Here is a 104,258-nt window from a genome sequence, read left to right as displayed (position 1 = left end):
TCTGAATTTATAGTCTGTTCCTGTTGTGAAATCCTGTACCTTTTCTTTCAGATGGATTTCTTTGACTGTGATTCTGTGATTTTTGTCATTATATTGTCTTCAGTGTGAGAGGATTAAACTGGTGAGATGCATTTTAAATGCAGTATAAAATAGTGAAATAATATGCTTTTAAAATAAGATTGAGAATGAATGATATTTTTAAAAAAAACAATTGGTATCAAATGTATTTTATACATTCTTTAAAAAAAAATACATGACTGGCCCACGGTATGAGGTCATGTTACCCTACGATGTCTCCTTTACATTATTTTCAGTTTTTCGCTATGCTATACAGCTATATCTGTCACAACCATGGGGAGAACTCAGACACAAAGTTTTACATCCAGCTTATATATTGAAAAAAGAGGAAACATAAAAGAAGTATATGTCTTAAAAAAGAGGCTTTTGGACAATTCTAAGAACTAACAGTTATCAACTAGGCTATTTATGCTTTGCACAGACACAAGATACACTTCTGCATGAACACAATACTATTTTGCTTAACTAGAAAGAAGGCCTAAATATGCTTTTATAATTGTTTTTACTTTCTATTAAAGGTTAATTTTGAGGGGAAACTGAGGATGTGACATCATTATTGTGCTAATCTGATTTGTGTGAATTGTGTTTGTGACCCAAATGGAAGCATTTCATTTGACAAACACATTTTTTTTGTCCAAGGCTTGGCTGATAGGGAGGGTCAGTTGGAATGTTTTAGTATGCTGGGTTTAGAGATTATAGGCAGAGAGGAAAAGCCTTTAAAGGAGATGTGTTCTTGCAGTGTTTCCATAAACCATGACCACACCTCTTCTCAAACATAAACTCCGCTGAACATCAAAAACTAACTCATACTGTGTCACAAACATAATCTGTTTACTATCAGTCATTGCAAATTTGTTTAACTCCTTTAATGGAAATCTTACACACACACACACACACACACACAAAAGGGAACTTTCTTGAATGAAATAAAACAGGTTTACCGCAGCAGAATCAGTATATGTTAATAAAAAGATAGGCTGGAAAGCAACTGTCGATGAATAATTCCTCTTTTATACTGGCAAAGGAAATAGCAGATAGTTTTTTAGATAACGCTGTTTGCTTTGCAGTGTCACTATCATGGTGTTTTTCTCTCACTACTGAGACAGTCCAAAGTCCCACGGTGCATTTGCTTTATAGCACCCTGTGCAAACATAATTTAGTAAAGTACATACAACACACATCCCACACACACATAGTTCTCTACAGTTCATCATTTATTTTGTGTCAAATCTGACTCACGCTGCAATTGAATGATTAAAAATTTACTGTTTACGAGTGTTATGGCAACTAGAGCGACAGATCCCTACAAAAATCTAATTAAATGCATATAGAAACACAAATATGTATATATGGTCTATAAGCTTTAGTTTTTAATTTTTGATGATGGTTTTGTTTATTAAAACAGCCTGTGTGAATTCCAGAGATTTCTGGGTTAAAAGGTTTATATGTACAAACAGTTAAAAAGGTTAACACTGTACATCACAAACACCTAAGAAACAAGAGTAAATAAAACAATATAATTTTATATTGTATGGTTTAGATATAGATTGTCTGGTCAGGGTGTGGTTAGAGGAACTGGATTCTATGGGGTGGTCTTATCTTAACTCAGTAATAAATGACTAGCAGTGCTTATAAAAACCTCTGCACTCTGGCAGACAGACAACTTCAGGTTGTGTGTGAGACTCAGAGACGATAACCAAACTTGTTGTCAAGTTCTTTTTATCTTGAAGCTTTTTATATTAAATAGTGTAGAGATTACAGCTGTTCTCTGACTTCAGGATTAATACCCATCTTGCAGCATGTGTACGGGAAAATGTGCACTTTGTGTTGGGACAAGTCTGTACCCATTGGCAGTCATCTCCATAATATGTAATATTATGCTGTTTTTTCCTGGCTGGGATGTAAAGTATGCACAGAATGGACAAATTACTGAGGAGGTCAAATACATGGGAGGATTGATTGGAGGGGGGGTTCTGGTAAGTCTGATTTTGTTTAATTGCAATGTTGAAATATATAAAAATTCTAATTTTATTTATGCATCATAGCAAATAGCTTATATGATAATATATACTGTAGAAATATGATTCTAGGTTTAGTTTGGGCTTGTCAGTCACATGTTGACTACAAATAAGCTGCCTTTGTAAGAATATGCCAAGTCTTAATTTGATTTGGGAAAGGAATGAACAAACAAACAAAAAAACAAAACAAAAAAATAATTTTTCATTGCAATATATATTTTTTTTTTGCCTTTTTTTTTATAAGAATCCATGAGATGAAAAAAAATTCTTATGTTTCACGGGTAACGCCTATCTTTTTGAGTCAAAGAGTGATTATCCAAGTAAGGTATTATAATAGTGTCACACCAAATGGGAATCAATGTGAATCCAATGTGAACAGAGTGACCATTGAAACATAAATGTACAAAACACATTTATTGTGTGTTAGAGTCAATCCAAACTCAAAATGACAGTGATGAAAATCTAAAAGAATTCTCCTCTTTCTCCTCCAGGTGCTGATTCCAGCGTTTCACATTCACCTGACTGGAAAGCAGGGTTGTTGTGCTAATCGCTGTGGGGTAAGTTTGCTCCAACCCTGACACCAACAGACACTTTATTTTTGGTCTGAGGTTTATAAATATCCTTAAGAAATTCAGTTATGAAGAGAATTGTCCGCTGGACCTTTACAGCCCAGGAAAAGTGATGCATTTGTCACCTTTAAAGTGCTTGAAACATACAAGTAAATCTGTTTAGGGATAAAAATAAAATAAGCTTCCATATTCAAAGAGTTTAGAAATGGAAGCGTAAGTGCAGAGATTTTACTTTAAGCAAACTGAAAAATAAATAAAATGAAATAAAAATGTATGTGCATGCTCAAAAGTTGACAAATGACAACACAAACAAAAGAAGATTATTAAAAAACGACTGATTGGCAAACGAAAAATATGTGTTAAGACTTAGGACAAAAAAAAGGACAGGAAATAGCAATGAACCCAAAAATAACTTCAAAAGTAAAGTAACATTAAAAAGAACAAGAAAATCACAACTGAACACACACAAGCCTTATATAACTTGCTTGGGCAGTGTCGGTGCTATGAGCGGGCTCAGAGTGGCCTGGCCCAGCCATTTCAGTCCCACGTTACCGATATGTGTTTCTAGATCTGTTGTGAGATCAATATTGTGTTGACAAACATTTTGTAAAGATGCTGCATAAGGAAGAACTTTTGTTAAAGTTGTGGAATGTATCTTCTCTTAACACACTAAGACAAATAAATGTATTTAGAATGTAACCGAGTACGTGCGATGTGAAGAACATACGTCATGTGCCTGTTAGTGTGAAGCACAGTCTGAAAATACACAGGCGTTCCTCCATTTTGAAAAAAATGTATAAAGATGTGACTCATGAGTCTGACATGTGGCTTGAAAAATGTGCCCTTATTGCAAATATTTGCAGTTTGTGACTTGTAAGAAGCTCAATAGTTTTAGGATTCACTGGCTGACAAATTTACTGAACAGTGACAGAATTGTAGGAGTTCATTTTTCGGCCATGTTGTTGAGTGATTGGGAAATTTTTCTTAAGATGTCTTCTGTATGAACATGTGGAAAATCTAGATACATTAATTCATAATAATTGCATGACTGAATTAATTTCTTGTATATATATATATATATATATATATATATATATATATATATATATATATATATATATATATTATATATATATATATATATATTTTTTTTTTTTTACACAATAATACAATATTTGTAGTAAGTTTTTTAATTAATTCTGATGACGGATTTTCTATTTCAGATGTTCCTGTCCATTTTATTTGCAGCAGTGGGTGTAGTCGGCGCCCTTTATAGTTTCATAGTGGCGTTGATGGGTCTAATAAATGGGCCATTCTGTAAAAATCTTGTTTGGGGGACTCCCTTCAAAAACCAGTAAGAGACACACCTTAGCACTTTAGAGCATGTAATGGCAATTCTTAATGTTTAAATATGTTTAAATGTGTTTTGTCTATATCTCTCAGAAACGAGAGTTACCTTAAGGACCGTGGCACGTGGGGAACTTGCACAGAGCCAGAGAATGTGGTGGAGTTTAATGTGGGTCTGTTCTCAACACTGCTGGTGACCAGCGCCCTGCAGCTCATCCTCTGTGCCACGCAGATGATCAACGGCCTCTTCGGTTGCCTCTGTGGAACTTGCAAAGAGAAAGGGGTGAGACACTAGTTGAGAAATAAGGAGAGTGGAGAATGAGGAATACAAGAAGAGTTCTAATACATTGACAAACAGTCCAAACCATGTTAAAAACAATCATACTTAGCCATAATACGAACACTGCAGCAGTTTTACAGTAACATTAATAGTGAGGCCTTCTGAGGCCACACTAAATTAGACTCAAACAGGAGAAAGTGGCATTAGTGTTGTTTCAACACAACAACAGAAGATGCTAGTTAAGCACTCGATGAGCAAACTAACATAAAGCCTTGCCTTCAGACGACAGTGAATACTGAGGAAATATCAGGCTGCTGAATATTGAGATTGACCAATCAAAATTAAACAGTCCGTAACTTTTGGCGCACTAGCGGTTAGTAAACAGAACTGTGTGCGTCTAGCGGAAGAACATTGTAGCCGGAGCTACTTCTCTCTGTTTACCTCTATCTTTGTGTCTATTACGAATCACGCAGGTACCGGGCTACTCCGCAGCGAAAAGAGTCTAAAATAGTCCGAATATAAACACTTAATATAGGTGTACCGTAGTGATTCAGGATAAGCCAAAAACACGGTTTGGAAAATGGATTCATGGTGTACTAGCTTATTATATAAATTTTGTAAATTTTGAACACAGAAAAGTTAAGGACTGCAGTTTCAAGTATTCCAGAGAGTCGCCTTTTTTCCTTTTTTTTTGCAGCAATTTTAATACTTTGTTATTCATTTTAATTTCCGTTCATGTCAAAACATCTCATCTCAATTAATTGAATTCAGTATTAGGAGTATATAGTTGAATTTTCACACTTAAATAGTACTATTATTATAGGACAATTGCATGTCTCCTACAGTCTCCATAACATAGCCTATATATATTTTGTTTTTGTCATTTTTAAATTAAATGTAGGCCTACTGGAAGTAGGTTCTTACACCTCGACAATGAGAAAAAAAGAGGAAAGAGTAAGAGCCTCCTTCCAGGCTAAATGATCAATAGTAGATATTCTAGTAGATCTCTTTAAAAACTGATGAAAGGATTGTTATTTTGTAGCCGCTGTAAGCCCTGACTGCTCCAGGTGCCAGGAAGGTCATACCCTCACATCTACCGTCCAGCATCCTTAACCAGCGCCCTCTTGTGGAAGATGCTATCTGAACATTTTAATGAAGGTTTATTTGTACTTTCTTTGTGTATACTTAATCTTCTTGACTCTTATTGATGTTTATTAGTTATTTTTTGGCTTAATACAGTTTTTTTTAGTAATGGCTTATGTATAATGACTTAAAGTGTGAATAATATTTTAAAGGAAAATGGCTTTAATTAATAGCATAACACTTTTATGTTATAGGATTTGTATCTGTGTTTTTATAGCTTAGAAATTAAATAAAATACTAAAATATAAATAAAATCCAAACTGTTACACAGTGTGGTTTATATGCGTTTTGTCAGACTTTAATTCACATTTAATATTACACAATTCAATTCTCTACAGAAATCTATGATTTAGTATCGTTAATTCAAATCCCTAAAATAAATCAAATATGCATAGTTTAAAAAAAAAATACAATCTTGGTTTTACAAAGTTATTCAGTTTTGTAGAGAGTTGGTGTTCTTCAACTATATAAATGGGACTCTTTCAGAAGTGAATCAAATAGCAGAACATTTACAGTCAGTATATTTCAAATGCTATGTTGATATGGAACAAAATATAATACTGCCATACTGTACTGCTGACCTCAGTACATAATTTTTAAATGATTTGAAATATGCATGTAGAGTCTGTAAATGTTTTTTGGCAGAATGACTGAAAATAACAAGAATATAATCACATACAAAAACTTACACATACAATGGGTTCACATTAACCATCTAAATTTGACAAGGTTTGGGTTCTTTTCAAACATTTAAAACATAAAAATAAAAAAAAAGTCAAATAAATAAGAAATTTTTATGATGCTCCGCTACCTTTAAATCACTAATCCAGTAAGCAAATTTGACGTTAATCACATGAACACAGATTTCCTTGTTTGAACTGAACCATGACATGCCATCTGGAGCATTTTCACAAGGTTGTCTCAGGCTTTTGAACCTGAATTTATTATTTATGAATAAGGCATTTTCCCCTCACTTGAAATAATAACATCAAATACAAACATAACAGAAAACAAACCTTGCAGTTATACTGATCGAACAAATTTGGTGTATATTTAAAACTAGGTTTAGATAGACAGTTAGCAGTTAAGTCATTCAGGTTTAATCGCAGATGTTCGTTTTGTCTATAAGTGTTCAAGAAAACAGCATTCAAAACTTAATTGCATAGTTATTTTTCATTCAGCATTGTTCCTTGAACGTATATAGACTACATGGTTTCAAATGTGAATTGTAGGCATGAGGGAGTGATGGGACTAGTGTTACTAGCACAACGGAGACAAATACAATTACATTTCTAGACCCTCAGACCAAGGTTTATCTACATAAAAACACCCTAACAATAATAAAAAAAAATAATGGTAACACTTTACAGTAAAATTTAATTTGTTAACATTATGCTGTAAATGTTTACATATGCTACTAATTTATTTTAACATTTTATGTTGTATGCATTGACATTAATGTATTATGAACACATGAATAAACAGTAGTATATTTGTACATTAACCTAGTGATTAACCTAGTATATTTGTACATTAACTTAGATTAATAAATGCTTTAAAAACCCTTGTTCACTGATAGTTCATAATACCTAATGCATTAACTAAACAAGTATAACCTTACTGTAAAGTGTTAAAGAGTATAAATAGAACAAAGCATTATAAAAATGTGCATTAGTGTGCAATCCATGGCATGTTGAATGAAATACTATAGACTGGCCATGGTGAATTATAAGTAGTTCATTTAAAAATGAGAAAATAACACGTGCTGTTTTGGGGTTAGCTGTCAAACTGTGCCATCATGATATTGCGGCTGGCTTCATAACCTAAGAACAGAGCACCGTTGGCTGGAAATGTGCGTATCATTGTGGGAGTCAGACCAGATTATAGATCCCTTAAAATGAGAGAAAAATAGAGCCAAACGGGGGATTCATGTAACATATTTAAAATGTTCAAATTTAAATAGCTGTGATTTTATACATAATACTGTTTAGCAGAGTAAAACAGATCTTTCACATATACCTTCTGTTCTGAAGATATGCATGAAAGTCTTGAAGAAGCCTGACTGCTTGCCTGTCATTGACATGACCTGTATCCTGGATTTAACTCAGTCCACGGGGTAAACCACAAACCAGAGACAAGCTCCCCCCAAACCTCCACTGAACACAATAGGGGCTACACCTACAAAAGACAGACAACACAGACTCATCAGAGCTGACACTAATGAAACTGGACATCACATATGTGAGAATATACAGCAAGCACTTTACAAACATAAGCAAAAAAATGCAAACAGGAGACCGGAGTGCTACTAGAAAAAAACTAAAACAAAAACAGAATCTACACGACCATTCAAAAGTTTGAAGTTTTGAAAACATTCTAAAAAAAATTATCTTATGCTGAGCAAGGCTGCATTTATAAGAGTAAAAATTAAGTAAGCGGTAATATTATGAAGTCTTATTAAAGCTGTTAACAAATATTCTAAGTTTTCTATTTTAATATATTTAAAAATATAATTTTTTCCTGGAAAAGCTGATAAAAACTTTGATGAATAGAAAGTTCAAAAGTAGAGCATTTATTGGAAATACATTTTTTGTAACAATATAAAGGCCCTTACTGTCACATCTGAGCAATTTAATGCATCGTTATGGAATAAAAGTGCTTAATTAGTACAAAATAAAAATTTCTGACCCCAAACTTTTGATGGGTAAACTCTTGACTTTTACCTGAAAGAAGGGACTTCTACAGCCTGCAAGAGGTATGTGTCTTTCTCCTTATACTATCTCTGTCGCTATCGACTGAGTAAACGGAATGACTGGCTATATTTAAAACAAAGAGTTAATTGATTACTGACTGATTTTAATGTTTGACCTTGTCCTCCTAATGACTGACTCAGGTACGCCATTTCAATAAAAACACACCAGAAAATACCAGAACAATCAATAAATGAGAAACAAAGTAGGCTGTTATCGTTTAGTCATTTTAAAGATAACGAGTAGAAACTGTAACTGTTTGCATACCTATGTCATCCTTGCCACAGTGCATGTACTCAGCAAAGAGAGAGCGACAGAGCTCATATGCTCCAAAGAAACAGAAATATCCAGGCAACTGTAGTGCTTCAACCCTGGAAGAACCCTGCAGGACCATCATAATGCATAATGGACTTTATCACCGACCACACTGTGCTGAAAAACACAGACATACATAAGGAGAAATGAGGCAAATAATATCAAGAGTAATACTGCTCTTAAAAGTAAATCAAAATATGTACACAGTATCCACAGAAAGGATGGCTCAATCTTTATTTCTGAATGTGGGCGATCTTGCCAGAAGTGGCCATCTCATGCATAGCCTGCAGCTGGCACTTTACCAGCTCAGTGGGACACAAGACCAAAGAGAAGAAAACCGAGGCCACGGAGCCTGCGCACGCTTTCTGCATGTCACTGAACAGAAATCAACAATCACACACATGGAAAATAAGCATTAATATAAGCAAAAATTAATGAAATGCATATACATTACTGTGCCAAAAGTTTATGGTAAGACTTTTTTTTAAAGAAATGCATACAAGGATACAAATTAAACAGATCAAATCAGCAAAGACACATTAAAGTTATCAAAAGTGATAAAAACAGAGATTTATAATGTTATAAAAGATTTTAAAAATAAATGCTGTTCTTTTGAACTTTCAATTCATCAAAGAATCCTGAAAAATGTATCGCAGGCAGTTTCCACAAAAATATTAAGCTGCAACTTTTTTCAACATTGAAAATAATAGAAATGTTTCTTGAGCACCAAATATGCACATTAGAATGATTTCTAAAAGATTATGTGATACTGAAGACTGGAGTAATGGTTTCTGACAATTCAGCTTTACTATCACAGGAATAAATTTCACTTTAAAATATATTAAAATAGAAAAGTTATTTTAAACTGAAATATTTCACATTATTTCTGGTTTTACTGTATAGTAATCAAATAAATGCATTCTCTGTGATCTGATCAGACTCAAAACTCTTAAAAAAAGTGTTTTACTTTTTTACAGTGTTGTGTATTGCAATATACACATTTTATTCAGAAGTGTCTAAAAAGGTTTCTTTAACATTTAAAATAAAATCCGAAGTAATTTTGAAAAAAATAAAAATAAAAAAATAGTGTGAACATGTACATCCTAATGGAACAACTTTATCTGCAGAGAATTAATTATTAAAAAAAAATAATAATAATTTTGTACTTTACCTCCTCTGCATCACATTTAAATTCAAGAAAAAAAACTAAATAAATAAGGCTACTTATTAAAAATAATTTTATACCTTTAATGCAATGTAAGTCGCTTTGGATAAAACCACCTGCCAAAATGAATGATAATGTTCCCGATTGTCCCCCAGAATGGCCCTGATGCTGGGTGAAGTTACCTATAGCCTCAGCAGAGAGGTCTATCATTTCCTGAACCACAGGATGTGGTGCCATGGTCACATATGCCAAGCCCTCCAACAAAATGCTAAATCAAAAATCTGTGCAAAAGATGAAACAGAGAAAAGAAAATCGGTATGCTTAAAACTTTTAGTTTATCACTGTAAGTATATTTCATTTTTTAGAAAGTCACAAGCCACAATAATTAATTACAGACCATTTGTTCTTAGAAAAACTCACACAAAGCCATGCTCTTCAACCACAGCGATTATTTTCGGTAGAAACGCCTTTCTCATGCAAGGTTTCCTTTTTTTCCATTTTAGCCTTTTTTTCCATTTTATTTGCCATTATGTTGTCTTCTATTACAACAAGCGAAACAAAAAATCAACAAAAACTACATCTAACATACATAACCTTAACTTAAAACACATGAACAGAAAAAAGTAGCTGTGTCCCAAAGTTGAGTGTGCACACTTCGAAGGCCACGGACTTCGAAGACCAGACCTCCGAAGTGCACGAAGGGTTCTCCGAAGTGCGTGAGATGCTCCGCCTTCACAGGATTTCCTTATTCCGTCACCAGGTGTTTCCGATTAGCGCTCTGTCGCATAGCAACGTCGAGAAGAGCGCTGACGAGAGGACAGTCCTGCCAGGATAGGACGGGTGGAGCCAGAATTGCTTGGTTTTGTTTTTATGATTTACTCATAATGGAGGAGACGGTGATGAACCTCAGGCTTAGCCAAGACCGAGGCCAGGTAAACTACACTGGTTTGCTGCGATCTTCGTCGGATTACATCTTTAAATGCAGGTACTGGCTTGGGGAATTGAATAATGTAATGATACATATGAAAAAACTACAAAATACACACATAGCAGCTGAAATACTGACTGATATCTTACAAAGGTGCAATTTTTATGTAGTTTATTGTCTTGACCATATATAGACAGGTTTGCAACCCGTTTTTTTAGGCAGTTAATAAAACTATTGAAAAAAAATAGAGCAGTACAGCTTAATGTCCAGCAACTTTAAATTTAATAACCTTGAACATATTTAGAAGTAAACTGAAACATACACAGAAGTGCAGCAGTATCATTAATGTAAAAACCCATCCTGATTTATTCTTTTTTTCAAGACAATACTGCACATACCTTTACTTTTACTCTCAATACCTTAAGTATATTAGAGTATCCAAGATAATACTTTTACTTAAAGGATAGTTCAACCAAATATGAAAATTCTGTAATCATTTACTCACCCTTTAGTTGCTCCAGGTTTGTAATTTATATTTTTGGGTTTAAAAGGTTTTAAATATGAGTAGTAGTTTTCCCCCAATATGGTATTGGTAGTTACTAAAAGTAGTTTACTAAAGTATGTCAATATTTCTTGTACTAATTACGTTGTCATAGCTCTAAACAATTTCTCTTTTCCTTCTTTCCCTAAATCAGAGCAGACCCCTGTGCAGGATAAACCTGAATGTGGCAGCGCTGGACAGGTGTATAATGGTTTGTTCTGAGCAGGGAGACCCTGACTGTGCTGCTGGATCTACTGGGAAGTGAACGGCAACAGTGAAGATGAAGATCCAGACTCTGATGTTTCTCTTCTGTCTGCCAGCGGTACATCATACAGATGGTCTCCAGAGTGTTTGACATGGCCTCGTTCCACTGTCACCACACTGTCCTCTGAGTCTCTGAGGAGGTGCTGACCATTCACCAAGAGATTGACCTCCTGAAGACCCCAGAACACATGGAGGCAGGCCCGGGCTCAAACTGATGCTGTTTTCTGATGTTAAACCTAAGCTATGTTGTAAATGGTTATAAAAAGTACTTTCTATTATGTATAGAACAATTTGTTTTAATGTGTAAAAAAGTATTTACAGGACAAACAAAATAAACATTTAAAAGAATGTTTTGTGAAAAAAAATATAAGCTGCATTAAAAAAAATTAACAATGTACATAAGCACTTTTTATTTACACATGTGAATATGCAAAACAAAAATACAAAATGTACAGAAAGTACTCAGGCTTATTTACGAATAAATTATACACAAAAAATGAAATACAATTTATGCATTTCATTTTTAACTTGCATCACAAAAATAAACTACAGAAATTAGGTTGTTTCAAGTTTCATTGACAATATAACATTTAAAAAAACTATATTGCAAAAACTGTAATGTACTCATTTTTTCCCCACTGTTTTCTCTTGGCTAATGAAGAATGTATTTGTTTGAGTTTGATGTCCACTCACACATGCACACTTTCTCCAGAATAGTATTAAAACAAAAGAAAATGGAAACACTTATGAAAAATACAGGTTTGCAATCTTAACATTAGAAAATATGACACAGCAGGACATGCATACAAAATACTGAAGTGCTAAAGTTTGGTTAAAACATTTGTAGACATTTCCTGCATGACAGCCCTTTAAAAACACAACAAAAGGAAAGACCATTGCCTTATATAGTGGCTGTCTTATTGTTTGTGGGCTTTATGTTAAAAAGAACCTGGCTTTAAACGCTTTTGCTAGACATTTGAGTAAATGAAAACACAATACTTACATTTCGAATGTGAAGTCCTCCACAGAACTCTCACCTGCCTCTGAATATAAACACATTCGTCATATGCACGCAAGTGATTCTGGGATATGGAAGGGTGCGAAGTGTCCATAAGATGTACACTTCATTTTCCTGGGAAATGAAGGGCGCATTTTAAATCGCTTTCGAAATTCGTAAGCCTTCGTCGCGCCGCGGGACGCATTCGCACTTCAAATGCGGTCTTCGAAGTGCGCATTCTGACTTTGGGGACAGCTTACGTCGTGACGCTGTGACGCAATCGCACTTCACATCCGCACTTCGGAGTCCACACACTTCAGTTTGGGACAACCTTCGTCGCGCCACTGTGACGCATTCGCACTTCAAATGCGCACTCCGGAGTCCGTGCACTTAAGTTTGGGACACAGCTTATGAACAGCGAGACTGAACATCTAAAAAGTAACTGTGACGATGTAGATTTCTCAATAAGCGTTCACCAAGCATGTCTACCTTTTAACACGAAAGCGCTTACAACGAAAATATGCACGTTAGCAAGATTGTTTGGTTCATGCTGGATCCTTACTGAACTCTGCTACATTTGCGAACAGATGAATCATGATCTCTCGAAAAGGATTCGTATGTAGGGATGTGGCGATGTCTGGTTCGTCAACGAATCGTTCAAATGAGTCGGATCTTTTCAATTAATCGCTTGAACCATACACATATAAAATACCTAGACGCCTCATTGGCCGTTACTCTCATAGGAGGACTCAAGAAAAAGACCCCTGATTCCCTGACTGTTTTGAGGTTTTACAAATCGTCATAAAATCCAAATTATTTCTCAGGAAATTACATTTTGTATGTAAGTCTGAATAGCTGTTTTTGGTTTTATTTTGTCATTATAACATTATGTTGACGTTAGTTAACTTAGACACCAAAGTCAGACTATTAATAGCTAACGATAAAAGCTATGTAAATTGAGACTTCATAAGAAATAATATAAAGTTTACACCACAATTAAGAATTCAAAAAAAATCCTATAATTTACTCTAATCTAAATCTTAAGTGAGTGTTGTGATGGACTGTTTTCTCCATTTCCAAGAGACTGCACCTCTTCTGCATATTATATGATATTATATGATATTATATGATATTATATGATATTATATTATATTATATTATATTATATTATATTATATTATATTATTGTACGACTTATACTAGGTCTATGATTTTACTATTCACCTTCGCACTATTTCATTTAGTCTTTTTATTTTATTGACTATATTATTTTACAATTTATGTATGTGTTAGCGTGTGTGTATGTGTGGGTGTGTACAATTTGCTATTCAGTTAGTATGTGTTAGCGTGTGTGTATGTGTGGGTGTGTACAATTTGCTATTTTATTCAGTTATTATATTACTACTATTTTATACTCATACTCACTTTTATTTTTAGGCTATTCATAATAATAATAATAATAATAATAATAATAATAATAATAATAATAATAATAATAATAATAATCTACAGAATAAAACTCCCACATACTGTATATTGAACTGTAACATCTAACCTTTAACCGTATAGTTATATATATATATAAATAAATTGTAAACTGAAAAGGTAAAGATAAATGCTTCAGCAACTTATCTTCACATTCATCTGAAATTGTCCTGTGACATCCTATGATTTACGTGATTAAAAAAAGCTCAAATTAAGGTGTTGAAGAAAGAAAAAGCCATTTCACAAAACGGATGCAATTACTGAATGTTTAAACACTCGTAAAAAGTGACAAATGAGACGTAAGTTCTCTTTAGTCGATGCGGAAAGGCGCCCGGAACTTTTATACGTGTCAGGCGCCAGCCGGACAGTTGATTGTGCTGCGCAGGGAAACGTGCATGGACGACATTGAGGTCCTCTGAGAGGGGCAATCATGTACAGAAGATTGTTAATAAATATTAATCAGGTTCGAAATAGATTAATTCATACGCACAATACGCGATTAACTTTACCTTCCACAAAATGTAAAGAGAGGGAGAGTTTTGCCCCAGTTGCGTGGTAAGTTACAGATCTGATACTGACAGGGTGACAGCTCAGATGAGATTGAATTGTGTTTATGTGTCAGTTAAAAGTCTTAATCTGGAATTTAAATATCTCAAATGGCAGAATAAATTACAACTTGGTTAACCTGCAGAATTTTCCATTTGCGTGTTTGCAGTGTATATTAAATATCTAAATATACCTTCCAGCCCCTATATTAATTATTGCTCTATAATTTGATTTTTAAATGTTTAACAGATAAATTATCCAAACACTCATTTTATCTAATTTCTTTATTTTAGGGCCCCATGTGCAGCAAGGCCATTAGGAACCAGTAGCATCTCTTTTAGTGAAAATAAAGAGAGCTCCACATCTCTGTCAGAAGACAAAGGAAAGACGGCAGAAGAAAATGAGGTGAATGCAGAGGTTAACACTGATGGGCAGAGGAACACAGAAATGAATGAGGGCACTGAAATTTCAAATGCAACATTGACATCACAGTTAGAGACTGAACCGGTGGTTAAACCTGAGGACAGAAAACAGGTTGAAAAGACAAAAAGTGGGAAGGAGAGTCTTTTGGAGCTACTTGGGGCAATGAAGGTGGAGGTCACAACCGTACGTAAAATAAGACCCTCAAAGACTCCAAGAATGAGTGAGAGGCCCGACCAAGAGCCCATGGAAAGCACACACAGCATGTTCCAGCGTGCCACAGCTGAGGGTTCACAACAGCAGTGAGTTATACTTCCATACAAGAATAATTACTTCACAAATTGGTAATGCTGACACTGAAATGCCTACGACAACAGCAGTTCTATATATGTTTACACTAAGAGCTAAATCACAAGATTCAGATTAATGAATTAAGAATATTATGATATTATATATATATATCATTTTGATTTCTGACTAGCAAACATTGCATCCACTCTGAAGTGAAAGTAGTAACATATTTCTGTATTTCCTGTACTTTAGTGGAACCTTGAATCCAGAGCTGGTTGCTGCAGTCTCTGCCGCTGCATCCACCCTGCCGAACAGACATCAGGCAGAGTCAGAGCTCCTTAAGCAGCTGAGGAAACATGAAGCCATACCCGACACCCAGAGGAGAGCAGACATAGGGTAGGGCTCATTTCAGATGTTGTGTGTATTAAAGTTGGCATGAAACTGAAATCTATTTCCTAAATGCTTCTTATTAAACATTGCAAACGATACATGTAAGTTACATTTTAAAAATAAACGTGAGCTTGATATTTTTAATCAGAATGTCAAATTTGATCTTCCATTGAAACACCAGACGCCGGACTTCTCCATTCATTTAGTCTGCTTAAACCCCACCCCTTTTATAACAATCGACTATGTCTCGCATTCATATCTGCCACTGTTCAGTCAACAACCGATGGATAAAACCAAGTCCGTGACCTGCTTTTCTTTCTTTTTCGATTGTCTGTTGCACTCTGATGTACAGTAGATCACAATAAGGAAGAAATAAACTGTTGCTACTAACATTAAATTGTGCATAAAAATGCATGTTGTGAAAGTGATGTTTTATTAGTGAATAAAAATACGGACCTTCCTGTGTAAATGTGGAAATAAAGTGTAACATTAGTACATGTGTTGGAACAATTATGTGGTGTCATCTCAAAACTTTCAGACACATAATTTCCGATATGAAAGTTGGAAAGAGGCCGAATGGCAGATCAAACGTCAGACCTACCAGTCAGATTCGTTTTGACGATGACGGAAAGGGATATACTCAAGACAGAGGCATTACCAGTGAACTTGATGGAGTCCGTAGAAGGTAAAAAAAAAAAAAAAACGTCCCTGAAAGTTTTTTTTTTGTTTGTTTTTTTTTATAAATATGATACATTTTTCCACTAACCTTGTGCAATTTTTTTTTTAAGAAGAGTCCTTTCACTAGTAAGAGGTTGAACCTGTTTGCTGCAGCTGCTGAGCAAGACGCATTGTCAGATTTGGGTAAGGAGAAGTTCTGTTTTATGGTATTAACACTTTGCAGCTGACACATTTGAGTATATCCGTGTGAAACAGAGTGTATTTACTTAGCCTGTCCTGTTCCCTGCTCTGAATTTCAGGCCCTACTCTTTGGGACATTGATCTAGTTAATCAAATTGTCCAGGCAACAAATCAGATGCCTCGGAATGGCTTTGAGGAGATGATCCAGTGGACCAAAGAGGGCAGACTTTGGCTATATCCAATCAACAATGAGGCTGGTGAGTTCCACTGTAAGAATAGGTTGCATACATCTTTCTGTTTTTAATTCTGTACCTTATCTTAATCTTGTCTTCTGGCACATCATGCAACTTTGTCAGGCCTGGAGGAGGAGGCGAGTGTGCCCTTCCATGAGCATGTGTTCCTGGAAAAGCACCTTGATGAATCATTCCCCCAGCAGGGTCCAGTCAGGCACTTCATGGAGCTTGTAATTACAGGCCTCGCAAAGAATCACCACCTCACGGTTCAACAGAAAAGGAACATATTGACTGGTTCAGAGACTACTTCCGACAGAAAGAAGATGTCTTGAAAGAGGCTGAGGCATACCTTAACTAAGGATCGGACAAAGATAGAAGATGACTTTGGATTTAACTGTACTGAATACCCTAGAACCAGCCAGTTAAGATCCTAACTGCAGTGATAGTTAGCTAAGCTTGATAAAGCAACTGGAAATAATAATTGCATCCATAACCAGATTAAAAGACTGGATCATTGTCGTTACTTCTTAAACATAAAAACATATATACAAAATAATTAAAAATTAAACACCTACCAAAACATATCTACAAAAACATAACCAGAAAAAAAAGCTTCAGCAGTAAACTGCAAAAAAAAAAAAGCCAAATCACTCAGATCAAAAAAAAAATGGTTTTGTGATTGAGCGTTCAAAAGCTTAAAAAAAAAAAAGTTAAAAAAAAAAAATAAAAAAAAAAAAGTCTACTCTCTCAGAATCCATGTATCTAAAATTTAAGTACATTCAAGGAGTGAGGGAATCCTGCATGCAAACATGTGAGTCAAATGTGCAAACATCACAAACAAGTATTTGATTTCACACAACAGAAGACCTCTGACAATTACAGTTTTATTCAAAGTGTCTGATTACAAAGAATGTACATGTCTTTTATGAGCAACACAAACAAAACTTTTCAGGGAAGTCATTTATCAACACATGGAGCTCAACTAATCAGACACTCAAACTCAGTTGGTTTCATCAAATGAAAGCTACTCATCATACAGCGTTCGACAGTGATCACTTCACATGATACGAGTCTTAACAGTCACTTTCAAAAAGCATCTATTCAGACACTGATGTATAAACATGAATACATGTTGAAAAAAAAAAAAAAGTTCTAACCAAAGCTAAAAATCATTTTCACAAGATTCTGGCAAACAGAGGTTTTGTACAGGTTAAAGGTATATACAAAAATGTAATGCTAATCTCTGTTTTTGAAACTCCAAAGACAAATGCACAGAATTCAAGATCTCTAAAGCACATCAAAGAAGAAGAAAAAATACTATAGAAGAAAAATACTTTGTGGATCTATGCATTTATTTTTTATATAGAGATTAGTTGTACAGCAGAAGATGAGAGAAAGTGAGGGGGTAAGGGAGCTCCACAGAGGCTCTACAGTGGACGACTTGCCTCAGCATATGCGATCTACAAAAAAAAAAGATAATATAACAATTAAATGACTGAATATTCAACAGTAATGAACAAATTCAGACAAGAGAGAGAAAAAAAAAAAAAGAAATCTGTATCATTGAGGTGTGTGAAATTGGACTCACAATTTTGGGTCACCACCGGCGATAGCTGGTGGCTTGACGCTGATGGGGCACTTTATGCCGCAACGTCTGCAAGTTCTTGTACTTTGACATGATACTTTGACTCTTTTTGAAGACAGGCTTCTGATTGAAGGGTGGTCTTGGAATTAAAGTGCCCTAAGAGGACAGAAAATATTATGGATTTACTTGCAATGTGCATGGAAACACTACATTAGCCAAATCAAGCCTATTACAAAGACTAGACAGTTAAATAATAATCATGTATTATTGTTATTATTATTCAGTGTTATGACTGAATAATACTTTTCACTTCTAACTTACCATCAATGGTTTCCTAATAACTCCATCAGGGGCCGATCCCCTCTTCACTCCAGCAGCTGCCCGGAAATTAGGCCTCTATATAAAGAAGAACATGTTTCACTACAAATCACTACAACCAAAAAAATAATAATAATAATTCACTAACACATGTAAAAACGTTATAAAATGAGAAAAACAAGACAAGCTTTTACTTTTAAATTACCCTCGATGAGTAAAAGACATTGACATTTTAAGACTTTACCTGAAATGACTCCGGCTTCCTTTGGGTTTTCTCTGGACTTCCAGAAGACCTACAAAATTGTAAAGTATTGCATTCAGCTAAATTGTTAAGATTTAGCAACTAGAACAGACCAAGCATACAGTTTCTCACTTACCGTCTTTCTTTCTGTTCCTGTGAAGAGCTAGTAGGACTTTGAAGCTTGGTGAAGCGTTCATTCAATGTTAAATTCCCATGAGCTTCTGATTCCTCTGTAAGATTGAGAAAATTAAGGAAAACATGAAAACAAGCATATTGCTAGAGTGAATTATTTGCAAATCAGTCAGACTTCTACCAGATTTGTTCTTGGGTGCCTTATTTCTCCAGGGTGCATTGTTCTTAGGGCTAGTACTGGGTTTGTGCCCTGCCTCCCAATGGGAAACCACAACAAGATCACGTGAAAGTCGTCTGTCTATTGGTGACGAGCTGAAAAGAAAGTCAACAAGGCATTTGAACAAGTGATCCACATCATCTGGGCTCTTAAGGAATAAATTCTAAAAATTCAGAAAAAGCAGAAGGCATGCACAAATGTTTTCAAAGTGAAATGAACTTGTGCCTTGTGAACTGAGCAGAGAAATGTTGCACTTCAAACTAAATTACTCAAACATTCACAGTCCTCAAGAACCCAACTGTACTGTTGCAAATGCAGAAGGACCAATGATGGATTACTACATGGGTACTTACAGCATAGCAAGCCCATCATCTCCATGCTTCAGTTTGAATTGGCAGATACATTTTCCCTGATTCACCTTGGCCTTTAGCAGCCTTCCTTTTGCTAATGTGAATAACCAATATTGGCAGATTGAATGAGCGGACTGAAGAACACCTTGCAGGAATCATGTTACGCTCCAAAAAAAAATGTACAGACTGGCATGTGAGCACTTCCTTTTTATCCATAGTTGATATGCCGGACACATTCTTCTCAACCTATCCTCTCACACTGGATTAGATGTTTGGAGACTGCAAATGCTTCTTGCTGGAACACTCATTTCATGGTATAAACGCTGGTTTGCAGCGGCACTGAGGTAAAGTTTCCTTCCAAATACAGGATTGATATCTCAAATTGTTTGACAAATTGTTGGCCAGTTCTCCTTGATTAAAATCCAGAACCTTCAGACTGCATGGTTTGTGGAAAGACATTCATCAACATCTTTGCATATGTATATCCATCTTCACTTAAGGGTAGGCATTTGGAACTAAAATTGCTCAGGCAGTTCTTCAGTTGCAGAACTTCTACTGAGGGTGACTATAGATTAATGGTTGACATTTTGGCAAACATGTTTCATTAGGCACAAATGGATCAGGTCTTCTCTTCAGCACAGCTCCAACTCCCTGCCATTTCAGTCAATGGGTTGGTTGTAAAATAACACGATCCCTGCTTGCAATGCTGCAATGCCAAAGATAAAAGGCATTTAAGAGCCTAAATCCTTCATAAAAACCACCCATGTGATGACGAAGACTGTAGTTACAAAGGAGGGATGTGGCAAATGAGAATGTCCATTTTTTCCCCCATCTCTTTGATCTGTCATAGAAGAAAGGGAATGCAAGTCTTCTTGCTCATAGTAGTTCTCACAAGATGAGGCCTCTTGTTGCATACAGATTCAAGGCATTCCTGAGGTAACGGAATGGAATTTCATTCTTTTAACCACGGTCATCTGGTAAGATTTGCTCAGCATCTGATATTATTCTATTAAGGTATGGTACATGGCGACTCGTTCAAGACTCTATTCTTGCAAACAAATCTGTTTTCCACTGAAAAAGCAGTACAGCCCCGGAGTTGATGTTTCTTCATCCAGTCAATCATTTAATTTCTTCAAAGGGAAAAATATCAAATTATAGTATCTTAATGTCGTAAATGTTGAAATAGAATCTGGCTGTGAAAAATTCTTTTCCATTCTCTATGAAATCCATTCACATTTCCATTTTCCAAGACATCCTATCCAATGTCCTTAAGACGTAGCTGTGAGAGATTGGATTTTGCTCAATGTTACCACAGTTAGTTGCATAATGAGGCAGTGTGTCCTTCTAGGGGCAGCTGTGGCCTAATGGTTAGAGAATTAGACTTGTAACCAGAATGTCGCAGGTTCGGTGCTGGCAGGAGTTGTAGGTGGGGGAGGGAGTTAATGAACAGCGCTCTCTTCCACCCTCAATACCCATGGCTGAAGTGCCCTTGAGCAAGGCACTGAACCCCAGTTGCTCCCCAGGTGCTGGATATAGCTGTCCACTGCTCCGGGTGTGTGTTCACTTCTCACTGCTGTGTGTGTGCACTTGGATGGGTTAAATGCAGAGCACCAATTCCAAATACAGGTTACCATGCTTGGCAAATGTCACAACCTTCACTTTTTTTTTTTTCCCCACTTTCTGCAAACACTTAATATTAAGGCTTAAAAACCATTTCACCCCCCGGAAGACATTTTAAACATCTCTTCTGGGTCAAAGTCGATCTGGATGCATCATTGTGGGTCAAATGGCATTTGACTTTTGGAACAAAATGGACTGTGATTGTGAAACTTTTGAAAGACCACTCGCTCAGACTTATCTCTTATCACATTCTCTTGACAAGGACAGAGGTATTCTGGACAACGACAGGATTAACATCATACTGTTGTTAATAATTAGGAGGAAAACAGGCATGATTTTCTTTTTTCTCTCCTCATCCATCTCATTTGACAAGGTGACACCCCTTTGATGAAAGTTGTGCCATTGAAAAACAGGAAGCTTGACCTTCTAAACATCACGCGCCCATTGCCACAGTGTGAGGGGTGATACCATACCTGTGTGCGCTCACAGAGCGACGGGATTCCACCTTTGTTTCGGAGTCCCTCTCAGGTTCTGCAGTCTTGGAGTCTGTGTCTGGGGATGACTCTCTGGATGATGACTTCTTTTTGAGTGATAACTTGCGTGGTGGGATTCCTGGGGAATCTTTGCCATTCTTCGGTGCGGTCTGTGGCTTGGGCCTCTGGACTCTGTCTGAGATTCTCGGCCTTGGTGGAGGCACTTTGAACCGGGCCACTGACTCTGCTCTAAACTTCCGTGCCTTTAGCAGTCGACTCTTATCTTGAAGGGACAAACCACGACCTCGGAAGCCCCTGAGATGAACAGGTCTCACTGAAAACTCCCTGTGGAAGCGCTTTGGTGGCCCATGCTCCAAACCACTTGATGACGGTAGCCGTCTGAATTCTTGACTGTTCCTTGGCCGTCCAAAGGGCCTTTCCTGAGGTCGCAAAGGCGGATATGGTCTGAATGACGAGCCAAATGGGGGTGGGCCTGGCCTTCGTCCCGGTGATCTGTAAGGGGGCCGAGTATGTGGATTTCCCCTTCCTCCCTGTGCCCAATCCATGCCGGGGCGCCGGGACTCTCTTCCAACCTCTCCGTGCGGTGCACGCTGATCTCTCTCTGCAGACCACCTACATATCCATTACAAACAATACAAACATGTTGGTTATAATGCCAGTTTGTGCTGCTTGAGAAAGCTCTTGTGGAAGCTCTTAACTTCTATGAATTTAGATCCAGCCCCAGGCTGCTGAATGCCTTATCACTTCTGTGCCAGTATAACTTTAAGGGGAAAAAGCCTCAAATGGTTTTACATTTTCTCCAGACAGACTTTCACTTTATAGGCTTTATCATTAGATCCTGCGGTACTTTACACTGACAGAAAGCTGAAGGAAGCTGGGATTTACCCTCACCACCCTGCAGTGTACTGGACTTTTGCATTCTAATACATAACTGTATATTTACTTTACCCAGCCTGCACAGCTTCATTCCTGTACCTCTCTGGATATGAATTCCTTCCATGAAACTCTCTGGGTTTTCTATGGGGTGGGCCGGAGAGCCTCAAATCCCCACCGGGGGGGTGAGGGTAACCTCCTGGGACATTCCAGTGGTGCCCGCCAAGTGTTGGTCGGCCAAAGGGCCTCTCCCGAGGTGTGGGGCACCAGCTCCTGTCATGCTCCTGAGGGCTTGGGCGTCGCTGCGGACCCCTGAAGGAACTGTGTGGGGAAGGGACCCGCCTATCTGACGGAGGGCTGTGGAAATGGCGAGAGGGTGATGAGTGGCTAGGGTGGTTATTGTGGAAAAGTGGTGCTCTGTGACTAGGCAGTCCATGTATAGGACCATGGGACTGCCTGTGCTGGACTGGGGGAGGGCGGCTTGTGTGGGGTGGAGAAGGCCTCCTGCGGCCCCGCTGTGAATCCTGTGAGCTGGAATATGGATGGAAGTTATCCTGGTTCCGCATCCACTGTCCATGTGGTCGCTCTCTGCGTTCACCCATGAGCGAGGGCCTCTTGGGGTATGGCTGGGGTCCACTGCTGTTGTTATCTCTCCAACTTGGTGGGGCTTTTCCAGGAGGTCCTCTGAAACCTCTCTGGCTTCTTGAAGGGGGGCCAAATCGCCCTTCGTGATTCATGCTGCTGTAGCTGTCCGAGAAAGGCCTGTATTAAAAACAAATGTAAATTTTGAACCACCGTTATATTGATCATTATGTAGATATATTAGAATTAAATACTATATCTACAGCATTGTAGTACCTGTGTTTTGAACGAGGAGATCCTGAGTGTGGTCTCACCATTTTTCAGCTTTTAAACCGATCTTCACTGAAAAGGGAAAAAAAAAAAAAAAGTGTATATATATATTACTCTTCCATGTAATTTACACTAATGACAACAGGACTGACATAAAACAGCAAAACAAAAGGGAAAATGCTTCTAAAATCTGAAAGCGAAAGTAAGACTAGCAGTGCAATGCCATTAGGTTCCAGTATTATTCTTTGCATAACAAATCTAGGAAATAAGAAAAGCCAAGTTATCCTTTTCAGCATGTGTAATACATGCCAATCTTAAATAATGATCTAAAAATAAATCTTACACTCTAACGGACATTTTGAACGCGTTTAGTTAAAATTGCCTTTTTAAATTCAAAATATATTTAAAAAACCCTTTTAACAAATACACGTAAAGTATCAATGCGTTTATATCGAGATCATCACACAACAAGAAATCGTTATAAAACCACTGAATGCGTCGTGTTCCAGGAACAATTAAATCAAATAAACACACAAAATGTAATGTTTTAATAGTTTCACATAGCATGCTGAAATAAAGCATCGTCCTTGAGTTAATTATGTAGAAATTAAGCGAATTAAAACGAGGTCGACGACACCACATTCCTGGCCTAACGTTACATGAACGCGTGTCTCGGGCCCGACAAGGCCTGAGTTTCACATTCAGGGGAATTCAAAACAAACATAACACGTTTCGTTGGTAATACTACATGTGTAATATACAACAAAAATATATATAAAAAAAAAAAAAAAAAAAAAAAAAAAAAACCATGCCATTTTAAGTTGAATAAAAACACATCAGCGTCTTCCGCTTTCAACGTCAATGCGAAACTACGACGAAGCGAAAACATTTTCAGCTAACGCTACAGTTTAAAATAACATCATGCAAAAGTATTGGTTAGCTTTTTTTCACATTTTAAAAAGTTGACCGGTTGAGTTGTTTTGACATACCCAAGGTTGTCCCGATACGAAACCAGATACCTAAATCTAGCTCATCAGCAAACGCTTAGCCGCGATAGCTAACAAACGTCTTCCTTTTTACGCAGCTGCACATCCGATCGAAGATTAACCCTGTAAGCTTTCAAATTAACAAAAAGCCGTCGCTTTCGTAGCTGTAATCGAAGTCGTTCCATCCAAAAATAAAAACGAGTCGACTGAAATTACATTCAGACGAGCGGAACAGCTGCGCCGTGACGTCAGCAAAGGGGGCGCGTTCACGACGGGACAGGAACTGACGGGATTAATCTCGACTGCGCCCATGTTGTTGCTTTGCTTTGTTAGTTTTTTGTATCATTTTGTAAACCTAATATTTATTATATTTATTCATTCAAAAATAGTGGTTTCGCTTGAGAAAGGATAAAAAATAACTTATTGGAGTTGAAACAGTAAAGACATGTAGATCATAAGGCATGAGACAGTTGTCATCTCAAGGCTGAAACCTAGTGTCTGTCAATGACATATAAGAGAGCCATTTGCCAAGTGAAACCCATTTTTATATAGGAAAAAGTCTTTTCTCTTTGTCTCCCAAAACCAGCACATAAAATACTGGCTTAAAATAAGATTACATGCACATTTCATTACATTCCACTTGTCATAGGCCTATGTTGTTGACCTTGACTTTTATATGTGTTATTATGAGGATATACTAGATTGATGTGAATTGAATTTAGTATGTGAAAATGAAATTATATTTCTCTTTTCCATGTATATTGCATGCAATTTAAGGAGCTAGTTCACCAAGAAATGAAAAATCTGTTATCATTTACTCATCCACATGTCATTCCAAACCTGTAAGACTTTCATTCATCTGCGAAACACAAAAACTGATAATGAAACTGAGAGTTTTCTGTCTCTGTCTCTTGGTTGTAGTTCACACATCTACACTTTTGAAAATCCAAAAAGGTCATTAAGTCAACTAGTCCATATAAATCGAAGAGTTTAATTCAAGTTTTGTGAAGAGATCAATTAGACCATGTATAAAAAAAATAATTATGCAAGGTACTAAACACTAGTGGTGAAATATTATGTTGTCATCATATCCAGTGATCTTCAGTAACTGTTCATTCTGGAAGTCAGGACAAACATATGCCATTGTTGTTTTCATGTTTATTAATGTTTGTTCATATAGTGCAGGGATTCCCAAATGATTTTGTCAGCCAAAGCCCTTTAAATAAAATATTTACTTAAGTTAATATTTCAAATAATTTAACAACAAATTTATATGTTTACAGTTCTCTGACTTCGGTTATTGATCAGATTGACTTGCAGGTAAACCAATAAAGTTTTAATTGTATTTTTAGTGTTAAAGAGTTTAAATTATTTGTATTTTATATTTTTATGATTTAATTAATAATAGCTTTTACTTAACTCACAAACCCACTACAGTTTATACATCAAAGCCAGTTTGTGAAACCCTGGTGTAATGTAATGTGTAATGCATTTTATGAAGTTGATAAAAAAAAAAAAAAATAAAAAAAAAACTTTTTGCTTTTTTAAAATCAATAAGGTACATTTAATGGTAAATACAATTTTTTTTTTTTTTTAAAGTCAACCTAAAAGTCTCTTAAAGGGGTCATATGATGTTGCTAAAAAGAACATTGTTTAAGGTTTAAGGTTCAAAAAACACATTATTTTCCACATACTGTACATTATTGTTTCTCCTCTATGCCCCGCCCTCAGAAAGGGTGCTTTGTGATTGGCCGAATGCCTCAAGCATTTGACAGAAATGTTATGCCCCTTACCATACTGCGATGCGTGTCCTGGTCAGAACACTGACGAGACAAGACAAAAACAATAAAACCCATTACAAACGAGCCATTTGTTGCATCCAGTGGGGACATAATTACTGATTATAATGACTTATACTGTGTTTTTACGTGTAGCATTGCATTGCAGCGCGTAAACATAAAACCATGTCTGCATTTGTGATCGGAAAAACAACAAACTACAAGCACTACTCTACACTGCTCAAAACCCGCATTTGAATCATTTCAGTGGCAAATCCTTTACATATGTAAACGTATTTACAGGCAATCTTATGACCAGTCTTGAAGAAAAGAAATTAGATGACTAACTTTTTAAGACTAGTCTAAGAGGTTTATGCAACCCGCCCCAGATCCTGTTCATCAAACATGGCTTACTTACTGTAGGTAACTGAATTACTTTCGGGATCATTTTTTGGCCATATTTTTTTTTCTGTGGATCTAGAACCTGGGTGCAGATAATTGCAGATTATCAGAGAGAAATTGATCCTAAAATAGTGATCTCTGGTGGTTCTTTCATCACGCAATCTCTTACACACCTTCTTTCTTACAGTAAATGCCATTAAAACAGGATTATTTTTGCTATAGGCAGTTAAAAATTGTTTTGGTTGTGTTGGTAAAAATACATCTGTCAAAACTCTCACTACAAAACCCATGCAACAGACAATAATGAATAACGATGGAAACTACCCCATTATAAATGAGAAATCAGACTTTTATCCTCACTTGGCATTGCCATATGTTATGCTGATAGATCTCAGATATTAATCCTAAGCCTGTGTTTTCTAGTACATAACAGCTCACATGACATTTATGGATGAAATGAACTATAAAAATACTAAAGTTCTTGATTAAAATAAAAATAAGCTTCAGTTCATTAATTAAATTTTCAGACACTGGTCTTTTGACTTTGTCTTCCGACTTTTCACTCCTCTTGCCCTTTATCTCTCAATCTTTCCATAATTGACACAAGAACAGCATCTGTTAAAGGATGTGTTGCTTGTGTAGTCAAAAAGAGAAGTGTTTGCATACAGTGTGTTTGCAACAGATGTGAAATGCTGATGATCAGACTTTCCCTGCGGCAAATCATATGGTTAACAAGCTTTTGTCTTCTAACCAAGAGCTCCATACAGTCAATGCCTCAATAACTTTGCCTGGCCTTTGTAAGTTATGAGAGGGAAATGGCAGGAAGTCATGAAGCAAGTCAGTCAACTGTATATGCTGTAGAGGCGATTGTTCAGGCAACTGTTACATTTAAGAACTGTCTGGAACTGTACTGACATCAACAAAGACTATCGCATTAAGGTAGGAAATTGACAGATAATACAATTTTATGTTGTGGCGCTTTAAAACATAACTTAAAAGTATAACTATATATATAGAGAGAGAGTATTATACTTATATATATTATTATATACTTATTAATATATTATAAAAAATATTCAATATTTGTTTTATTACTCTTACAAAAAAAGAGAGATTACACTGTTTCTTTTAATACTTTAATTCTTTTTGATACTTGTCTTCAGTACCTATATGATAATGTTAAACTTATTTTACAATTATCAAATTATTTATTCAAATTCCTTAAATTCTTATTTGAATCGCAATTCTGTGTTCTGTTTGCTTTAAATTTAGGAACTGAACTTGAATTTTAAAAAATGGCACTAGTGAAGTTAAAAAAAGTAATTTTGGCTGCAATTTCATAGAATTCTGTTTTATTATTTATACTATGTTTGAAAGTTATAAGGAAGTGAAAAAAGGACTTGTCAGCAGACATCAAAGTGAGTGTGCAACCGCTTTACAATCTGCTCCAACATCACACAAGCTCAAATTTACACTTATAAACATTCAAGAAGAAACATAAATTGTCATCTCATTCTCAGGATGGTTGATGTGGAGATGGTGATTGTGTAAACATTCAGATATTTTAACATCGATCATGTGAGACCACACGTCACTTTCATGTGGTTTATTTCTGTTTCTGATGTCACATCTGACCGCTTAATGCAATTAAGTAATCACTGTAAACGCAGTGACTAGGGGAGAACTTGCTCTGTTGTATCTGTCTTTGTGTCTTTGGTGAGCGTGGCTGGGTGTATGTAAGCCGTGTGTCTTGTATGGCTGCACAACAGTTGGCCTTATGAATTATTTGTGTGGCACAATTGCATCTCATTTTACCGCTCTATTATATGTGATCTCTCTGCTCTCACCTCCCAGCAGCCTTCCCATTGTGCATCTCTAATGGAGCATGCAATCCTGTGCTCTGCTTCCATATCTGACCTCTGACCTTCAGAGTCCCCACCTCAACAGTCTAGATCAGACTAACTCCATCAAACCTGCTCGATCACACTGTCTGCTGCTCTTTCTCTCCCATCACTTTCCATATTTCCACTTTCTGTTTCCTTCATTCCCATTTTCTCCTTCCCTAAACTATTCGTCTTGCTTTACGTGTCTCACATTTCTTTCACCCTGTATTTAAATATGCCATAATTCTCAGTTTGAATTGCATTGCTTCTACAATATCCATAATACTTCACTGGACTACTTGATATTTCCTTTTTTTCTGCTTGCTTTCCCTGTTTTTCTCTTTCCTTGTACATACGCACTCTTCTTTCTCTCTCTCTCATCCACTCTACCTTTCTCCTCGCTTCATTCCCCCTTTTCTTATCTCACCTCCTCCTCTTTTCACTTGTTGACTTTCTCATAACGCAGCCCCCAACCTCTACGTGCACACACACACACACACACACACACTCCTCACTCTTTCTCTCCCCCTTAGCAGGATGCTTAATCTGCGGGCAGCACAGAGCCAGTTTACCCATGAAGTGCGAGAGCCAGGGCTGTGGGTCTGGAGAGTGGAGAAGATGAAGGCTGTGCTCCTTGACCCATCACAGAGGGGAATCTTCTACAATGGAGATGCATATATTGTACTCAGCAACCGTGGAAAAAATGGAAGTGACCTGCACATGTGGATGGGTGTGTAGTGTGTTTTTGTATGTATGTATATGTAATTAAGTATGGGAAAAATCTATAAAATCAGTTCCTGTAGATTTTGCATTATTGGCTTTCCTTGCCTAATAGGTGAGAAGTCATCCCGGGATGAGCAGTGTGCTTGTGCCATGCTTGCCACTCAACTGGACAGCTTCTTGGGGGGAGAGCCAGTACAACATAGACAGGTGCAAGGATACGAGTCACCAGAGTTCATGGGACTCTTCCCTAAAGGAGTCAGCTACAAGGTGAGAGTAAGGGCACAGCAAAAGAACATAAACAACAAATCAGTAAAAAAAAAAAAAAAAATTCAAGGAATTTAATATTGTTCTTTTGAACTTACTACTCAGCAAAGAACCCTGAAAAAATGCTTCCACTAAAATATTAAGCAGCACAAATGTTTTCAAAATTGATGATATTACGAAATGTTTCTTGAGCACTAAATCAGCATACTAGAATGCTTTCTGAAGGATCATGTGACCTGTAGTAATGATGCTGAAAATGCAGCTTTGCAAACATAGGAATAAATTACATTTTAAATTACATTCAAATATTGTAAGAATATTTCACAATAATACTGTTTTTATTACATTTACTACATCAATTGCATGCAGACTTGGTCAGCATAACTTTTAAACATTAAAAAAAAATTGTACTGACCCCAAACTTTATACTGTTTGTGTATGTCCAAAAAAACGCACCTCTACAAAAGTACTTGTTTCTTCATCTGTCTCAGGAAGGCGGGGTGGAGTCTGGGTTCAAGAGTACCAGGTCCAGGACCGGCCCAGTTACACATCTGTACCAAGTCAAAGGAAAGAAAAACATCCGTGCAAGAGAGGTGGAGCTCAGCTGGGGGAGTTTCAACAAGGGTGACTGTTTTATACTGGACCTTGGAGAGGTGTGTGTTTTTTCAAAAGTTATTTTTATTTTTTTTATTTTTTTTGTCTGTCATTTTGCTGCTACGGTATTTTAGTTGGATAAGCATGGCCAGTCATTTAGTTGGTGTTATCATGCAAATGCATGTGTGTTTATGTTCAGACTATAGTCGCATGGAGTGGAACCAAAGCCAATATGTTTGAGAGACAGAAGGTGCGTGAGATAGCAATGCTGATCAGAGACACTGAAAGGAACGGGAAAGCTCACATCATCGATGTGACAGAAGGAGAGGAACCACTGGAGATGGTTCAGGTGACAAACACTTTTGAATCTTTGAATCATGCTGGATAACATGATCATCAGATTCAAGTTCATGCAGCTGACGTGCAAAACAAAATACCAAATGAAAAGAAATTCTAAAACTCACTTTAACAAAACAAAGACCAAATAAAACGAAATCCAAAAATTCACTTGAATGTATTGTCACTGGTGAATGTAAACATACTGTTATGCATAAATCATTTAGAAATGTTAACACCATCTCTACTTTTACTTAAGGCACTTGGTCCAATCCCAGCTCTGAAGGAGAGTTCAGCAGAGGAAGACGCTGAAGCAGACATCACTAATTCTGCTTCCCTTTACAAGGTCAGCTCTCTTTACGGTGTAATGTGCTTTATCTAACCGTTTTTTGTTTTTCAAACTGTTTGTCTATCCATAAATTGGTTAATCAAACAAAACCTTTTGCTGTTTGAAGGCTAAGAATGTTAGGGAAAAAACATTCACATTAGGGATAAATCTCTGAATAATTGTCTGTCTCAGGTGTCTAATGCAACAGGCCAAATGACCTTGACAAAACTCTGTGACAAAGGCCTTTTCAGTCAAGAGATGCTGGAGAAAGATGACTGCTTCATCCTGGACAATGGATCTAATGGGAAGATCTATGTTTGGAAAGGTGATTGTGTATATTTGTTCATGTTTGTGTGAATAGTAAATCATACTTTATTCTTTCATTAACTTTCTTCTTTGATACATAGGTAATGGAGCCAATGCAGAGGAGAAGAGAGTCGCCCTGAAGGTGGCAGATGATTTTATTACAAAAATGAATTATCCCAGGATGAGAACACAGGTACAATAATTGGCAGCTCACTGTTTCATTTTCATTTCTGTGCAGAACTGTGACCTCTTTTACCACATTTCTTTGTGTCCATAGGTGGAAATTCTCCCTCAGGGCCGTGAGTCTGTCCTCTTTAAACAGTTCTTCAAGAGTTGGAGTTAAATACACACCAACATTTAGGATCTATGTAGAAACCGATGCTCATTTTGTATAATCACACAGCATACTAGCTTAGCTTACCTGTTGCAACTCTTTGCTGTTCGCCAAAATATTGCTTGTTTGATCCCAGGTATCGTAATACAGAGTCTGGGATGACTGTCATTTTTATTCAGGAACTGTCTATTTTTTTTATATATATATATATATATATATATATATATATATATATATATATATATATATATATATATATATATATATATATATATATAAATCCATGTGAATTGTTGATTAATTTTCTGTCATGCATAATCTTTAGCATTAATCTAAAATACCTGTATACAACCCATTGGTCTTTTGTTTTGTTGTGTTCAAATACTTATGCAATGACATGATGTCCGTTAACCTTTGTTATATTGTATGCCTCAAATTCTCCCGATATCAAATATATGCACACACAGACACCACATAAAGTCTCAATGCTTATGCAACCACCACCACACATGACACATACACATCCTTCAATGTGATCGTCTTTTATCTTGGTGATACGCACCAAGATAAAGGATGAGCCTGTACGTTAATCTAAAACTTAAACCTCCACAACCAACCAAAATCAATGTAAAGGACAGATGGCTGAGCTCTTACCTGTGAATATGGAGCAAATACACTCTGAATACATAAACAATAAGGACTTAATAATAACAGTTGCACAACTGCAAGCAGAATTAAGGCCTGTTCACATGCTTAATGAGTCATTCTTCCATCATTAATCTTAAATTAAGTTTAAAAACAGGTCTACTGAAAGGAGCATTATGGACTCCTTAAAGAATCAATGAGCAAATTAAACTATCTTAACTATTCCTTAACTGTTCTTGAACTTTTATTTTACAGACATGTTTTACTGTAAATGATTTTGGCAAAAGATCTACTTTGGGACTAGCTGATCACAGTAGCATTTTACTGCCTAAATCTATTAAATTTAAAATGAAAAGATATACCATTTGAGTCATTTAATAACTTACTATACAATGAGGGTGGTTTCATTTCTTGCAAACGATATATGCAGTTATCTTGAAATGACAATCATCTGGGTGTGGTGAGAAAGGTGAACAATATATATTTCATTATGTCTGATGCTGTCCCAGTTGTTTAATTTTGTTTTAGTGTTGTTTAATGTAGAAATGCATATTCAGCATGTATTTTTTTTTATCAGTTTACTTCACTATATTAAGTGAAATTGCACTTGCTTACAGGAAGTGAACACTTTCACATGATTCATTTCTGGTCTCGGCTTAGACTGAACTTCACAGTTCATTTAAATATATTGACAGAGATATTGAATTTATTTTGATTAATTTCATTTTTAGTAGATCAAAAACTCAATAAAGAAGCTGAATAAAATCTTGTGCCTTTATTTCTTTTAAGTCAGATTGATATTTAATCCAAACACACAGTCATGCTTGTATGTTGCCTCTTTATTCTATTGTATATTATAAGTAACTTTGACTTTGAAATTAAAGATTAGACCTTGCCATAGTATAACAATACATAAAGATTTTTCGCCCACATAAACTGATTACATAACCTCATAATGGCATAGTCCTCATCTCTGCTATTCCTCTAGTTAACAGAAGTTCACATGATTTGATAGGTGAGATATCATGTGTCAGTGACTGTTTGAGGGGACAAAGTTCATTGTGTAGTCCTTACAGATGACATAATACTACAGGAGAGTATCTAGGTCTTTATGCTCTGGTTCTGCCGGCGTGCAACTCAAATCTCTGAGCTGGTCTGCTCCTGCTGTACAGAAGGTGAGGGCTGGAAACTTCACTATATTCTATTTGATTTAAACATACCCCCCCTCCCCCTATTGAATTAGCCTTTAAATCAGTAAGTAAAAGCTTATATGTACTTTACCTTCATTTGGGATATATTTGTGTTGACTTTTAAATCCTTAATCTTCCCAGTTTTTGTAGTAACTACAATTTTAGATATTAAATCGGTTTAATTTAATTAATATATGTAAGCTATATTTTTATATTTATTTCAACAAGTGTATTTATAGTACAATAATAATATAATATTACATTTTATAATAAATTACATATATTAAATATATAATTATTAAGTACTTGGAGTTTTTCAAACTTTTGATGAGCTAATAGTTTGTGTTCTGTATAAGGTTGAAGTACTCAAAACAAAAAGGGATAAACCAGCCAACATGAAGAGTATCTTAAAGGGCAAAAGTAAGTTTATAGACTATGATTTTAGCAATAATGCACATTTTATAGTGTGTTTGAATGTTAAAGAAGCAGAAATGAAAGATGTTTTTGTGTGTGTCTCAGAATATGAGGCTCCTGAAGCTGGTCTGAGTGTAACTTCGGAGCTGTACGCTGGAATCTTCCTGATGAAAGTCTTCAGGCTCACAGCTCAGTTCCCAGCAAGAGCAGTCAGAGTCCCAGACAAAAGGTAAACCGACAGATAGTTTAATCGAATAATTAAATAATCGATGACAGGCATTAAAAAAAAATAATAAAAGAAAACTGTAAAAAAGATTAATTTAAAAGGGTAAAATGATTCTATGACTTATATACAGGAATATAAATATTTACATGTTTAATTGCCCATATTTTAATGGAAGATATGTCATAAATGCAATCCAAATTTAATGATTCCAAATAGTTAGGCTGTAATGAAAGCAAAGATGTCTGAAATGTACATCTAATCCATGGAAATGTTAAATACTAACCCTATTAATCAGTATTAAATAAAAAAAAAAATAAGTAACAACATGCCACTTGGGTCCTTTTGTGCCAATTCTGAGGGGGCCATCTTACCCTAAGGGTCTAATTTGATCTTTTTACTTCAAAATAAAAGACATAACTTTTACTTACAAAAAAACATTGATGTGTCCACAAATCCCTCGTTAACAAATAGACACAAAAAAGTTTCAACTATTTTTTCAACCATTCAACGTAATATTATGACATAGATCACTCTTTTCCAGAGACACAGAATTAGATCAATTAACCTTGAAACTGTTGATATGCAGATTAAAAAAGCATAGCCAATCATCAAAGGTGCTGAGGTGAGATTTTGTGCCATTTGCTTAAGAGATAAAAAAAATCAATCTTGCCCCATCTCTACTTCCTACAGAGTTTGTTTTCTTTTCTGTTTTTCCAAATTACAAATAAATTACACCTCACCTTTCTGTTGTTATACAGGACTTGAAGGATCTCCGCAGCCTGCAGGAATGTGTTAAGTTTATCACGCAGTGGAAACAGCAGGTGGAACATGTCTGCAGGGTAATATGTAATGCTTTTTATAGCCTAAAATGTATAGATTTTTCACTCAAAAAGAGTCATTTGTTGTCACCATCTGAGCAACAATGAAACCCATGGAACCCGAGTCACAGAAAAATCCCCACCAAAAATGAGTCAAGGTTCTCTCAAAGTTATGGACGAACGTTCTTCCAATAATGCCAAAAATGGTCTTTAAACATTTTCTTAAAACATTAGCACAAAAACATGATTTATACATAGTTCATGGAACATTTTATTTCCAAAACGTTTTGGTTGGAGAATATTCTAAAGTTCTGACAAAAATAAAATTATAAAATGTTACCTTTACGATCGTAGAAAAAAAGAATGTTTTTAAAATGAATGTTACATTCAAAAGTAACGCTTTCATTACTTAATGAGAACACTAGCAAAACATAAGAGCATTTTTTGGCAGTTGGGAATGCTTTTCATTTTTGGGTGAACTGTCATTTTAATGTTATAAAGGTTGCATGCCAATATCTTATATACAGTAATGGTTAATCACTTTTATAGAAGCCTCATATTCATGTGTCATAAAGCTACTGATAAGACAGAATTAACCCCATGTCACCCTGTCATTATGGCTGCATTGTCCCGTTGCTGAAATTCACCACGTAAGGGTGAGGTAGGGTTTCAGTGTCATTAAATTAAATGCACACACTTTAACACCCTTTGGGGGTCTGAAGAGTGGGAATAAGGACTGTGGGATGCTGATGCAGACAGTAATGGGTGTGTGTTTGTCTACACTTAATGTCTAAAATATCAAAATAAATATTAATTGTGTGTGTGTGTTTGTTTTAGCCTGGCTCTAGTGCAGATGAAAGCCCAAATATCAATGTGCATGCAGAGCCGTATAGTCTGGAGCAATGCCGCAAACTCATCCTTGATTGGGCAAAGGAGCTCAAAAAGGTTGACGATGTGAGTTTGTGGATAAAAGATGGATATGTATAAACATCATACATTATTTTCGCTAAGATTATATCTGTTTAAATTCTCCTTCTTACAGTTGTTCAGTGAGGGCACATGGCGACAAGAAAGAGATGTATCCTTGGAGCAGAAAGAGAACAAGGTGGATTCTGCCAAGCATATGGAGCAGAAGATCATGGAATGGGCTAAAGAGCTACATACTGTGTCGGAGGTTTGACCCCATGAGACATATGTAATAATGTGCAAAATCTACGTGCAGTATATTATGTATGTGCACATGTAATTTTTTTTTTTTTACCCGAGTACAGCGGGTAGGTGTGATGAGACAAGAATTAGCCCATTTTCTCAAGCAGCTGGAACTGAAGAAGAGGAAAATCTTGACTCTGTTGCCTTTTTTGGAGTTCATAACTTGGTCTCTACTGAAAGAGGACAGCCAGGTACAAGATTTAGATAAGAGATCAATAAACATTAAAAAAAAGTCCATAGTTTACACCCATAAACTCGACAAACTTTCATTATCAAGAGATACGGCTTATGTAAACAGTATGAAACCGTTTACAGACAGGTACGATCATCCCCAAGTGGATAACGTACTTTGAAGATCTAGACAGATTCAGTTTCAGCATAATTACAAATGCAGATGTTTATATATTTTATATGTTTATTATTTATTTAGATATTATTTATAGTTTATATATTTATTTATTTTTATTTATTATTTTATTAATACATTCAGCTAAATCATTTCTTATTGACAGTTACAAATTAGGGATACAATATTATCTCCTATATATTATACTATATATAATAATGTCATTCAATAATATAAGCAGTATATTTTTAGGGTGTTGTTCCACAGCTATGGCTCCTCAACAAACAACGTACCTGGAAAACAGGTGAACCTTCAACTTAAATCCTTCAGTAGACTAAATGCTGATTTGGCTAATTATATTAAAGGAAAAAGTGATCATTTAAATGATTAATGTTTTGGACGTGCTCATATTTTATCATACTGTACAATTCAACGTGTACAATTTGTTTTGACAGAGACGCCAAAGTACATTCCAAACTCAGGTACTGATTTTTGTATTTATCTTGTTCGGTGCAAAGTTAAATGTGACAAACTTTAATCATATCTCTGTTGTTATAATGTTCATTACTTTTTTTCCATAGTGTGGAAATGGATCCGCAGTGCTTCAGGTATCACTGATTCAGCCGTTTATGATTCATGTGCAAATGAAGTTCATTTTGGCTTAAGCAAGCTTTATAATTTTACCTCTGCACCTGTTTTGCACCTGTTTAGTGGACATCACACTGGACCCCATGACTAACCACCCATGGCTGCAGCTCTCAGATGACAAAAGGAAAGTACAGGAAGCTCTGAATGAAACTGAAGTGTCGTTCAGTACCCAGCGCTTTGACAGCTGGCCGTGTGTCCTGGGCTGGGAAGGGCTCACTTCCGGTCGCTACTATTGGGAAGTTGATATTGCCAATGATGGCTACTGGCGTATCGGAGTGACCACTGCATCCTCCAAAAGGCAAGGCCGGTGTCCCATGAACCCCTCTGAGGGCTTCTGGACAATATGGAGAAGCACACGGCAGTTTTTTGCATGTACCAAGCCGGAGACTGAGCTACCTCTGTCTCTTGTGCCCAAAAAGCTGGGAGTCTACCTGGACTATGAAGAAGGACAAGTGTCTTTCTATAAAGTAGAGACACGCTCACATATCTTTACATTCATTGCAAATTTCCGTGAAAAGTTGTACCCGCTTTTCGCACCACTGGATGGACGCACGTTGATCACACTGTCCTCCACAGAAGTCAAACCAGAGGCGTCCTCTCGTGAAAATCTACAGTTCTTTTAACTTGACAAATGTTTTAATAGGGGAATAATGATTGATCACAATTGTCAGATCTAAAGGATGAGATACATTGAAAACAGGTGTTTTGAGATGTTTTGGTTGTAAATTTCAACTTCAACAGTCAAGTCAAGTCACCTTTATTTATATAGCGCTTTTAACAATACAGATTGTGTCAAAGCAACTGTACAGCATTAATTAGGAAAACAGTGTGTCAATAATGCAAAAATAAATACATTAATAAATAAAAACCATTATTGGTAACAATTGCCTGTATTCAGCACAGATGCAAAATGATCCGATTTGACACATCCTCAGATCACTCTGGCGTTGGTGTGTTCAAAGTTTTGTGAATTTTAAATGCTGTACTCACAATGTACAGGTCAATTCGACCTTGTGGAGCATTACTTACAATTTGATGCCTAGAAGTACAGTGAATGATTTTTAGAAAATATCTGTATATAAGCTAAAGAGGCAGTTGTGGCCAAAGCTTGCCGGTTCGAGTCTCAGTACTTGCAGGAATTGTAGGTGGGGGGAGTGAATGAACAGAGCTCTCTTCCACTTTCAACAGCCACGACTGAGGTGCTCGAATAAGGCACCAAACCCCCAATTGCTCCCCAGGCACTGCAACAAATGACTGCCCACTGCTCTGGGTATGTTAAATGTAGTTTAATGTTAAAAACAGGTTAAATGCAGAGCACAATTTCCGAGTATGGGGTACCATACTTGGCCACACGTCACATAACTAGCACTAAAAAACATTTGACTCAAGCCCACATGATTGTTATTAACAATAATGTAAATTTTCTTAATTGCCATCTAGTGTGAAAAGAAAGTGTTTACATTTAGTGGGTGGGATTTGGAACCATCCTAATAAATTTGGGGGTTTTGTGGTTTCAGAAGCTTTGCTGCTCGGAGTGCCAACAATGAATTTTTTGAGAGGTTCATAAAAATACTGTAGAAGGCACACTGTGATTGTCTACAAGCTCAAAACTGATAGTTCCAACACATAACACAATGTTGTTGTTATTTTTATGTTAATGTTCACACAATGCAATTACTTTATTATGAATCTTACATGCATGCAATTTCTTACCCTCATTATTTAAAATTGTAAAAATGTTACTGTGCTTTAATGCTGGAACCAAAAAAGAAATCAAGACACAAATTATTTTTTTTAAAATAAATGTATTTAAAAAAACTTCCTCACTTACAAATGCTTAATGCATAAAAGATAATGGTGTATACAGCAACAAAACAGGAAAAGAAAAAAAAAACAGCATAAAATATAGTTCATGTTAGAACAGTAGAATAGTTTTCTCAAGATTAACAGGAAGGACTCAAACATGCCCTGAGTTCGTCGATTTCATTTGCTTATGAATATCAACGGAAATTAACCTAATAAAAAGGAATTCCAAATAAAAAATAGAGTGTTATTTTGTTTTTAGATTTTTATTATAGTTATTTGGCTTGTAACCATTTCTGCTGGTTTCATCTAATCAGTAATAGTCTTAAAAAAAAACTGGTTACAAAACAGGTTACAAAATACTGGCATTAGTACATTTTCAACAGAGTGGGCATCCAGTAAGTCAGTGACAAATTCACAACCTTACCAGAGAGCAGAAACTCCCACACACTGTTAAACCTCACTGCTGGACATTCATTTATTGGGTTTGGAAAATAATGGGTATTGCTCCTCCAGTGCGAAAAAAGTACTACACACCTACTACACCCAGCCATTACTAGCCTCATTCATATAGACCTCTTCTGGATCAGCTGACTTACAAAGGTCCCAGTGGAGTGAACAAGATGAAAAATGACATACAGGACTGAGGGATCATGGGTGCGCAGTTTACCAAATGCTCCCTATGACAACCTGCTTTGGTCAAACAAAGGCAAAAGAAAGGCAGTCAAAAAAGGCGAAACTATTCATTTCTTTTTTGTTCAGCAACCCACCATCCTAATCCGAGTCACTTTTCTCATCTTTAACGATTAGTTTTTTGCCTCTTTTAGGCTCAGGCGTTTGGCCATCCTTCTCCTTCTTGCCCTTGGTGACTCTAAAAAGAAAAAATGTAATAAATGATATAAAAACAAATAATAATAAATGAAATGTAGTGTGTGTATATATATATAGGTGTCAAATGGGCTCTGTTGGTAGATGCCGTTAACAGTTTTGATTTTGAGAAAAAAAGACATTTGTACAGGATGTAGTTGTGGCATGATATCACTTACAATTTCTGCAGGTATCTGTCCATATCAGATGGGGGTACCACGTCGCTCAATTCTAAACTGTCGTTAATCTTCTTCAACATTTCATACCTATCCTTACCCCTCACCTGCATGAAGAGAAAGCTCATCTTAAGAGTCATGCAAACACAGACTACACTCTTTTTTTTTAAAGGTCTTAGCCAACCATATTTGTAGTACACAATACCATTTAAAAAGCACAAGCTAGGTTAGTATAATAACTAGGCATGGCAAGGCATGTTTATTTACAAAGCACCTGTCATACAGTGGAAATTTAAAATGTTTTATATGATTTTTTTTTTTTTTTAAATAAGGGGTAATCATAAAAAGTTTCATAATAAATGTAACAAAATCAACAGTGTATTAATTTGTTATTTTTGTGAGCAATATTACTGTGCAATATTACTGGTCCTGTGCAAAATTTATGTTCGGTGCAATATCATTTATGTACAGTTAAGATGCAGTGCAATACAACTTGGGATTTTTTTTCCCCTCTTTCTCTTGCACTTTTTTTTTTTTTTTGAGAATGTTTACTGCACCTTACCCTTCTACAAAAGCTGACTCTGAGAAACGCACAATAATTGTAATGTACTTGTACTGTAATGTACGTGTGCAAATTGCAATAAATTTCAAATTCAAGAGGTTACATTTTTTTTTTAATTAAATCATTTAAAAAGAAATAAAGTTATACATTAAAAAGAACATGAGAGACATAAAAGGACAAGAGGCTGCAGGAGATATTTTTATATTTTATATATATATATATATATATATATATATATATATATATATATAGGAATCATAGTGCCTTTTAAACAAAGCTTAATTTATAACCTACTATCATTATGTGGCACAACCATTTAGCAGGTAATTTAGTTTTTTTTTTAAATTAGTTAATTTGACCCTCAATAAAACCCATTACGATTTCCATGAAAATCACAGGAGAATGATAAAAAAGAAAAGAGACAGAAGGTGCATGATCACCTGCAGGGTATAGATCTCCTCATCACTGCTCGTGCTCAGTTTGGCCTTCTTACTGCCCTCAGGTCGAGGTGTGGATGAAGATGATTCTTTAGTCATGCCTGTCAGATCAGATTCACATTACTATAACATTCTGAAGAAATTAATGCAGTGAATGTGCAGTCTAATTGAATTTATTTCACACATGCAAAACTTACTGCGTTTGGTGGTAGAAGGGGTCTTGCCCAAGGTTTTGGTCTCCTGGTCTTTCCTGAAGTTGCTCTCCTCAGTTTTCCTGTCTCTGCCTGGGCACGCACACACACGCACCTCAAAAGACCTGCGGCCCAGCAACTGACCACTGCAAGACCAGAGTAAAAGCAGATTTGATGATCCTTGGTATCCACATAGGAATACATTTCACTAACAGAGGAATCAAAGATGGACTAATTACTCATGAGTCTCCAGAGTGATTATTGTGAGGATGGGTCGGCGGTTCATGCCACCCATGCAACTGCTGTTGCACATGAAATTGTATAAAACAGTTGTCCATTCTGCTCCCAGCTGAAAAAAAAAAAAAAAAAAAAAAAAAAAAAAAAAAAAGCACAGGAAAAGTGACATTACAACTATGAAACGTATAGCTGTGTTGCAGACAAAACATTTTTTTGTCATTTACTCTTGCTGTCTAATGTTATTACAGATCAAAATACTGAGACTGACTTGAGGAGCCTCATAGGGAACCACCACACTGTGCCTGTAGGTCATGTCGTCCTCTCTGTAAACAGCACGCGAGTTTCCTTCCACTCGGATCAGGTGAGCAGGAGGTGCCAATCCTGAACAGGGAGTAAACAGCCCTGTTAATTACTTTTAGTGGAACTTGTATCTAGGGATGCACCGAATATTCGGCCACCGAAAATTTTCGGCCGAAAATGTTGTGATGACACAAACAGAAACCGCGACCTGCGCGTGCACCTGCATATCGCAGACCACGAGCTCCCCTCGACATTCACTTCTAATTAGTGGGTCTTAATAGAGAACATTCTCTCTCTTCTTGCTCCCTTTGAGCAGCTAACTAAAGAGATCAGCTCCTCTGGTGCATCTGTAGCGGACGTTATTCCTTTAATCGCAGCACAAAAGCGTCTCATAAGCAAAGAGGTTGAGACGGACCACGGAGTGAAAACAAAGAAAAGTACACTCTTAGAGTCTGTCAGCACACGTTTCACTGAGATCTATTCGGATCCTCTGCACTTCATCACGACTGTACTTTATCCGCGTTATAAAGACCATTACTTGGATGCGGAAATAAAGCAGCGCGCACGAGAAATGATACAGGCCGCGATGGATGCGGAGAACCCGTGTGGAGACGGAGACGGAGCAGCGCAAGGAGGAGATCAGAGCGCAGAAAAAAAAAAGACTCGTCTCTGCACTCTCGTTGTCTGATATGTTAAGTGAAATCCTGCAAGAAAGTGCCTCAAATAATAATAATAATAATAATACGTAGGCTATTCTGTTCTTAAGCTACTATATATGTGACTATCAGATTGCAGCCATATTTCTGCTAGATATTTTTTTAATTTTATATAAATGTTTATTTATGCCCTGGCCCTATTTAAATACACTCTCTCAAATCTTTCTCAAATGTCAGGCAGATGACAAGCTCAACAGCTAGATGGTTATCTGTCTGAAGCCCCCATCCCCAGAAGTGATAACCCTCTTGCCTACTGGAGAAGTAATGCACTTTAGTCCTACAGAGAAAAATTTCAAATGCACTTGACCTAAATGCACTTTGTTTTTATGAGAGAACATTTTAATTTTAAAACCTTTCTGCAGGCCAGTAGGCCTGTACATTATTTTTCAATGTACACATGAGTGGGGTCAAGTTAAACATTTTAGTTTTAATTTTATTTTATACTGTGCATTGTTGCAATGTGCTAAATAAATATTTGCAAAATTTGTAATTGATTTATTATTTGAAACTTTCATATTAATTTATGCAATTGCAATGCCTTGATTTTAGTTAGTAAAAAGTTAGTACACAGTCATAGCCATAAATGCAATGGTACTAATAATCGGCATAATTTCTTTTGGTGTTTCGGTTTTCGGCCTTGGTTTCGGCCAAGAATTTTCATTTCGGTGCATCCCTGAGTATAGCTAGTGTATTCCTGTACAACGGTGCAAGATTGGAGAGAAAGAGCAGGTCTATACCATCGCCATCTAGGGTTCTCTCATGATGGGGACATCGACGGACCACATCAGCCACATGTTCAGACTTCTTATAAATGGCTGTGGCTCTGATCACCGAGCCCTGGGGAGGGGCAACATCCACCAGCATCTGAACGGGACACGTTTTCGCCAATTGGCAAAAGAGCTTATTCAGGTCAGACGAGTACTGAAATCAAAGAAAAGGAAAAGATCAAATTCATATAAACAAAAGTCGCACGCTGAAAAAAAAACAAAAAAAATATGTCATAGTTATTAGTATTTGTAGTAATCACACAAGTTAATAGAAAATTCAAAATATTTAAGTTACAAATCCTGAGAATGCTGATTAAAAAAAAAAAAGAGATAGCCAACAATCAACTACTAGTTGACCAGTGAGGTCAGCTACGTCAGCTGGATTTTTTTCCTTAGCAGTGGTGCTTTAAAGGTGGATGTCTTGAAGAGAGGTTTTAACGTGCTGACAGTGTGCTAATAATAATAAGTTCATCCCATTTGAAGCACCACCACTACAGGTGTAGCAAATACACAGCCTCTGACAATAAGCTTGCTGATTTAGAAAATATGTACATTTTTTTACTTAACACATTTAATATGTATATGTTATTCCAGATAATAAATACAAACATATCTGTTTAATCTAACCAAAACCTAGTACATTAAAAAGGACGGAAAAAATTGCAAGCAGGAACAAAAGTTTCAAACTTCACAACAAACACTCACAGATTTAAAAAAAAAAAAAAAAAAAAAAAAAAAAAAAAAAAAAAAAAAAAAAAAAAAAACACTCAGACACAAATTATTACACTGATCTATTTTAAAATAAAAACTATGTAATTTATCACATTCACATTTAAGCTTTTAAAATTGTATTTTCCTCTTACCATCCAGATCATGTGCAGTCCTGTTGTTTATGACAGGATCTGAAAGACACCAGTTTGACTTGCACTATAACAACCTTAAACTCTACTCACTTTTCTAAAACTCTGTTTCACAGGATGCAATTCTGCATATGGTTAAGCTGAAAAAAAAAAAATTTGGTTGCTAAATGTCCCTGCTCTGAGTCTTAAGCCTGCAGTTTCTGTTGAGGACACCCCCCTCCCCCCACTGCTCTAGGAGGACAAGTTCAGACATGTTCAAACTCCACAGATACAGGCTTACTAATAAAAACATCCTGCTCAAAAAATAATAAAAGGCAAAAAGACAAAAAAAACGAAGAAAATAAATTAACAAGGAGATTTCACTGATTATAGGAATAAATAAAATATAAGTTCTGTCAGATTTAATAATATTAGAGGGCTAAACACAACAGAGACTGACTAAGCTAGAGATATGACTCATTACTAACATGAATGTTATTGTACACGGAGGAGTACGTGAAAGCTTCTTTGACTGACAAGAATGCAGCCATCTTAGAGCAACACCCCTTTCTACATACTGGACAGTCAAGAGAGTGTGTATTAAACTGTATTTGCCAAAATACACAGACAAATTACATAAGCTATAGCTTTTTCCTAATTTAGCTTTATAATAAACCTGGAATTGTACACAATGAATGTTACTGGCTGTGTGATGAGTTCTTTTCCTCTACTGTAAGTAGCTTTGGACAAAAGCATCTACTAAATGCATAAGTGTAAACGTACGCCAATCACACAGCCATTTCTTTTTGCAACCTCTTGAAACAAATACATGATGAATTTCTAATAACTTTATGCCATTTGAATCTAAATACTTGTTTCTATCCGTTCTCCAAACCAGTTATGTATGGTTGTGACATAATAGCTTATAGTCTTGCTAAAAAGTTAGGATATGAAAGGTCTGAACCAAAAAAAGTACAACAGATGAAAGAGAGAAGATTTGGAGGGGGGTGGGTTGGTTGGGTGGTGGTGGGGCGGCACTTTTTTTTAAAACCCCAACCCTACTGGAGAACTGTCTGGCGCTCCACATGACAACATGCCTATTCATGTCTGCAGAAAATTCAATAAGAAACTGCCAAATTCAATTTCTTATTTGCCTTACTCCAGATGTTAGATTGACAGGCTGAATGACCACAACAGCTCTCTAAACTTGAGTGGCGAATACACAGAAGATGGGAATTTGGAAGCATTATTCAGGACAGGAACGAAAGAGGCGATGGAGAATGAATGAAGTCTCATGGTATCCTGGCAACATTTCAATGCAGCGCTCACCAGAAAGGACTATTTAAGTCTCTACATGACCTCAGGTACACGTGCAACCATGTACACACTTAAACTAATACATACTAACGTTAGTTCACTACTAACGGTCACTAACTTTTAACTAAATGTTATCACGAACACTTATGCAATCACTAGAAGCCATTTTATTTCCATTTTATTTTCATTTATTTAGGATGCTAGTGTATAGTGCACGTATAATGTGAGATTAGAGGAGTTATATGAGTGATCGTGTACACACAAATGCCACTTTTTATGTAATTTGAGTACTGTATGCATGGATGTATGTGTGCGTATGTATTTTTAACTTACCGTGCAGGTGACAGACTTGGCGGTGCCAGATTGAGGGAAGCCCAGTTTGAAGCCATGTTCCCCCGGATAATCAGTGGCAACGGGAACAGAGGAGGTCGGAGGGGAGGTGGAGGGCTGTGGCTGTTCAGGCAGCATATTTCCAAATATATTCAGGTCGAAAGAGCCTGGAAGATACTGCTGAAACACATAAGAGTCCAGCATTGAAAAAACAAGTATGAATATGAGTATGGTTGTGTGTGCATATACATGCTTTAAAAAAATACCTCATCATTGACTAAGTCCCAGCAAGGGCCACCATCCTGAGTGGAACTGAGACACAAATTGGAAGAAAGAGAGAATTGGTTTAGCATTAAACTAATAAAACACACACCATACACACTACAGAGTATTGATGCACAAGTTCAATGGATCTTGACCAACCAAAAATAAAATAAATACCCAGAAATGATTCCAGAAACCTGAAATAATATTGCCTGCAACCACACAAATCTGAGGAGATGACCAGCTCCGGGTCTCAGCAGAGAGTTGCAAACTTACATGAGGTTTCGCTCCCACAGGTCAGCAAATTCTTGACTTTCTGCCATGGCCTGTGTTAGATTCGCAGATATACTACAGATATAACACAAAACTTTAAGTCAGCTCAGCGCTTGAGGGAAATATGATTTGAAAAAACAACAACACCTCACAATCGCTCGATATTTTGAAAACGGTTCGGCCGTCGTTGTTGTCTTTTTGAGAAGTGGGTTACATTTTTAAATTAAACAACCAAATCACGTTTGTAAATATTTTAAGTGCAATTTTAGGCTCAGTGGAAACACTCAGAAACGAACCCCTGAGAGGCACCTTGCGAAAACACCGCTAACGTTAGCTAACTACGTGAACGTTAGCTAATTTGCTTCTAAAACTAAATGCACATTTGTAAATATTGTTTAAGGGGAAACAATACTTAGATATTAAATACAAATTTCTAAAAGACACATCAATTTGTTACAGTAAAAGCGCATTTTAATATTTTCGACTGCTAGCTACCTAGCTAAGTTAGCTAACGTTAACTCGCTAGTTTAAATATCGTTTAAAGCGCTGTCGGGCCTCTGAGTTTCCATTCGTGTTAATTCATTAGTTTTATTCAATTTTTTAAAACAAATTTTAATCGCATCGACGTCAGCTCGTTAAAATAACAATATCCGCACGCATTAAGTAACCTTGTACTCGAAATCCCGATTTTAATGCACGAAATAGTTTTGAATCAAACACTTAATGAAAAACGAACTTATGTTCTAACAAATTAGGAATCGGCACAATTGTCTCTCTTTTACCTTGCGATAATTCACTTCACCGACCTCCTCTCCCCAAACGGTTGTTTTCGTTACTCTTGTAAGAGTCTCGCCGTGATGAGTTCCGAGTGTCTCGCACAAAAACCAAAACAACACAAAAACCGGACTGCAAACTAAGCAAAAAATCCACTCGTGGAGTTTGAGGGGATTCCCCTGTAGGAGGAGTCTGCTGACGTCAGCGTCACCTGACTGACAACCGGGCTCACATGGAGAAGGAATTAAATGGAAAAAATAAAAATCTGCAGAAAATTAACGTTTCTAATAGACACCTAGACAAAAGGCGCGGATTCTGCATCACGAGGAAGCTGTTTGAAATATCCAGTCCTTCTTTATTACACTGCGTTCCAAGTACGAAAGATTTGATTTTAATTCTATTTGATAATATATTTATATATATATATATATATATATATATATATATATATATATATATATATATATATATATATATATATATATATATGACATGAAGTATTTTGCAACGCCTGTCTATCGATGCATAGGCAAAGTAAGAAGTTAGAGACTGATAACACAGAGACAGATGAGCCATTGATTCTAATAAAGTTAAAAATCTCCAGGATATGGCATGGTAAGCATCAAATCAAAACTATAAAAGTCTTTAACAGAGGGATAAACCGAAAGTCACTCATTTTTGTAGACATATATTATGTTATATGTATGTGGCTGCAGGAATGTCACCAAATAATGAACTCCAGAGGCCTACCAAAAGAACTGTTCAACCACATCACAGCCACAGAATTTCTGTGTTTGCTACCCGTGAGTTATAAAATCATACTTGAAACTTCTGACCAGTCAGTTGAGTCCCCACATCACTTACATAATAGAAAATTAGGTCTTTCATAATCGAGTCACCACTCAGACCGAAAGTGGTATGATGAATACAATTTCAAAAGTTTTATTTACATATAGGCTATGTCACCCACATTTAAAATATTTAACTTTTCAATTCACATTCTACAGAATGCATGCATTTATGAGGGCATGTTATGAGACAAAAAAAAAAACGTTTGTACATATATTACAGTTTTTGGTCTGCAACAGAAACTGTGATGCAGCAACCGGTGATATAAAGAATATGAGTCAATATTACCACCATTCTCCGTTTTGCATTTTGTGATTTAATGACACACAGAAGAAATAAAAACATCAGAAAAGGTTAGCTTAGAACTATAATTTAAAATGTAAACTCCCATATGAAACTACTAATTACACTTCTGCATCTCCATTGTTCTCATAGATAACAAAAAAAAAAGAAAAATCACTCACAATGCAAATCACTTACGTATTTTCTCAAAATAATCTAATATTTTCAAGCAAAAACAATTAATTTGATATTGCGATTCATTTATAAAGACTGTGATTCATTTTGAAATGTGTTATTGGTATTATAATAAAAAGAAACGAGTAAAACAAAAAAAGACAAAAGTAGAATCCCACACATATATTTTGTATTGCATGGTTAAAGTTACAAAGTGCGGTGGTATAATTCACATATTTCAGGGAAAGGAAAAAAAAACATACTTTGCAGAATATGTAATACACCCATTACAGTATAAAAGACATAATGAAAATTTGTTACTAATTATTGTTTTTCCTTTGCTATTTGCACACTTAATTGCTGATGATTTATTATATAACATTATGAGAAAATAATTATGATGTCAAAGACTATCTTTGCCTTTACATCACCTAGAACATCCTTCCAAATGACATATCTAAGGTTTTACACAACTTCATGTTTTGTAATTAATTTTTTTCAACAGAAAGGAAAAATTATGATGATCGATGGTATATATCTAGTTGTGGACAAATGAAAAAGGAAAAAAACAAAACAGTAAACATTAAATTAGTGCCTTTTTTTCTGATGATGCTTCCGAGAAAGGCAAGCTTTCTGGTGTGTGCACGTGTGTTTGTGTGTGAGGGAACATTAGAGAAAAGCTCTAAAACATACAGCTAAAAATCGCCTGGTTTTGGAATTTCTTTCTGTTAAAAGAAAAATCAGATAATTATACCAAATATACTTTGTTTCGTTTATAGTGTGTGCCCTTTATTCAAGCAAATAGAAATCACCTGTAAACTCTTACATTTATGTAACCTCAATAGGCACTTTTCCCAAACTTTGAAAAAACACTCAGAAATATAATTTTACAAGAAATGATTTTTTTTATTGTATATATGTTGTGTAATTTTATTTCTAGCATATATTTTCATTAATAGCAATGATGTATGTTTGTTTGTATGTTTGTTCAAAGTATATTTAGAAAAAATGAATTCTAGCTTATTAGTATTATTACTGTAATATAATCGATTTGTCAAAATATTCAGTATTAAACATACAAGTCCAAAACTGGAATTCTTAATTTTCAGTGATGATTACAATAACTGATAAACCCCATGTCACCTCATGTAACATTTCCGCATTTTCTCTCCAAAAGTGTAATTCTGACAAGCAGTTAACATAATAGCAAAAAATGTACCTAAGAAAAGCTTGAATGACTGCATAATAAAAGAAAAAAATAATTAATCTCATAATGTGTTTAAATCGAAAGGAAATGAGGAAATGTATAAAAAAACACTGCATATCTTCTGCATACTCTCAAAATGGCTGACACATTTTTAACTGCACAACTTTAATTTTCTATAATGCATATAAAATCATAAATGTATAACAAGACGAAATAAATAATCACTAAAAATCATAATTCGGAGATAATACTAAGATTCAACATCGTTTTTCCTTGTGTCTCATCACAGTTCTTATCAAGCACATGTAACTTAGCATTTAGCAATCAGGAACCTCTGCCCAAACCAAGGATACGAATATTAAAACCAGGATGAAATATCTCCACAATTGAATAAATAAATGTAAAAGCGAACAATATTACATCAGATTTGCTGATAAATAAAGACATTTATGCAGAGCTCGTATACAGGTCAGCAACCTTAACACCCACCTGTTATTGTTTGGAGCTTCAGTCCTAGAACTTGTAATAAAGTTCTCAAATCCCGAATACGAAGTCGAAGGATACGTAGGATCCATTTCGTAAATTTATTGCGTTTAACGGAGCGCGAATATTGTTAATATTCATCTGTTTGAGACAGAAAGGTGGCTACGTGAGTTTTTTGCAGTGAAATTGACAAATAAGAGCAAAAAACGTCATCAAGGGGGGTCAAGGGACAACCAATAGTTTTTCGTACGCCTTTTTAAATATATGGATGGACCGCATACCTTCGAGAATACCCGGGAATGTATTTTGTCCCTATAACATAAATGAATACAGCTTGTAACATCTCAACAACTAAAACCAAAACCCTGGTAAAATACGACATTGAGTAAAATGTAAAGAAAAAAATAATTGTACTCGGATACTGTCACTTACTTGATTTATAGGGAGACAGAACTCGAAAAAAAAACAAACAAACCATAATCATCGGTACCCAATGATGCAGTATTTCCCTGCCAAGAGACACTGCACTTTCACTATTAACAGCTACACACTTAAATCCCACTAAGACCATCTCATTGAAAAAAAAAAAAACCCTGTTATAATAAGTAATACACCAAGAATTCTGTTTCTTTTGCTGTCGGTAAATGTATTCTTGTTTTTCTAAAGGAGCCCATCTTCCTTGAGTCATTAGATGTTTCTCTCTCTCACTTTCTCTCTCTCCCTCCCTCCCTTCTCTCTCTCTCATTCCGGCTCAAACTGCATTATCAACTTCCGCCCTGCTGGCTGGCCTGCATACAAAACCTCCCAACCATTTCAATGTCCTATAAATTCTGCATTTTCATTCCCATTCAAAAATTATGCTAACGACCAAATGTTCTCTTCTTGTACTGACTTGTTTGTACTCGGTTCTGACATTTTGCAGCTCTCTCTTTCGCTTCCGATGAACTGAATCTTCCCGCCTGTTTAGTCACATGTTGCCTCTCACGTCACTGTCCTGATTTGACTAACTGACCAAGCATCACGCTGTACACACTAAATGAAACACACACAGAACAAACACAACACTGAGAGATGTGATGAACAAATGGCTTTCGTTTGAGTCTGATACAACAGCTGAAGAAGTTTCTATTTTGAAAGTGGTGACTCTAGTGTTTAGAGTTGACTAATGTGCTGCTCTACATGAACTCTGAGGTTTGGTCTTTCGGGTCAGATTGAAAAGGAAACTGTGACTCTACAGCTGTTTCAGAGACATGATCATCTCAGATTATCGCATACATATGAGTTTACTTAAGTCACCGATCAGTGGGATCACTGTTATTCACTGAGCACACACTCAAAAGTTAAACCAAAGGAGTGAATGAGCACTTTAGGTGTTTTGTAGCCTTTTATTTCTTCAAGAAGCTTGGTTTATGTCATCTTCAAGATGAATCGGTCACAGTCACATAATTCTCATTCTCACTTTGGCTTAATCTATGATGGATTGAGACAGAGAGCAGCTGAGGCCAACAGTAAGTGGGCGGGCTGGGGGTGAATCAGCAGCTAAATTTGTATTTGCTCTCTTTCACACACACGCACAATTCCCGCTCTTTTTCTGCATGTATATACTGACACATTTTTATGCTCACTTAATTAATTCACACTTACACATAATCACAAACATTCAAGACTTGACCACATTTAAAACGTGTATTGTTTATGCAAATTGTTACGTAAAATAAACTTTTTTTTTCTTTAACTTAATCTCATCTTTGAGATGCAACCACAAAAAGGTGTCTCTCAGACCCTTCAGTAAATGCAATTACTGTAAAAGCAGTGGTATGCAAAGGGAGGCAGACCAGTTCCAACCGACACGACTTCCTCCATAATTTCCTGCCAATGTTTTAGTGGTTTTTGAGAGGACTATTTGGAAGACTCTGATGGCTAACCACACACTTCCATGGCATTTTATTCACAGTACTCTTGTCAGATGACCTCATAACTTCATAAAACTACAGTTTACCCAAAAATAAACAATCTGTCCCTCATTTCATTCCAAACATTTTTCTTCTTCTATGAAACACAAAAGAAAGTCATAAAGGTTTTTGAGAATAAGAGGGTAAGTGAATCATGAGACTTTTCATTTATCCCTTTAACAATACAAAACAAGTGATTTACTTCTAATGGCTTCAGAATATGAGATGTTTATGGGTTAGTTGGAAAGCTGTAAATTTGTGTGCCTTATGATAAAGATTTATCTAAAAAAATAAAATAAAAAAAAATAGTAGTCCTTCAGCTTACCATAGTCTATTCCTGATGTCAGACTCAAGGGAAATGTAGGGTAGGACAGAGTTACAAGTTTGTCTTGCTTTCAAGATGACGTGAAGTGCTATGTGGTCAACAGTGCTGGGGATTTCCACAGTATTTAAGAGAAACAACCTAACACCCTAAAAAAAAAAAAAAAAAAAAACAGATCGAAATTGATCTTAGACTTCCTAAATTGTTGAGAGAGTTCTGAATGAATTTCATCATCAAGGTTTTTACATAAGCCAATGTCGAAACACACTTCCACCCAACCACATAATTCAGTAACCCTAAAAAGAATAATACAGACCAAAGAAAAAAATTAAAAGATGACAAGTCAAAAATATTTTTTCTACACAGCTATTTATTTAGGATTTTAACAAGCTCTTTTAAACAGATTATTAATAATATTCATATTTTTAAGTGCAGTTTTGTGAAATTCAGTTGGTTGGCTAAAAACATCACATTTGCAATTTAAAATCATATGAAAATATTATTTTCCTGTTCTTTGAATTAGGCAAAAGGTGTATTCATCAATGTTAATGCAAGTTATAGACAGCACTGAGTGGGAGGTCTGTTACAGAACATGGAAATACAATCTTCTAGTCTGTTCCTATATTGTTTAGTTAGTTTTAAAACCAGATTTAAATTTAGTTGTGTCATTGAGTGGTAGTATTATAATGTTACTAATGTTGGCACAGCTGTTGTCGATGTCTTCAAATGCATAAAAGAAACTGTCAGACACATCCCACTGTAATAATGAAATAAATGGCACACCCTGTGGCAAAGGGAGGTCTAACAGCTGAAGAATAACAGAGGAAATGACTTAATACAGTCATGTGTTCTACGTCATAACACTATGATGCCAAGCATTGTGTGCTTTGTAGCTTTAATCCAAAAGGCTCCAAAGTGTTAGTGGTGAATCTTATCTTCACACCCTAACATTCTGCATTAGACTGAAATGAATCGCTATTTGCCATGGTGGTAAAACCTCTGCCCTGACTGGCTGTGAGAAAGGTAGGTGTGGCGAGGGGTTGGTTGAGATGAGCTTTGAAACGTAGCCTGTACAACAAAAGGAGAAAAAAACAATGTCAATTTCCTTATACAGATCTTAATCAGATACTACATCAGGGTGTCTACAGATATGAACAAGTCAAATTTAAGACTTTTAAAGACCTTTTTAATACCGCCTGATGTGAAATTTAAGACCAAACCTCTGATGGAAATCACACATTTGTTGACGTACGTATAATGTAATATTTAATTTGTTAAATATATATATATATATATATATATATATATATATATATATATATATATATATATATATATATATATATATATATATAAATAAATAATGCTGTCAGAAATTATATATATCCCATACAAAATAACCCCACAAAAGCACCGCATCACCAAGATTTCTGGTGGTTTAAAATTTATTCTGAAGCAATATTTAATCTGTGTTCTATTAGCTTTTACATTTATCTGCATATTTTGATATTAACCTCAGGATGTTTTTTACCTTCATAAAGGCCATTTTTAAACCTTATTAAATTTATGCATCATATTTCATGTCAAATCCTTACAGTTAATCAATAGATTCAATTTACACCAAGGCTCTATACCAAACAAATGAAATAATTTACAGTGCACAATTACAACTGCAATAAAGTGATGTTATGAGATTAAGGTTTTAAATACAATTTTGAATATACAAATAACAAATGTTGGGGGGAAAAATACATACTTTTAAACATACAAAACGCATCAGAAGGTGGCGGTAAGTCACTTAATGAGTGAGTCATTCAACTAACTGATTTGTTCAAAACACTGAATCATTCAGAAACAAAACTTCTGTGCTTTGAGATTGCGCAATACTTCTGCTGTGATCTTTGTTTGGAAGTTGGAATTAATTTAGTTGGCGAAACGGAACAAAACATTCAACATTGTGTCTAAAATGTAAGTATCTTAATTACTCGACTACTTCACTACTTGTTTATTTAACTAAAATCAAATGTAACATTTGCAATCGTGAGAAAACGGTCACTGGGTCTGTCAGACTGGAGAAATTTTTTGCAGTAATGTGACCAAAAATATTTAAGAGCCATCGAATCTGAATAAGGCATTTTAAGGACCCATGGCCACCCTGTAAATTATTGTTCCACAATTATTTTTTTTTACATAAAATGTTACACTTTTTTAAAAAAAAATTCTGGCCAGAGATCTGATGTGTATCAAATACTATATATACACAAACAAACACACACACACACATTACCATTCAAAAGTTTGGGGTTGGTAATATTTAAAAAAAAATAATAATAATTTGAAAGAAGTCTCTCATGCTCACCAAAGCTGCATTTATTTGATCAAAAATACAGTAATGCTGTGAAATATTATAACATGAAAAATTACTTTTTTCTACTTTAATATATTTGAAAATGTAATTTATTCTTGTGATGGCAAAGCTGAATTTTTAGCAGCCATTACAGCCAAACAGTTGTGCTGCTTAGTATTTTTGTAGAAACTGTGATATTATATAACATACATACGTTATGCATTATGTAATATAATCACAAATGTTTCCGGGATTCTTTAATGAATATAAAATTCAAAAAATAACAGCATTTATTTAATAAGGAAATGTACATACATGCTATAAATAAAACGGTATACTTGGTTTGGACAGAACTCACCGCATGTGCTTGTTGTGAGGGCGTTCCATGCGTGAATGCGCCCGGGGAAGTTGGCCTTGGTGGATGAACATATGACAAGCCAGACTGTCCAAAGAAAAAAAGCAAGACATCAATGCCCAAAACATAACAATTAATCCTACTACTTAGGAAGACTAAGTTAATGTAGATTTCATTAATTGGCTTGGCTCTGACCTTGCCAGAAGAGATCTGGACAGCAATAGAAGCAGTAGGCAGCAAACCTGCAGCGCTGACATGCAGAGCCTGTGGATGCATGGGCCTCAATGGACTCTGAAAACACAAATATGAGTATATCAGACATAGGGATCCAGTGACACTCTGCACTCAGCTGTCCTTCCTTTGCTCCCAGTTTATCAGTTTACATCCTGACCAGCCCTACTTACTGAGTCTGTGAAGCCCGACTGCTGGTTAGCATGTTCCAACTGTTTCTGCAGGGGAATCCCAGCGCTGGGGATATAACCTGGAATGAAAGTAGTAATACAGAAGGACTGTGAAGGTGTCTGCCAAAAAGACAATGGAGAAAACATTTATGGTGGACAGGCCTTGTTAAAAACCTTACTGAGCTGCCTTGCTGTCTACTGTCTACATACACTACAGTTCAAATTATTGGGTTCAGTAAGATTTTTATTTTTATTTATTTTTTATGGAAATTTATACTTCTATTCAGCAAGGATGCATTTTATTAATTAAAATTGACAGCAAAAACATGCATAATGTTACAAAAGTTTTCTATTGCAAATAAATGTTCTTTTGAACATTTTAAACGTTTTTCGCAATAAACAGGTTTTGTTATTTTAATAACACAAATCATTGTCTTTAAATTATGTCAATTTGATCATGAAATACAAACAATACAAGTGTTTTTCTGCTCTTTAATGTGGTGTGAGATCACTAAATTCAGTTCAAGAGGCACGTGAATCAATCTTCTATTTTTCTATTGGTTCCAACACGAGATAAACGTGAATGAAAATCCGAAGACATGTTGAAAAAAAAAAAAAAAAAAAAAAGTAACTTAAACGTCTCATGAAGGCTGGAAGTGCGATCCGTTGCAGTCTATATGAAGCACAGACTTTTTTTAGAACCACAGAAAGATAGACGTTTCACTGAAAATCGAAACAGCCTAGGATAAAGTCATTATGTACATTAACCAAAATTTGGGACAAATATAATGCAATTTAAAGAGCAGGTCAGATGGGTTTTTGAAAAATCTCTCTTTTGCAGTTTATAACGCAGCTATCCTTAAATGAAAACAATCTGCAAAGTTGTTAATCAAAAAAGTGCATGATAAATAAAGATATTGTCTCTCAAAAGAGAGAGTCGGTTCTGAATCGCCGTAACGAGTCGTTATATGTTTCGACTCTTTTGCCTGTTACGGTCACGTCACTGGTAACACATTTGCATAATCCCCGCCTGCCCGCGGAATACGAACAGAGTCTGATCTGCCCACAAACACTTTTGCTATTAGTGCGTTTACATCATGTTGAGAAGACGCGGTGTTCAAGAATACCACAGAAATACAATTCGAGCCTTTTGTTGTGTGCTTGTCATTTTATCAAGAACTGCTTCTCTAATCTGGGCTTTTATCTTCGTTGGCTTCTAATCTTCTTAATTTGGACTAACAAGCTCTCTGAACCACGACCTGTAAGTAGTACGATTGATACGTATAGGTGTACATTTTCAATTGAGTGCTCAAAATATAATTTTTTTTTGCCAATATGTGATGTATACCTAGTGCAGCTTTAGGTTTACAGGTAAAGCACGATATTACTGTCTTACTGAAGTAGTTCTAAAAATTCGCAGTGAACCTACGAATATGTCGATTATTGTAGACTGACGTTGTTCTAATTACTTTGTTTAATAATAAAGAATGTAGTGTAGCACACAGACTTTATAATAATTGTGAAACTGCTGTTTATTGTGCTGCACTGGCAGTTACAGGGTTAATGAAGGAGAGATGAGTGATTTCGGCTGGTGCTCCTGTGATACAACTGTTCTGCGTTCTGATTAAAAGTTAAGACCAAGCGTCTTTTGTCTGTCGTTCTTCAAACATTACAGTAGACATATTTTGGTTTACAAATTGTATTGTTTCATCAGTTAGTCACGTTAGGACTCGGCTAACGTATCCACCTAGTGTTCACAGTTTAGCAGCTAAACTTTAGCTGTGGGCACGATTCGCTTGCATAAGTGTTTTTGTATTTTATGTCATTATAAGAACGGATTGATTATATTATTGTTTTATGTAAAGGTGCTTTATCAATGGTAGCGCTGGCTAACTGGCTCAAGGACTCATCTCTGTGCCAATCACAACAGGTTTGGCCAGCTGACCAATCAGAGCAGAGTAGGCTTGAGGAAGGGAGGGGCTTGCTCCGAACTTGCTTGAAACTAATCATTTCCTAATCATTGGCAAATGACTCTAATATTAAATGTATATTCTGAGAAAATTACAATGTTTTCTGACCTTAGATGGATTTAAACCTGATGTAGGGGACTCCAATACAATATTGGGACACTTTAAAATACCATCTGACCTGCTCTTTAATGGAAAAGCAGCAGGATTTTGAACAGCACCCAGAGTCGCAGTTGAGATCTGTGGACAGTCGGCGGTGGCGTACACTCATTCAAAACAATGTGTTCGAATTTTAAAAACGTGGTGTGGTGTGGCGCTTCTCGTCCAGTGTGTGACCTGATTAAGGCTGTATTAGCCTCTTGTTTCAAAGGTGCAATTGTCAAAGATGACTTTTAGAAGAAGACATCGTAAACTATGCTGGTAGTTTGTTTTTTCCCTGACGAGGGTAGGGGAGAGGGCCTAGGTTCAAGAGTCACGGTTCACTACTGACACAGACATGTTACACACACCTGGCTGAGAGGTGAAGTGACTGTGGACCGCATAACCCTGCTGTTGATGGGGCAAGTACTGCATGGTCTGGAATGCTGATGCACCTGGAAATGGAAAAAAATAACATCACAATGTACATCACCAATGTACACCCTGTTTAAGAACACAACAAGAAAATGAACACAAGATCCTTTTGAGTCTTACAAGCAAATAATAACATATATCCACATCTAATCATAAGAACTGAGGGAAAATACAAACAGGGTACCTCTAAGTTGTGAACCACTGGCATAATTGGCTGGCACCGGCTGACTGGAGGCAAAAGGTGATGTATGCTGTGACTGGGTGACTCCATACGGGCTATGACTCGCCTGGGCTCCAGAGTACTGGCCATGCTCTGTTCCACCTGCACTGAATCCTGGCTGAGACTGGAAATGACGCGTCTGAGAAGGTGGCAAGCAACCAATAATTTTTTTTAATGAACACAAGCACACACAACACACACACAAAAAAAATCCAATCTGTGAGTGGTAGCTGAACTGGGTGTCTCTCATTATAAATTTTTTTTTTTTGGTTTTGTTTGTTTCAGGTACAAACAGATTGATTTACATTAAAATATCACACTCACAGGAATGACTGGAGACTGGAAGAGCTGTTTACTGCGTTCCCCAAGAAGAGCACCTGGACGCCCATGACTAGCCTGACCTGCTTTGTGAAAACAAGTGGTGGAGCAAAATGAAGTCATTATTGAAGGGCAATTCTAGTAGAGTCTAAATGACATTTATAGCTTTAAACTTCCTTGACAGATCATTAAAAATGCCAAAAAGTGATCACCTTGCATGCTGAGAAGGTGCGGTCCACTGTGGATGGCCATGTTTGGCTGGTATGTTGCTGAAGTCAGAGTTGTCATGTCACTGTAAACATATTAAACATAATAAACTGATTAGCAAACATGTCATTTTCAAAATCTGACAGCTTTGGATAATTTTTCCCCCATTTTTGGGTGAATTTGTAGTATTTAATTTTGGAATCTTTTGGAATATTACATATGTCTTTTCTGTGCATCACTGCTGAATAAAATAATTTAAAGTAAAAAAAAACTTGAACAGTGGTGTGTGTGTGTGTATATATACACACACACACACACACACACACACACACATACATACATATACACACACATACATACAGTGGTGTGAAAAAGTGTTGGCCCCCTTCCTTTTTTTTTTTTTTGCATGTTTGTCACACTTTAATGTTTCAGATCATCAAACAAATTTAAATATTAGTCAAAGATAACACAAGTGAACACAACATGCAGTTTTTAAATGAAGGTTTTTATTATTAAGGGAAAACAAAATCCCAAACTATATGGCCCTGTGTGACAAAGTGTTTGCCCCTAAACCTAATAACTGGTTGGGGCCACCCTTAGCAGCAACAACTGGAATCAAGCGTTTGCGATAACTTGCAATGAGTCTGTTACAGCGCTGTGGAGGAATTTTGGTCCACTCATCTATGCAGAATTGTTGTAATTCAGCCACATTGGAGGGTTTGAGAGCATGAACCGCCTTTTTAAGGTCATGCCACAGCATCTCAATAGGATTCAGATCAGGACTTTGACTAGGCCACTCCAGAGTCTTCATTTTGTTTTCTTCAGCCATTCAGAGGTGAAGTTGCTGGTGTGTTTTGGATCATTGTCCTGCTGCAGAACCCAAGTTTTCTTCAGCCTGAGGTCACGAACAGATGGCCGGACATTCTCCTTCAGGATTTTTTGGTAAACAGCAGAATTCATGGTTCCATTTATCACAGCAAGTCTTTCAGGTCCTGAAGCAGCAAAACATCCCCAGACCATCACACTACCACCACCATATTTTACTGGTGGTATGATTTTCTTTTTCTGAAATGCGGTGTTACTTTTATCTTTCGTCTCGTCAGTCCACAGAGTTTTTTCCCCAAAATGATGGAGTCCACAGAACAAAAGTCTGGGGACCATTAAGATGAGGCAAAACTGAGGCCAGCCTTTAGTTCTTTTTGGCATGGTTTTTGTTGGAACTGGGGACCATTTTGTGTCTCTTTCTTATGGGGAGTCATGAACATTGACCTTAACTGAGGCAAGTGAGGCCTGCAGTTCTTTGCTGGTGCTGTGGGGTCTTTTGACCTAATTTTGCTGTGTCGGTCAGCCGGTCACTCCTGGGAAGGTTTTCCACTGTTCCATGTTTTTGCCATTTGTGAATAATGGCTCTCACTGTGGTTCGCTGGAGTCCCAAAGCTTTAGAAATGGCTTTATAACCTTTTCCAGACGGATAGATCTCAATTACTTACTTTCTCATTTGTTTCTGAATTTCTTTGGATCTCGGCATGATGTCTAGCTTTTGGGGATCTTTTGGTGTACTTCACTTTGTCAGGCAGGTCCTATTTAAGAGATTTCTTGATTGTGAACAGGTGTGGCAGTAATCAGACCTGGGTGTGGCTAGAGAAATTTAACTCACACAGGGCCATGTAGTTTTGGATTTTGTTTTCCCTTGATAATAAAAACCTTCATTTAAAAACTGCATGTTGTGTTTACTTGTGTTATCTTTGACTAATATTTAAATTTGTTTGATGATCTGAAATATTAAAGTGTGACAAACATGCAAAAAACTAAGACTTCAAGAAGGGGGCCAACACTTTTTATGTATGTATATATATATATACACCATATATGTATATGTGTCTGTGTGTTGCTTTAAGAGAGCAACCAAACGTGTTCATTCTTTTATAAAGTGAAAGTCATGTGTGAAGGATCTAAGGATTCTTGGTTGCAAAATGTGTCTGTGTGTTGCTTTAAGAGAGCAACCAAACGTGTTCATTCTTTTATATTCATTTATAATCATTTTAAACATTTATATACTAATTATTTTGATTCATTCACTGATCAAATTATTATTACATTTTATATTATTTTTCCATTGTTGTTTATTTTTATGATTGTGGTGTTTTGAAGGGATATTTGTCTTCTCGAGTAAGAGATAAGAGAATGTCCCCATTTTAAAGGTTTTAACACCACAAGATAATGTTGTAAAGCAGTTATTTTCCATTGCTATCCTTTGTGGTATAATAACACTAGTTGGATTAGCGCGGGTCATACAAAGTCTGAACACTGAAACATATGCAACTAAGATTTTTGTTTTGTCCTCATACTGTATTTTTTTGTCATCAGAGTGGCAGCTGTTTACCCCTGTTACTAAGTAACGACTATGTAGAAGACGGCAAAATGAATGGATGCCTGCTCGTTTCATTTTTTTATACTTCGGATTTTGAAAATTCTGATTCCTTTCCAAAGAACCCACACAGAACATGCGTCTATTTGTCAGGATTGTAATGCAAAGGTTCAAAAGAAAGCGGTATCAATTTCTGCTGCAGCACGTCAGTCATGCTTTTCAGGAAAACGAGTGAGTAAATGCATAAATACACAGTTTGACCGATTCATACGTCATTAATAGTGGTTCACTTCCGTGATTTAGTAAGATTGTGTTCACAATCACATCAGAAGCAAACCGTACCCCAGACCACGCTTTTTAGGAAAACAGCATTCACATTGTCCAAACGAACCAAACTCTGATGTCAAATGAACCCGGGTGCACACCAAAAGTGTTAGTGTGAAAGCATCCTTTTTGAGTATCAGACAAAATTTTGGCGGAACAATAAGGCAGACATCTCAAGACTGTGGTTATTGAATATGCAACATATAGTTAATTTTGGCGGAACAATAAGGCAGACATCTCAAGACTGTGGTTATTGAATATGCAACATATAGTTAAAATGGAATGCTCTTTAGCTAGATTTAATAAAGCTAAACTAAGACCAGTACAGGCCACGCAAAGATTATTAAAATCCACCTGAACAACACATCCAATAACCTTATTATTAACTGTGTTATGTTATAATCAAAACTAAGGCTGCATTTACACTGCAGGTCTTGATGCCCAAATCCGATTTTCTGACTATATCCGATTTTTTTGACGACCCGCTTACATCATCTTTAAAAAATGACCCGTATCCAATTTTTGCATTTACACTATACACTGCTGAAACTACCAAACGTAGACGTTCTGACCCGGGAAAAGGAAGTAAAACAGCACGAAATACAATGGATGCAGATGCAAATAAAATTATACAGTGTTTTGCTTTCCACAATATTTTGAAAAGTCAACAAAAAAAATCAGCAAAACATTGGTCTCGTACGGCGGAGAAAAAAAGCGCTTAAAACCGTGCCTCCCCACACGGATTTATTTCTGTAACCCTGCATTTTTGCCTGCACTGTCTCTTCGCCCCGAAGACTTAAAAGACATGAAACCTCCGCACTGCTCCACTGTGTGTATCCTTCGTCCTCTATCACGCCTATAATAAGTCATGTGATCTCAGTTGGTGGTGTCCACCTGAGTTGACGTCACTTTTTTAATGACGTACGACTCGCATTTACTGGGGAATATCCGATTTGTCTGCTTACATGGCACACGCAAATGCACGTATCCGATTCATATCCGATTTATTACCACATATGAATGAGGCCTGAATCCGATCTGAGAAAAATGGAATCCATGCGTTTTTTCCTGCTTACACGTTCACCGGTCATATCCGATCTGTGCCACATGAGAGGAAAAAAATCGGAATTTACTCACACTAACTGTATTTGTAACTGTGTTATGTTATTATTATGTTTCTGCACCTGAATACTACTGTTACTGACTGTATTTGTAACTGTGTTATGTTGTATTCATCGATGCTTGTAATTTATGTAATTTTCTTGTTTTGTTACTGAGTTTTATTAGTTAAGCTAGTAGTTTTTGCTGTGGTATAGAAGTACTTAAAGTACGCTTTTAGTAATAAATGAAATGCAAACTTGTTTTTTTTTTTTTTCCTGATCCGTAAAACGATCCAAACCGTGAGTTTTGTGATCTGTTGCACCACTAGTAAAATCTATTTGTGACCGGTTTATTAGGTAGTAAGATATATCTCCATAGAACTGTGAAGAACTTATATCTAGGGTATTATTATGTCATGTAGATATTCATATTACTTGAAGGCAGCGCTGACAGCATTTGTTTCTTATTTCTGTTTTGTTCTGGTTTATTTTTGTGCTGTTGTTTTAAAAATCTAATAAAAAGAAGAAGAAGAAGAAGAAAAAAAAAAAAAAAAAAAAAAGAGTAGGTTCTGGGTACCAGACAACTGTGCTTACTAGATGCTCGGATCCCAGACAAACTGGATACCATCTGGTGTCTGGGGATGGATATACTTATGGTGTGGAGACTTAATTTTTCCATTCGACATCTGACTTTGCCAGATTTCTTTTCTGTACCTCTGTTCTTTCCGACGTCTTTTCTCCTCCTCATGTAGGACTTTCTTCAGCTGCAGAAAAAGCTGGTGCTTCTCCTCTTGAAGACCCTGCAGCTTCACTCCCATCTTCATAATCTAATGAAAGAGAAAGAGAGAAATAAAGAGCTGGTCAGGAGTCCTGAGGCACAATTCCTACATCACTTGTAAATAATCCAAGTATTAGAATGCAGCAATTATACAGATGCACCTGCTCTTTTGTTTCCTCTAAGGACATTCTCTCCTCCATCTCTTTCTTCCTCTTCCTCTCTTCTTCTTCTTTTAGTTTCTGCTCCATCATTTTGTCGACCTCTTCCTCCTCTGAGACAAACAATTGATCACAAAGTGCACATGATCAACAACCGTATAATTCAAACAAAGCACCGGAGAGCAACATGAACATGGAAATTATTTTAGTTCATTTAGTAAAAATAATATACAGGGGATTCCTGGACTCACCTTGCCTCTTCCGCTCCCTCTCTCTCATAATGTGCTTATGCAAGGCACGTGCCATGGCATTAGACAGTTTGGGCCTCTCCAGAAGAGCCGGCATGATGGTAGGGATTGGTGGTGCCAGCTGTAGTCGAGATGTTAGGAAAATATGTTACAACATAAAGATCAGCATCTGCATGTTTTGTCACTAATGAGTTGAATTCAGATTTTAGTGGCCTTTAACCACAACTAACGTTAGAATAGTCCGAGTGAGAAACAATTTAGGAACTGATAGTCTAGAAATCATTTAACCTTGTTAAATGACAACGTTGAAAAACATAACGGAACCAATAACATTCTTAGTATTGCTGTACAGCACAATTTAGACATTTGAAAGGTTCAGAATGATACATCACAAACACAAACTAAAGCAGCTGTCAAAAAGTTGACAAGCCTTGCTAACGTTGTTTAAACCAACTTACCATATCAATTCTAAAAACCAAAGACTACGAGTTAGAGCAAAATATTATTTAGAAGAAAGAGATGTGGTAATCTGAGAAGCAATACATGGCAGTAAATGAGCAAACTCTGGGTTAACGTTAGCTCTGTGAGGACTTTACAAGCTAGCTGGCTATGCTTGCAGTAACCGGAATGTTTTGACAGTCGATTCAGTTAATCTGTCCAAGAAAAATCATATTTCATACGCATGGTTTAATAAGACAAAGTGATTTCAGTATTTCCTATCCGCAGTAAGTTGCATTAACACCCGACCATTAGGCTAGCAGGCTAACGGCTCAAGTGACAGTTTAGTCAGCTAGCTTGCAAAATCAGCGAACTAAATAGAACTCTTGCAGTGACATTCATGGAATCTTCATGTAACGCACTTTTGTCCGTTTCTGAGATTAAAAGAATGCTGAGCTTGTCTGAAGGCTTTCCTTAAAGAAAAATGAACAAGCGCATCAGTAATTAACCAAAATGAAAACGACAGGAAACCCAGTATGGCGCACTTCCGCTGTGGGCGGACCTTGATGACGGCACGAGTCAGTGAGCATGTTTCGTCAACCCACTGAGCCCAGCTTTCAACTGTTTCAAACGCTTTTCTTCGTTTTTTCCACATATGATGAGTCTTATAACGTATATCGTTTAAATAGTCTCCTATTATCTAAATAAAATGTCTATTAGCTAAATTGAGCATGCGTAAATATAAATATGTGGGAAATAAGCCTGTTTTTAAATTGGAACGCAGAGGTTAAGCGATAAGTAAAACAATATTGACTTATAAATAAAAAAAGCTGTTAAATGTGCTAATATTTGTAAACATTTTCATGTTTTATTTGAACTTTATTTCTATCTTTTGATTTTATTTTTCTGTTTTTACACCCCCGTCCAGTTGTAAATATTGCAAGGCGTATCTTCAGATACTAATTATAATAATTATTATGAAGTTAAACATGCTCATAAAATAAAATACGCTTTAACCCATTGTTGTACCCCAAACCAACTGTCTAAATCATCTGCAAATCATGGGCACTACTGAGGAGGACCACAATGCACAACCCTACTAATTTTCATATGCTTAATTTTTTATGAAATCTATCTATCTATCGATTGATCTATCTGTCTGTCTGTGTGCACAACAGATATTCTTAGATATGTGAGAAAAGCATTAAGTCAAGACCCATTAAAGACTGACAAAAGCAGCTTTTTACATCAGGTTTATAATGATGGCAAGCTTTGATTGGTGATCATGACAATTACACACCAAACAAAACAAAACACACCAATCTATAATACAAACAAGCCAAAAAAAAACAAAAAAAAAGCTCCAACCTAATATTAATGATTATAATACAATTGAAACATAAACAAGCAATCTCCTACAACATCTCAACTGAAAAGAACCAAAAAAAAAAAACAATTTCAACCGATTGAAAAATAATAATTATTGGCAATGGCACACAAACACACTCACACACACATTACATGGTATAGTATTATCAGTGATTTTGGTCTGTGCAAATATGGTTGCTAAAAAACCAAACCAAACCAAACATTAAAGATGGACTGAATAGCAAAGTGACTGCAGGATGCATGTCGGTGCTGAGGGAAAGTGAGAAAAGGTGAAAGGAGAAGTGTAGAACAAGCTTTTACGGATATGATTACCACTAATTTACTTAAACAGACTAGGTCAAAGGTTGTATCTGGTCTGCTTAAAAGCAAAGAGGAACTCTTAAGTAGGAAGGAACAATATGCAGGCAGAAAAGAGAACAAACAATAATTCATAAACAGATTTGGAGGATATGAAAGTGCATTCAACATGTACACTTCATGTGGCCTAACATATTGATCATTTTATTTTAAGGAAGGGTAGTGTTGGGCAAGTAAATTAGTTACATGTCTCTCAAAACGTCCCCATAGACGCTTTCATCACTGTAGGCAATGTAAAGGAAAAAGTCTTCTTCATGGTGCTCCTACGACACAGAAACAGAGACGAAGAGTTTAGAGATCAAAAAGATCAAAAATGACATTTATGAATTCTACTCACATAAACAAACAGGTGCAAAAGGTTCAGTTAGAACAAACATTAAAAAGATGTACCTGGTAAAGAAGCCCCATAGTGGCTGATGTGGGAGGAATGACATTGTTGACAAAGAAGAAGAGGGCATCTTCTGCCCTCAAGTGGATCCTTTTCCGAATGAGGAAGTAGAACTGCCCCACTTCAGAAATAAGCAAAAAAAAAGTCAATACATATCCTTCATGATACTATTAAAGATTACACAATTCTGTATTTTTCAAGTAAATGAACCTGTCAGGTCAGACGGGACAAGATATTTCTTCTTGTCCAGATCTCCTATTCTGGCTTTGGGAGCTTTTTCAACGATCACCTGTGGGAAACAAATCATTGGTGGTAATAATAAACACTTCCATAAATGCGAGAATAACAGCATCGTTCAGTAGTATAATAATGTTATATAATAATGAGTTAGGATGAACGATAGAGAAGTTTAGGGCACATTCCCATTCTAACCAATTTCACAAACTGATATTTGATGGACAACACATAATGCAACTGAAAATGAACCTAGTGTGAGGCCACATGGCAACGTGTTACTGGTAATGGTAATAGCAATTTCATATTCTAGTCATTCTGATCCCAACTGTGTCAAAACAAGGTTCAGTTGAATGATTCGCAGAGACACAAAGCGGTTTACCAGCTCTATATTTATATGATATCTAACACGTATTAAATGTAATTTTATATCATATATCTTTAAAATATCCTTATATCAATAAATATATATTGATTATAATATTACTTGTACTGTAAACGACGCCACAATTCCGAAGAGAGAAGCTAACTTACGCTTACGCTAGTCCTTTCATATTTGAAGGACAGCTTAAAACGACGATGACAATTCATTAATTAACCATATATCTGCATGATTTCACGGTGTTTTTGTTTAAACGAATGACTATTATGACAAGTTTTCCCCTTATATATGAGCGTTGTCACTGTGTAATGCCTCGGTTTATGTTATCTGTAAGAGCGGGGCCCTGAAAAAAACAACTCGTTTGTCTGACTCACAGGCACTCTGTCGGGGTACTTCTTTCTGATTTTCTCCCCCTCGGACCGTCGCTTCTCAAATGGATGTTCTTCTTTGTACATAAACTTCATTTTCGCGGACTGGGAGATCTTAAATATCTCCAAGAATAGCTTCCGTCGACGTTGTTTACAAACTAGCTTAGGTTTTTTTTCTTTGACAACTGCGTCGGAAGGCGGAGGCCGGAGGGATATCCAATAACAAGGCACAAGGGAAGCGGCGCACGTCGCATCACATCAGCTGCGTCATGACGTCTGCAGTAGCCAGGAGGCTTACGTAGCATTACCTGAAAAGCCGGCTAAATTTGACAGTTTAGTCATTAGAAACCACAGACCAGTTTCAAGTTCAATGAGAACACATTTTCACGCAAACTATCTAGTACTTTCACTACTTGCTAACAGGCTGCTCCTCTCCTAAGGGGGCATGGTAGAGGGTTAAGGTAAAACATAGACAAAATGTCAAACGCATGCCATGAGGCAAAGTAAGCCGAGAGAACTTGAATAAAACTTTATCATAGTACCTTACAGAGGTATTCAATATCCAACAGTAATATTTAGTTCAACAAATGCCTAAATAAGGGAAAAGGATCGAAAGTATATACTGACTATAAAGCCACCCAGGCAGTCCCTAGAAAAAGTCATCCTTCAAAATTGTTTGGAAGACAAGCCACAAAGCCACAGTAAAGCCAACAATTTCGTATGAATGATATATGTGGAACGATGATGCATTCGTTTACCATCACTAACTCTGCATAACTGTAATTGTAGGGTGGCACAAATTCAAAATCCAACAATGTCCACACTTTAAACACTGGACCTTACTCATGAAACACAAGCAGAATGAATTCTTTATCATTCATAAAGCCATTCTCACATAATTATATGCTCCACTGAATTAAATCGTATAAGAATGGTTTATATACAGGAAGAATCACCCCTCTTTAAAATAATCATATGTTGTCGCTTTGCAGCCTGAAATGAAGACGGACACAGTTTGTTTTATCCAGCTGTATTTACTCAGTGCAACTTCAGTGCTTCAGAGTTGCTGTAGGCCTCTTGGTCGCCTCTCTGACCAGTTTCCTCCTGCTCTTTCATCCAGTTTGGAGTGACGTCCTGATCCAGGGAGGGTCTGTGTTCTACCAAATACCTTCCACTTCTTAATAATAGACTTCACTCTGCTTCTAGGCAGTGATAAAGCCTTTTAATTTTTTTATTTTTTTTTGTATCCATCTCCTGACTTGTGTCTGTCCACAACTTTATCTCGGAGATCTTTTGACAGTGTCTTGCCACCCATAGTTGATTGTTTGCTTCAGTTGCACTAGCAAGGACTTGAACGCTCCAGGAAAGCTCTTTTCATGCTGAGTTAATCAAACTGACCAGATCGGAGTTGAAAGTCAAATGGATTTGTGTTCCATTGAGAAGGTGATTAGCTACACCTGATTTATTACACAAGTCATTTTTAGGAGGGTGATAATCCTTTTTCCAACACAGTGAGTCTGTTTTTTATTTATTTTTTTTAATTTCTGACACGTTGGTGTTATCTTTCACCTGGATGTTATAGGTTGCACTTAAATGCTGGAACAATCTCTTCATCTAAAAATATGACATTTTCACATTAAATTTGTGATTTAATGGAAGTAGTGACAGATATTTTCTTGTGTATTGTGACGTACATCCAGCTAAAATTCACCCAAATATAAAAATTAAGTCATTAAATACTCACAAATATCAGTAGTTGAGTGGACAGAGACAGATCTAAATGTGAGCTTGCAGTCTATTGTACAAGAGTCTGCCCAACTTTTGAAGATTGAGTTGTATGGTATTTTCATTAAAAATTATGAGGTCAATTATTATTTTTTTTAAATTGAAACATGCATGAACAATTTGTTCACAATAAGATTCATTCAGAAAATAGAGTGAATTTTCATTTCATGTGGACTTTAAAGTCATTTGTAGTTTTAGTGCTTTTTTTTGAAATCTAATTATCACACAGAAAATAGAATTGAGGATCTATAATTCAATAAAAAAAAAAAAAAAATTGGGTAAAAATCTGAATCCTTCACTTTGCAAAGTTGAGTTAATCTAAATTGTAAACCGATAACAGATCACTCTAAATTGTAATATAGACATGCATTTTCTGTAAAGCTGCTTTGAAACAATGTGTATTGTGAAAAGCGCTATACAAATAAATTTGAATTGAATTGAAATACCCCCCAAAAAGTGGAACAGACTGTCATTTCAGTTGTTGACAAAAGGCTCTACTTTATTTTTCTGTTATAGCAGAGTCCTTGTTGCTCAGTGTCACGCTCAGTGGCTGATGTATTCCTATATCAAAGAGCATCTTAAAACATGTCTTCGAAAACCTCTCTGATTTAACCAAAGGTTTCACATATGAGCCATTTAAAAAAGACAGAAATTTAATTCCATAGGCTGTAATAATGGACTGTAGTCTCTCCTGCTGATCGTAGTTATCTCTACCACAGCATACTATTAGTACAACGGTATTAACAGCTCTCAGCTCTTAACATAGAGAAGAGGCCGAGATACCTGAGGTGGCAGACAGAAGAAAAAAAGGAGAGAGGAAAGATAGAATCTTAGCAAAAGAATGAGTGGGTAAGACCATGTGACCATTTGTGCTAAGGTCATACGAAACTAAAAAGACAAACACAGTCATTGAGGAAGTGGGAATAAGTGCTTATGAAGTGACTGGTAATTACAACCTGTTCACTGATTCATTTGCCACCAAAAAATCAAAGGTAAAATTGCAATCAGAAGCTTTCTTCCCCATTCACTCAGAAACAAAATCATGCATATGTTGAATCCAACAACTGTAAGGCAGAGTTTCCATTTTTAAGGAAAAAAAAATACAAGAAGAAAATGCTGGCCTCTCCATTTGTCTTGAGTTTATTTGCAATAGCTTCTTCATCATGGGTCTCTCCCTTTCTGTCCTCCCATGTCTTCTCATAGCATTTCCTCAGAGGAGTCCATTTGACTAATGGGAGCTCACAATAACGAGAGGCCGACAGTTCCAGCACAGGAGGAGAGGCTAACTTACGGGCAGAGCCATGTAAAAACCAGATGGTGACCAGAAGAGAGACTGGCCCTGAAAAATACGATCACCAAAGCCGATGCTGGTGGAGATTTCGACTGAGGACGGAGCGAACATCTGAGGTAAACCTAGAAAGGGAGTGAAAACACAGTAAGGGCAACTTACTGAAACAGCAACATCAGACAAAAGTTCCATAAAATTCCATAACATATAGCAGCCATGTGGCAAAAATCCCAATCACTTTCACTTGTTTTCTGAAGAGAAATAAAGTAACAAACCTGTGGTATTCAAAGGGAATTTTTTTTGCAATCAGGTTTGTCAAGCTGTGTACACTGTCACACAGATTGCTTTTTTGTTTTATGATTGTAATATTTGACTTCTTGGTCTATGTATACACTGAGACAGATATCTTTGTCAGTTGTGACTGTTTTGTGCATTTTTCTTTAGCATTCGGCACCAAGAGCAGCGTGTTTTTAAGATGCTCCGTCAAGTCAAAAAAAGCTGTAAAAATGCCTTGAGAACCCTCCATCTACCTGCATTTGAATGCAAAAACGTGCTTCTTGGTAAGTGTGGTGAGGCGTGCTGCCAACAACTGGGGTTGCGCTGACTGCAGACATGTAAAAACATGAGGGTGGTAAGGAATGATCGGAAATCCCAAGCATGTTTGTTCTAAACTGTTAAGGCTCATCACAGTGGTGAAAACAATCTGGCATCTGTTAAACAAATTTCTGCTAAATAATGCCAGAAAGCAAGTCTTTCAGATGTCTGGTATTATGTTTCATCGCAGTTGGCCCACACAGAACATGCACTCCCCCTACCCCATATTTTGTCTGCTGACCATTTAAGAAAATCTGTGGGATGAATTTAAAGGGATAGTTCACCCTAAAATGAAATGGTGTCATTGTTTCTTACCTTCATGTAATTCCAAATCTGTATGACTTTCTGTTTTTGGTGGAATACAAAAGAATATACTTTGAAGAATGTTGGAAACCAAACAGTTTCAATACCCATAGACTTCCAATGTATGGGGAAAATAACGCTGAGATATCTATTTTAAGTTCCACAGAAGAATGGGTAAATAAATGATGACTTAGGTCACCTATCCCTTTAAATATGGTACCATTATTAAATGAGGGCACTTCAATCTTAAAAGTAGCTAAAAACAGCATGAAAATTATAATAAACATGCAAGGGGTATGTGTAGAAATTAAAAAAGTTAATGGTGTTTAAATTGTGCAGAATTTATATGGCATAAATTCTCTGTAGGCCTAATAATGATTAAGAGATTACTATGACCATGACTTAAAGAAATGTTTATACCTCAATGCATCCAACATTGGGAGCAGGTTAAGAAGTGCTGTGTCGCTTGGGTCACTGAACCACGACTTTATAGGTATTGCATTGTCTGAGGGTGAAAACAAATTCAAATGACATTCATAAAACAATTTATTACAGAAAATAATTTGTGCATCTGCTAGATTTTTCAATAGACGAACAAGACGGATGCTAGCACACGATTTCCACAATTTTAACATCACTTATAGAAAATCAGAGTGGACTCATACTAAATTAAATCCTGATTGTGCTCTCCATAGATGTACAGCTGTAGATCTCTAACCTGGGTGACTTCGATAAGCTCCAGGCGAGTTGTCCAGAATGACTATACTGGAGAGATCACGATGTACTACAGATAGATCTTTTATGTAGCTCCCTAAATCCAAAGTACAGTGCTACAAAAAGCGGGAAAAAAAGACAGATGCACAGGTTCAGAAATTGAACAAACAGACATGTTAAACAATTTCTTAGGCAGGATCAATCAAGAAAAGTCTGTACAGAGAGTACATCAGGAGAAAATGTGGAGGCAGTGGGTTTTACCTGTCTGTAGTATCTTCTTTTGAGGATATCCCTGTTGTTATCCAGCTTATCTGCTACGGCCGATCCATATATTTCCATACTAGCTGTAAATACTACCAGCTCATACCACTGACTGACCTGACATATGCCAACAAGAGGACATACAGATATAAACAGGCATACACACACATATACACAATACTCATTAGAATATTGGTGAAATGTGTCAGAAGAAAAACTAGTGCACAAAGCAAATGCAAGTAAATTGGCAACATTTACTACAAAAAAAACAACAACAACAATTTGTTTGCTAATCTGCGCAAATGAGACAATTCACTCACCACTTCTAAAAAGAAGTCAACGTGTGGCCTTTTATGGACAAAAAACCTGACTGGGTGTTTGTCTATTACCACCTGAATAAGAGAGATAAAGAAAAAAAACCTTTCAAACATAATCAAAATTTTTATTAAATACGGTAATATTATGAAATATTATTACAATTTAAAATACCTGTTTTTATTTTAATACATGTTAAAATGTAATTTATTTCTTTGATGGCATAGCTGAATTTTCAGCAGCTATTACTCAAGTCTTCAGTGTCACATGATCTTTCAGAAATAATTCTACTATGCTATGCTCAAGTAACATTTATTATTATTATCAATGTTGAAAACAGTTGTGCTGCCTAATAATTTTTGTGGAAATCATGATACATTTTTCCAGGAATCTTTGATATGAGTAGAAAGTACAAAAGAATGCATATATACATAAAGTACAAAATAATATATATATATATATATATATATATATATTATATATATATAACATTATAAATCATATATACATATATATATATATATATATATATAGTTTTGTAACATTATAAATCTACATTGTAATCTCTTTACTGTCAATTTAAATCATGCTTGCTGAATAAAAATATAAATTTCTAATCAGGTTTTCAATAGACAGTAAAATGTGTGAAGTGCCTCCAGTACTGAGTGGAATAAACCCTGCATTTCCCAAAAAGCAGCAACTGCCGAAATAAACTATTACATCCATTGTCGGAGAGGTGCATGTGTGTACCTTGAGGATAAAGTCTGGGGGTGTACCAGGCCTCACTGTAGGTCTAAGAACGCCATCATGGTGAGAGTGAATCAAAGTCTCATCCAGATCCAACACCAATATCTTCCTCTTCACCGCATCTAAGCAGCAAACGGTTGAACATTCAGAAATCCTCTAACATATCAGGTCCACCAACCCTATGCCAATATGATCTCGTTCATTAGAATTTCAGCCATGAAAAGATTAAAATCCTTTTCTAACTGGACTTCTTCTACTCAATCTCTCTAGTCCTGATATATTTATATTTATATATATCAATTCATTCTTATCTCAATTTGTACACTCACATTACTTGTAATATACTTGGATGAAAAAAAATATTTCCCAAGATATCTATTAATATTTTACAGAATGCTTTATAGGGATATCAACTCTACCCAAAGTATACTGCACTCACTTCATAAAAAACAAAAATCTCTGCTGACAGTGATTTTGATTCAACAGATTCTGTCACAAATGAGTCCTCAAAAAAATTGCAACACTGCATCCAGCTGTGTGGTTAGAGGCTCCCCTAGCGGACAAAACTGCACATAACAGAAGAGTGAGAGAACTTACGGAGTCTGTTTCTGGAAATAGGGGAGAGAGGTAATGTGTCATAACGCACTGTTTGGTACTGGATTATCTGTAGAAGACAGAACAGCAGACAAAGACAAAGCCAGTGATGCACATGGAACAATCATGTAGACTTGTCCTTGCTCCCAAAATGCACACATTCTGATATTCAGACTGCTCATACATAGGACATATACTGTAGAGTTCTGGCTCTTTTCATGATCAGTTTCTCTTTCTAATATTTCCTCTTCTTTGGCCCTTTTATCACGCTGGTGCAAAGCTCAGATGAGGGCATCGTATAGCAGACATCTATATAGTCACGCACCTAGAATGGCCCCATACTGCCACTACTGGACTATTAATACACCTCCAAAACAGCTGCCAAAAGCTGTCATAGAAGTGTAATTCTAGTAGGAAAATCAGTGTACTTTTCTTATCTACTTATGTAATGTGACTTCTATGTATAAATAAAATACTAAGCGTTTTGTGTGATTAGTTAAAAATACAAACTTGATTTGGCTCAGGTAGTTATATAAAACAACTCAAGGTCATTTGGTTTTTCCAGAGAAGCCTGGGTCTTGGGTGCATCAGTTAGTGCTGTTCGAAAATTATAAACAGATTTCCAAGAATAGTGTGTTTATGAAATTATAGCGGTCATGAAATTATGTGAACACTGTATTGTTCCCAGCAATTACAAGAAATTCAAAACATATTTTTTTAACAAAACATTTACATGAAGAATAAAACATGCATAAAATGTATTTCATAAAATTCTCAGTGGTCGTATTGTACTTTAATAGTTTTGGGTCTGTACCTCTTTTCGTGGCAAGCTAAGCATATAGTAGGGGGTCCATAGTCCAAAATAATTAGGACAAACAGCATCATAAACACACTCCCCCGGGGTTACAAAGGTACAGCTGAAGCAGGCACAATCTGAAACCTACTACTGTGCCAAAGTTTCATTAAACTTTTTTTGATACAATGAGTATGAGTAACTTTAACACAAATCAACAATTAAAGCAGCATATAACAAATCCAAAACATATTTCTGTTCTCATATGCCAAGTTATTTTTTTATTACATATCCTACATTGACCCAGCTGTATAGTATGCTATAGGTTTATTTGCACTGAGTGCCATATAATAATGCATAAGAGACAGCTCAGTAAATATATTATAGATTGCAAAAATCTGCACAGGGATAAAGGGTTAAAATAACAATAGGCCTGGCAACTCTAAGAAATCAGTGAATGAAAACAGTATTACTCGAATGATTTAATAAAATAAATGCTACAAAGTTTCTAACAACATATCGACAATATCAGTAGCTGTTTGTCTTTTGAAGATTAGTTTAGTTCAGTTTGATATTTGAAGAAAGGCGCTCATAAATGAAGGAAATATATTATTTGCAGATGACAAGTCGGAATACATTATACAGGGAACAGATAAACGTGTTCACATGCCATATGTTGACTTTCTCACCGTTCGTAGATGCTTCCTGAGGATGTATAAAATGAAACTCCATAATCTAGACGTCACTCCGAGGAAGGTACGAATGCCGAGTAAACACTGACGAGTTTTCAACATGCTGACAGTCGATGAACGGTGAATCATAGAAAAGATTCACACTCTCCACCAGAGATCAGCGGTTTCAGAAGAGCTGGGACTTACGGCTACAGCTAATCAGGTCGGCTAACCACTTCCCGCCACTTCTTTGCTTTTAAAGTAACGCGAGCGAGGCTAGCCAAACGACAGAATCCAGAGACTCTGCTGCACCTGGACCAGCCAGTGTCACAAAACTGCGAAAATGCCAAACGTCTTCAAGCCCATATCCACAAAAAAAGACCAACCCCCGCGATCAAGGGCTAGCTGGACTTGGATTTCATTGGCAGGGTAGCTAGCTCTGGATCTAGCCAGCTCTACAACAAATGATCCCTCCTCGGATTGGCGACTCTTGTGCTCGACAGGCTCGATGTTAATCTCGAGACCTCAGACAAATTGCAAAGTATGTAAAAAGTCCAATAAGAAGCCATCAAATTCGCTTTAGTACATATCCGGGAGCAAACTGTGAGCCGCCATCAGTACTTTGGTTTCGTCACTTCCGAGAAACAACAAACGTGTCAGAGAAGCGAAGAGTGAGGACAGGGTTTCTGGAGATGGAGCCACACGAGGAATATATAAACATTATATAGTAATAAAATCTATATTTAAAAAATGATTACATGTGGTTTGTCACTGCAGAGATTTTCAGCTGTCCTTCCTGTCTCCCAGTGGCACTGTCTTAGGTGTCTTACATTATAAACACTGCAGTTTGTTACTCTGGCCACATCTGCAGTCCTCATGCCTCCCAGTGTAGAGGGACTATGGCATGTTCACGCAGGTGATCAGGAACACTGGGCGTCTTTCCTCTGTGTTTTTCAGTCAGAGAGCTCTCTTTAATGTCTGAAAGGATTGAATCTTAATTGCCTGCTGCCTGTACACTGCTGTCTGAAGGACTGTCCCAAAGCTGCATGTGCAATAATTGTTTATGGTTCACCGAACATGCATGAAAAACATTGTTTAAACTCTTTCTAATAAAGATCTGTGAAGCATATTTGCGTTTTACAAAATTATCTTTGAAATACAGTATCCTGCATAAGGGAAAACATTTATAAGAAACGCAGAAATAGACCTTAATCATGTTAGATGCCATATTTTTATGTTATTTCATGCATTACCTAAACATTACAATGGTATACACCTTGTAATTCTAAAATAAACGTTAAACGTTTTTTTTGAACATTTTTATTTAAGTAAATGCACATCTTAATTGATTTTTTTTTAACAAACACAGAAAACAACGGCAAACTCGGCAGTGTCCTACATACTATATATATATAGATATATATATATATATATATATATATATATATATATATATATACATATATAATTAAGGTCATAGTAAAATGTCAATCAGTATCCAAAATAACAGTTACTACATTTTTTTCAGTTAGATATTCCCATAGCATACAATTATAGTGCAATATTCTTTATCTACATTTTACTGCATTTAAAAAAAAAAGATGTGAAAAATAAAAATGCAAGAGAAATAAGCAAGAAAGTCCCCCCTTCACTCACATTTTATTGTGTCCAGCCAAAATATTGAATAACTGGATACGTTAAACGTTTTTTCAATTTAATTATTTGTGTTACACCAGTAAGTGGGCATTGTTTGTCAATCAAGGTACTTGCTTTACAAATTGTAAAAAAAAAAAAAAAAAAAAAAACCTGAGAGCAGAATACTACATTTGAGGTCCTCGATGGCACCCCAGGGACACGCCTGAGAAACGCTAGTGTAGTGTGGGCTCTGGCCAGCAGGAGGCAGTATTTTCAACGGGATGTGCAGCGAACCTGCAGCGGGTGTAAACCTCGTCCGCTGACGCTGGGCTGATTTGTGTGAGAGGAGGACCGAAGAAGATCTGTTTCTGGTTAGCTGTGGGATAATAGTATGCGAAAAATGCTAACCATAATATCTAACGTTCTGAGGGGCAGCGCCAGCAGGAACGTAAGTATTTTATCTTTTGATTCATAAAATCTGCCGCTTTGCTTAGTAAAGCAAATGTACGAATGTTTTGATGGCTAATACAGCGCAGTCATGCGATGTTGACCTTGCAGGGTGCGCAAGGCCCGGCTGACACCCTTCTAGAGACACATTGCTGTTTAATTCTCATGTTGGTGCTGGTTATTTCACGTCAACCAACGTAGCATTTCTTTTTATTAGTGATATAAATATAATCAGATTTTTTACTGTTTGTTTAAAGTGATTTAGCTTGGCTAGCTAGCTAAAATGCACCGGGAGGGTGACGTATCAACGATCTGTCACTGAAATAACCTATAATAAAACACTGTAACAAATCAGAAACAATGTACTGTTCACAAAACCTTTGGTTTAAATAGTAGCTGGTTGCCTTAATTCTCTGTCAGAAATAAAAGGTGACCTCAGTGAGAGACGCAGTCTGTCTTTCATCATATTTACTGACCAGTGGCAAATGTCCAGATGGTTTTTATGCAACATTTAGTGGACAGCAACGTTTTAGTCTGTTTCTAATAGTTAAGTATTAATAGTTTAATGCCACTCAGTCCTTGTCAAGCCCTAGTGTCGAAAATATATAAAAATAAGAAATATTGTTGTTGTTATTATTATTAAAAAAAGTAATATTTCTTAAATTAATTTTTAGGGGCATATTTTTCCTAACCATATTATAACACACTTTAAAGACACTTTAAAAATGCACTAATTTAATTTTTATTGATTTTTAATTTTTGATTTTTAATTGCTTTTCTATTATACATTTCTATGCTCTATTGCCATAGTTTGATATGTAAACGTTTTTTTCTTGTTTTTGAGCCAAATACATTGGTCTAAAAATTTAACAAAACAAGAAAGGAATATTTTGATGTCTTACCCTAGATGTCATATTACAAGTCACGATTTTAGAGTTCATATCTCTAATCAGAGAGTCATTTTTCCCCCTCTAACTGTGACCTTAAGTCTAATAATATAAGATTTTTTGGCACAATAAAATTAATTAAATTTTGCAGAACAAGACAAGCATGTTTCTATTCATGAATATGATTCTCTTCTCATCTTCTGTTGCATCCTCTCGCAATCTCTTTCTCTTTACTAATTCTCATATCTCTCTCTCTCTCTCTCTCTCTCTCTCTCTTTCTCTTTCAATATCATTTTTTTACCGTTCCATGGGCTGCCTTTAAGGGAGCCGAACTTGTATCAGAGGTAAGAGATGGTAGTTTTAGAAATGGGCTTATTGACATGACATCTGTGCCATCTGCTGTTTTTTTTTCTTTTCAGTTTTTTATTTTTTCTGTGGATATGAACATTAAGATCATTATTTTTGCTTGAGATTATTTAACTACAAAGACTTTCTTCCTCACTTATGATTTTTAGATCATACTCTCTTCCTCACTGAGTTTCCAATCACTGGTTTTGACATTAAACATGCTTCTGCTACATGCTTTTTACTTATTTCTCAAATATTGTGCTGGTTTTAGTTTGCCGTGTTGTGGGTTTGAGGGAAATAATTCTGCTCTATTTGCCCAGATCAATTACTACTTCTCACATCTTCCTTTAAATCTCTCTCACACACACTCACACACACACACCACACACACACACAGACAGACACACACGCACACACACACAGAGGGACATATGTATGTTAAAAGCACTCTCAGTTTTGTCATGAACAAGCACCATTTTTCCTCTGGTGGTTTTAGAATGTTTTTTATAGGAAAAACCTGTTTGAGATCTATTGAGGCTTTTTGGTATTTGAATTTGAGATATGATTTGGCCAATATTATGTGTCCATGTGATTAACAAAGATGTCCGTATCAGTTCTGACAGTTGACAACAGCTTTATCAATGGATACAATTTTAAGTTAATTCTGAGTAAATATTGCAAAAATGTTTCAGGAATAAATTCTTAATTCTCATTATTAAATTTGATGTATGGATATCAGCATTATGTTGATTATCGGGCACTCTGCTGTCTAGATATCAGTAACAACATCAGCCATTTTGACCATTTGAATGTTATCTGGCCGGTAGCCATCAACAGTTGATTATTGCTTGTGAGTAGCTTAGTGTAGGTTAGCATAGATTAGATTTTTATTGGTCTTGCTCCTTTAAACTTTCCCTTTTTATGGCCTTCTAAATCTGACCCTCTGGAGTGACCTATGCCCTTCTTTTTACAGTCCTCCACTCTCCGGGCCGTTCTGCAGCTCCTGGCGGTCCAGAGCGAATATGCTAATTTGACCGCTCCACATGACCATGATCCCGACCCCCCTAAATGCTTAAAAGATAAACAACCCCACAGCCCTTCAGTTTCCATTCCATTAACACAGATACCTTTAAACGCTCCTGTAGAATATAAAGCTTTAGGACACACCAGCAGTGGCCAGTCTTCAGGAGACTCGGGACCACGCAACAGACCTCTGACAGATGTTGTTTCCTCAGAGGCTATAGCTCAGGGAGAAAGTTATGTGGAACCAGTGATGACCAGTGGTTCATCCACCTCAGAAAAATTAAGCATGTTTACTCTGGTTACAGAAAGAGAAAACCCTACATTTGAAAAGATCATCAGTCCCATTATAGATGTTCCTCCATCACCTGCCCTAATTACAGTTAAGTCTCCTATTATTAACCCATCCCCCAGTCCAGCACAGTTAACCCCTGCAGTAGCTAACAGCAGTTTTACACTAACCAGCACAGACCCCCTTGCCTCCAGTTGTCCCCCACCAGCCGGGAGCCTCCTGGGCCTTGATAATTCCTTCCCAGAGATCACACACAGCCAGGCTGAAGAGACTCCCTTACCAGAGCCACAGCTTGCTGTGAGTACTGGCAGCCCCTATATTAAAATACACTTCCTCTTTCATATATATTAACATCATTTTAACCCTCCTTATGGAGTATTGCATGCCCCTTCCACTTTACCCAGAGCGCTTGATTTCTCACAATGCTTCGGACAATGACTCTTCAATCACTAAACAGATTTTTCTTCTACAAACTTTATTCTTTCTTTGTTACTGTTACACACCTGAAGCAAAAGATATGTTAAAGTGCTCAGCATGTTGGTCCCACATCTGATTGTGGATGGATTCCTTGTGATGTTTCAGTTTTCTACATCCAACCCTATAATCAAAGAGATGTGCAAAGTCAGTGTAGATGATAGCATGCACTGTGTCCGTTTTTCACATCTAGGCCTGAGTGTTGATATATTGGTAGTAGATTGCAGGTTTGTTGATGTAGTTGTTGGGTAAAATTGCATTGGTTATGTACGTCGGATTATTACAGATATATTTCATTCTTGCTTCCTGACAGAGTGCTTTTGACAGGGGTTATTAACATCTCGGTTCCTGTCAGATCTGTGTGTGTGTGTCTGTGTTTCCATGTGACTGCTATTTTTTTTAACCATCTTCATTCGTTTTCTCAGTAGAGGAATTTTTAAATGTATTTTCCATTATTTTTTATGTTTCGTAGGGTGCAAGAGTGGTGGTATCTGCCAGGACCTATGCAGACTTTACCCCTCAGGCCACCTTTGATATTAAGGTGAGTTTATCAGATCAGCAGTTATTTAATTTAATATGTAATATATATTTTAGTGCGTATACACTACCGTTCAAAAGTTTTGAAGTCTGACTTTGTAATTTTTTCTTTTTTTAAGAAATTTCTGGTTTGAAAAAAATTAATATAAAATGTATCAGTTTCCATAAAAATATTAAGCAGCACAACTGCTTTCAACCCTGATACTAAATATTTTTTTGAGTACAAAATGAGCATATTAGAATGATTTCTAAAGTCTCATGTGACACTGAAGACTGGAGTAATGCCTTCTAAAAAAATTCAGCTTTTCTATCACAGGAATTATTACATTTTAAAATATATTAAAATAGAAAACTTTCATTTTGAACTGTTATAATATTTCACAATATTACTGTTTTACTTTATTTCTGATAAAAAAAAAAGCAACCTATGTGAGCAGATTTCAGACTTCAAAAACAGTAAAAATATTACTGACCCCAAGCTTTTGAACGTTTGTACTGTGTATTTTACTGTATCTTAATGCATTTGAAAGCTTTTTATTTATTTTTTGGGAAATGTGACTTGCACAAGCTGGAGGAGGGCCCACCACTGCAGGCCGTGCTTACAAGAGAGGAGGGGCTTCAGTACTACCGCACAATGCAGACCATAAGACGTATGGAGCTCAAAGCCGATCAGCTCTACAAGCAGAAGATCATCAGGGGCTTCTGTCACCTTTATGATGGACAGGTGCCACATGCACTCCGCAAACACAGACATCATTTTTACAAGCAGAAGATTATCAGAGACTCTTAGCACTGACTTTTGCCAGTGTAAAAGTCAAATTTAATATTATTATATGTTTTGATTCACATGGTTGCAAATGTCATCTGTAATTGGTTCAAATGTTGACAACTTGGTGGAGACAGTAACACATTGTGTCCCCTAACAGGAAGCGTGTGCAGTCGGTATTGAGACAGGTATTAATCTATCAGATCATCTTATCACAGCGTATCGTGCTCACGGTTACACTCTCACTAGAGGGGGCACCGTTCGTGAGATCATGGCAGAGCTCACAGGTGAGAACAACTAAACCGATAGTTTAAAGTTGTGATCTCTTACAAATTTATCTCTTGTTATTTTTAATTTATTTGTTTATTCTATCCCTCTTCTATGTGTCTCTATTTCTCCATCAGGCCGTAGAGGAGGTATTGCTAAAGGAAAGGGAGGGTCTATGCATATGTACACTAAACATTTTTATGGAGGAAACGGAATTGTGGGAGCTCAGGTACTTTAAATGAATCGACTGGAGTCCCTTATGAATAGAGAGCTGGTATCAATACTGATTAAGTATTAAAAATAACTATTCTTATTTCACACATGTGTATCCCAGGTGCCTCTTGGGGCAGGTGTAGCGTTGGCCTGCAAATACCTGGGCAACAATGAGATTTGTGTCTGTCTCTATGGTGATGGTGCTGCAAATCAGGCAAGTCACTACGCAAGAGTCGAGTGTTCACCTGCTGCGAATCCTAATGACATCGCAATAACATTTCACACAAATATGTCTTCTGTGCTGTCCATGTACTGCTTTACCTTACCTTCTAACTTGTGCATTATGATGGGTCTATAGCAGTGGATGTACAGGGAGGTTTCACACATGCTTTTGCACTGTTTCTGCAGGGTCAGATCTTTGAGACATATAATATGGCATCTCTGTGGAAGCTGCCTTGCATCTTCATTTGCGAGAATAACAAATATGGCATGGGTACTTCTGTGGAGAGAGCAGCTGCTAGTACTGACTACTACAAGAGAGGCGATTTCATCCCTGGATTGAGGGTATGATGCAGGATGGACACTTCGCCGTCTTTTACTCGTGTCTGAATTTACTCTTTATGTAAGAATATCCTCTCACCCTTTCTCTGGCATTGTAGTTGGATGGCATGGATGTTCTTTGTGTGAGGGAGGCCACCAAATTTGCTGCTGAACACTGCAGATCAGGAAAGGTGAGCTCTGGTTCGAGTGATGTCAAATTGTAGGGATGGAAAAAAATATTATTAGCTCTGTTGGGAAACTATGATATTTGAAGATGTGTTTCATGCACAGTATTTATATGGGCAATTCCACAGTGACAACATATAATTGTTACACTTCTTATAAAATTTAGTTTTCTGTTTGCAGATATGTTCATAGGATGCAAGCAGTTATGTAGCAATAATAAAACACCTGAAATTTATATTCATAGGGTCCCATTCTGATGGAGCTGCAGACCTACCGTTACCATGGACACAGCATGAGTGACCCAGGAGTCAGGTAATATATTTTATATAATCTCAACCATAATTTTTCATAATTTGTGAAAAAGATGGTACAGAAAATTCTAAATTATTTTGAATAGACATCTTTTGATACATTATAAATGTTTTTACTGTAACTTTTGATACATTTGATCTGTCCTTACTGAATAAAAATATAAATTTCTTAAAAACTAAAAAAAAAAACAAAGGTGTAATTCGCATAGCTCTACTTACTATTACTGAACCTCAGTAAAACTGCTCCTGATTGTTTTTCTATATACCTAATGTTATTTTCTATTAGTGCTCCTCCCCATATGTGACAGCGTTTGTTCTTCTTATAAATTGTTCTCATAGTTACCGCACACGTGAGGAGATCCAGGAGGTGCGCAGCAAGAGTGACCCCATCTCGATGCTGAAGGATCGCATGCTGAGCAACAACATGGCCAGCGTGGAGGAGCTTAAGGTGAGACTGCACATACTTACTAGAGACAGACTGGAGTAGGACACAGTCATTGAGACAGTCACAGTTGGACTTGAGTGTGAATTTTCTGAGTCAGTCACACTGGTGTACAAGGATAGGGATTACTCGGTTATACTGAGGAATGTGAGTTCTTCGTGCTGGAAGATGGACATTTCTGCAGTTACACTAAACACTGACACCTTTTACAGGAGATTGATGTCGAGGTAAGGAAGGAGATTGAAGATGCCGCTCAGTTTGCCACCACAGACCCTGAGCCTCCACTGGATGATCTTTGCAACCACATCTTCTACAATGACCCTCCTATGGAAGTGCGTGGCACCAACCCCTGGACCAAGCTCAAGTCTGTCAGCTAAATCGCCTTCCTTACCATCCCAAGTCCCCTCCTCTTCCAGTTGATCCTCTACTGTTGAAGCGCACAGAAAAATATGATCTCCTCCGATGTGGCTATAGATTTCATAGACAGTTATTAGGAAACTCAGCCAAATCTCTCAGCCACATTGTGATAAGTTGCCTCATTTCACATTTTATCATTGGCTTGTTTTCTTGTTGTCTTCATCAACTACAATACCGACCCTCACTATAAATTTTAAAACCTAGATATTTTTTCATCATATACTGGAAATATATATCATATAATTAAATAATGTAATATGTGTGCACACACACACACACACACACACACACACCTCTCACTTTAAACATCAACAGGAGTGTGTTTTGACTGAAGTGTCTGTGAAATGCAACCATTTTGCAGTTCTAATTTGACTAAATATTTAAAGGGAAATGTTTATTAACATTTATAAATTGTGCATCTGTGGCCATATTACAAAAAGTTGGTGTGATATTTATGGAATTTAAAATAGGATATTTAATTACGGTTGTTTCTTAACACTCTGCCAACTCAATCAAGTGTTTGAGTGTTTCAACAAAAAATGCAAATGAAAACCAAGATGAATAAGATTGAAATTAAACAGCTTAAAATGTTGCTTTAGAATGGGAAAAGGTTCATAGATGCTTACCCTTTCACCTTTGAACTTTTATTTAAAACTGGGTTTTTGTTGTCATGTATATGTTATGAGAAAAAATTGCTTTTGTTACAAACAATGTTACTGGGGATAAAACTTCAAATTTGGCAATTCCAGTGTATTAATGGTTGTTTTAATAGAATTTTTGTTTGAAATCTCTGATAATTGGGAAAGTAACAATTGTTGCAATATATGTTAGGATGCTGTTGAGATGTTAAAGGGGGCATCGGGGTCACAGCTTAAAACGTTATGCTGTATTGACCAGGATGAGTCAACAAGATCAGGCAATGTATGTGTCATCCAATGAGGTCTTTATACCATACAACAACAAATAAATGTTTCAAATACAAACTTTTGTTGTATGTAGATGCCTTTATGTTGTTCTAAATTTTCTTAAAGGGCCATACATTCCTTAACCCTATAAAGCCTTTCATATTTGATACATGGTTGAAAACATGTTGAAAAACCTGCTTTACACAATCTACTACATACCTTCTGACGTCTGATTGATAGGTTATACTTTTAAAGTAAGGCCTTTTAGTATAATTCTATAAATGTCCACCTTCATATCCTTTGTTAAACATGTAAAGCTTTTTTATTATTATTAAAATAAACAAGCTAAAAAATAGCTCTTACATAGTTATTAATATTTCAAGATGAGTACTTACTGGTCTGAAGCAGCTTGAGTTTACTTGATTATCTATACATCGTTCTTTTTTTTTTTTTTTATGTTTTTAACACATATGTTAAAATGTATCACATCTTCCAAGCTCCACAACCTTAAGTCCCACAATATCTGCTCCATGTATGTATGTATCAAATATGAAACAAAACATAAAACATATGCAAACTATTTTTAAATGCATATGTCTAAACGTTCATTAAACTCCTCAATGAAAAAAGTTTTCTTTCTTACTATTATTATTGTATGTTAGGCTTTACAAGGTTAAAGACTGCATAGATTGGGGAGCTCAAGCAGCGATTAATACTGAGGGGACCATAACAATTAATTAAATATTTCCCTAAAACGTGACGTGAGCAAGAAAATAACTCTTTATTTGTAGGATTAAAGCACAATCCTCAAATCAGCTTTTTTTTTTTCTAAGCCCTCTGGCAGGCCACTGCTGGATGAGTGTAGCTGTGCTGTTGTGATTTCCCTCCATCTGCAGTTTATTTATTTATTTTTTTATTTATTTTTGCTTGTGCACTTTATTAAAAATGCCACGTGTGTGTGTGTTTCTTATAGAGGACTTAATAGATGAAAACATGCGGATGCTACGCAAGGAGAAGAGATTTAAACAGATTTGCTGATCAAAGGATTTATGTTCTACATAAACCGACCGAGGACCCTCCAGTGATTCAGACTGCCTTGTGCAAAAAGCAGCAGAGATGATAAAGACTGAATAGGCGATGTGAAAAATACATTTAATATCTCATTATATCACTACTTGACCAAATTGAACTACATGAGGAGGACCCATGTACCAGTGGGTGGCCACAGTATCCCTCGCTCTCTATGACGCGTGGTGACGTTTCCTCCAGCCTCGTTCTGACAGACAGGTGAACGAACGAACGGGGCGACGACGCCATGTTGAGCGAAAACGGAAGTGTACTACTCTGCTGTTAAAAACATCTTTTGAAATTTTTTTTTAAAGAGGAACCGGACTCTTTAGAAGTAAAAAGCTACCCAGAAGGCAACTGAATTGAATTCTTCTTTTATTTACGCATCAGTTAGGGACCATCCTCGTTGTGGGACAGTTTTAGTGTAACTTTACAGTGACTGACAGCGTCAAATCACTTCACGGTGGTTGATCGTAAGTTAGAGATCGGGACTCGAAGATGCCGCTGGCGCAGTTTGCAGACCCCTGGCAGAAGTTGCCGGTGGGGCATGTGGAGAATGAGGTAGGTTATGTTACGTTTGATCAAGGAGTGTCGTTACGAGGTGATTGTGTGTGGTAACATCTAATCCGATACTTCGTTTCACGGAAGAATGTCAGCGAACAGTCTTGAAGTGCATACTTGGACTAGCCTACTAACGTTAGTATACAATTTGCAAACGTTGTATTTGCGCTTTTGAGTTTCGCTACTTTTCAAACTCATGACTTGAATACATAAAAGCGCGTGCTTCATAGTTGTAAGTCGACATTAAAATGCAACGAAGTATTAAAAGCGATATGACGTGTTTCTTTTAAATGTTAACTTAGACATCTCATTGGACGAAAGTGTGTAGTTAAGTTACTTGGTAAAGCTGGAGAATGTGTAAACCGTCGAAGCAAGACTTGACCAGACAAGCCCAGTGTGTGTGTGTGTGTGTGTGTGTGTGTGTGTGTGTGTGTGTGTGTGTGTGTGTGTGTCTGTTCGATGAAAGTTTACTCGTTCTTTGTTACTTAAAATGGACACTTGCTTGCTTTTTGTAGCTGGTTGAAGTTTTTCTTAAGTACGGATTGGGTAATAACCACAGTGTGGGGAACTAACTTCTTATAGACTGACTGACAGGCATTTTCTTAAAACCCAGTGAGCTCTCAACATACATAAACAGCATTTTTGGGTGCCATAAAAATGCCATAAATGTGAAAAATATAAGTTTATGATACCCCCAAATACTGTGTATGTAGGGAGACGGCCCATTAGGTTTTGAGTCAAGGCCAGTGTGTTTATGATTATGAAGATTATGAAACAACTGCATTTTTGCATTCTGGACCTGTGCTGGCTGTTATGCGCTCTTCGTAATTTGATCAAATTAGACTTTCATTATTTTCCCTGCAGGCTTGTATGTTTCCGTCTGTGTTCAGATTTAGTCTGTGGATTACATTTTAATATTTTTTCCCCCTTTTTACTGTGAAATTATCTGAATGAGATATTAAATATAGCATTTAATTAAATGACCCTACTAATCCTAAATTAAAATACATAGAATTGTGCATATTATCCAAATCAGCATATTAAAATGCTTTCTGGCCCTGAAGACTAGAGTAATGGCTGCTGAAAATTCGGCTTTGTCATCACAGGAGTAAATTACATTTTAAAATCTATTCAAATGGTAAGCAATCATTGTAATAATAATTTACCATATTACCGCTTTTACTGTAATAATGCAGCCTTAATAGACTTCTTTTAAAAAAACATTTTATAAATCGTACCACCCCAAACTTTTGAACAGTAGTGTGCATACTGTATGAATATTCAGAGTATTGAAAAATGTACAGTGCAGAGTTCTATTCAACTTTAAAAAGAGAGTAGATTAAATTCTAAAACTACTTGTGTAATAAACAGATATGTCATGAAAAAATATACAATTTGTGTATTAAATATATCAGAACCAAATGATCTAATGGTTTTCAAATCACTCTAGTGATGATCCATAAACTATATATTATTATGATTATGTAACTTTCAGTATGGCTCTAAACCTATGCTTACTCCAGTGGATGATTACACGTGCTGTTGCCTTTAGGATGAATATATCATCTGAGTTTCTAAATAGTAACTGGTGTTGTCTCTCTTACACTGTTAGCGCACTATCCTGTCATACTCTTTCCCTAATTAACTTCCCTTTGATCCTGGCTAATCCCGTGGTCCGAAAATATCCATCCTACGTTGCTTTCTTTTAGTTCCCTGTTTATGTGTGGACCTATAAATAAACACTTAGTCTGTGACTGTATGTAAGCAACAATCTTCCACACTGCTGTGAAGAGCACTTTACATTTACACTTTATGTTTTTTGGTTATTATTGACATGTTGTTATCATAGCCCTTGCAAATGCTGTTGTAATACTAACATGACGTAATATGTTGTACTCTGTTTTATGGTAATAACATCATATTTTTCCTGTTTAATAGGATGACTCCATGGTGGATGATGATGTTTCTGTTCAAGTAAGTTTAAGACTGTGTATATATGTATTGTGGGTGTGTGTTTACAGAATATGTCTGTCAAACAGAGCCAAATTATGTTGACAGGTTCAAGTACACCAGTTGAAGTTTATATAGGTTTCTAGCAGTTCATCAAACAAGCTCTTCGTTCACTGCTTAAGGAGAATTTGATCTAATGCAATGCCCCTCTGTCTTTCAATTGAAAGATGTGTTTCCTATGTAAGCAAGTCGGCTTTTAACATCACATTTCCTGTCTCAGAGCACAGCCTGGTTTTATTGGTTTCCTGTTGGATGAGTGACATGGCAAGCCGCCAGTAGGAGAAGAGGAAGTTAAGCATTCACTTCAAGCAGAGCTTTATTTTCCACCAAACCTTTCTGAAAGCTATCAGAGATCATTTATATATATATAGACACACTAACATCACTACACACACACACACACACACACACACACACACACACACACACATATATATATATATATATATATATATATATAGACACACTAACATTTAAAAGTTTTGGGTTGGTAAGATTTTTTTTTTAAAAATAATACTCTTATTTTAACCAAGGCTCCATTTTTTTGATGGATTAGATTAGATGCATATTAGATTTAAAAATGCAGTTAAACAGTAATAATGTTAAATATTATTATAATTTAAAAGAACTCTTTTGTATTTGAATATATTTTAAAATGTAATTTATTTCTGTGATGCAAAACTTAATTTTCTGCAGCCGTTACTCCAGTCTTCGGTGTCACATGATCTTTCAGAAATCATTCTAATATGTTAATTTGGTGATACAGATACACATTTCTTATTATTATCATCAGTGTTAAAAACAGTTATGCATTAAAAACCGTGATACATTTTTCTTTTCAGGATTCTTTGATGATAGAAAGTTCAAAAGAACAGCATTTATTTAAAAAAAAAATTTTGTAACAATGTTAAAGTCTTTACATTGTCTCTACTAAAAAAAACCCCAAACTTTTGAACAGTAGTGTGTTTTTAGGCTTGTCCCACCCCAAACTTTTGAACAGTAGTGTGTTTTTAGGCTTGTCCCATTGTATCTGGGAAGTAGTTATTAAGAGTCAAGATCTTCACATTGCGTGTGTAACACCCACGTTCACTTCCTGTTCCTGTTGTGAGGTGTCCCTCAGTCATCATCCTTGGTCATGCTTCAGTAATAATCTCCCCCGAGGTCTGCCAGCACCCTGTCAGACTCCTCTTTCTCATGACAGGCCCCCCTCAGTCACCTCATCTACTCTGAAACTTCTAGAATTTAAGTCAGAATTCATCAGTTGAGTTTTAGATTCATTTGCAGAGGCTTCTGCACCATTATTTAAGTACATTTTTACACGAACCCTTTGTTGTGGTTGTGAGATAATTATAAGATACATAGGACTTAGTATTTAATTTTGCATGTATTATGTGAGAAAAATGCACAACTTTTGATATTTGAGTTAAATACAAGTGACGTGACATACAGCCAAGTATGGTGACCCATACTCGGAATTCGTGCTCTGCTTGTAACCCATCTAAAGTGCACACACACCGCAGTGAACACACACACACCGTGAACACACACCTGGAGCAGTGGGCAGCCATTTATGCTTTGCTCAAGGGCACCTCAGTCGTGGTACGAAGGTGGATAGAGCGCTGTACATTCACTCCCCCCACCTACAATTCCTGCCGGCCCCCGAGACTCGAACTTACAACCCTTGGATTGCAAGTCCAACACTCTAACCGTTAGGCCACGACTTCCCCAAATACAATGACAAGTTCCATATAAATCTCCATCTAATTAATGCATCTTTACACAGGCAAGTCGAGGCTGCTCTGTTCTTGCTCTAATTCACTGTAAAAATAAAATGCCGCATTGTGCCGCACCTCAGTATCAAATTAAACAGTTATATATGGCTGTGTAAATGCATTCATGCAACCTTTGAGCAGCAAAAACACCTAAATTCCACTTCACAAGCGCTGTGCCCGCTTGTATGGCACAGGAAAATCTGGAAATGGATAATTCTTGTCCTTGATGCTGATTGGTCAATACAGTGTTACAGCCATGCTAACATGCATGATGTATTAACAGCTAACAGAGTTTATCCTTATACTCTCAATAAAACTACCTTGTTTGACTTCCATGTTTATGAAACAAATGGCATTGTCTGTCTTTTCATGAGCATCTAACTATTCTGCCTATTTTCTGTGGTGGATATTGACGTATGTGGTCTTTTTCCACCATCAATAGAATATCAGATATCATCCACCATTCAGTCTTATTCATGTTGACAGACTGGTGTGTGTGATTTATTTATGAAATCTAGTTTGTATGACTAGATTTTAAGTCACTACCACCCTGTTTTCCATTCAACTGTATGTTAAGAGAGAGAGAGCGGTAGGGGAAGGAGGAGGAGATAAATGAGATGAGTTTGAGTTTTGAACTCTTAGCTCTATCTAATACATATTATCATTAATTATTATTTTAGCATTCAGAGTCGGATGATCCTTACAGCACTTTTACTCTCATCTTCTGCTCAGATGTGGGTATTCGGTCTGTTATTTATTCAGTTAGTCAGATGGGTTTGGTTTAAACCCTCTGCTGCTTGTTTGTGGTGTTTATTCTCTCTCTCCTCCTGCAGGTTTTGGCACACTGCTCCTCTGCAGAGACATCAGCTATCCAGGCTTCACTTTAACATCCTCTCTCATTGTGTGTGTGTGTGTGTTTGCTTGACTCTCAGAATTTATTGGGCATGATGTGTTGAAGTGATGGAGTGTTTTGACAATTGTTTTTTGTATTGATTTTTTTTTAAAGTTACACTGCTGTGATGACTGTTTTTAAAAGGACAGAAGAAGAGACGTGTTCTGTGAATGCTGGTTTGGTGTTGTATTGCATGTTTTGTTGATGACACAAGCATCCTCATACATCGTATGTCTCCTTCATAGGATGAAGGCTCGGTCAAGGAAATCAGCATCACTCACCTTGTCAAGGAAGGCTCAGAAAAAGCAGACACACGACAGTTTGAACTCTGCAAGGTGCTGGGCCAGGGCTCTTTTGGCAAGGTGAGCTGCTCAGATATGAGAACATTAGTTTTAGGTTTTATTATTGTGTTTACATGCAGAAGCATCATTCTGTTGGTTTTTAATACATAACGGTTTGTGTTTCTGCAGGTGTTCCTTGTCAGGAAGATAACTGGGCCCGATGCAGGACAGCTCTATGCTATGAAAGTGCTAAAGAAAGCTACACTGAAAGGTGTGTTTTGTATGTTGTTTTATGTGTTGGCATTTTCTTAAAAAAAATTAGCTGCCAGTGCATTATTATTGAACTTTTAAGGGGATTTCTAATGTTTGTTTTGTTTGGGTGTGTGTGATTTCAGTACGAGATCGAGTGCGTACAAAGATGGAGAGAGACATCCTAGTTGAGGTCAATCATCCTTTTATTGTTAAACTGCACTATGGTGAGTTATTGACATCCCATCACCAATCAGATGCTTACACTTCATGGTTGTGCACTTTGCTTGAACTTTAATTGAACTTACAGTACAACTTCTTATTTTACTAATTAAATTTAAGTACCTTTGTTACAGATCTTGAATCTTTCATTTTAATTCCTCAGCGTTTCAGACAGAAGGCAAACTCTACCTGATTCTGGACTTTCTCAGAGGAGGAGATCTCTTCACTCGCCTGTCCAAAGAGGTGAACAACGTGTCTAAGGACAGTCTCTAATGCTCACCAAGGCTGCATTTATTTAAACAAACCTACAGCAAAAGCATTAATACTGTGAAATATTATTACAATTTAAAACAACTGTTTTCTAATTATATATATATATTACAAATGTTATTTATTCTTGTGTAAGAATAGATGAAGTTCAGTTAATTCTTTTACTTCTCTTTCATGTCTTTATGTAGGTGATGTTTACAGAGGAAGATGTAAAGTTCTACCTTGCAGAGCTGGCTTTGGCCTTGGACCATTTACATGGACTGGGAATCATCTACAGAGATCTCAAACCAGAAAAGTATGCTTCTCACCCACGTATTAAGTCAAATGTGAGGTGTCTTGGGTCAAAGTACAACAGCAAAGTGCATAGTAACTACATCTTTGAGAACACATTAGTTACTAGTAAAACATATTTTAACTGATTTTCTACATATTCGATAATAATCACACTTTGACTAACCCAGTGCAGTGCACCTTTTGATAAGCGAACTTAATTTGAATCTCTTTCAGTATTCTTTTGGATAATGATGGACACATCAAACTTACAGGTATGTGTTTTCTCACTAATAATGATAACATGGTATGTAACAATCTTGAATGAACTCAAATTGTAGTTTCAGATTTATTCTCAAAGACATGACTGTCTTTTTGAATATTTTGTGAGAATCTCACAATGATAGGTGTTAGTATGGATTAGATTTGTTGTGTCTTTGTGTTTTTAGACTTTGGGTTGAGTAAAGAGTCCGCTGATCATGAGAACAAGGCATATTCGTTCTGCGGTACGGTGGAATATATGGCTCCAGAGGTTGTAAACCGCAGAGGCCACACTCACAGTGCTGATTGGTGGTCCTACGGTGTGCTAATGGTAAGAGTGTTAACATAATATTTGTATATTGTAATATTTGTGTTACAGTGCAGTGATTATGTATTTCTGCCTCGTCAGTTTGAAATGCTGACTGGAACGCTTCCGTTCCAAGGGAAAGATCGAAAGGAGACCATGACAATGATCTTAAAGTGAGTCAAAATACTCAAAATACTGATCTTTATAACTGAGTCTTTGCACTGACATTGGTTTCTGTGTCTCCAGGGCAAAGCTGGGCATGCCCCAGTTTCTTAGCCCAGAGGCCCAATCTCTGCTCCGCAATCTGTTCAAGAGGAATCCCGGCAACCGCTTAGGTGAGGAAAGCTCATTTTCAACTAGGATTCCGGAACAGGTTGAATTTGGTGAATTTGAGTCTGTTCATTGAATGTTGGGGTTGGAATTTCAGGAGCCGGGCCTGATGGAGTAGAAGAGATCAAAAGACATTCATTCTTCACCAAAATTGACTGGAATGTAAGTTTTTAAGAAAAATGTATGAATCACAGAAATGAGACAAAATAAAGTCATCTAATCATCATGTCGCTCTTAAGATTAGAGGTTTTTTCTTCTATTGATGAAAGTTTTTAAGAAAAGTGTATGAATCGCATATATAATGAGTCCAAAAATAAAAAATCATCTAATCATCCTCATGCTGCCCCTATGGTTAGAGGCTTTTTCATCTATCCGTCTCAGTCGATATTGGTTAGATTTTAGCCAGATTTGGATATCTAATTGTGCATGTGTATTTCCCATAGACTGTATAAAAACATGGACGTAGTGTCCGTGATGTCACCCGTAGACTCCTCAAGAGCGGTTTTGAAGCTCAAAGTGTGCAGAGCGGGCAGTCGCCATCTTGGCAGCGTGACTCTCCCGGATAATCGAAAATGGGCAAAAAGGCGGGAGCTTGTTGCTGAAGCCACGCCCTCCTAGCTCGACGGCAGTGTCAGCAGTCGCAATCCACCTGTCACTCAAGTGGCCACGCCCTTAATTATGCAGAACTTTAAGGCTTAATATAATTTAAACGGATGAGTTATAAAATAATTCACCCCCTCACAGTTGTCATGAAGGGCAAAATTTGCTATATAGACCAAAATCATTTTTTGAACCAGGCTGTAAACATGTTTTTTTTTTTCTGCTGTAAAGTTGGGCATTATAACATGGGGAGTCTATGGGACTGACTCCCTTTTGCAGCCAGCCTCAAGCGGCCTGTCGATGAATTGCAGTTTTAGTCACTTCCTTGTTGGCTTCACGAGAGAGAGCGGGAGGTTGCCGCTCGGTATTTCCTATATTTTTACATTTAGTTTACCTTTACTGTCATCAACTGTTCACAAAGTTAATCTTTAAGGCATTAAAAATTTAATAAAATCAAAATGAATATCCAGTTTTCATACTGTACTTTATAATGTTGTGATGCCTGGATTTAAAACGATTTTAATGTTAGATTTTTGATTTATTTAGACAAAATATAGAATTTCAATATTGGCTATTTAATGGTTATAACATGAAAATAATTATTGGCTTATCAGTATCAGCCATAATTTTAATATCAGTGCACTATTTTCCCCTCTAGAAATTATATAGAAAGGAAGTGGCTCCTCCCTTTAAACCAGTCATTCAGAGGCCAGATGACACATTCTACTTTGACTCAGAGTTCACTGCCAAAACCCCACGAGGTATCTGATGCCAATATTCACTTTCAGGAGATGCATTTGTAATCACAACAATCTGTTGGTACTCAGTTTACTTTTTATTTTGACCCAGATTCTCCTGGTGTGCCTCCAAGTGCCAATGCCCATCAGCTCTTCCGAGGGTTTAGCTTTGTTGCCACTGGAGTAGAAGAGGAGAGCCAGTCGCCCATTCAGAGCAACCTCAACATGAGCGGCATACTGCAGGTATCCTTGCACCATTCACACACTCCTCCTCTCTCACACCTGCAACATCAGTACACATGGGAATAAAGTGTATGATTGTATGTTATGCAGCAACCCCACCGGAGCGCGCTTCAGTTCACAGATGTATATGATGTTAAAGAAGACATTGGTGTGGGTTCCTATTCCATCTGCAAGCGCTGTGTGCACAAGAGCACAGGCATGGACTATGCAGTCAAGGTAAATAGACCTCTACATCTGTGTTGTTATAGTTTTATAGAAAGGTGTGTTGGCAGTTCTAATTGCAATGTCAGTTGTAAAAGAGGTGTTTTAATATATTAATTGGTTTTTCAACATGCATACAGTAACATTCAAATGTTTAGGGGCGGTACAATTGTAAAAGATTCCCTGAGGCTGCATTTAGTCTCAATTGTTCTGATTGGATTGCAGATTATCAGTAAGGATAGGAGAGATCCAGCAGAGGAGGTTGAGATTCTGCTGCGTTATGGACAACATCCCAACATCATCACTCTGAAAGATGTGAGTGATGTTTGTTTGTGTGCCTGTAGATCACTTATATCTGGAATGTCCCAGGTGTTGTCTCCCGTTATTCTGAGGCTTTGTGTGTTTATAGGTATTCGATGATGGGCGATCGGTGTACCTGGTCACTGAGTTGATGAAAGGTGGAGAACTACTGGATAAAATCCTCCGACAAAAGTTTTTCTCTGAGAGAGAGGCCAGTGCTGTCCTGCACACCATTACAAAGACTGTTGAATATCTGCATATCCAAGGGGTAAGAGCATTCTCAGACACACATATGCGCACACACAGCAAACATTACTGATTATTATTTAATCTAGCCAGGATAAATAAATACACTGTTAGACCATTTCATTTACTCACCCCATGTTTTTCTCCATATAATGGACTTCAATGGTGGCCAATGGGCTGAAGGTCTAAATTGCAGTTCCAGCGCAGCTTCAAAGGGCTCTACACAATCCCAGTTGAGGAATAACAGTCTAATTTAGTGAAATGATCGGTCATTTTCTTAAACAAAAAAATAAAAATGTATATACTTTTTAACCACAAATGCTCGTCTTGCACAAGCTCGACTTCACGCATTACGGAGTCACATTGGAAAGGTCACGTGTGACATAGGCAGAAGTACCAACCCGGTGTTTACAAAGCGAGCATGCAAAAGTCAAATGCCCTTTACTAAATAAGATCAAAACGATGTCGGACGATTTTGAACTTGGAGGAGAAAATGAGATGGAATTTTTCACCCTACCCTACCTTTTTGAACCGGAGTACATAGATGAAGAGCTAACTTCGCATGATTTTTCCAATGTGATTATATAATGCTTGAATTTGTGGACATACATCGCAGAGCTAGTGCAAGATGTGCATTTTAGATTAAAAAATATATACATCTAAAAAAAAAAAAAATGTAAAATGACCAATTGTTTCACTAGATAAGACCCTTATTCCTCAGCTGGGATCATGAAGAGTATTTTGAATCTGCATTGAAACTGCTTGAAACCAGGTTAGATTAGCTTCAACCAGTTGGCCACCATTTAAGTCCATTACGTGGAGAAAAATCCTGGAATGTTTTCCTCAAAAACCTTAATTTCTTTGCGACTGAAGACAGAAATACATGAACATCTTGGATGACATGGGGGTGAGTAAATAATCAGGAAATGTTTATTCTGGAAGTGAACTAATCCTTTAAAAGTCACGCCCCATCACTTTTACAACACATTAAAACTTGTATGGGTTGTATGTTTATAATGTATATTTATTATGGTTAATAGACTGGCACTTTGAACTACCACATTTTGCTATAAGTTTGATTGCATAATTGCTGTTAATAGTGTTAATTGTCTGTTTGTTTACGTCTTTTATTGATTTTCCGAACATTTCTGCCGTATATGCACATAAACTGATAGTCATCACTGATAAGTGACTACTAAATATTGTAGAATCTTAATTTTCTGTAAAGTTGCTTTGCAGTGATTTGTATCATAAAAAGCGCTATACAAATAAACTTGAATTGAATTGAACTTTGGTTGCAGGTAGTACACCGAGACCTAAAGCCCAGTAATATACTGTATGTAGATGAATCAGGCAACCCAGAATCAATCAGGATCTGTGATTTTGGTTTTGCCAAACAACTCAGAGCAGAAAATGGACTGCTGATGACACCATGCTACACTGCTAACTTTGTTGCTCCAGAGGTACCTGTTGATTTGTTTTAGATGAGAGTCTAGTATATTATATTATATCATATATATTTTTGTAAGTTATTTTCAACACTCTTATAATTTATGTTTGTGTTATCCACTCAGGTCCTGAAGAAGCAAGGCTATGATGCAGCTTGTGATATCTGGAGTCTTGGAGTTCTCCTTTATACCATGCTTACAGGGTACATTAACACACAATACCAGTCAGACTTTCTGCATGCATTTTCCATAATACCGTAAATGTTGCGTATGGATGATGTAGCATGATTTAGTTCAAAAACAATATTCATGTCAGTTTGAAAACTCATCACTCGTATCTGTTCCTCAGGTTCACTCCATTTGCTAATGGCCCGGAAGATACGCCTGAAGAGATTCTGGCTCGGATCGGCAGTGGGAAATTCTCCCTGTCTGGTGGATATTGGAATTCCGTATCGTTTGAGGCTAAGGTTGAAGGCTCTCCTTTTGTTTAACACACTTCCTTAGCCTAATCTATATGTTCTACGTACAGTATTTGATGTATAATCTTTAAACCTTTTTGTTGACAGGACCTGGTATCAAAGATGCTTCATGTTGACCCTCATAAAAGATTGACCGCTGCTCAAGTTCTCCGTCACCCATGGATAGTCAACAAGGACCAGCTACCAAAATACCAACTCAACCGCCATGATGCGCCTCATCTAGTGAAGGTTTGCTTTGCAATAATAGTTTCAAATGTGAAACTAACAAAAGGTTCCGTAATTGAATCATGGTTTCCTTGTCATCTCAACATCCCTGCATTATCATTATAATACTAAATGCTTATTTTTGACTATATTCTTATTAATGTTTTTCCCTTTTATCTCAGGGAGCAATGGCAGCCACCTATTCAGCCCTAAACAGAAATGTTTCTCCTGTACTGGAGTCGGTGGGTTGCTCCACACTCGCTCAGCGCCGTGGTGTCAAAAAGCTGACCTCTACTGCCCTGTGACCATTCAGAACAAATGCCACATAAATTTGTGAGATGTCTAGCTGTTCTACTGTCGTCATGGAATGGTAGCCCAAACCAAAAAAAGCAACACTTTTTTTTTTTAAGTTCTTGTCATTCATCATCACTGCATCATGTAGAATATTATGGAAAGCTCTTAGGAGAATATTAAATTCATGTACAATCGTTTTATGAAAATACTCTAGAAATGTACTTCATATGGAACTATATACAAATATAAAAGTATTTCCATCAGTCTGTGTAGAGATAGTGTACGATGTCAAGAGACCGTGATGCACAGGTTGTTTTCTGTATTGTGTGGTAAATGTCATGTCTGGTGACTGCATGGAACTGTATTATTGCTCATTTTCTGATCATAGCTGTGCCCATCCTCTTTAAGACAGACCTCACATGCTGAAATGGCTTACTCATTTCCTTTTAAAAGAAAGAGCTGCCAGTCAGTAATGCCACTATGTGCAACTTCAGATGGTGTTTAAACATGCTGCAGTGTTGAAACCATTTGTGAAATCTAAGAGAACTATGCAAGTAAACGTACAATCCTCAGTGTATGTCCCTAGACATGTAAAGTGTTAGTCACAAACCAAGTATTTTGTGTTGATACTGTGTTTTAATTGGGCAAAGTGGTCCAAAATCCCTTTGTCATGCACATGTCTTAAAGGGCATTTGATTAGCAAAAAAGGCAATCCAAATAGTGACCTCATCCTTCAAATCTTCTTCCTCTCCAGCAGATCAATACCTTTCACATAGGAGCTAATCATCAGAGCTTGTATGCTGTATCTTTCATAATGGATATGGTAACATTACATGGGAGCTGATGTTAGATGGATATATAAGGGCAGGTTGTGTTTTGTTTGTTTTTTTATTTTACTGGGAATGACCAGTATACTGCTGTCTTACTCTAAGTGATTCGTAACACTCCTCTTTTTGTATGTCTTGATGTTCATTTTCCTCATGAAATCAAAGGGAAATATGCAGGCTATATTAATCAAGATTGTTCCAGTTTGCTCAATCATAATTTTAAAGATTATTCAGAATGTATTATTTTTATACTGGGTGATGAACTGTTTCCTATGTTAATGTATATGTATGTCTGTGTGAGGTCACAGAGAGTCTGGCTACAGGCAACATCCTCTTGGTCTGGAGTTAATTTACATTAATTAGTCAAACTCTTCTTTTTTTTTTTTTATTGTTGCTGCTGTATATTAATAATCACAGTGCAAGGGAGAAATATGTCCTAGTGGTCTCCTGGCCTCTATTGTGTATCACTGGCCATGTATTTTTTTTTTCAGCACATTTGTGCTTGGGAGAGCAGGTTTTTATTCCTGTGTTTAAAAAAATACCTTGCAATACCGGTTTATGTTTTTTTTTTTGAGTTACTCATCATCGAAACCTTGAAAATGTATTGTCCTCAATGAACATGTTCTGGCGCTTTGTATTTCTAACCCAGTGAAATTGTGTCTTTGAGAATATAAATAAAGTTTTTATGCAAAATCATGCTTTGCGCACGCGGAAGTCTTTGGAAAAAGGGAGAGGGAAATTATTTGACATCCTCCTTAAAAATTTAACATTTCTTTATTCGAATACTTTGTTATACAACACCACTGAACAAAGACAGCAGTATTTGTAATCCGAACATGCCAAAGAATAAAGGTAAGGGAAATATAGCCCCCTTTATTGTTTAAACAGTTGTTAGCGGAGCTGAATTCAGCCCAGCTCTCGCGTTAACCACCCGGCCTTTGAGAGCAACGCGGCGGTAACGTGACCAGCGGTAGCGAGGCTTTCAGTCAAACCACGAGCTCTCACGTGCGCTAAGCTAACGTTAGTTGCTTTTGTAGGGGTAAGTTAGTCGCTGGTCGAGCTGCAGTATATATATTACCGGCGTAATGATACAACCACAGAAAGGGTGACTGAACAAATCTTTACTGAGGGACAAACTTTTGTTATACTCTTCCATGTCAGTATCGTAGAATATTACCAACTGCCTTTTGTGTGTAATGACCACAGACTGGTAATGACTGAATAAATTAAATCTTTCAGATAAATGATTCGTTAAAATAAAGTCGTTTCATTCTGCATGACGGGCGAATTTACGGTATATTAACCAGGTTAAAGCCTGACATGAAATAATATAATTTTTTTTTTTTTTTTTTTAAATGGAACAGTTTATTGGACCTTCCGTCAAAATCTTTAAAACAAACAAACAAACAAACAAAAAAAACCCCATGAAAAATCCTTTGTATAATATTTGGTACATCAGTCTTTTTGATAGGTCATATGATATCGAGGATGAAAAAAATATTCAGAGGCCCAAGCTGAGCAAAAATATGCGATTTGGTGTTATTTATATGGCCAAAATAAATACTGAAATACTGATAGCTTGTGATGTAATCACATAATATGTGTTAAAAAGGTCTTATTTAATCCTTAATTTTATGATAAAAGCTCTGTAGTTATTTATTTATTTATTATTGTGGGGGCAAAAAATATAGTAATGCTATTAAATCATTGAGAGATGTACAAATAAACCCAATTTTGCAAAACAACCTTGCGCTGTAAAAGTAAAAAAAAAATTATTATTATTATTATTATTATCATTATTATCGTTATTCAAATGCCTGTAGCTGGATCATCAAGTAAACTTAAGTTGCTTCAGTCCAGTAAATGTTCATCTTTTCATGGCAAAAAGACACGTGTACCACAACCTGGAAGGGGAAGTATTTAGAATTATACTAAAAGGCCTTTTACTTACTAAAAATATATAAATTATCAATCAGAAGACAAAATGAATACATCATTCTTGCATGAACTATGATACTGTAGGCTTTATAGAGTTAATGTGAATATTTAGAGATAAAATTAATCCCTATCAGCCCTCTAAATGTACAGTGTGTCATGTGTCTGATTTAATCTTTTTCATTTGATTTGAATTTAATTGAAATTATGGATTGTAGCTTTTGGAAAAGGTGATATCATGGATGAGAGAGGGAACTGAAATAAATGGGAAGATTTAATATATGTTCATTACATACAAGATAATTTAGAATCCTTATTTAATTTCTTTAGGTAAAGGAGGTAAAAATCGGCGGCGTGGTAAGAACGAGAACGAGTCAGAGAAGAGAGAGCTGGTTTTCAAGGAGGATGGCCAGGGTAAGTAGTTTAAATAGTTGGCCCTCTGTATATGTGCAGATAAATGGGGATTTTCACAACATCTCTCTTACTCAAAGGTTTGGGGTCAGAAAGATATACAATTTATTTATTTATATAATTGTATATAATTTTTTTTTTTTTTTTAATAAATTTTCTTACAGCAAGGATGCATTAAATCAGTGGTTCTCAGTCCTGGTCCTGGTGCCTCACTGGTCTGCACATTTTGTATATCAGTCTTATCTAACACACCAGTTACCTGAGCACCAAATATTAGAATGATTTCTAAAACATTGTTTGACACTGAAGACTGGAGTAATGTCTGCTGAATATTCAGCTTTGCCATAAAAGGAATAAATTACATTTATAATATATTAACATAGAAAACATTTATTTTAAATTATAATAATATTACTGTTTCTGCTTTATTTTTGATTGGTTCTTCCAAAAACATGAAATCTTATTGACCCCAAATGTTTGAACTGAAGTGTGTGTGTGTATATATATGTATATGTATAAAAGAGATCAGTTATCCAAAAATTGCCCTTGTTTTGTGCTAGAATATGCTCAGGTGATAAAAATGCTGGGAAATGGACGGCTAGAGGCCATGTGCTTTGATGGGGTCAAGCGCCTCTGCCACATTCGAGGAAAGCTCCGGAAAAAGGTATGATAATGTTGATTATAACCCTCATCTGTAGGTTTATGGCTCTGAATGACTGTCATATTTCTATGGCTGTTTGTTATAGATAATTTGATATCATTTCACTAATTTTACCTCTCTTATTTCTGCTTGTCTACAAGACATCTTTGTTTCTCTTTTCTTTTTTTTGACTTCTCGCCCAAGTAAACATTGTCATTCTCCTTTAGGTCTGGATCAACACATCTGACATAGTCCTTATTGGTCTTAGAGATTACCAGGTATGATTTATTTTTATTTTTATTAATTGATGTTTTATTTTGAAAGGAAAAGTTTTTGAATTTTTTAATGTGTTTCACAGGATACCAAAGCAGATGTCATTTTAAAGTACAATGCAGATGAGGCCCGCAGTCTTAAAGCCTACGGAGAGCTTCCAGAACACGGTGAGTCTCAAACTGGTCTTACTCAGTTTCTGACTTCTGTTTACTGGAAATGTTTTATGGAAATGCCATGGTACTAAAACAAATCAAGTGTCAGATGATATAGATGTACGCAAGTAAAGACTCTTGTTTCTTTCCTGCAGCTAAAATCAATGAAACTGACACATTTGGACCTGGAGACGATGATGAGATTCAGTTTGATGATATTGGGAGTGATGAAGAGGACATTGATGACGTAAGTGTTTATTCTGATTATGACTTTTTTTTTTTTTTTTTTTTTTTTTTTTTTTTTTTTTTATAAGTTACAAATATCGAAGTGCTGGAATTTGAGTTTCTATTGCCTGCATAGTTATTTCTATAGTACTATAATACTGATATACATTAATATTCAAACGTTTGGGTGAGTTAGTTTTTTTATTTTTTATTAAGAATTAAAACTTCTATTCAGCAAAGACACAATAAATTGCACAGTGACAGTAAAGAAATGTATAATGTTACAAAAGATTCCTACTTCATAAAATCCAGAAAAATTTGATCACGATTTTCACAAAAAATATAACTGCTTGGAGACATAACTGTTTTCAGCATTGATAATAATAAGAAGAAGAGGAAATGTTTCTTGAGCACCAAATCAGCTTATTAGAATGATTTCTGAATGATCGTGTGACACTAAAGACTGGTATAATGGCTTGATTTTAAATTGTAATAATATTTTTCAATATTATTGTTTTTACTGCATTTTTGATTAATTGAATGTAGCATTATACAGCATAAGAATCTTTGACAACATTAAGAAACATTAAAAGTCTTATTAACCCCAAACCTTTGAATGGTAGTGAAGATACACTTTATTGATCTATTAAGCATTCGCAGTAACTTTAAGGAAACAATGTTTTAACTGTGTCTGACTGGTCTGGTCCCCCAAGCATCTCTTAAGTTTAAAACAACATGCTGAAGTGTTTGAGAAAACCTATACCTTGATGTGTTTGTTTCTGTCCTCTCCCACAGATCTGAGTCAGGACTGCTGGTGGGTTATACTGTTTACACTGAGGGGAGAGAATATTTCCTTGTTGGGGAATAATTGCAACTTGGGCATAACTGATGCCACATATCTTACTGCAGCCTCCCTCAGAGAAACACTCAGAGGCTTATTGCTTTTCTGTTTCTCTCTCCACCACGTAATCTCACTACAAGGCTTCTCCGAGCATTCAGGCTTTCACACGAACCGCTCTCTTTCACATTTAATGACAACCACACGACATAGACTACATAGTTTTGTTATGATTTTAAAGTATTTATATTGTATTCCACTGTATGTGGTGGAATTTAAAATGCCAAGAAATCCAGAATTTACAATAAAAAGTAGAGCCTTTTATCTGTTTGGACTGAATTTGATTTCTTGCATATTATACCTTGTATTTTATTTTCTCAATTTAAACTGCCTCTTCCTCATGGCATTTGCAGGCTTTGCATTTGCATCTTTGCTGTGCCTGAAATAAAAATATATATTTTTATTTTTGTTGTTGTCCCCCTCAGTTTGTACGGAATGGAAGTAGCAGTAACATATTTTATGTTTCCTGATAATGAAGTGATACAAATTCAAAAACATACTTAACAATTACAGAGGTTTACAAATTCTGATTAAAAATATACTAAAACCTTCATAAGGTTAGGCACTAATTCAGACCATGTGTAGAATTATATTTAGACCTTCGTTTGGTCACGCAGTAATGTTGTCTGGAGTGGATCTTATCTACTGTTGGGCTCCCTGTCAGAGCAGGTCGCTTTAAGAGAAGTCGTACTGACCCATTTCATTTGGACTCATTACTGCCAGAACTGCTGCCCCTCTGGCTGTATCGGACTGCCACGTTTCATCCATATCACATGGCCCATCTCCACAGAGGAACCGGTTATTTACTACCCTTCGAGATCTAACATTAACCTCAAACGTACCTTCAAGATACCTGTGATGCAGTGTTTGGGTCACTGATTGCTCCTAAAAGTTTCTTGTGACCCATTTTTGAGCAATTTCGAAGTGTAAATTAGGCTTTTTACACCTAAAAGAGTTAATTCTGGAAAAGTGTTTCGTGTTTTACATTGTTCAAGAATCCCCGTTACAATTAAAATCCCATAGTTTTGTAATTTGCATATTTATGAGGTCAGCAGGACTGAATGTAGCTATAGTGAGTGCACGCTACAAACTTGTACATCTGGAAAAAATGTCGAATAGTAAGTCTGC

General features: G+C 36.4%; 11 protein-coding genes, 1 long non-coding RNA gene and 1 pseudogene across 29 annotated transcripts; 7 read left to right on the top strand and 6 right to left on the bottom strand.

The window, feature by feature from the left end:
- Positions 1 to 1,734: 1,734 nt before the first annotated feature.
- On the top strand, positions 1,735 to 5,695 carry LOC109090289 (transmembrane 4 L6 family member 4-like). The gene is made up of 5 exons (XM_042754457.1): positions 1,735 to 2,054; positions 2,588 to 2,653; positions 3,889 to 4,019; positions 4,109 to 4,295; positions 5,335 to 5,695. Exons 1-5 carry the CDS (start codon positions 1,878 to 1,880, stop codon positions 5,341 to 5,343), a joined length of 570 nt encoding a protein of 189 aa, XP_042610391.1. The 5' UTR covers positions 1,735 to 1,877; the 3' UTR covers positions 5,344 to 5,695.
- LOC122143857 lies at positions 4,967 to 10,158 on the bottom strand. Of its 2 annotated transcripts, XR_006159410.1 has the most exons (6): positions 10,086 to 10,158; positions 9,848 to 9,946; positions 8,704 to 8,875; positions 8,453 to 8,617; positions 7,455 to 7,613; positions 4,967 to 7,326 (listed from the first exon to the last, which is right to left on the bottom strand). It is a non-coding gene; the product is annotated as an uncharacterized LOC122143857 (long non-coding RNA). The 2 variants fall into 2 exon arrangements; XR_006159408.1 differs by having other exon boundaries at positions 9,848 to 10,144.
- Positions 10,159 to 14,241: 4,083 nt separating this feature from the next.
- LOC109082741 (28S ribosomal protein S31, mitochondrial-like) lies at positions 14,242 to 17,141 on the top strand. Its single transcript, XM_042754397.1, is given in 8 exon segments — positions 14,242 to 14,435; positions 14,720 to 15,148; positions 15,390 to 15,533; positions 16,066 to 16,212; positions 16,315 to 16,388; positions 16,505 to 16,642; positions 16,742 to 16,894; positions 16,897 to 17,141. Coding segments are annotated over 8 exon segments (1,290 nt in total). The 5' UTR covers positions 14,242 to 14,310; the 3' UTR covers positions 16,977 to 17,141.
- An 838-nt stretch (positions 17,142 to 17,979) lies between these two features.
- LOC122143800 (basic salivary proline-rich protein 1-like) lies at positions 17,980 to 24,557 on the bottom strand. Of its 2 annotated transcripts, none has more exons than XM_042754394.1 (10): positions 24,290 to 24,557; positions 23,307 to 23,372; positions 22,551 to 23,210; positions 21,555 to 22,187; positions 19,076 to 19,206; positions 18,899 to 18,992; positions 18,766 to 18,802; positions 18,525 to 18,599; positions 18,207 to 18,359; positions 17,980 to 18,078 (listed from the first exon to the last, which is right to left on the bottom strand). In XM_042754394.1, exons 2-9 carry the CDS (start codon positions 23,345 to 23,347, stop codon positions 18,216 to 18,218), a joined length of 1,815 nt encoding a protein of 604 aa, XP_042610328.1. In that variant the 5' UTR covers positions 23,348 to 23,372; positions 24,290 to 24,557; the 3' UTR covers positions 17,980 to 18,078; positions 18,207 to 18,215. The 2 variants fall into 2 exon arrangements, with proteins under 2 accessions (XP_042610328.1, XP_042610325.1); XM_042754391.1 differs by having other exon boundaries at positions 18,766 to 18,814; positions 24,290 to 24,556.
- Positions 24,558 to 27,200: 2,643 nt separating this feature from the next.
- Positions 27,201 to 31,446, top strand: LOC109079380 (macrophage-capping protein-like). 2 transcript variants are annotated; one of them, XM_042754389.1, is made up of 9 exons: positions 27,201 to 27,405; positions 28,883 to 29,079; positions 29,185 to 29,339; positions 29,828 to 29,989; positions 30,130 to 30,279; positions 30,526 to 30,612; positions 30,787 to 30,919; positions 31,002 to 31,093; positions 31,178 to 31,446. In XM_042754389.1, the coding sequence occupies exons 2-9, from the start codon at positions 28,887 to 28,889 to the stop codon at positions 31,241 to 31,243; spliced, it is 1,038 nt and encodes a 345-aa protein (XP_042610323.1). In that variant the 5' UTR covers positions 27,201 to 27,405; positions 28,883 to 28,886; the 3' UTR covers positions 31,244 to 31,446. The 2 variants fall into 2 exon arrangements, with proteins under 2 accessions (XP_042610323.1, XP_042610324.1); XM_042754390.1 differs by having other exon boundaries at positions 27,202 to 27,405; positions 28,886 to 29,079.
- A 2,018-nt stretch (positions 31,447 to 33,464) lies between these two features.
- LOC109082754 lies at positions 33,465 to 38,626 on the top strand (annotated as a pseudogene).
- A 157-nt stretch (positions 38,627 to 38,783) lies between these two features.
- Positions 38,784 to 46,784, bottom strand: LOC109082764 (cellular tumor antigen p53-like). 6 transcript variants are annotated; one of them, XM_042754349.1, is made up of 12 exons: positions 46,592 to 46,784; positions 45,813 to 45,884; positions 45,539 to 45,584; positions 45,276 to 45,452; positions 42,757 to 42,940; positions 41,272 to 41,384; positions 41,006 to 41,115; positions 40,773 to 40,912; positions 40,579 to 40,676; positions 39,580 to 39,683; positions 39,304 to 39,404; positions 38,784 to 39,223 (listed from the first exon to the last, which is right to left on the bottom strand). In XM_042754349.1, the coding sequence occupies exons 2-11, from the start codon at positions 45,857 to 45,859 to the stop codon at positions 39,308 to 39,310; spliced, it is 1,116 nt and encodes a 371-aa protein (XP_042610283.1). In that variant the 5' UTR covers positions 45,860 to 45,884; positions 46,592 to 46,784; the 3' UTR covers positions 38,784 to 39,223; positions 39,304 to 39,307. The 6 variants fall into 6 exon arrangements, with proteins under 6 accessions (XP_042610283.1, XP_018953143.1, XP_018953153.1 ...); XM_019097598.2 differs by having other exon boundaries at positions 38,784 to 39,404; positions 46,592 to 46,783; XM_019097608.2 differs by having other exon boundaries at positions 38,784 to 39,404; positions 45,276 to 45,449; positions 46,592 to 46,783.
- Positions 46,785 to 52,197: 5,413 nt separating this feature from the next.
- LOC109058526 (G protein pathway suppressor 2-like) lies at positions 52,198 to 64,243 on the bottom strand. 3 transcript variants are annotated; one of them, XM_042754378.1, is made up of 12 exons: positions 63,675 to 64,243; positions 63,220 to 63,337; positions 62,972 to 63,081; positions 62,747 to 62,859; positions 58,246 to 58,325; positions 58,040 to 58,119; positions 57,680 to 57,854; positions 57,432 to 57,515; positions 54,959 to 55,035; positions 54,750 to 54,845; positions 54,558 to 54,641; positions 52,198 to 52,920 (listed from the first exon to the last, which is right to left on the bottom strand). In XM_042754378.1, exons 1-12 carry the CDS (start codon positions 63,675 to 63,677, stop codon positions 52,828 to 52,830), a joined length of 1,113 nt encoding a protein of 370 aa, XP_042610312.1. In that variant the 5' UTR covers positions 63,678 to 64,243; the 3' UTR covers positions 52,198 to 52,827. The 3 variants fall into 3 exon arrangements, with proteins under 3 accessions (XP_042610312.1, XP_042610322.1, XP_042610316.1); XM_042754388.1 differs by having other exon boundaries at positions 52,199 to 52,920; positions 64,077 to 64,242; XM_042754382.1 differs by having other exon boundaries at positions 52,199 to 52,920; positions 58,040 to 58,116; positions 63,675 to 64,239.
- A 648-nt stretch (positions 64,244 to 64,891) lies between these two features.
- On the bottom strand, positions 64,892 to 67,007 carry LOC109110069 (gamma-aminobutyric acid receptor-associated protein-like). The gene is made up of 4 exons (XM_019123111.2): positions 66,779 to 67,007; positions 65,999 to 66,077; positions 65,791 to 65,909; positions 64,892 to 65,663 (listed from the first exon to the last, which is right to left on the bottom strand). The coding sequence occupies exons 1-4, from the start codon at positions 66,866 to 66,868 to the stop codon at positions 65,583 to 65,585; spliced, it is 369 nt and encodes a 122-aa protein (XP_018978656.1). The 5' UTR covers positions 66,869 to 67,007; the 3' UTR covers positions 64,892 to 65,582.
- Positions 67,008 to 69,029: 2,022 nt separating this feature from the next.
- Positions 69,030 to 75,782, bottom strand: LOC109078690 (CTD nuclear envelope phosphatase 1A-like). Of its 7 annotated transcripts, XR_006159337.1 has the most exons (10): positions 74,856 to 75,554; positions 73,377 to 73,443; positions 72,783 to 72,901; positions 72,038 to 72,109; positions 71,718 to 71,834; positions 71,461 to 71,572; positions 71,163 to 71,247; positions 70,755 to 70,784; positions 69,897 to 69,970; positions 69,030 to 69,858 (listed from the first exon to the last, which is right to left on the bottom strand). XR_006159337.1 is itself a non-coding variant. In XM_042754340.1 (9 exons), exons 1-8 carry the CDS (start codon positions 74,985 to 74,987, stop codon positions 70,757 to 70,759), a joined length of 732 nt encoding a protein of 243 aa, XP_042610274.1. In that variant the 5' UTR covers positions 74,988 to 75,554; the 3' UTR covers positions 69,030 to 69,970; positions 70,755 to 70,756. The 7 variants fall into 7 exon arrangements, 6 of the variants coding, with proteins under 6 accessions (XP_042610274.1, XP_042610269.1, XP_042610262.1 ...); XM_042754340.1 differs by having other exon boundaries at positions 69,030 to 69,970; XM_042754335.1 differs by lacking the exon at positions 70,755 to 70,784 and having other exon boundaries at positions 69,030 to 69,855; positions 69,894 to 69,970.
- A 979-nt stretch (positions 75,783 to 76,761) lies between these two features.
- On the top strand, positions 76,762 to 84,602 carry LOC122143707 (pyruvate dehydrogenase E1 component subunit alpha, mitochondrial-like). 2 transcript variants are annotated; one of them, XM_042754299.1, is made up of 12 exons: positions 76,762 to 76,920; positions 78,130 to 78,150; positions 80,413 to 80,481; positions 81,028 to 81,201; positions 81,404 to 81,530; positions 81,648 to 81,739; positions 81,845 to 81,937; positions 82,132 to 82,287; positions 82,383 to 82,454; positions 82,694 to 82,761; positions 83,100 to 83,208; positions 83,415 to 84,602. In XM_042754299.1, exons 1-12 carry the CDS (start codon positions 76,864 to 76,866, stop codon positions 83,577 to 83,579), a joined length of 1,203 nt encoding a protein of 400 aa, XP_042610233.1. In that variant the 5' UTR covers positions 76,762 to 76,863; the 3' UTR covers positions 83,580 to 84,602. The 2 variants fall into 2 exon arrangements, with proteins under 2 accessions (XP_042610233.1, XP_042610237.1); XM_042754303.1 differs by lacking the exon at positions 78,130 to 78,150.
- Positions 84,603 to 85,772: 1,170 nt separating this feature from the next.
- LOC109090455 (ribosomal protein S6 kinase alpha-3-like) lies at positions 85,773 to 99,292 on the top strand. Its single transcript, XM_019104267.2, has 22 exons — positions 85,773 to 86,153; positions 88,092 to 88,127; positions 91,073 to 91,189; positions 91,298 to 91,379; positions 91,504 to 91,584; positions 91,743 to 91,822; positions 92,038 to 92,144; positions 92,357 to 92,394; positions 92,569 to 92,711; positions 92,790 to 92,860; positions 92,934 to 93,022; positions 93,115 to 93,179; positions 94,276 to 94,378; positions 94,467 to 94,597; positions 94,688 to 94,813; positions 95,024 to 95,113; positions 95,208 to 95,366; positions 96,646 to 96,807; positions 96,919 to 96,995; positions 97,142 to 97,259; positions 97,359 to 97,499; positions 97,658 to 99,292. The coding sequence occupies exons 1-22, from the start codon at positions 86,091 to 86,093 to the stop codon at positions 97,778 to 97,780; spliced, it is 2,202 nt and encodes a 733-aa protein (XP_018959812.1). The 5' UTR covers positions 85,773 to 86,090; the 3' UTR covers positions 97,781 to 99,292.
- Positions 99,293 to 99,296: 4 nt separating this feature from the next.
- On the top strand, positions 99,297 to 103,536 carry LOC109090043 (eukaryotic translation initiation factor 1A, X-chromosomal-like). The gene is made up of 7 exons (XM_019103902.2): positions 99,297 to 99,448; positions 100,862 to 100,945; positions 101,503 to 101,606; positions 101,810 to 101,860; positions 101,941 to 102,022; positions 102,163 to 102,254; positions 103,028 to 103,536. Exons 1-7 carry the CDS (start codon positions 99,433 to 99,435, stop codon positions 103,031 to 103,033), a joined length of 435 nt encoding a protein of 144 aa, XP_018959447.2. The 5' UTR covers positions 99,297 to 99,432; the 3' UTR covers positions 103,034 to 103,536.
- Positions 103,537 to 104,258: the final 722 nt, after the last annotated feature.

The sequence above is a fragment of the Cyprinus carpio genome, chromosome A5, assembly GCF_018340385.1.
Source record: "Cyprinus carpio isolate SPL01 chromosome A5, ASM1834038v1, whole genome shotgun sequence".
NCBI classification, from domain to species: Eukaryota; Metazoa; Chordata; class Actinopteri; order Cypriniformes; family Cyprinidae; genus Cyprinus; species Cyprinus carpio.
The sequence above is the reverse complement of the archived record's forward strand: the minus strand, read 5'-3'. Positions and strand labels throughout refer to the sequence as shown.

Bases quoted from the DNA above. Each gene is read 5' to 3' on its own strand.
- LOC122143707 (XM_042754299.1), top strand. From the start codon at position 76,864: ATGCGAAAAATGCTAACCATAATATCTAACGTTCTGAGGGGCAGCGCC. The intron at 81,202-81,403 runs GTGCCACATGCA...GTCCCCTAACAG, and splicing joins GTCACCTTTATGATGGACAG to GAAGCGTGTGCAGTCGGTAT. The intron at 81,531-81,647 runs GTGAGAACAACT...TTTCTCCATCAG, and splicing joins GATCATGGCAGAGCTCACAG to GCCGTAGAGGAGGTATTGCT.
- LOC109082764 (XM_042754349.1), bottom strand. From the start codon at position 45,859: ATGGCAGAAAGTCAAGAATTTGCTGACCTGTGGGAGCGAAACCTCAT. The intron at 40,677-40,772 runs GTAAGTTTTGCA...CTGATCTGACAG, and splicing joins CCCTTCTACCACCAAACGCA to GCATGACTAAAGAATCATCT. The intron at 39,405-39,579 runs GTAAGTGATATC...TTTTCTTTTTAG, and splicing joins GACAGATACCTGCAGAAATT to AGTCACCAAGGGCAAGAAGG.
- LOC109058526 (XM_042754378.1), bottom strand. The intron at 57,855-58,039 runs GTGAGTGTGATA...CCACCTTCTCAG, and splicing joins TCCAGTCTCCAGTCATTCCT to ACGCGTCATTTCCAGTCTCA. The intron at 54,846-54,958 runs GTAAGTAGGGCT...TTGTGTTTTCAG, and splicing joins AGTCGGGCTTCACAGACTCA to AGTCCATTGAGGCCCATGCA.
- LOC109110069 (XM_019123111.2), bottom strand. From the start codon at position 66,868: ATGAAGTTTATGTACAAAGAAGAACATCCATTTGAGAAGCGACGGTCC. The intron at 66,078-66,778 runs GTGAGTCAGACA...TGTTTCCCACAG, and splicing joins AGTACCCCGACAGAGTGCCT to GTGATCGTTGAAAAAGCTCC. The intron at 65,910-65,998 runs GTTCATTTACTT...TTATTTCTGAAG, and splicing joins TGTCCCGTCTGACCTGACAG to TGGGGCAGTTCTACTTCCTC.
- LOC109090455 (XM_019104267.2), top strand. From the start codon at position 86,091: ATGCCGCTGGCGCAGTTTGCAGACCCCTGGCAGAAGTTGCCGGTGGGG. The intron at 91,585-91,742 runs GTGAGTTATTGA...TTAATTCCTCAG, and splicing joins TATTGTTAAACTGCACTATG to CGTTTCAGACAGAAGGCAAA. The intron at 95,367-96,645 runs GTAAGAGCATTC...CTTTGGTTGCAG, and splicing joins AATATCTGCATATCCAAGGG to GTAGTACACCGAGACCTAAA.
- LOC122143800 (XM_042754391.1), bottom strand. From the start codon at position 23,347: ATGGTGAGACCACACTCAGGATCTCCTCGTTCAAAACACAG. The intron at 23,211-23,306 runs GTACTACAATGC...TTTTTAATACAG, and splicing joins TCTCCTCGTTCAAAACACAG to GCCTTTCTCGGACAGCTACA. The intron at 19,207-21,554 runs GTATGGTATCAC...CTTTCTTTTCAG, and splicing joins CGCTCTGTGAGCGCACACAG to CTCGTCACCAATAGACAGAC.
- LOC109079380 (XM_042754389.1), top strand. From the start codon at position 28,887: ATGCTTAATCTGCGGGCAGCACAGAGCCAGTTTACCCATGAAGTGCGA. The intron at 29,340-29,827 runs GTGAGAGTAAGG...CATCTGTCTCAG, and splicing joins CTAAAGGAGTCAGCTACAAG to GAAGGCGGGGTGGAGTCTGG. The intron at 30,613-30,786 runs GTCAGCTCTCTT...TGTCTGTCTCAG, and splicing joins ATTCTGCTTCCCTTTACAAG to GTGTCTAATGCAACAGGCCA.
- LOC109090289 (XM_042754457.1), top strand. From the start codon at position 1,878: ATGTGTACGGGAAAATGTGCACTTTGTGTTGGGACAAGTCTGTACCCA. The intron at 2,055-2,587 runs GTAAGTCTGATT...TTTCTCCTCCAG, and splicing joins TGATTGGAGGGGGGGTTCTG to GTGCTGATTCCAGCGTTTCA. The intron at 2,654-3,888 runs GTAAGTTTGCTC...TTTCTATTTCAG, and splicing joins GTTGTGCTAATCGCTGTGGG to ATGTTCCTGTCCATTTTATT.
- LOC109078690 (XM_042754316.1), bottom strand. From the start codon at position 74,987: ATGATTCACCGTTCATCGACTGTCAGCATGTTGAAAACTCGTCAGTGT. The intron at 73,444-74,855 runs GTGAGAAAGTCA...TGTCTTCTACAG, and splicing joins TCAGGAAGCATCTACGAACG to ATAATCCAGTACCAAACAGT. The intron at 71,835-72,037 runs GTGAGTGAATTG...GGCATATGTCAG, and splicing joins TTGACTTCTTTTTAGAAGTG to GTCAGTCAGTGGTATGAGCT.
- LOC109090043 (XM_019103902.2), top strand. The intron at 101,607-101,809 runs GTATGATAATGT...ATTCTCCTTTAG, and splicing joins GAGGAAAGCTCCGGAAAAAG to GTCTGGATCAACACATCTGA. The intron at 102,023-102,162 runs GTGAGTCTCAAA...TCTTTCCTGCAG, and splicing joins CGGAGAGCTTCCAGAACACG to CTAAAATCAATGAAACTGAC.